The following is a 132838-nucleotide window of genomic DNA, read 5'->3' as shown; positions in this document are numbered from 1 at the left end:
TTCACCCAGGTCCTTGGCCGGCTGGTTCAGGTGATGAAGGTGCTTTGAGAGGCGGTCACAGGGGACCAGGGGAGAGGGGACCAGGCAGGTCTTAGGAGAGGGACAAAAGGAGACATCACAGTGCTTGTCACAGTGACCTTGGGGAGGCTGTCTCATCACTGACAAGTGAAAACAAGAGGTTTTCACGTGTTCTGTTTGTCATTCGTGGGTGATGATTGCTTGTACCCAGCAAGGTCGTGGTGGGATTAGAAATAACGTGTGTGAGCTGCCTGGTACACAGCTGCTCCCAGTAAATGCAGCTCCTCCCAGGACCGTCTGCTCCTCCTGTCCTGACACCTAGCGGGCCCTTCGGTGGCCTCAGATCTAACAGTCCTTCCCCCCGCACTGCAGAGCAGCACAAAGAGCGGGCATGCATCCTCAGAACGTGTATTTATTTGTTACGCTCATTACACGCTCACTGTATACTGACTATACATACAGTGGATTCCATTATTCAAGGCAGTTCTCTTCTATGAAATCTTTGGCCCCAAATTAGCGAATCGTGAACAATCAGGATTGGGGAAAACGCAGAGCTGGTTGCCTTAGGGCCTCTTGGCCAATTTCATCAACTGATCAGCATGTGACCTTGCTTGATGTGTGTTTCTGTGTGAAGACACCTTAGTAGTATAAGTATGGCACCCACAAGGAAGCCAGGAGACAGCGGGAACCCTGGGTTGAATGGGCTATGGTGGATCCTGGCTCCATGGTCATGGAAGGCCGTGCGGGTGACCGGTCCTGGTGTGGCGAGTGGGGGTGAGCACTAAGTGGCTGCTTCAGGAGGATGGAAACGAGGTGACAGGTGAAATGAGGATTTGGGGTCACATACCAGCCGGTGTCAAAAATCTGCCCTCTGATGATTTCCCGGAACCACTGTGTTTTGAAGCAGAATGCTGAGGGCCGATAAGCAATTATGGACAAGATTCTGGAGGGAAGGCTGTGATGGACATTACAAAATGAGAATTTTCAGGGACCCTGTCATTTTCACTTGTATTTACCTCTCTCTCCTTTTCTCTTTTTTTTTTCCACAGTGGTGAAAGATATTTGTCAGTTTTCACAATCAAAAGCCAGACAAAAAAATAAAAGATAATTAAAGTTGCAAAAGGAAAATAAAATAAAGATAACTGATTTAATGTGTGTTGTTGTTTCACTAACACTGATCTCACCCCAGAGCCCCGTAACTCACACCTGCAGGAGGCTCCTCTGACGCCCATGCTTTCTCCGGAGGACATAGCTCAGTCTCTTGCACTTGGGACATGAGACAGCACTCCCACTGTGCTCCGGTCATGGGAAAAGCAAAATCACCAGCTACAAGCTCAAAAATATGAAAAACAAGGTTGTGAAAAGGCCCTGAAAGGTCCCTGGTTTATAGGGTGAGCTGAAACCAGCGGGGGACTCTCAGGGTCTCCCTGCCATGCGCAGGCTCACAGAGCTGATGACCGTAAAAGCCGGCAGCACTGACCCTGGGGCTACACACAAGTTACAGCGAGCCGGCGAATCTGCAGACAGAGAACCTGCAAATCACAAGGATCGACTGTGTGTTCGTAATAGTGGTTATATATTCATTACATATATATTGGAGATGGGATTCACACTCATAAACACCCCTAGATGCTGCTTTGGGGTTGAGGGGGCCAGCCTCTCTGCTGACAACCCCTTCTCCCTGCTTCTGCCTAAAGAAAAAGGAGGGGAGGCCACAACCCAACCTGACTCCACGGTGACCACCACGCTGATCTCCTCAGTGCCCTCCGCAGGGCATCGTGGAATTAGGGGGCTGCAGTAAGTTTACATACCAGATCTCCAATATTCACGTGTTGGCTCAGTGTAAAGAACCTGCCTGCCAACGCGAGAGCCGCGGGTTCAGTCCCTGGGTCAGAAAGATCCCCTGAAGAAGGAAATGGCAACCCACTCCAGTGTTCTTGCCTGGAGAATCCCATGGACAGAGGAGCCTGGTGGGCTACAGTCCATGGGATTGCAAAAGAGTCGGACGTGACTTAGCGACTAAACAACAACATATATTAATATGAATGTATCGCACTTATGTTCTATAACAGTTTGTGTGTTAAGGCTGCTTCCTAACCATGCGACCTTGGGCAAGTGACTTAGGTGGTTGGTACCTAGTTTTACTCATGTGCGATCTGGGAGGTATTAATAGCACCTTTTTCTGTGGGCTTGTGAGGATTCTATGAGTTAAACCCTGAGATGTGGTTAGACCAGTGCAGGGCACGTGGTGAGTGCTTCATGAAAGCGACTACTAGTTACTGTTGGATTCACATGAACCGGCCCCCACAGTCCAGGCCCCATTACCTGGGGTGGGGGGGGAGCAGAAGGGATCTCCCTTGTCTCAGGGCCAGGGCATCAGCCCCTCCAAGATCCCCCCTGCTGATACAGGAAGGCTAATCCCTGCCAGATCCCCTCCCTGGGGAGACTTCTGTGGCTTTTGCTAAAGTGGTGGTCCAGGCGGGCAGCTGTCCCCACTGCAGGCTGCACCCCAACTGCTGGACCCCTGGGAATACCCTGAGGGTCTGCCTGCTGGCAGCTTTCCTGTGAAATTAGTTCAATTCGGTTCAGTCGCTCAGTCACGTCCGACTCTTTGCGACCCCATGAACGGCAGCACGCCAGGCCTCCCTGTCCATCACCAGCTCCCAAAGTTTACTCAGACTCATGTCTGTTGAGTCGTTGATGCCATCCAACCATCTCATCCTCTGTCTTGAAATGAGAGGAGACTTCATTTTCCCTCTCGCTACACTTGGTGGGGATCCTGGCAAGGATGCTGATCCTCGGGGCCCCACAGCCTTGAGAAAGCAACCTCGTCTTCTGTGCTGACGCATGATGTCCTCTGCAAACCGCTTCAGGGCCACACACACAGAGTGAAGGGTGCTTCTGGGGTCTGTGCCCCTCAGCACCACCTGGGCAGTGAGCAGCGCCCCTCCGCCTGGCTGGGGGCTTGTCCGTCCAGCCACAGGGAGGTGACCCCGTGCCTCCAGCCAGCTCAGCCAAGCAGACTCAGGGCTGTGCCCTCACGGATCACTGCTCTCCCAGCCTGGTTCCCAAGGCCCGTTCCCACTGGTCAAGCCCCTCCCCTTCAACCCCCAGCCCTTCCGTTTACACAGCCCCAAGACTTGTCTGCGTCTGTGTGAAGAGTTGTAAGGTGTTCTGAGACACTGCTGGGAGCTTCCTGGGCCCCACTGCAGCCCAGATGGATGGCGACCCAAGGAGTCATTTCACTCCACAGTCCCAGGGCTGGATCCCCTGCTCCAAACCAGCCAGGCCTCCCTGGCAGCTTAGATGCACATCCAGGAGTCGGATGCCTGGGCTAATACTGCTCTGGCGCTGGGGGACTGTATTTCTAGAAGGTCCCATGGCTGGCAACTTCTGTATTTCCTGGGATCCAAAGAGAGCTCAGCAAGGAGATTAAACCAGTCAGTCCTAAAGGAAATCAACCGTGAATATTCATTGGATGAACTGATGCTGAAGCTAAAGTTTCAATACTTTGACCACCTGATGTGAAGATCTGACTCATTGGGAAAGACTCTGATGCTGGGAAAGATTTGAGGGCAGGAGGAGAAGGCGACAACAGAGGATGATGGTTGGATGGCATCACTGACTCAATGGACATGAGTTTGAGCAAGCTCTGGGAGCTGGTGAAGGACAGGGAAGCCTGGCGTGCTGCAGTCCATGGAGTCGCAAAGAGTCGGACACAAATTAGCAATTGAACAGCAACAAAAGAGAGCTCAGCACTTCATGAAGGCTCAACCTTAATTTAGCACAGTCAGAAATGAGGCGTCAAGGAAGGAAGGGTCGTCCTGTTTTTCTCACTTATGACACAAGGTGAATGAACGGGAGTTTCCCCATGAAGAACCTTCCAGGGCCAAGATGCTCACAGGGCTGCCTGTCCTCCAGTGCCCTCTGCTGACCACTCTGGGAACAGACGTTCCTACCTTCAGGTGGCAGGATTTGGCATCTGACAGTACTCTCAGCCTCCTGATGGAGGATCCGCAGGTGGAGCATTGGTAAGGAACCCACCTGCCAATGCGGAAGAGTCAGGAGACAAGGGTTTGATCCCTGGATCAGGAAGATCCCCCAGAGGAGAAAATGGCAACTCACTCCAGGATTCTTGCCTGGGAAATCCCATGGACAGAATCCCTGATGGGCTGCAGTCCATGGGATCCCAAAGAATTGGACAAGACTGAGCATGCACACAACCTCCTGGTGTCCAGAGATTGTAAGTTAATAACTTAATAACCTTAATAACTTTAATAACTATTAGTGGCCTTAATAACTATTGTAAGTTGCTAAACTTGTAAAGTCAAATCAGACTGAATTTATTTATTTTATTTTTTAAATTTTTTTATTTTTGGCTGAATTTATTGATGTGTGTGTGTTTGCTGCGAAGTCATGTTCAACTCTTTGTGACCCCATGGACTATATAGCCTGCCAGGCTCCTCTGTCCATGGCATTCTCCAGACAAGAATACTGGAGTGGGTTGCCATTCCCTTCTTCAGGAGATCTTCCTGATCCAGGGATTGAACCTGGGTCTCCCACATGGCAGGTTGATTTTTCACTATCTGAGCCACAGGGGAACCACAGATTTGTTGACGTGAGTTCACAAAGCTGAGATGCCACATTTAATGCTGCAGTCTAGGAATTTAAGGACTCTCGCTGGTTTGAAGATGGTCATCTTCTGGCTGTGCCTTCGTATGGCCTTTCCTAGATGTGTTACATGCAGAGAGAGACAGAGGCAGAGAGTGGGAAAGACGGAATTATAAGGCCCACTGCTGTCAGGTAAGGCCCTACCCTGATGACCTCGTTTAAGTTTCAATTCTTCCTTAAAGGCTCCAGCTCTGAACACAGTCACCTTAAGGGTTAAGGCTTCAATATGGGAATTTGGGGACAGACTTCAGTTCGCTGTTTTCACATCAGTAATATTGCTAATGGCTATACCTTGAGGTTGTTGTTGTTTTTTAAATTACTCTCTGTTGCTGTGGTTCAGCCATTGTGTCTGACTTTTTTGGACCCCATGGACTGTAGCCTGCCAGGCTCCTCTGTCCATGGAATTCTCCAGGCAAGGATGCTGCAGTGGGTTGCCAGTTCTTCCTCCAGGGGATCTTCCCACCCCAGGGATTGAACCCACGTCTCCTGCCTTGGCAGGCAGGTCCTTTGCTACAAAGCCACCAGGGAAGCCCACAATTCAATACAATAAAATTAGTCTATTTAACTGAATCCATTCAGTGAGTTTTGAAAAATGAATCCAGTTGTATAAACATTACCACAATGAAGATGCACAACATCTTCACCCTTCGCCTCAATCCACTCACTCCCTTTTGCAGTCAATGCACCCCTCCCAATCCAGCCCCGAGTAACCAACAATCTGCTTCCCTTCACTACAGTTTTGCCTCTTCTAGAGTTTCCTGTAAGTTTAGACATGTCTCATGGTCATTTGCGTCTGTCTTTCTATTTGAAGTACATCTGGGTTGTCCACGCCTGTTCCCTGCTGAATAGGGTTCTGTGGGGGCTGGGTAGGGGGCCACTTCACTGTTTGTGTACCATCCCCCGTCCGTAGGCTTTTGGGGTTTTTATCAGAGTCGTTTCACTGTTTCGGGAACAAAGCTGCTGGGGACAAGTGTGTGCACATCTGGAGCTGGCTATAATTAAAAGGTATAAATACCTTTTCTCATGGTAAATATCTCCTAAGTCGGATGGCTGAGTCCTATGGCAAATGTTCTGCTCAACTTGATAAGAACCTGACAAATTGTGGGTGCTCCCCACGCCCTCTCCAGCCCGACATTGTTAGCTTTTACTTTTAGTCATACTGCTGTGTGGAGTGGGCATCTCGTTTCCTCTTTAATTTATATTTCCCTGATAACTAATGATGTCTTTTCAGAGGCTTGTCTTTTTCTTACTCTTGCTCTGGTAAAGTGTCTGCTCACGTTTTTTTTTTAATTAATTTTTATTGGAGAATAGCTGATTTATGATGGTGTGTTCGTTTCAGGGGTACAGCAGATTGAATCAGTTATGCATGTACACATGTCCGTTCTTTCTCAGATTCTTTTCCCATATAGGTCCTTACAGAGGTCATTACAGAGAATTGAATATTCCCTGTGCTTGACAGTAGGCCCTTATCTGTTACCTACTTTATGCATAGTAGTCTGTATATGTCTGGAGAAGGCAATGGCACCCCACTCCAGTGCTCTTGCCTGGAAAATGCCATGGACGGAGGAGCCTGGTTGGGTGCAGTCCACGGGGTCGCTAAGAGTCAGACATGACTGAGCGACTTCCCTTTCACTTTTCACTTTCATGCACTGGAGAAGGCAATGGTAACCCACTCCAGTGTTCTTGCCTGGAGAATCCCAGGGATGGGGGAGCCTGGTGGGCTGCCGCATATGGGGTCGCAGGGAGTCGGACACGACTGAAGCGACTTAGCAGCAGCAACAGCAGCAATCTGTATCTGTCAATCCCATAGTTTTCATTAGGTGTTTTGTCCTCTATATGTTGAGTTATAATAGCTCTTTATCTATTCTTCATACAGGACCTTTAACAAATTTATGTTGTACAGATATTTTCTTGCCATTTCATTTCTTTAAGTGTCTTTCAAGGAACAGACGTTTGTAATTTTGAAGACGCACAGTGTTTTCAATCCCTTTTTTTTTTTTAATGAGTCACACTTTCTGTGTCCTAGCTAAAATAATCTTTGCCTAATCCAAGGCCACAAAGATTTTCTAGTATGTTTTCTTCTGGGAGTTTTATAGTCTTAGCTCCTATATTTTAGTTTCTGACACATTTTGAGTTAATTTTTTCAGTGTGAATTTGGGCATTTTCCTTTTTTTTGCAATTCTCTGGAGCCATTTATATTGCATTGGGGAGTATCTGGTACTGGCAACTTCATTAGAATTTCTCTGTGAGACCATCTGGGCGCGGAGAGTTTTACAACTTGTTCCCCAGCAACGCTCTCTAAGTCCTCTTCAGTTCTGTGCCGTCGCTCAGGCGTGTCTGACTCTTTGCAACCCCGTGGACTGTAGCCCGCCAGGCACCTCTGTCCATGGAGATTCTCCAGGCAAGAATACTGGAGACAGTTGCCATGACCTCCTCCAGGGGATCTTCCCAACCCAGGGATTGAACCCAGGCCTCCTGCATGGCAGGCAGATCCTTTACCATCTGAGCTACCAGGGAAGCCCAAGAATACTGGAGCGGGTAGCCTATCCCTTCTCCAGAGGATTTTCCCGGCCCAGGAATCGAATCTTCAGCATTGCAGGCAGATTCTTTACTAGCTGAGCTACCTCTTTGGTTGATTTGAGCTTAATGCCGCTACTGAAGCACTTTGGGTAAAGTGTGATTTTTCTAGGAACTTGTCTATTTCATCTAGATTTTCCCAAATTAGCTGCATAGAGTTATGTAGAGCAACCTCTTATCATTTTTAAAAGCTTCTTGTATTTTAATAATGTTTCCCAAAGAATTTTGTTGTTGTTGTTGTTGATTTGGGTTTTTTTCCTCCTTTTTTGTTTTTCTATTTTGATTAGGTTAGCTAGTGGTTTGCATACTTTATTTTTTAAAAGAACCAAGATTTCAATTTATTACTTTATTCTTTTCCTCTTAGCTGCCTCATTAATTTCTTCATCTTTCTGCTATTTTACCTTGTGCTCTTATTCTTTTCCTAGTTCTCTGAGTTGGAGATTTAATTCCCTTATTATTGATATGTGTTTAAAGCTGTAAATTTTCCTTTGATTATGGTTTCAAATCTTCTTCATAGATTCAGAAATGTGATGTTTTTATTATCATGGTTTTTTAAAGAAAGTCTATAATTTCAGTTTGTAGTTAATCTTTTAGCTACAAGTATTTAGTAGAGATGTTTAAATTTCCCTTTGCAAGAACTTTCAGAAATGTTGTCATTATCTTGTGACTCTTTTACATTTGATGGTAGAGTAATTGTGATGTTTCTACCATATGGAATGTAATGCTTTCTTTGTGATTAAATTCTGTGATTATTTCATGTGCACTTAAGAAGTTGTGTTATGGAATCCAGAGCTGGCTGCTTGCTGCTCATGAGCCAATAATTAGAGAGGCAAGTGTCCATGGAAAGGAAAAGTGCTTTAATCAGAAAAGCCAGCAATCCTAGGAGAAGGTGACTGATGTCTGGAGACCAGCTCTGAAGATTCAGCTCAGCCATGACAGTTTTTAAGGAAAAAGGGGAGGATGAGAATCTCAGTGAATCGTTGAGGCAGGAGGCTGGGTTCTGCACCCTTCTCCATGGTGTGCAGACTGGCTGACTCTCTCTTCTCTTCATATATTATCTTGCCTTCATGATCTAAATCCATGATTGCTAATGGGGGGCAGCTGGGGGTAGAGAGCTAGTCCTTCTTAAACTACTCAATTCTTCATTCTTACTTCTCATCTAGGAAAAGAATCCATAGGTTAGACAAGGCCTGGTGTGAATTCAGGAGAACATACATCAGGAGTTAGTTTCAATTGGTTAGGGACCTCATTCCTACAAGCAGGTTGTTTTTAAGTTTAGAGGAAAGAGAAACAGGGAACAGGAAAGGGTCAAAAAAGCTGCTTTCAATTTCCCACTGGTCAAGACATCACTCCACCTCTATGAGATCGCGGTAAAGGTCCATCTTCTGTAAGCTCTTCATGCTGACATAGCATGCCATATTAAGAGTGGAAGATGTTGACATGTGTCTATAGCATCTCTTTGCTGACAGTTTTTGTTGCCTGCTTACATACATGGGCAGAACAAACTGCAATTATTTTGATGCCCACAAAGATGCGGATTACTATGAGCAATAGCGTTAGTCTCATTCTCTTGAAGCAAGTTCTTGGAACTGTGCTAACCATGGACTCAGTCCTGCTCAAGATGGAGCTGCTGATGCCATGGCTGTAGTCTGGGCATCGTGCAGTTAGGTTTTTCCCTCTGGTGGTAGTTTCAGTTTTGTAAAATAACTCATAAATGTGCATCAAAAATTGTCTGTGACTCTACTGTTCTCATTAACTTTTTGGTTTTGCACTCGAGGGTGGGGGAGGTGGGCAGTGCCCTGCAGTATTCTGCTCAGTTCCATCTATATTATCAGGACTTAAAGTTTGACATACATGTGTCCCTAAACTAAGATCATGGCATCTGGTTCCATCACTTCATGGCAAATAGATGGAGAAAAAATGGAAAATAAAAAGTGGCAGTTTTTATTTTCTTGAACTCCAAATTCACTACTGATGGTGACTGAAGTCGTGAAATTAACAGATGCTTGCTCCTTGGAAGAAAAGCTATGACAAACGCAGAGTATGTATTAACAAACAGAGACATAATTTTGCCAACAAAAGTCTGTGTAGTCAACCTATTTTTCCAGTGTTCATGGGTGGATGTGAGAGTTGGGCCGTAAAGAAGGCTGAGCACCAAAGAATTGATGCTTTTGACTTGTGGTGCTGGAGAAGACTTTTGAGAGTCTCTTGGACAGCAAGGATATCAAACCAGTCAATCCTAAAGGAAATTAACTCTGAACATTCATTGGAAGGACAGATGTTGAATACTTTGACCACTTAATGTGAAGAGCCGACTCATTGGAAAAGACCCTGATGCTGGGAAGGAATGAGGGCAGGAGGAGAAGGGGGTGACAGAAAGAGATGGTTGGATGACATCACTGACTCAATGGACATGAGTTTGAGCAAGCTCCAGGAAATAAAGGTCAGGGAAGCTTGGCATACTGCAGTCCATGAGATTGGAAAGAACTGGACATGACTTAGCAACTGAATGAACAAAAGATTTACCTTATTGATTATATTGTTTGTCTCCATTTTCTTACTTATTTTTTTGTTCACATAACTTACACACAGAATGGGGTCCTCATCAACACCCCATGTGTTTCCAACTAAACATTAGCTGTGTTTTTCTCTCTTTCTGCACCATCTATATGTTATGTTTAGTAAAGTAGAATACCTTTGCCTAGCCCAGGTGGCACTAGTGGTAAAGAACCCACCTGCCAATGCAGGAGACATAACTGATGCCAGTTCGATCCCTGGGCCGGGAAGATCCCCTGGAGGAGGGCATGACACCCACTCTAGTATTCTTGCTTAGAGAATCCCATGGACAGAGGAGTGTGGCAGGCTACAGTCCATGGGGTCGCAAAGAGTGGGACATGACTGAAGCAACTTAGCATGCAGCCCATTACTGGTACAAAGATATTTATAACTGTTATACCTTTATTGTGCATAGTGGCTTATAAAGTGTCCCTCTTCATCGTGTGTAAGTATTTTGTCCTGAATCCTGTTTTGTTTGATGTCAAGACACCTCCTCTGCTTAGTGTCCCATCAATTAAATCACTTTTGATCATTAGTGTTTTAAAGTTTATATTTTTAGCAATACATTGACTAATTTTTCATCACAATGACTACTGGTTATATGCTGAAAACAAAGGAATACTGATCAAATACAGAAAAGTAATGAGGATAACAATCATAAAAGTAGTGATACTGAAAATTCATCTTCAGATTTTCAGTGGAAAAGTTATTTGATGAATCAATTAAAAAATCTTAGGCATGCATGTATGCTGAGTTGCTTTAGTCATGTCCGACTCTTTTTGACCCTATGGATTGTAGCCCACCAGGCTCCTCTCTCCATGGTATTTCCCAGGCAAGAATACTGGAGTAGGTTGAGATTTCCCTCTCCAGGGGGTCTTCCCCACCCAGGGATCAAAACTGTGTCTCATATTTCCTGAATTGGCAGTTAGTTTCTTTACCACTAGCATCACCTGGGAAGCTCCTAAAAAATCTCTTCTTGAAATCACACAGAAAAAAGTTGCAATAACTTTGTATAATGTAGGATAAACTGAATTGGTCTAAAAATATTTTATTTTCAATGATCCCTTAAAAATGCAATCATTTATATTATGATCCTATTTATTTCTATAAGATTTTTATAGAGAACATCAATGTTTTCCAGGAAATAAAAACAAGTTTAAGAAGAAATAAACAGGACCATAACATCAGTTCATTTCAGTCACTCAGTCATGTCTGACTCTTTGCAACCCCATGGACTACAGCACGCCAGGACTCCCTGACCATCATAAACTCCCAGAGCTTAACTCATGTCCACTGAGTCGGTGATGCCATCCAACCATCTCAACCTCTGTCGTCCCCTTCTCCTCCTGCCTTCAATCTTTCCCAGCATCAGGGTCTTTTCAAATGAGTCAGTTCTTCGCATCAGGTGGCCAAAGTATTGGAGTTTCAGCTTCAGCATCAGACCTTCCAATGAATATTCAAGACTGATTTCCTTTAGGATGGACTGGTTGGATCTCTTTGCACTCCAAGGGACTCTTAAGAGTCTTCTCCAACACCACAGTTCAAAACCATCAATTCTTCACTGCTCAGGTTTCTTTATAGTCCAACTCTCACATCCATACATGACTACTGGAAAAACCATAGCCTTGACTAGATGGACCTTTGTTGGGAAAGTAATGTCTCTGCTTTTAATATGCTGTCTAGGTTGGTCATAACTTTTCTTCCAAGCAGCAAGCATCTTTTAATTTCATGGCTGCAGTCACCATCTGCAGTGATTTTGGAGCCCAAATATGCTACTGGAGATCAGTGGAGAAATAACTCCAGAAAGAATGAAGAGATGAAGCCAAAGCAAAAACAACACCCAGTTGTGATTGTGACTGGTGATGGAAGTAAAGTCCGATGTTGCATAGGAACCTGGAATGTTAGGTCCATGAATCAAGGCAAATTGCAAGTGGTCAAACAGGAGATGGGAAGAGTGAACATCGACATTTTAGGAATCAGTGAACTAAAATGGACTGGAATGGGTGAATTTAATGCAGATGACCATCATACCTACTACTGTGGGCGAGAATCCCTTAGAAGAAATGGAGTAGCCATCATTGTCAACAAAAGAGTCCGAAATGCAGTACTTGGATGCAATCTCAAAAACGACAGAATGATCTCTGTTTGTTTCCAAGGCCAACCATTCAGTATCATGGTAATCCAAGTCTATGCCCCGACCAGTAATGCTGAAGAAGCTGAAGTTGTATGGTTCTATGAAGACCTACAAGCCCTTCTAAAACTAACACCCAAAGAAGATGTCTTTTTCATCTGGAATGCAAAAGTAGGAAGTCAAGAAACACCTGGAGTACCAGGCAAATTTGTCTTCGAAGTACAGAATGAAGCAGGGCAAAGGTTAATAGAGTTTTGCCAAGAGAATGTGCTGGTCATAGCAAACACCTTCTTCCAACAACTCAGGAGAAGACTCTATATACGGACATCACCAGATGGTCAATACCAAAATAGATTGATTATATTCTTTGCAGCCAAAGATGGAAAAGCTGTATACAGTCAGCAAAAACAAGACTGGGAGCTGACTGTGGCTCAGATCATGAACTCCTTATTGCCAAATTCAGACTTAAATTGAAGAAAGTAGGAAAAACCACTAGACCATTCAGTTATGACCTAAATCAAATCCCTTACGATTATATAGTAGAAGTGACAAATATATTCAAGGGATTAGATCTGATAGACAGAGTGCCTGAAGAACTATGGATGGAGGTTCATGACATTGTACAGGAGGCAGGGATCAAGACCATCCCTAAGAAAAAGAAATGCAAAAAGGCCAAATGGTTGTCTGAGTAGGCCTTACAAATAGCTGAGAAAAAAAAAAGAAATGAAAGGCAAGGGATAAAAGAACCATAATATAAATGATTGCATTTTTAAGGAAACATTGAAAAGAAAATATTTTTATATCAGTTCACTTTATCCTGCATCATTCAAAGTTATTACAACTTTTTAAAATTATTTTTGTAGTTTCTAGAAAAAGAGTTTGGAGTTTTTCCCTTTTTGTAGTGAAAAGTGCAGAGTGAAAAGGGGTGGGAAGCCTGGTCCTGTGCCTGCTTCCACAGTCCTTATCACTCTGAACCTCAGAATCACCCCACCAGTTAAGTATGATCTCAAGAATCTCTGAATTTTTCTGCTTTATGGCCACACTGTTCTGCAGCATGTATCTTGGCACAATGAGCATATTGAATCAGGGTCCAAATGGTCTTCATTAAGGCAAACAAACCAGCGCAGAGATCCTGCCTGTCTGCTTTACTAGAGTCTGTAAACATGGGATGATAAGCAAGGGCCCAGCTGATGGGTCTCCAATCTTTTAACAGCCTGTGGGCGCTGGCCGGAGCCGTGCAGTCTGCTGGATGGCTGACTGCTAGCCTCAGAGTGTCGCCCTGGGTTACAGGGCTCCTCACCCATGAGCTCCAGCCAGGTCTCCTCCTTGCTTCTCCTCCCTTACCAGTCCCACTTCCACACTCTCTTACTGGGGGTACTTCCCTCCCCTGCAACTGGGGTACCAGGGAACTGAGCAGACAGCAGCTTCCACTCAGGGTGAAGAGCTGGCAGGACAGGAGGTGCCAAGGACTGGGCAGCTACTCTGGGCATGAAACCCAGAGTGAGACCCAGCCCAGGAGGCCAAGTCGAGTTGCAATGAGTCATGACAGATGGATGGGGATGTTTACAGAGTTTGCACCTCCAGGGCACCACAATGTAATAGAGCAGTCGCTGAGCACAGGTTACCTGTAATGATGTCAGCACCACCCTGTGGCCAGCACGGGGATGGTGCTTTGCCTGTTAGGTGGCCCTGCCATCACTGCTCCAGCCTCGCACCCTCCTCGGACGAGATCACAGTTGCCCATCAGGAAACCACGGCTCAGGAGTCTGAGGACACCCACCAAAGCTTCAGTCAAGTCTTCTGTCTTGAGACCCCATAGCACCATCCTCTCTCAGCCTTCCTGCTTGATAAACATGATGTCATGGGGAGTCCAGGTCACCATGCTGTGCTCTGCCCTTGAGCTGCTGCCGCCTGGACCCAAGTGCGGGGACCTTTCTGCCCTGGGCGGTGCAGGGTCTCTCCCACCACGGATGCTGTAGTGTCAGGACTGTCCCATTCTGCCCTGATGCCCTGGAGAGAGGCGTGTTCTAGCTACATCTTCATCTTCCTCTTCCTCACATTTCGGACAACACACCCCACTGCCTCCTGCCTGGCAGAGCTTGACTCAGGATCTCATATCTTTCGTATTTCCTGTGTTCAGTTACATTCAGTCATGTCTGACTCCTTATGACCCCATGGACTGCAGCACACCAGGCTTCCCTGTCCATCACCAATTCCTGGAGCTTGCCCAAACTTATGTCCGTTGAGTCAGTGATGCCATCCACTCATCTCATCCTCTGTCGTCCCCTTCTCCTCCTGCCTTCAATTTTCCCAGCATCAGAGTCTTTTCCAATGAGTCAGTTCCTCTGTTCAGAAGAGTGATGTGTGGACGATAGGGCCTCAACACCTCCGCTTTCCCTCCCACACGGCTGCCTTTGTGTTTTGAATTTGTTTAATTATGTATTTATTTATTTTTGGCTGCGCTGGGTCTTTGCTGCCGTGCACGGGCTTCTCATTGCAGTGGCTTCTCTTGTTCTGGCGCACAGGCTCAGGAGCCCGCCGGCTTCAGTCGCTGCGGCTCCGGGGTTCTAAAGCAGAGGCTCAATAGTTGTGATGCTCAGGTTTAGTTGTTTCTACATGTTTAGATCATGTAGGATCTTCCAAGACCAGGGATCAAACCCGAGTCCCCCACACCGTCAGGCTGATTCTTATGCCCTGGACCACCAGGGAAGTCCTGAATTTATTTTTGAAATCGGCATATTCACCCACTCAATCCTTCCTAACATGAAGAATATGGCAAAGAATGCATATATATGTATAACTGAATCACTTTGCTGTACAGTAGAAATTAACACAAACTTGTAGATCAACTATGTACTTCAATATAATATTTTTTAAAAAAAATGAGTTTGGGGGATGATAACAGCTTCCACATATGCAAATCAATGTTGGATTAGTTATTCATGAAAGTCTAGGTGTTATCCACCTTTATTCAGATGGAATTAAAAGGAATGCATTTAATAGAAAACAAAGCACAAAGTTGGCTGTAGACCATCTTCGATTAATTTCAGAAGGAAAAGATTCTAGGGTGAAATTACACCTCGAGACAATGTTACAGCATTTCAATACACATGACCACGTGAAGAAAGTGAAAGTGTTAGTTGCTCAGTTATGTCTGACTCTTTGCGACCCCACAGACGGTAGCTCACCAGGCTTCTCTGTCCATTGAATTCTCCAGGCAAGAATACTGGAATGGGCAGCCATCCCTTCTCCAGAAGGTCTTCCCTACCCAGGGATTGAATCCGGGTCTCCTGCATTGCAGGCAGATTTTTCACCATCTGAGCTGCCACAGAAACCCTAAGTAAAAGTACAGAAATATGGACTATGGTAAAACAAATAAACAGTTGTATTGTGTGTACTTTTAAAGATATAAGCTATTTGGCGTTGCGTGGAGTTTTTCATGTCCGGTTAACCATTTACTTAATAGCAGACCCCCACCCCAAATCCTAACAATAAAGTTCCTTCCTAACGCTTGGAGCCGCTGGAGGGCAGTAGCTAGAGCAGAAGGGACACAGTGGATTCCGCAGTGAGGTGTCTGGGCTTGATGTCATGCTGCTCCCTTCTTGACCTCAGCTTCCTTATCAATGCGACCGCATCATCTTCCTCCTTTGGAACCTCCCACGATATATGGGCTAAAGGCTGTGCACACAATGGATGCTTAGTAAATATTGACTGATTATTCTTTGTTCAGTAACATATCAGTGTGTGGGACTTGAACAAATATTAACATTTTGGTAAAACTCCTCAAGACAGTCAAACATAAGCTATCATGTGAGTGCTATGGATTATGAATCATCCATGAATGAACCTTGGTTTTAGCTTCTTTCCATTTAATATGTGAAACAGGTCTATTCTGGGTCTTGAGAACTTGTGAGCCCCTTTATAACTGAGAGCTACATGTAGAGAGGCATTGACTATTGAGGTCAGCTGTGACCTGTTGACATTGCCATTCTTAGTAGTCTCACAGAGCTTTAAATTTCCTGGTGGACTGAATTCTTAATGAGGTGAATAAATTAGAGCAGGGAAAAAGTGGTTCTTGAAACTCTGGAATGATGGTGAATACGGAAGATCAACCTGAGATAAGCTTGCTTCAAACCCAGCAAATGTCCAAATGGCACCTTAACACAAACCAGTTAGAATCCCTATGAGCAACAGCCCTGGAGAGGTATCAACTGTGAGAATTTCTCCTCCCCACAGAGAAAGCTCCTTTCCCCTGTGTAGACAGCTTCCAGGGATCCCTGGCAGATTCCAGTCTGTGTAATCGATATGTTCTCTTTGAAGTTTTGATGGTCCGGTATGGTCTTGCTTTTGGCGACAGGTATCTTACGGGATGGATTTGCTTTCAATGTTTTCTGAATTTCCTAAAAACTATTCTCTACTTAGTTGAGTTGACAATTGTTGGGGATGTGGTGGAAAGAACCAGGAGTGAGATGTGGCTGCATTTTTATGAGATGTAAGGCACCCTGGGGCTTCCCTGATAGCTCAGTTGGTAAAGAATCCACCTCCAATGCAGGAGACCCCAGTTTGATTCCTGGTCGGGAAGATCCCCTGGAGAAGGGATAGGCTACCCACTACAATTGTCTTGGGCTTCCTTTGTGGCTCAGCTGGTAAGGAATCCCCCTTCAAAGCGGGAGACCTGGGTTTGATCCCTGGGTTGGGAAGATTCCCTTGGAGAAGGGAAAGGCTACCCACTCCAGTATTGTGGCCTAGAGAATTCCATGGACTGTAGAGTCCATTGGATCACAAAGAGTCGGACATGACTGAGCGACTTTCGCTTTTACAAGGTACCTTCAATTGGGACCATTTTTATCCTGCATTGTAGTGAAAAGTCTAATAGGACGTTTGTTCGCCTCTGCTGGAACCAAACACTCTTGAGCAAATTAGTGGGTTATTCCTATGAAGTGGGAAACATTACCTTTAGCTTATTTTCACTGATGTACTTTGAGGTGAAGGATGAGATGGTACATGATGGTGGTGGTGGTGGGGTGTCACACTGAGAGCACGTTTGATCCAAGGATTCATCATACAAAACATGGTCACTTACTGGTCACTTCCCCACGGGGATGCCAAGTCACGTTCGTTCCCACCCAGAGACACAGCCAGGTCTTCATACTTAGTGATTCTGGCAAATCTACATAATAGAGAAAGTTGGGATTCCACTGCAGAAGCCCAAAGGACCTAGGAATTCAAGTAAGTAAACTCGAAGTGACTTGAGACTTTTATTTACTCTTAAACGGGATGCTGGATGCGATTTCATTGGTCCCCTTCCTCATCCCCATGCAGATAAACCTCTTTGATCTTGACTGTGCATCTAGAATGAAATGATCAAATGACTCCACACAAGCTAGGTCCCCAAGATTCTGGCCTCAAGCCTTGGTGCCAGTTTCCCCCAAGTCTGCTCACTCTTATACCCTCCGCCCCCTGCTTCCTGGACCACTCTATTTATTTGGATATTTTAATTTTTATTTATTTATTTATTTGGATATTTTTAATGAAAAATTTAATCTGCCGTATTTCAAGCTCCTTTGCTTAGATAAACAGTATGTAAGGTTTGCTTAGATAAACAGTATGTAAGGTTATGGTTATATATATGTGTGTGCCACCCAGATTTGTCCACCTTCAACTTTGCTTCTATTTGCCTTGGTACCTTCCTTTTATAAAAAGAAATAAAACAATACAGGTGCCCTCTCTTTCCATCCTTTCCCCTCTCTCCCCAGAGTAGACTGCGGTTCTAAAGTCAGTGTATTCATTGGAAGGGTTGATGCTGAAGCTGAAGCTCCAATACTTTGGCCACCTGATATGATGAACCAACTCATTGCGAAAGACCCTGATGCTGGGAAAAATTGAAGGCAAAAGGAGAAGAAGGTGGCAGAGGATGAGATGGTTAGATAGCATCAGTGACTAAAAATAGACATGAATTTGAGCAAACTCTAGGAGATAGTGAAGGACAAGGAAGCCTGGCATGCTGCAGTCCATCGAGTTGCAAAGAGTCAGACACAACTTAATGACTAAACAACAGCAACAACATTACTTTCATCATGTCCATAAGTAATATATAGTATTTTTTATAGTAATATATAGTATTGTTTTCAAAATAATCAGTAATGGGACCAAAATAGGCAGTTTTTCATCTTATATATTACAGCTAACTTATGAAAGGTATTTATATTGAAAATATGTCTGGTTCATTTAATTTAACATAGAATGCATTCCTCTACTGATAGACAATTAGGTATATTACTCTCAGTTCCTTCCTGTTGAGACAACACCGAGTTGCTCAGTTTCCTAGGTATTGCCCAAATGCTTGCCAAGCTGAATGTGTCAGTTATGCCTGCACCAACTTTAAGCAAGAGTTCTTAATTCTCTACACTCTTTATCAACATTTGGTGATATGTTATTCTAATGTTAGTTTATTTTGTCTTGTGAGTCAGGTCGAGCCTTTCTCTACAAACTTATTGACTACTTAGGTTTCCCTTACTGTAAATTTCCTATTTATGTATTCTAAAAACCATGCTGACTTTTTTACCTTGGCTCATAGGAGTTCTTCTGTATCTTTTATAGCCGTCCTTCATCAATTATGTAGATTCCAAATATCTTCTCTGCGTTAAAGACTTGACTTTTTACTCATCTATGGCATCTTAATAAACATGTAGTCTTGATTTTGAGTCAGATTTGTCAACAGTTCAGTTCAGTCACTCAGTCGTGTCCAGCTCTTTGCGACCCCATGAACTGCAGCACTCCAGGCCTCCCTGTCCATCAGCAACTCCCGGACTCCACACAAACCCGTGTCCATTGAGTCAGTGATGCTATCCAACCATCTCATCCTCTGTCGTCCCCTTCTCCTCCCACCCTCAATCTTTCCCATCATCAGGGTCTTTTCAAATGAGTCAGCTCTTCACATCAGGTGGCCAAAGTACCGGAGTTTCAGCTTCAACATCAGTCCTTCCAGTGAACACCCAGGACTGATCTCCTTTAGGATGGACTGGTTGGATCTCCTTGCAGTACAAGGGACTCTCAAGAGTCTTCTCCAACACCACAGTTCAAAAGCATCAATTCTTCACTGCTCAGGTTTCTATATAGTCCAACTATCACATCTATACATGACCACTGGAAAAACCATAGCCTTGACTAGATGGACCTTTGTTGGCAAAGTAATGTCTCTGCTTTTTAATATGCTATCTAGGTTGGTCATAACTTTCCTTCCAAACAGTAAGCATCTTTTAATTTCATGGCTGCAATCACCATCTGCAGTGATTTTGGAGCCCCCAAAAATAAAGTCAGCCACTGTTTCCACTGTTTATCCATCTATTTGCCATGAAGTGATGGGACCAGATGCCAGGATCTTAGTTTTCTGAGTGTTGAGCTTTAAGCCAATTTTTCACTCTCCTCTTTCACTTTCATCAAGAGGCTCTTTAGTTCTTCACTTTCTGCCATAAGGGTGGTGTCATCTGCATATCTGAGGTTATTGATATTTCTCCCAGCAATCTTGATTCCACCTTGTGCTTCCTCCAGCCCAATGTTTCTCATGATGTACTCTGCATATAAGTTAAATAAGCAGGGTGACAATATACAGCCTCAACGTACTCCTTTTCCTATTTGGAACCAGTCTGTTGTTCCATGTCCAGTTCTCACTGCTGCTTCCTGAACTGCATACAGGTTTCTCAAGAGGCAGGTCAGGTGGTCTGGTATGCCCATCTCTTTCAGAATTTTCCACAGTTTATTGTGATCCACACAGTCGAAGGCTTTGGCATAGTCAATAAAGCAGAAATAGATGTTTTTATGGAACTCTCTTGCTTTTTTGATAATCCAGCGGATGTTGGCAATTTGATCTCTGGTTCATCTGCCTTTTCTAAAACCAGCTTGAACATCTGGAAGTTCACGGTTCACGTAATGCTGAAGCCTGCTTTCAGAATTTTCAGCATTACTTTACGAGCGTGTGAGATGAGTGCAATTGTGCAGTAGTTTGAGCATTCTTTGGCATTGCCTTTCTTTGGGATTGGAATGAAAACTGACCTTTTCCAGTCCTGTGGCCACTGCTGACTTTTCCAAATTTGCTGGCATATTGAGTGCAGCACTTTCACAGCATCATCCTTTAGGATTTGAAATAGCTCAACTGGAATTACATCACCTCCACTAACTTTTTTCGTAGTGATGCTTCCTAAGGCCCACTTGACTTCACATTCCAGGATATCTGGCACTAGGTGAGTGATCACACCACCTTGATTAACGTGGTTGTGAAGATCTTTTCTGTATAGTTCTTCTGTGTATTCCTGCCACCTCTTCTTAATATCTTCTGCTTCTGTTAAGTCCATACCATTTCTGTCCTTCATTGAGCCCATCTTTGCATGAAGTGTTCCCTTGGTATTTCTAATTTTCTTGAAGAGATCTCTAGTCTTTCCCATTCTGTTGTTTTCCTCTATTTCTTTGCATTGATCCCTAAGGAAGGCTTTCTTATCTCTCCTTGCTATTCTTTGTAATTCTGCATTCAAATGGGTATATCTTTCCTCTTCTCCTTTGCTTTTGGCTTCCCTTCTTTTCACAGCTATTTGTTAGTCCTCCTGAGACAGCCATTTTGCTTTTTTGCATTTCTTTTTCTTGGGGACCGTCTTGATTTTTGTCTCTTGTACAATGTCATGAACCTCCATCCATAGTTCATCAGGCACTCTGTCTATCAGATCTAGTCCCTTAAATCTATTTCTCACTTCCACTGTATAGTCATAAGTGCCTTCATAATTTGTGCTATATTAGAAAATCCTGAGAAATCTTGGCAACAACAAAGTTATGAGACAAAGTTAGTATAAAAAAATCAATTAAGGTTTTATATATTAGACACTAGCATTTGGAAATAAAGATCATCATCTGTGAATAAAGGCAACTCTACTTATTCTTTTGCAATTTCTATGATTTTTTTCCCTTGCCTTATTACGTTTTCTAGAACCACCATCATAATATTAAATAGAAGTGGAGAGATTGAGAATTCTTTTCTTGGTCCCAATCTTTGGGGGAGAATGTCCAGTATTTCACCATAAGGTATGATATTAGTTAAGGGATTTTTTTTGTAGACACCATTTATCAGCTTGAGAATGTTCCCTTCTAATTCCTCCTGGTTGCTGAGAATTTCTATCATGTTCAGGTGTGAATTTTGTTAAATGCCTTTTATGCATTTATTCAAATGATTGCATGTTTTTATTTTCAGTTTTTGATTAGTGTGATAAATTATTTGATGCTAAATCTACCTTGTTTTCCTTAGATAAATCCATCTGCATTCTGATATATTATTATTTGTGTATCTTGCTGGATTCAGTTTACTAATATTCTTTTAGGCATTTTTGAATGTAAGTTCATAATGATCTTTCATAATTCATAATTTATTTGCCAGGTTTGAGTATTAGGCTCATGGTGGCTCCATAAAATGAGTTGAGAAGTATTTCCTCCTTATCATTTTCTTCCCTAAGTTTGCATAAGATTAGAGTTCTTTCTTTGATAGAATGCAGTAGTGAAACCACTGGAGGCTGAAACTTTCTTTGTATTAATAGGAAGATCTTTGACAGTAATTCAGAAAGTCTAATAGGAACAGGGATATATTGATTTTCTATTTATTCTTGTGTTCATTTTGGTAAATTGTGTTTTTCACAGAATTTGTCCATTTCGTCTGAGTTATCAAATTTGTTAGTTTTAATATTAATTAATATTATTCTGAACATTACCTATTTTTTCTTTTAATGTCTATAGGACTATAGTAATAGCTCACTTCTTCTCTCTTTTTTTTTCATCAACCTAGTTACAGGTTTATCTTTATCTTTTCAAAGGTTGTTAATTATTTTATCTTGCTCTTTTCTCTGTTTCATTTCTGTTAGATATTTTGATACTGCCCCACAGGTACTGAAGGCTTTGGTATTTTTTAAACTTTCTTTCTTCTCTGTTCTTCAAATAGGATAAGTTACCTTGCTCTATCTTTGAGCTGACTGACTCATTCCTCTGTCATCTTCATTTTGCTTTTAAGATCATTCAATAAGTTTTGATTGCACATATTGGAGTTTTCAGTTCTAGAATTTTTGTCTTTTTTTTTTTTTTTTACTGTATTCTTTCCTTCCTTCCTTCCTTTCTTTCTTCTACTGTTTTTCACTTTTCAAACATTCCTCAAGCATAATAGTGATTGCTATTTTAAAATCTTTATCTGATTGTTGCAACATCTGGGTCATCCCAATTTGATTGGTTTCTTTTCTTCAGAATGCATGACACATTTCTGTTTCTTTGTCTTTCAGTAGTTTTGCTGAAGCTCCAATACTTTGGCTACCTGATGCAAAGAACTGACTCATTGGGAAAGACCCTGATGCTGGGAAAGGTTGAAGGCAGGAGTAGAAGGGGACAACAGAGGATAAAATGGTTGGATGGTATCATTGACTCAATGGACATGAGTTTGAGCAAGTTCCAGGAGTTGGTGATGGGCAGGGAAGCCTGGAGTGCTGCAGTCCATGGGGTCGAGAAGAGTTGGACATGACTGAGAGATTGAATTGAACTGAATTTTGGATTATATGCAGGATAATATACTATTAAGTTGTGGAGAATCTAGATTCTGTTATATCCCTCTGAAGAGTGTTATATTTGCTTGTTTGTGTGTTTGTTTCAACAAGCCATCTGCTTGGCTGGAGTCAAACTTCAAACTCTTCCTCTTGGGTACCACTCACACCTCAGTTCTTTTTATCTGTAGCTGGAGTGTGTCCTATGTACACATGGGTCAATGAAAGTGAAAGTGATAGTTGGTCAGTCGTGTCTGACTCTTTGTGATACTATGGACTCTAGCCCACCAGGCTCCTCTGTCCATGGAATTCTCCAGGCAAGATACTGGAGTGGGGAACTGTTGCCTTCTCCAGAGGATGTTCCCTTCTCCAGGGGATCTTCCCTTCTCCAGGGGATTGTGCCAACCCAGGGACTGAACCTAGGTATCCCACATTGCAGGCATATTCTTTACCATCTGAGCAATAGGAAAACCCACATATTTCAGAGGTCAGATCAAAATTTGATAAGAGTTTTTAAACATATTGGAGTTTGGGGTTCTCCCTCTGAGATTCTCTTCTTTCTAGGATTTCTCCTTCACTTCCCAGAAGCTGAGCTTGTCTTGTTCACTGTATGTTAGTTGTTTAGGCTAGAAAGACTGTAGACTTTCTGTTGGGGTTTTACCCACCACTATACAGGAACAGCAGACTGGTTCCAAATAGGAAAAGGAGGACGTTGAGGCTGTATATTGTCACCCTGCTTATTTAACTTATATGCAGAGTACATCATGAGAAACACTGGGCTGGAAGATGCACAAGCTGGAATCAAGATTGCCGGGAGAAATATCAATAACCTCAGATGTGCAGATGACACCACCCTTATGGCAGAAAGTGAAGAAGAACTAAAGAGACTCTTGATGAAAGTGAAAGAGGAGAGTGAAAAATTGGCTTAAAGTTCAACATTCAGAAAACTAAGATCCTGGCATCTGGTCCCATCACTTCATGGGAAATAGATGGAGAAACAGTGGAAACAGTGTCAGACTTTATTTTTTGGGGCTCCAAAATCACTGCAGATGGTGATTGCAGCCATGAAATTAAAAGATGCTTACTGTTTGGAAGGAAAGTTATGACCAACCTAGATAGCATATTAAAAAGCAGAGACATTATCTTGCCAACAAAGGTCCATCTAGTCAAGGCTATGGTTTTTCCAGTGGTCATGTATGGATGTAGAGTTGGACTGTGAAGGAAGCTGAGAGCTGAAGAATTGATGCTTTTGAACTGTGGTGTTGGAGAAGACTCTTGAGAGTCCCTTGGACTGCAAGGAGATCCAACCAGTCCATCCTAAAGGAGATCAGTCCTGGGTGTTCACTGGAAGGACTGATGCTGAAGCTGAAACTCCAATACTTTGGCCACCTCATGTGAAGAGCTGACTCATTGGAAATGACCCTGATGCTGGGAGGGATTGGGGGCAGGAGGAGAAGAGGACGACAGAGGATGAGATGGCTGGATGGCATCACTGACTCGATGGACATGAGTTTGAATAAACTCCGGGAGTTGGTAATGGACAGGGAGGCCTGGAGTGCTGCAGTTCATGGGGTCGCAAAGAGTTGGACATGACTAAGCAACTGAACTGAGTGACTGAACTGAGACAGGAACAAGAGATCAAATTGGCAACATCCATTGGATCACCAAAAAGCACGAGAGTCCCAGAAAAACATCTACTTCTGCTTTATTGACTATGCCAGAGTCTTGTGACTGTGTGGATCACAAAAAATGATGGAAATTCTTAAAGAGATGGGAATACCAGACCACCTGACCTGCCTCCTGAGAAATCTGTATGCAGGTCAAGAAGAAACAGTTAGAACTGGACATGGAACAACAGACTGGTTCCAAATTGGGAAAGGAGTACATCAAGGCTATATTTACCTTATATGCAAAGTATATCATGCAAAATGCCAGGCTGGATGAAACACAAGTTGGAATCAAGATTGCTGGGAGAAATATAAATAACCTCATATATGCAGATGACACCACCCTTATGGCAGAAAGCGAAGAAGAACTAAAGAACCTCTTGATGAAAGTGAAAGAGGAGAGTGAAAAATTGGCTTAAAACTCAATATCCAGAAAACTAAGATCATGGCATCCAGTCCCATCACTTCATGGCAAATAAATGGAAATAATCAAAACAGTGACAGATTTTATTTTTTTGGGCTCCAAAATCACTGCAGATGGTGACTGCAGGCATGAAATTAAAAGACGCTTGCTCCTTGGAAGAAAAGCTATGACCAATCTAGACAGCATATTAAAAAGCAGAGATGTTACTTTGCCAACAAAAGTCCATCTAGTCAAAGCTTTGGTTTTTCCAGTAGCCATGTATGGGTGTGAGAGTTGGACTATAAAGAAAGCTGAGCACTGAAGAATTGATGCTTTTTAACTGTGGTGTTAGAGAAGGCTCTTGAGAGTCCCTTGGACTGCAAGGAGATCCAACCAGTCCATCCTAAAGGAAATCAACCCTGAATATTCATTGGAAGGACTGATGCAAAACTCCAACACTTTGGCCACCTGATAGGAAGAACTGACTCATTGGAAAAGACCCTGATGCTGGGAAAGATTGAAGGCAGGAGGAGAAGGGGATGACAGAGGATGAAATGGTTGGATGGCATCACTGACTTGATGGACGTGAGTTTGAGTAAGCTCCAGGAGTTGGTGATGGACAGGGAAGCCTGATGTGCTGCAGTCCGTGGGTTCACAAAGACTCAGACGCAACTGCACGACCGAACTGAACTGAACTGAAGACAATATCAATCACGGCCTACCCTCAGGCAAAAATCCATAAAGAGGGCAAGTTCACTTCACTCCCTTTCCTGTCTTCCAATTGTCAATGCCCCTCTAGGATCTTGCAAAGTGTTTTTGTTTTGTTTTTGCTTTGTTTTTCACTCCCCAATGCCTTCAGATTGTTGTTTTTATTTTCCAGAGTTTTCTTCTTATTGCCAGGAGGGTTGGGTCTGGTATGAGGTTGTTGCTTGTCTATATTTTCTTTCTAATACTGTAAGGCTTACTTTCATTTTGGGGCTTTTAATTCATCTGGAAATATGTTAATGGATTGTAAATTGTAAATCCGAAGTTGCCTTTTTCTCAAGATGGATAATTAAGAGATGCTTAGTGTTGTGATATAGGCATCTAAGTTTATCTTTTTTTCTAATATGAATAACTGATTGTCCTGACACAAGGTACTCAGTTGTCCTTTCTTTCCCCATCATGTAAAATATGTTTCTGTTATTATCCAAATTTCTTAAGTAAGAGGATTTATTTCTGGGTTTCCTGTTCTGTTCTAGCTGTTTATGGTTCCATCACTGTGCCCAAACTTCTTTGCTTTAAACTCAATTTATAAATAATCTGACTGGATAGATACTTCTACTCTTTCTCTTCTTCTTTTTACTGCTTGTTTTTTAAAAGTTTTACTGGATCCCATTGGCTATTTACCTTTCCATATACATTCCATGATCAATTTGTGGTATTCCATAAAAATCTCCCTTTGGAATTTTGATTAAAAATACATTAAATTTGTAGTTTAATTTTGAAAAAAAAAATGGCCCTCTTTAAAATCTGGTCTTCTCAACACGTGGTGCTGGGTAAGCTGGGCAGCTACATGTAAACCAGTGAACCAGAGGCAAGCCTTGGGGCCCAGGGGAACTCTATGCTTCCCTCTAAGGCTTGTGCAAGAAGTGTGAACTCTTGAGGTGTGACAGACAGCCTAGAGCAACTCATGATGACACCAGATTTCCAGGGGATGAGAAGAGGCCTTGCTGAGCTGGCGGTGACAGCATCTCCAGCATCACAGTATCGGCAACTGAGGAATTCCTAAGAGCCCCCAAAGCAGCCCCTGAGACAATGAGTTTGTTTTAAACATCTGATGGGTGCAGAAAGAGTGGAGGCACCAGAGAAAACTCACTTCAGGAAGAACTTGCCTTAACCCATCTTTCTCGGCTCTGCCCCACCCCACCCAGTTTTCCTACCCTTGTAGGAGCAAGTCAGAAGAGGAGGGATTAACATTTTCATTCCAGCTAACTTCAAACATGTGTTAAAGTAAAGATGAAATTTTAATGAGGCCCCGTGTGCCCATCAATTAAATTCAACAATGATCAATTTATAGCTAATCTTGTTTTATCTTTACCCACCCCATCTATTTCTCCCTCTTGGATTATTTTGAAGAAATGTACATACAGATACACACTCATAAACCTTTAATACAATTATCATGCTACCATTATTTCTCTTATAGCACTGAATGAAATTGAGTGCAGAATGATGATGATTGCATGGAGCCAGAAGCTTCACTTCCTGACAAGTACATTTCATGACCTTAGGGACCATGGGATCACCTGAGCTTTCATCTCAAAAGGAACAGAAACTGTCCCCACTGAATGTGAGGTGAAAACAAGACACTTAATAAAGTCCCACGAGCCCTGTTACTCAGCCCACTGACTACCGACAAGGACCTGCAATGGTCTGAATGCTTGCGGCCCTCTCAGACTCAAGCATTGGAAACCCAACACTCCAAGTGGTGGCCTTTGGGAGGGGATGAGGTCATGTGGGTGGCGCTCCCATGAATGGGGTCAGTGCTTGATAGACAAAACTCCAGAGGCCCCAGTCCCTCCCACCATGTGAAGCACAGATGACTCGGCAAGAATTCTCATCTATGAACCAGGAAGATGGTCCTCCAGAGAAGACCAGGCTGGTGCCATGATCCTGGGCTTCCCGAACCCAGTTGTTGTTCAGTCACTAAGTCGTGTCTGATTCTACGACCCCATGGACTGCAGCACTCCAGGCCTCCCTGTCATTCACCATCTCCCAGAGTTCGCTCAAACTCACGTCCATCAAGTCAGTGATGCCATCCAACCATTTCATCCTCTGTCATCCCCTTCTCCTCCTGCCTTCAATCTTTCCCAGCATCAGGGTCTTTTCCAATGAGTCAGTTCTTCACATTAGGTGGCCAAAGTATTGCAGTTTCAGCTTCAGCATCAGTCCTTCCAATGAATATTCAGGGCTGATTTCCCTTAGGATTGACTTGTTGGATCTCCTTGCAATCCAAGGGACTCTCAAGAGTCTTCTCCAACACCACAGTTCAAAAGCATCAATTCTTTGGCACTCATCTCTTTTTATGGTCCAACTCTCACATTCATACATGACCACTGGAAAAACCATAGCTTTGACTATACAGACCTTTGTTGGCAAAGTAATATCTCTACTTTTTAATAGGCTGTCTAGGTTGGTCATAGCTTTTCTTCCAAGGAGCAAGCATCTTTTAATTTCATGGCTGCAGTCACCACCCAGAGTGATTTTGGAGCCCAAGAAAATAAAGTCTGTAACTGTTTCCACTGTTTCCCCATCTATTTGCCATGAAATGATGGGACTGGATGCCATGATCTTCGTTTGTTGAATGTTGAGTTTTAAGCCAGCTTCTTCACTCTTCTCTTTCACTTTCATTAAAAGGCTCATTAGTTCCTCTTCATTTTCGGCCATAAGGGTGGTGTCACCTGCATATCTGAGGTTATTGATATTTCTCCTGGCAATCTTGATTCCAGTGCTTCCTCCAGCCCAGCATTTGGCATAATGTACTCTGCATAGAAGTTAAATAAGCAGAGTGATGATATACAGCCTTGATGCACTTGTACTCCTTTCCCAATTTGGAACCAGTCCGTTGCTCCATGTCTACTTCTAACCATTGCTTCTTTACCTGCAAACAGGTTTCCCAAGAGGCAGGTAAGTTGGTCTCTTATTGATAGCTTATGGTGAACCAAGTCGAATTCATGACGAAGATTTAGCTTCAGGACCAGAGATCAGGCTGGACCACTCAGGGCTCTTGTGTGGCAGAAGTTTTATTACAGTGAAAAGGGACAGAGAAACTTCTGACATAAACATCAGAAGGGGGCAGAGAGTGCCCCACTCAGCTAGTCTTTAGCAGGGGTATTATATATTTTTTAAGTTAGTTATTACAACAAATCAAAAGCATGTCTCAAGGTTGTAAAAATTTTACCAGACCCACTCCCACAATTTACATTTCAGGACAACAGGATTAGAATTTAACAACAGAAAGATTCTACCAAACCCACTCCCACCATATACATTTTAAAGTATCAGAATTAGTCAGAAGGTTTTCAGGAAGGAGAAACCGTCCTCAAGCAGTATACATGTTGTTATATAATCCCTAGTACAGAGTTTAAACTGAGTTGTTTGTTGTGTAATTATCAGTTCCGGTCTTAAAGAAAAACACCATCTTATGTGACTAAGACTAAGGGGAAAAAAAAGTTTGTCCTTTCCTCCTCCTTGAGAATTCCAGGCCCCATCACCTCCTCAAGAATCCTAGACCCTTCTCTCCTCCTCTGGGACCCTGGACTTCTTATCAACCTGCCTAGGAATTAACTCTCTCATCCATGCCCCACTCCCCCCTTTTTAGGAGAATTATGTTGCCAAGGGAAAGGGGTGTCATTTTCATTCTATAACTACTTCCTGCTGTTAAAGGGCGTCATCCCTAAATTGTCGAGGCAACATATTCCCCTAAACCTCATATTGAGGGTCTCTGATCTGGGGCCCCAAATAATAGCTGGAAGAGTCTGTGGCACTCCTAGGAACCTGGACAACCGTTTGTGACTTAAAAGCTTTCAAATGGTTAGAAACAAATCCAGTTACACAGTTACGGGTGCAAGGAGCAAACAGTAAAAAGAAAACAATTAGAATTGTTATGATTAAGATAGTTTTCCACCATGGGGAGCTAGTTAAGGTTCTCCAGAGTGCAGTGATTGAAGCTTCAGGAGAATCCATAGCCTGAATCATTTTGTTCATGTGTTTAGTAAAGTGAGTAACATTAGTACTCATATCTGGTATATAGGTACAACACCAGGTATGAATAATAGCACAAGTTCCTCCTTGTGCGGCTGTTAGAATATCTAAGTCCCATCTGTTTTGCAAAACCACCTTTCTAATTTGCATTTGTTCAACATTAAGGGCTGAAATAGCTTTTTGAGGATCTTGTAAAGCCTGCTGAGTAAAGTTAGTCAGAGCATCAACTCATAGCATAACATCTGTAGTTCCCAGAGAGGGAAGGAATGTTGCAGCCAGATAATCATACCGGTGAAATACAGACCTTGCCTAGCAAGTTTTAAGGTGTGGCAGATTAGCAGGCTTCTCTGGAAGCTCTGAAAATATGAAGCCGTGAGTAAAAGGTAAACCTAGGGCGCATCTCCCTATCTAGCCAGGGGAAGCATGCCTATAGGTAAGAGCCACATTACCCAGTAGGTCCCGTTTGGAGCAAACCAACATGACTGAGGGATCCAGTCCCAATCAGTGCCCAGCCAGAAAAAGGGAGGACCTAGACTGGGACTGGAAAACACAGGAATGGCTGCATTGCATATTTCTTGAGGTAAAAATCCCAGTTGTTTCCAATCACTATAATTAAGTTGTAGTCTAACTTCTGGGGACGGCTCTATTTATTTCCAGCATATGGGAGCATTAGATAGTAGGTGTTCCTTTTCAGGAGTTAGCCATATGATCTCATCCTATATTTGATAAACATCAGGCAGGAAACCACCAGATCTAGACCCATTTACCTTCTTATGTGCAGCAAAATAGTCATTAAACCAAGATCATGTATAATCAAAGTTGAAAGTCACATTATGTCCCTAGTTAAAGTACAAAGTGTTACACCAGTCCATTTTAGGATGCTAGATATCATCAGATTAAAGAAAGGCATCACACGCGATCATTGTTGGTAAAGATATTCACAGAGTTGAAGAAGGTATTTTCCTTGAAATGGAGAAACCCACCATGGGAAGCCTTCAACTGATGAAGAGGGGAGTGCTCCGCAGACCCAGCAATTAGACTGTGGAATGCAGCGTAATAATGAGCCCAGGACAGGAAAGCATTGTCTTGAGGGTCAAACAGAAGACTCAGGACTTTTGGAGTCAGCAGAAGCAGGCCCACATAGATAATCAGGCCCAGCTGAAAAGTAAAAGGTGAAAGCATAGAGAATAAAGACATAAAATGACATTGTTTAGTTTTGGTCAGGGTGCCACTTTTTAACTCAAGTGTGGTGCACCCAGGAATCAATTCCTGGCACCTTGACAGCTGTGGGAGAAGAAAGAATAACCTGGTAAGGGCCTTCCCAGAGGGGCTCGAGAGATTGGCCTTCCAATCCCAAAGTCTTTATCAGGACTTCGTGCTTAGCTCAAAGAGTGGCTTGTTTGACTCAGAGGCTGGGTCAGGAGTCACCACCCAGAGTTTCCGTAATATCTCTTGAAAGGCTGAAAGCTGAGTAACATAGTTAGTTAATTCTAAGGCTTCAGGGTCTATAACAATGTCTGTGCATAAGAAGGGTCTTCCATAGATACATTCAAATGGGGACAGTCCTTCCTTTTTAAGGGCAGTCTGAGTCCTCATTAAAGCTATGGGTAGAACTTTAAGCCAACTGTCCTGAGTCTCTTGAGCCAATTTATGCAGATGTCTCTTAATAATGTCATTAGCCTTTTCTGCCTTTCCTGAAGATTGGGGTCTCCAGGATCAGTGTAAGCGATATTTTATTCCTAGAGGTTTTGACATCCCTTGAGATACAGCAGCTTTAAAGGCAGAGGCACTGTTGTTCTGGAGGCTCCACAGCAGCCCAAACCTGGGGATAAGTTCATGGATTAAAATTTTTAAAACTTACTTAGCCTGTTCACTATGGCAAGGAAAGGCCTCAATCCATCCAGTTAAAGTGTCTACCCAGACTTGTAAGTAAGAAAATCTGTTTTTGGCATATGAGTAAAATCACTTTCTCAGTCCCCTCCAGGATACTTTCCACTTTGTTGTAACCCAGTTTTTGCTAACTTTTCAGTCTTTGGGCTATTTTTCTGACAAACCTCACATCTCTCGATAATGTTCTTTAAAGTTTTCATTAAACTTTTACCCTCAAATAGGTGAGAAACCATCTGGTAAGTGCTTTCAACACCTAAATGAAAACTCTGGTGTAAACCCTTAAGAATTTTCCACTGAGCATTTTCAAGAATTACGAATCGTCCATCTTCAGACTGTAACCAACCTTTATCAGTAATTTTTGCTCCTCTTTTTTCATATCTTTCTAATTCTTCTTCAGTATATTGTGGTTTTTCCTGTTCAGCAGGACCGGTCCAGCTAGGGGCGTTTGTAGGAGGAGGAGTTCGCAAAGCCAGAAAATGGCTTGAGAATCAGCCACCTGATTTTCCCTACCTTACTCCCATCCCTGCTGTGCCCTTTGCAATGTATATCGGCTACTTCTTTAGGACAATATACAGCAGTTAAAAGGCTCTCAATCTTTTTAAAATGTTTAATAGATTTTGCTGATGCTGTTTTAAATTGTCTCTCTTTCCATATTGCAGCATGGGCTTGTAAAGTCAAAAAAGTATACTTAGAATCAGTGTAGATATTTAGATACCGCTGCCCTCTGCTTAATTCTAGGGCTTGGGTCAAAGCAACAATCTCTGCCAATTGGGCACTTGTACCAGGGGGAAGAGACTTTGCCTCTAAAACCTGTTCAGACATTAACCACAGCTTAACCTGTTCTCCAATTCCCATTCCAAAGAAAAGAACTGCCATCTGTAAATATATCCACGTCAGAATTGTCTAATGGGGTATGCATTAGATCTTCCTAAGCTGCATAGTTTAAAGTTAGAAATTGGGAACAATCATGATCAGGGGTTTCATCTTCCTTTTTAGGAAGGAAAGTGGCAGGATTTAAGTTTCCACAAATTTTAAGCTTAGTTATTGGTCCTTCTAACAACAATGACTGATATTTAAGAAGCCAACTGTCTGTCATCCAAGTATTAACCTTAGCGCTTAAGATTCCACTCACATCATGAGAAGTCAGTACAGTAAGATTTCACCCATTAATTATTTTGAGGGCTTCGGGTGTTAATAAAGCTGCTGCCGCAATTACCCTTAGACAGTGGGGCCACCCATGTGAGATTACATATAACTCTCTGCTCAGATAAGCTATAGATTGCTGGTGAGGGATTGTGTCAAAACTCCCAAGTTTTCTTTCAGTGACAAACAAATTAAATCCTGTCACTTTGGGCAAGCTCAAAGCAGGAACTTGCAGAATAGTAGGCTGAAGAGCCTTAAATGCCTTTTGTGTATCTGGAGACCAAACCAGCTTGTCAGTTTGAGTCTGCTGAGTTTCAGTTGTAAGTTTATATAAAGGCTGGGCGAGTTCCCCATAACCTGGAATCCAAATGCAGCAGTAGCCTGTGCTTCCCCCCAAATCCTCTCAGTTGTCTAAAAGTCATAGGTAGGGGCTGATTTAGTATAGGTTTAATTCTAGGCTCTAGTCCCTTCTGATATGATGAAGGCAAGATATTTAACAGATTGTTGACAAAGCTGAGACTTTTCCCTTGATGCCTTATAACTGCAGCCTGCCGCAAAGTTTTAAGAAATCTTCTGAGGCTTGTGAGCAAGCTTCCTCTGTCTCAGCACAGAGCAGAATATCATCTACATATTGTAGTACCACTGACTCAGAGCGATTAAAATTTTGTAGATCCCATGACAAACTTTGCCCAAATAGATGGGGGCTGTCAAATCCCTGGGGCAGAACGGTCCAGGTTAACTGAGAAGCTGGCTGAGTACGTTCTTGAAAGGCAAATGGAAATTGACTTTCCTCGATCAACAGTAGAGAATAGAAAAGGTTAGTCACTCAGTCGTGTCTGACTCTTTGGACTGTAGCCTACCAGGCTCCTCCATCCACAGGGTTTTCCAGGCAAGAGTACTGGAGTGGGTTGCCATTTCCTTCTCCAGGGGATCTTCCCAATCCAGGAATCAAACCTGGGTCTCCCAGGTTGTAGGCAGACACTTTACCATCTGAGCCACCAGGGAAGTCAAGTCTCCATGGAAGCAGATGGCAAATGCCTTTATTGTTTAGTCGTTGGCAATGCTCTTGGTAAGTACCAATTTGTAGTTGACACACGCAATTATGAAATGGTCAAAGAGACTAGGAAAAACTGACCGAGAAAGGAAAGTTCAGCCCACACACTTTGCCCATTTTGGTTGCTCCCCTTGCAGGGACCTTGGGTGTCTCTTGGCATGGGCAGGTCAATATAAACCCCCAACAAGGCTCCCCTTTTGGGGGCTGCCTTCAGTCATTACGAGGTACCTCGAAACTGCAGAGCAGGGCTCATCACTTGCTTCACACAGGGCATGACATTCATTCACACAAGCACACCAAAGAGTTAGTAGCAGTCTGTAAAGCAGAAAATGCAGTAAATGCATTTACTGCAGAAAATGCAGTAAAGCAGAAAATGTGTATACTGAGCAAGCAGACAGGCTAGAGCTCTAAGTGTTCTTGCCTTGTCCTAAAGATCCCAGACGAGCCCCCAAGATGATAGCTTACGGCGAATGATGTCGGATTCATGATCTCTGAATAAGATTTAGCTTCAGGACCAGAAACCAGGCTTGACCACTCAGGGCTCTCGTGTGGCAGAAGTTTCCTTACAGTGAAAGGGGACAGAGAAACTTCTGACATAGACATCAGTAGGGGGTGGAGAGTGTCCCCCTAGCTAGTCTTTAGCAAGGAAATAATACACTTTTTAAGTTAGTTATTACAATAAATCAAAAGAATGTCTCAAGGTTGTAAAAATTCTACCAGACCCACTCCCACAATATACATTTTAAGATAGCAGAATTAGTCAGAAGGCTTTCAGGAAGGAAAAACTGTCCTCAAACAGAATACATTGCTGTTATATAATCCCTAGTACAGAGTTTAAACTGAGTTCTTTGTTGTGTTATCATCAGTTCCGGGCTTAAAGAAAAAACCTTTTATGTGACTACGACTAAGGAATGCAGAGAGAGAGAGAGAAAAAAAAACATTTGTCCTTTCCTCCTCCTCGAGAATTCCAGACCCCTATCTCCTTCTTGAGAACCCCAGACCCTTCTCTTCTCCTAGGGGACCCCAGACTTCTTATCGACCTGCCTGGGAATTGACTCTGTCAGTATTCCTGTCTCTTGAAGAATTTTCCACAGTTTGTTGTGATCCACATAGTCAAAAGCTTTAGCGCAGTCAATGAAGCAGATGGTTCTCTAGAATTCTCTTGCTTTTTCTATGACCCAATGGATATTGGCAATTTGATTTCTGGTTCCTTTGCCTTTTCTAAATCCAGCTTGAACATCTGGAAGTTCTTGGTTCACATACTATTAAAGCCTGGCATTGAGAATTTTGAGTGTTACTTTGCTAGCATGTGAAATGAATGCAATTGTGTGGTAGTTTGAACATTCTTTGGCATTGTCCTTCTTTGGTATTGGAATGAAAACTGACCTTTTCCAGTCCTGTGGCCACTGCTGAGTTTTCCAAATTTGCTGGCATATTGAGTGCAGCACTTTAACAGCATCATCTTTTAGGATTTGAAATAGCTCATCTGGAATTCTGTCACCTCCATTAGCTTTATTTGTATTGATGATTCCTAAGGCCTGTTTGACTTTGCACTCCAAGATATCTGGCTCTAGGTGAGTGATCACGCCCTCATGGTTTTCTGGGTCATTAAGATCTTCTTTATATAGTTCTTCTGTGTATTCTTGTCACCTCTTCTTATTATCTTCTGCTTCTGTTAGGTCCATACCATTTCTGTCCTTTATTGTGCCCATCTTTGTGTGAAATGTTCCCTTGGTATCTCTGATTTTCTTGAAGAGATCTCTAGTCTTTCCCATTCTATTGTTTTCCACTATTTCCCTGCACTGATTACTTAAAAAGACATTCTTATCGCTCCTTGCTATTCTTTGGAACTCTGCATTCTAATGGGTATATCTTTCCTTTTTTCCTTTACCTTTTGCTTCTCTTCTTTTCTCAGTATTTGTAAGGCCTCCTTGGACAACCATTTTATCGTCTCGCATTTCTTTTTCTTGGAATGGTTTTGATTACCACCTTCTGTACAGTGTTACGAAACTCCATCCATAGTTCTTCAGGCACTCAGTCCATCAGATCTAATCCTTTGAATCTATTCATCACTTGCACTATGTAATCATAAGGGATTTGATCTAGGTCATACCTGAATGGCCTAGTGGTTTTCCTTACTTTCTTCAATTTAAGTCTGAATTTGGCAATAAGGAGTTCATGATCTGAGCCACAGTCAGCTCCCGGCCTTGTTTTGCTGGCTGTACTTGGCTTGTGTCTGTTTCCAGAGCTTTAGAAAGCACCTTGCCTGTGCTCCATCAACGTCACACACTGTGCAGTTCATACTCAGAAGTGACTGCCACCAGGTTCAGGGCTTGTGGGATGTCCTCTTGCTAGGTGACCTGGGACCCCAAGCCTGCTGTAGTGGCATAATCACTTATAGCATCCCACATGCTCTAAGCGTATCCCCATGTGGACGACTCACCACACGGTCACTTCCCTTGGGCCTCCCCTGGCGTGGTTGCTCCCTGCCCTGCTCCTCCAGGCCCTGATTGGAAGGTGAGAGGCTTGTTCTTCCCCACTGGCCAGTGTGGTCCAGCCTCCCTAAGCAAGGGCGTTTGAATGGAGGGCCCGGTGGGGATTATTTGGGTCTCATGTGGAAGTGTGGAAGGGATTCAGCAGACGCTTGGTGATTGACTGTGGCCCGTGTTTCACAGAGACTACCAGTCATTTGTGCGCAATGAGGACAAAAGCAAGGGCGCTGGAGGGCGTGGGGTCTCAGTCTGCACAGCAGGAAGGTCAGGGTCCTGGGTGAGAGGACATGGACCCTGGTCAGAGCTTGTCCAGTTGACCAAGGGGCAGGTGGGAGGCAGGGAAAGAGAGGCTTTCTTGGAGACATCTATCCAGATCTTTGACTGAATCCTCCCTCCCCTCAGGAGGAGAAGGGGGCGACAGAGGACGAGATGGTTGGATGGCATCATTGACTCAAAGGACATGAATCAGAGCAAACTCCGGGAGATGGTGAAGGACAGGGAAGCCTGGGGTGCTGCAGTCTGTGGGGTGACAAAGAGTCAGACGACTTAGCAACTGAACAACAACCACCACCCCTCCCCTCCCTGGAGAAAGTATAAATTAAATAGACCCTCAGAGCTGGGTGTCCCCTGGGGCTGCCATAACAAAGTACCACAGACTGAGTGGTTTAAACCACAGACATCTCTCCTCCGACAGCCTGGAGGCTGGAAGTATCTATGGGCCCAGCTCCCTCTGAGGCTCTAGGGGAGCTGCATCCCCCGTCTCCCAGCTCCTGGCTGCCCGCGGTCCTCAGCTCTGAGTGGCATCTCTGGGTCTTGGTCCCTGTAGTCAAGGACATCTCCATGCCTGTCCGTGTTCACGTTGTCTCCTCTCTGTGTCTGTCGCTGTATTTTCTCCTTTCTTATATGCACACCAGTCAGATTGGGCCAAGGACCCACCCTACCCCAGCCTGACCTCCCCTTAACTGAAACACGTATACCCAGACAAACTTGTTCCAGATAGAGCCATGCCCTGGGGGTCCAGGAAGGACAGGGCTGCACCCAGCATGCCCGCAGGTCACTCGGTGACGTGGCTTGATTCACAGGGAAGAACAGCAAGGTGGCTTGACCTTGACTGGCTGAGGATGGAGTTCCCTGGGGGGGGGTCTCCTGCCACTGTTGAGCCTTCGTCCTGTCCTGCCTGCACTGGGGGCTCTCGGGGACGATCTCTGCCTTCCTGGGCTATCCCTCTAGGATGCAGCGCCAGGCCAGGGGCTGGTGTTGGTCAGGTCCAAGCGGAGGGCACACCCAGGTGCCGCCTCAGTGGTTGCCAAGCCTCAGCTTCCTGCTGGAGCCCATCCCGCCGCAGAGAAAGGCTTTCTGGGTCCAAAAGTCAGGGCTGTCCACGAGAGGCCTGGTGCCCCGGGCTCACCTGCTCCAGGCTCTAACTCTGTTTATTTCTGACTTGATCCTTTGGGCTTCCTGGTCCTCAGCCGACTTGTTCCTGGGAACTTTTCTTTGTTGTAACAGTACCTGCTGCTGACACAAGAATTCCAACACCAAAGGCACCCTGGACGTGGAGGTCACTTGTGGCCACACCACCGGAAGTGTACCCTGAGCCGGACATCACTTCCCCAGAACCCCCAGGGGATATCACAAGCCCTGTCGTGATAGGACCGGTGCTGGCCCAGTACTGGGGGCAGGAGACCCAGGGTCCACAGGGGTTGTCCTCAGGCCCCTGGCCTCTATCCCGACTCAGGGCCTGCTGTCCTCTCCCCCTCTCCCCAAATTTGGTGGGTGATTCATTTGTACAGCCTCAAACCCCCCATTTGTCCTCAGTGTAAACCAGTCCCCCCGAATGAGTCCATGGCTGTGTCCCCTGAACATGGATGCTCAGTCCTGCTCCTGGGGGGATCTGGCTGCAAAGAATTCAGCACAGAGGGTGGGGCTGCAGCCAAGACAGCTGCAGGGCGAAGCGACAGCTGGTCCGCAGGACGCTTCCTGGAAAAGGGCGTGACCCCAGGGCCACCCAGAGGGCGGCAGTTAATGGACTTTGAAACCCCTTTCTCTGCGTGGCTCTCTGTGAGCTAGAGTAACCGAGGGAGAGTATCAGAAAGCTGAGCGGCAACGTGGAGTTTATCACCCTGTGCAGGCCACACTGACTGTACTTTCTATAAGGTGCCTGCCCAGAATGCCCTTCTGACCGAACTCCTACTCATCCCTCAAGACCCAGTGCAGTTTCACCCCCGACGAGAAGCCTGCTGGGCAGCTAGCACTCCGCCAGGTTATGGTGTGTCGCACTGCAGTTCATACTTCAAGGCCGACTCTCTGGGTTCTGAGGGCAGGCTTCTGCCTGGTGTCCTGAGGGCCCACCATCCATCCCATGATCACGCTCGGCCCATGCTTCTTACATACGTGCCAGTGGCCAGGCATCCTGCAGTGGGAGGTTGCAGCACCCAGGGCCAGATGGCCTCCTTCTTGGCCCTTGCGTGCCCTGGGCACCTGCACACACAGCCCAGGTGGGGATTGCAGGGCAGGCTCCCGGGACAGCCCAACCAGCTGCTCGGACCGGGCTCTAGGCACCAGGCAGCCACCTGTTGGGGCGGGGCCAAGACAGGTGACCCAGGGGCCCACCGGTCTTGCACTGGTTTTACTTCATTCCTGGAACCTGAAGTGCCCCATTGGAATGCTGACGGCTACGGCTATGGGCCTGTGTGCTCTGGGAGGCAGGGTGGGCTCCCTGTCCCCATCCTCTGCCCCTGGTGGGAACAGAACAAAGAGAACACACACACTGGACTTCTCCGCACAACCTGTACTCAGTTCCCGGGGCTCCAAGGCCAGCCGTGCCCCATTTTCTCCAAGAAGCCTGTGTCCTGGCCCCCCATCCCCAAACCCTCCCACAGCCGAGGCTTCTATGGGGCCCGGGCTCTGGGGGACTGGACCCTCTGCGCTGTAGCTGCTGCACCATGCCCGGCAGGTGATCAGAGTGTGACCCTGGCATCCGGCTCGGGGTCACCAGCTCATGCACGCCTGCGGGCCAGGCTCCACGTGACAGGCAAGGACGCCGGGGCCCCAGAGATGGGAAGGGACAAGCCCAAGGTTACTCAGCCCTGGACTGGGACCAGGTCTCTCAGCTTCATCACTGTAACTATGACCCCATCTCCCTGTGGGGGCTTTTCCAGCTTGGGGACATGTTCCATGTTATTCCTTCCTTGGCCCCAAGCCCCAGGCTCCTGCAGTGGGGCTCAATCCACATTCACTGAGGGATGCAGAGCAAGTTACCAGGCAGCAGCTGGTGCTGGCTGTGGGAGAACTCAGTGGCCTCCCAGTTACTTGCCTGGGTCGGTGGGCCAGGGGTCCATGCAGGTCCTGCTCTCCAGGCAATTCCAGGGTCAGCTGGGTGATCTCCCTGCCAGGACAGCCTTCAGATAACTGTCACTTCTAAGCCTGTTTCTGGGCATCTGTGCCTTCCTGGAACCTGACCCAGTTCCCCTGCCTGGCCTGGCCTGGGGGTACTGTGAGGAGTAGGAAGGTGGGGGTCAGGTCAGCAAATGCTGTGAGGAATTTGATGTGATGTTCTTGTTAATTACGTAAAAATCAAGCCGTCTGTTAGCTTGGGTTACTCCCCTCTCTGGGAACCGAGCAAATGCCCTGTAAACAATGCAGAAACTGCTCTGTCTGTAAGCCTTGTGGGGAGAGGGGCAATTCAGACATGCACTGAATTTACCCAGACATTTCTGCACATGGATTTACCCAGGGCTCCCTGGGTAGCAGAGCAGAGCCTGGGGAGCCATGAGGTGGGACACAGTGCCTGTTTCCCGTGCACACACAGTCTAGCCCCATTGGTGCCCTGGGGAAGGGCAGTGCTAGAGATGAACCCCTGGGTGGTTTGGGGACCCCTCCAAAACCATACCCCCACCTGGGGGTTAAGTGCGGCCAGCAGGTGTGTCTGCCCTGGGATGGTGGACAACTCCCACCCCACGGTTCCTGGATCAGAGTTAAACAGAAAAAGAAGAATACTCAGCTAGGAAGGAAGCCTAGAGAACACACCACAACTAGACCCCATGCTCCCCCGCTCTCCCCGCCAGTCAGGTGCAGGTGGGGCTGGCGTCCTCCATGGAGGGAGGAGACCACAGCGTCCCACAGAGGCTGGTCAAATCACAGCTCTGCCAGGCCTCCTTGGTGACCTTTGGCAGATGTCCAGTAACAGAGACGAGCAAACCCGACTCCATACCGCAGCTGATCTTTTAACTCTAACCTTTGTGCTCTGGACGGACGGATGGATAGATGGATGAATGGACAGATGGATGGATGAATGGCATGCGTGCTCAGTTGTGTCTGACTCTTTGCAACCCACTGGACTGTAGCCCTCCAGGCTCCTCTGCCCATGGAATTCTCCAGGCAAGAATACTGGAGTGGGCTGCCGTGCCCTCCTCCAGGGGATCTTCCCGACCCAGGGATCGAACCTGCATCTCGTGTCTCCTGCATTGGCAGGTGGGTTCTTTACCACTGGTGCCACCTGGGGAGACCTCTTGCGCTCTGTGGCTGAAGCTTAATCATGATGCCCCTTCATCTTGGTACAAGTAGGTCACCTATAGCCTGAAATATACAATAGCTCCTTCTCAAGGCTCTGCCTCCCAGCCTTAACCTTTAAAGGGAAAACATGTTTCATTCACATAGAGATAAAAAGTTGCAGAGCAGAGAATGTTTGTCCTGTTGGAAATTTACAAGAACATGGTGCCTAGACCTGTGTGAACTGCTGCAAGGACAAAGGTCCGGGGTCTAGCCGGTCCCAAGAAGTTTGCGGCACAGCCACGCCCTTCCCCTTCTAGTGGCAAGAAACCTGAATTCTAATTCAGCTAAGACAGCTCTTTGGGACAGGAGTCCACCATCTTCTTGGATTCCTGGCTTTCCAAATGAAATCGCTACTCTTGCTCCAACACCTGTCTCTCGATGTATCAGCCTGTTGTACCGCCAGCAGTATGAATTTGATAACATTTTCAGCCTTAGTTTGTTCCTCTGCAAAGTGGGTATAATTATTTCCATTTCATTTAAATATGCTTTTTAATTAATTAATTTTGGTTTTTGTTTTTTGGGGTTTTTTTTGTTGTGCTGGGTCTTCCTTGATGTGCAGGGGCTTTCTCTAGTGGAGAGCAGGGATTACCTCCTAGCTGCGGTGTGTGCACCTCATTGTGGTAGCTTTTCTTGTTGCGGAACACAAGCTCTTGGCTCAAGGGCTCAGTAGTTGTAGCACGCGGGCTCCATAGCTGTGGCTCGAGGATTCTAGAGCTCAAGGGCTTCAGTAGTTGTGGAAGATGAGCTTTGTTGCTTCACAGCACATGGGATCTTCCTGGAGCAGGGATTGAACCCATGTTCCCTACATTGGCAGAACAGATTCTTAACCACTGGACCACCAGGGAAGTCCCTAGATAGGTTGTTATAAAATAATTTCCAAGCTTTAGCTTTCACATTAAAAAAAAAATGAAAAGGAAGGTGGGCAAGGTAGAGTAAGTTCCCTTTTCTGTGAACAAATGTGCTTAAATGTACAGAGAATATTCTGCGAAAATACCTAAGAACATGTGAAACATGGACAGGGCCACACAGAAGGGGCAGAGTCTTCTGTCCTGTCTGACTTTAACAGCCAACTGCCGGTATTGTATCTTTATTAAAACATATTCAATACTTAATACATTTGTTAAAATGTAGTTGATAAAAATAATTTTTTGTTGGAGCCCATTATACAGAGCGAAGTAAGCCAGAAAGATAAAGACCATTACAGTATACTAACACATATATATGGAATTTAGAAAGATGGTAACGATAACCCTATATGCAAAACAGAAAAAGAGACTCAGATGTATAGAACAGACTTGTGGACTCTGGGAGAAGGCGAGGGTGGGATGTTTCAAGAGAACAGCATTGAAACATGTATATTGTCTAGGGTGAAACAGATCACCAGCCCAGGTTGGGTGCATGAGACAAGTGCTCGGGCCTGGTGCACTGGGAAGACCCAGAGGGATCGGGTGGAGAGGGAGGTGGGAGGGGGGACCGGGATGGGGAATACATGTAAATCCATGGCTAATTCATTTCAATGTATGATAAAAACTACTGTAATGATGTAAAGTAATTAGCCTCCAACTAATAAAAATAAATAGAAAAAAAAAAGAAATGGAAAAAAAAATAAAGTGAAAAAAAAAAAAAAAGGAGAAAAAACAAAAAATAAAGAAAAAGCACTTCTGCCTTTCAAGAGCTGTGACACAGAAATGAAATCAGCATACCCCGTGTACCTGACTCGTGGCTGTTGCCTGTCTTTTCAAGTACTCGAGGTAGGCCTGGGATTAAGCGGCCTGGAATCTCATGTCATTGAGCAGGGACCCTCCTGACCTGCTCCTGGGTGGGGTGTTGGGTGGTGCCCAGGCCTGGCAATGCTTCCTTGAGCCTCACGCTGAGACTTTGCTCTTTCCCCCGGCCAGGCTGACAGTGGGCATTGACCCTGCTCTGGCTCCCTGATAGAGAGGTGTTCACAGGCAGCTGCATCAGCCATCGCCCCTCACTTGCTACTGCAAAACAGTGGGGTGGGAAGCACCCCTACCCTTTGGGATGGTCAAGCCTCTGGGGACTTTGTCGGCTCATGCAGGACAGGAGTGGGCAGGGCTGGAGGGAAGGGCTCCCAGATAAACAGAACCCGGAGTGCCTGTGTAAACACTGGGGTATAAAGGAGTCTTCTCGGCCAACTCGACATGTCCTCTGAGCGGTCGGGTCCCCAGAGCCCGTCTGTGACCATGGAGGCCAGAACATTCTGGCTACTGGTGGTGGTGGTCCTGGCCTTGGGGTCCTCCAGCTCGAGCGGGCAGTATGTGGGCCTGTGTGAGTACCCCTCTGACCCCCTCCCAGTGGGTGGCAGGGAGGAGGAGGGGCTGGGTGGCAAGTGGGGGTACAGGACATGGAAAAGCGAGGCTGGGGGATTTCTACGGGCTTGAGGAAACTGACCAAGCTCCTTAATTTAATGATTGCAACTCTGGCCACCTGATGCAAGGAGCCGACTCATTGGAAAAGATGATCATGATGCTGGGAAAGACTGAAGGCAATGGAAAGGGGGTGGCAAAGGATGAAATGGTTAGATAGTATCGCCAACTCAAAGGACTAGATAACTCAAAGGAGGTGAGTTTGTGCAAACTCCAGGAGATAGTGGAGAACAGAGGAGGCTGGTGGGCTACAGTCCATGGGGATGCAAAGAGTCAGACAGGACTCAGTGACTGAAAAACAGTGACAAACTTACCAGACACACACATTTTCTCTCAGCAGTCCTACAAACTGGGTCTTGCTGTCCCCATTTTGCAGACAAGGAAACTGAGGTTCAGAGAGTTAATAACTGAGTCTACTGGTCAGTGTAGAAAGCAGGATGGGAATCCTGGTAGCCACACCAAGCCTACCCTCCCACTGCCTTCCTTGCTGGAGACTTCTGAATTAACACTATATGTCTTTCTACATTATTCTGGCACATTTGCAAAACACAAAGAAAAGACAAATGAAAACAGCCACTTCCAGAACCTTTTCAATACCTACAGTTTTCATTTAGCCATTGAATTATAATCCCAGGTAGGGCATGGCTGTTCCATTAACTGGATTTTGCAGAAATTAAAGTGTGGCTTTTATCAGGTTCTGAGTGGTCTCAAACTTGGCAGCCATCGAATCACTTGGAAGCTTTTAAATCTCAAAGCCCAGTAGGATGTGCCAACTACATCAGAATGTCTCTGGGTGGGAGCAGGTATCACTGGTCCTGACCCCAACGTGAGCAAAGTTTGGGAACCAGTGGAGTAAGGAATTACAAATTGGCAAGCCCTAGAAGAGGATTCTAGGTTCCCTGTGAATTCTATTTTCCTAAGGAAAAATCTGGTTAAGGAATGAGGCACAGTGGACTCTTGCTGAGCTTCTGACATGAAGACTTATCTGAAAAGTGAATCGTAGAGACTCATAGGTATGTGTCAAGGGAAGTAGGGAGAGGCAGAAAATAGCCCACATTGCGGTTTTCTCACTTGAATGCCTACCTTCTATTATGCTATTCATTTTTAAGAGGGAAGTTCTGTTGATCAAACACTGAAGGGGAACTTTGTTTCCGGGTTCAGGGGACCCTGGATTCCTGTGGGTACCTGCCAACTGGCAGGAACCCAGGCTCTACAGGTGCCAGGAGCACCCAAATGAGAAAGACGCTGGGCAGCCGGCCAGATCTTTCACAAAACATTTCTCCTGAAATATTTGTGGGGAAAGAGGGCCCTGGAGCAGCAGGTGTTGGGGGAGGGGAGGGGTTGTATCCTATGAACTGGGTGCTGGGGGGAGGGAGCGGACTTGTAAATGCGGCCGGTGGACCAACCCCAAGCCAGAGAGGGCTCTCTGACCCGGCTTTGTGTGGGCCAGCGGCGAACCAGTGTGCGGTGCCGGCCAAGGACAGGGTGGACTGCGGCTACCCCGAGGTCACCCCCGAGCAGTGCAACAACCGCGGCTGCTGCTTCGACTCCAGCATCCACGGGGTGCCCTGGTGCTTCAAGCCCCTGCAGGAAGCAGGTGAGCCAGATGGAACGCACGAGGCCCTTCGGGCCCCGGGAAGCTGCACACACCTGGGCCCTGGGTGGGACCCCTATGCCATAGCTGTCTGCTGGGCAAGTGGGGGCTCCCAGGTGGCGCCAGTGGTAAAGAACCCGCCTGCTGATGCAGGAGACACAAGACACGTGGGTTCAATCCCTGGGTGGGGAGGATCCCCTGGAGGAGGGTGTGGCAACCCACTCCAGTTTTCTTGCCTGGAAAATCCCACAGACAGAGGAGCCTGGTGGGCTGCAGTCCACGGGGTCACAAAGAGTCGGACACAGCTGATCACGCATGCACCTAGTTTTTCATTATTTCAGAAAGATGTTCAAAGTCAAGGCCTTATGTAGAGGAAAATAGTTTAAAAGCTACCCTGGAGAAAAGTGGATAATACATGGGTTTGGAAACCCAGGCTGACTTTCAAGGCCGTTTTCAGCAAGCACCCCACTCAGAGCCTTGGCCATTTGTGATCTGTGATGTGCTCTCTGTCTGGACATGGAGTCCTGGCACGTCTCCCCACCCCGCTGCCCCACTCCTGCCCCCACCACGACGGGCTCCCCCCTCCCTCGCTGGGGCAGAGGGGTGCAGGGTGGCTCCTGGGGGACCCTGCTCATGTCAGGAGCAGATGGCAGGGCACTCGGTGCTCTGCTGTCCTGGCTGCATCCCCCACGCCCCATCCCCCCATCTCCACCCCCGTGGAGGCTGCCTTGAGCCGTCTGGAGCCCAGGTGCCAGCTCACCTTCTAAGAGGCACGTACTAAGTAAGGCCCCTTCCTGGAATCGGCACAGTGGGGCGGGGTGGGGGCGGGCACGCGTGCCCTTTGTCCCTGGGGAATGACAAAGGCACCGGCACTCCAGCCAGCCCCTCCGCCTCCCTAATCAGTTCCGGGGGTGGGGGGCTACCCGTTGCCCAGGGCTCCTCCCCTTCCCGCAAACCCGGGCAGAGGTCCAGATCAGGCTCTGGGCCCGGTGGGGAGTCACCCCTGTGCTGATCATCCCCCCCTCCACCCGCTCCTCAGCCCGAGACGAAACGTCTTTGAATTCTAGCAGTGGCCCTGTCTGGCCCAGCCTGTCTCAGGCTCCATTTGTCCTGACCCCTTGGGTACCCCTGGGGTATGTGGCTGTTCTCCCAGAATGTTGGGACTCGACCCTTCCCCAGGGACTTGGCAGGGAGATAGCACACACCACTGACCTTGGAGCCGGTCTGGACCTGGAGAAGCCAGGCAGCGGTGGCCAGGGACCACACAACTCAGGGTGACGCTTGTCTGTGCTTCATTTCCAGAATGCACCTTCTGAAGCCACGTGGCTGCCCGACACCCAGGGAGGGGACCTCCGCACTTGGGTACCCTGCCCGCCCACTCAGTACTCATCCCTCTGCTTCCCTCACACTGCTCCTGGCCAGGCCTGAACCTAATGCCTGGGGCCTGATGTCTTAAAGAATAAAGCTCCCCTGCTCAGCATGAGGACAGGTCTTCATTCCTAAGACTTGATGCCGCTGTGTTTTATTTCTGCCAAGTCACTCTCTCCCTTCTCAGCCTTTGATCAATGGGGGGTGGGTGCAGTGTCTTAGCATCACCCAGCAGAGGGTTTGCCCTAGGCCTGGGGAGCAGGGAAGGACCCCAAAGTAGCTCCCTAGAGGTGAGGATGCTGCAAACCTGAGACCTAGTGTGACAGGACAGAGAGCATCACTTAGACACTTAAAAGGTTTCTCACCTTCTAAGCATCACTTAGAATGGTGTTGAGAAATACCATTTCTAATGTAAGTTCCCCCAAAAAAGTTATTAATGATTTTCATGGTAAAGAAAGAGCCAATAAATCCATTTTACCAATTGACACTTTTTTAATATGTCTTTGCAAGTCAAGTTTAGCATCTGTGACATGTTGGCCTTCTTTTGCTATTTTTCCTCTGAAAACGGATGCAGTTTTGATACATGAACAACGTGTCACCAAGAGGGCTCTTGAAGTCTTAGCCATCCCCAGATGGAAAGTCGTTTCCCCCACTCTCGGAGACACTCAGCTCTCCCGGGACACCAGGAGCGTGTCCACACCATCAGACCTGAGCACCTGCTCTCCAGGCCACACGGCCGACTCCCCTGATGCTACTGAGGGCTGTTTCTGCTGCTCGGGGGCCAGGAAGTAGTGTGGCCCCTGAAGGCAGTGCTTCTGGGTCTGAGCCACCCTTCCCACTGGGAAGGAGACACTGGCTCCTTTTCAAAACAAAAGGCTTCATTTTTAGCCTTGCACTTGGGGCCAGGTCTGTAGAGTGAGAGCTTGTGTGTGTCCTAGAAGGGAGAGGTTAATACCCTTGTTGTAGAATAAGCAACTCATCCCGAAGCCCTTTGAGGGGGCACCACCCAGAGCCCACCCAGGGGCGGCCTGCCTGTTTCACTGGGATGTGTCGAGTGAGGTCTGGTTGGAGGACCAAGAGCTGCCCTGATGTGGCACGCGATTCCCCACATGGGAGCCCCCCAGCTGGTCCCCAGCCCTCTCACACCCTCCACCCCAAGAAAAGGACTGTGTCCCATCCATCATCTCCGATGGCCCTGAGTCAGCATCTCTTCCTGGCACGAACCACTCCCCCGCCTCAATTTGTCCACAGATTCCCAACAGCACCTCACCCATAGGTCCCTGCTCACCCCTAACCCCAAGAGGACAGGGCCCTCAGCGTACAGCCCTGCAGGGTAAGGAGGGAGGGGTCACAGGGGGCAATTCCCTTCCCCACCACAGCCAAGGCCCCTGCACCCGCCCTCCTGGATGGAGCCCACTGGAGCCACCGTCTCCCCACTGACACTTCTGCCACTGCCCACCTGGCGCTCCTGTGGTCAGCTCAGAGCCACTGCCTCTGCGTCAAGGCCTCCAACACCATCAAGGGGAGGGGTCCTCGCCCCCCACCTCAGCCCCCAGACGGCAGCTTCTGTTTGCTCGCTGCTTGTTCAGGGTCCTGTCTGGAGAATGTGTTTCCTGGGAAACTTGGGGAGACCCCAGGCCAGAGTTGGATGCTGGAGCAACCTTCATCCCTGCCAGGAGACCTGGTCACAGGTGGGAGGATAGGGAGATGGAGCCTCAACCTTTCGTCCTGGGGCCCACACATCTCTCCCCAAACTTCACTCTGTTGTTCCTGCAAAGGTCAGAGGGGTCATCACGCAAGTCGGGCATCTGGGGTCCCGGTCGGCGTGAACACTCGCCCCTCCCCATAGCCAGCACTTCTCAACTGGCTCAAACAGCAGATGTGGATCAGAGTCACCTGAGGAGTTTCCAAGAATCTCAGAGTCTGGAGGTGAAATCAGGGTCTCCAGGGCAGCTCACAACTTCAGTGATGTCCAGCCAGGCAGAGAGAAGCTGGACACGTCCATCTGTGCAGGGCCAGCACTTGATAATGGAAGCCAAGAGTGTTGTGAGGGTCTGTGACACCAGGAAGGACAAGATCCCCAGAGAGGGGCCTGACCAGGCAGACTCAGATCGTCTTTGAGACCGTCACTCTCCAGTCAAAATGAAATACACAAGCAAAGCCAGTGGCTCACTTGTCCTCCAAGCCAAGATAACCGCAGACTTGTGGGGACCTGGACAGGCTACTTCTTATATAATTACATATCATTACTGAGTTAGGGCACTCACTTCAGTCCCGTGCCTCACCCTAGCCACACAGGGCGGACGCTGTGGCTGCAGTAGTCTCATAAGTGTGTTCACAGACCACCGACATCAGGCCAGACCGCTCTGACCGCGATGGAGCAGGACACAGGGAAGCCTAGGTCCCCATCCTTCCAACCTGGTCCTAACCACAGTGACCAGTGGCCCCCTCTGCTGGCTGACCTGAGTGACTGCAGCTTCCTGCAATCCCAGCTTCAGCCTGTTTCCAAGTCACTCACTTTCCAAATGGGACTTACCAAGAGGCCTGGTGACCTGACCACCTCGCCTCCAGACAGCATGGGATCTTGAGCAGAGCTGACTCCCAGTTTCCATCAGTTGAGCAAAACTTCATCTTCGCAGGAAACTTGGAGTTTTTTTTTCTCATTCTCCTTTTCCTTGCAGTTAAGTCTAACCCTGGCCGTGGTGCTCCATTTCCCGCTTCCTGAGATGTCCTCTAGTCCCAGGGGGTGGGGGAGCAAAGGAGGCGGGGGTCTCATGGAAGCGTCTGGTGCCCTATATCCCTAAAAAAAAAAAAAACGCTGAAAAGGCGGCTCAGTCTCCTTTAGGGCACACGGCTGCAATGCTGTGGGGCTCCACACACTTGACTTCATTCAGCCCCCACAGCAGCCTGTGAAGTACAATCTTTATCTCCGTTTTTACAAGCGAACAAGCAGAGGCACAGAGCGGTTAGGTCAGGAGCCCAAGGTCACACAGCCCTGGAGGGAGATCTCCAGGGTCTGCAGGCACTTCCCCATCCCAGCAGCTCTGAGCTCTCAGAGGGGGCTCCTTCTTGGTTCTCAGGCCAGGCATTGGGTGGGGTAGCTTCTGGGCGGTGGGTAGAAGAGGTGCTTCCCTGTCCAGGTTAGTAAGTAGCAATGGCTGGGTGGCTGCTGCGTGTCCTGCCAAAGAGAGCTGGAAGTAGCCCCTGGAACCTGCAGGTTCGAGAAGGGTCTTGGAGGGTGTCCCTCTGGGACCCTGCCTCCGTGTGTGCCAGGCCAGGGGAGAGGGGGAGGCTTATAGAAGTCCACATCACCCTGCCCAGTGTGGGAGCCCAGACCCCAGCAAGCCCCAGCTTACTCGGCAGGGAACTGGACGGAATTCACCCCAAAATGCCTGAGTGGGAGCTTTAAGTTCAGCCATAGAGAAAACTCAAGTCACTGATGTACACAGTGCAAATGTATTTTGTGTGCACCACATTTTGTGTGTCTGCCTGAAGTGTGTGGCTGCCCCTCGTTTCAGCCTCTGGACAGACACTCAAAGGGTCTGCGTGGGGTCCGGCATCTCACAGTGACATCTCGGGTGGGAGGAGTTTGGAAGGGTGTGGCTCCCAGGCATGCTCTGTGTTGGGGGCAGGGTGGTTCCGCCTTTATCCTTCCCCCTGGCGTGGACATCTCACGCTGCAGCCAGCTGGAAGTTGCTGGCTGACACCCAGACGGATCTGTAAAGATAATCAAAGCTAATAAGATGATCAAGCACTTGGCATGCCGCAGACACCCATCAAGTACTGGAGATTTGCTAAGTCCTTGAAAGTCCATGTGGTGTGGGGGGTGGGTACTGCCATCCGTTTTTTATTTTTTCAGAAGAGGAAGCTTTCACGGAGCTCTTTAGTAATTTAATCAGGCATCCACAGCCAGGAGGCAGCCTGTGAGGATACACTGTGGCTGAATCATATCACCTCCCACTGGTCACTCCGGTCGATTCCATTTTATAAATGGCAATAGATTTCTCATAGGTGGCGCTAGTGGTCAACAACCAGGCTTCTGATGCAGGAGAGGTGAGAGATGTGGGTTCGAACCCTGGGTCAAGAAGATTAAGATCCCCTGGAGGAGGGCATGGCCACCCCCTCCAGGATTCTTGCCTGGATACTTCTGTGGACAGAGGAGCCTGGCAGGCTACTCCATAGGGTTGCAAAGAGTCTGACACCCCTGAAGCAACTAAGCACAAGGAAATTAAATTGTTAATATGTTTACAAGCTTGTGTAAAGAAAGGTCTATAACAATTGGCTAGGTTTAAAAAGGAAACACTGATGGGGAATTTCCTGGAGGTCCAGTGGTTAGGGCTCAGAGCTTCCACTGCAGGGGGTAACAATGCAGGCAAAAGAAAGAAAAAGGAAACATTGAAATGCTGGGAAAACTTGAACAATTATCCTAATTACAGACTTGCAAGGACCCAGAAGAACATCCTGCCGAGCCCTGCTCAGTCCTTGAGTTCTTTGTGACCTGGTGGGGGTCTCCCAGAGGTGGGTGGTCTTCCTCGGCTCCGGACACTAGATGTCAATTAAGTACAGAGAGTGCTAACCAATTTTAAAATTCTGGGAGGAGAGGTACTGCAATGTGGACTGGGCACTTTTCTTTTAGATTTATCTTTACTTTACCAGTGAGAAAACGAGAGAATTTTGCTCAAGGACACAGCCTTGCTAAGACTCAGACTCAAAGTGTGCTGGTGTTTTCCTGGGCTGCGTGTAATTTGATCATCACTGGTGGATTTCACGCCCCCTGGGCCCTCGACTGACACTAACTGTCCAGGCTCCAAATGGCCTAGACACCACCCACTAAACCTTCCTACCTCCCGGCCAGTGCACATCTAAAATTTGAAGCCACCAGTGGCTCACGGTAGGTTCAAATAATGAATTGGGTCCCATAGGATCCAGGGATCACTCTGATATCAAATACCTTCCTCATTGATTAATGATGCACATTTGTGGAACCTTCCAGAAACCATGGGATGAGCGCTTTGACTTGCCCAGGAGAACCTGGACCCGCTGCCTTGCTGCTGGTGGAAAAGGGAAAGCAACATCAGGCTTATTCCACCCCCAGCATACACAGTGGCCATTAATCTTGCTTATTATTAACACTACTTGTGATGTTCACAAGCTTTTCTCCTCCTCTTGCGTCAGTGCGGTTGGTCTGTGAGAGCGTTGCTCCGACATGTCTTATTGGGCAATGACTCCTTCAGTATTATTCCAAAATATGTCGACTATTCACTGGAATTCATCACTCTGATTCTTGAACGCTCAGAGGCACAGAGGAGGGTTTTGCAGGTTCAGGTGATCAATGCATTTCACCAGGAAAGTCTGCAAGGGAGGAGAGTGGGTGATGCCGGAAGCCCCAGATCCCGCTGTGAGTCTGACACCAACAAGTGGAGCAGGAAGGACTCGGGGAGGTGGGGGGACAGAGCCTCAGCCAAGTTCAGACAAGGTTTCCAACAGGTGGATCCCTAAACCAAGCTGCCCCTTAGCAGAAAACTGCATGGGGAGGAATGGCCAGGTTGGTAGAGGCCTGGGGGAGGTGTCCTGGTGTGGGTGCCCTGGGGCTAGAGGCAGGATGTGGGTGCTGGGAGAGGCTGCCTTGGAAGCACCATGAGAGTGGGGGTCACGCGTGGGGTCTGCAGTCCCACCTCCAGGGAACCCGTTTCACATTGCACCTTCCCTTCTGCTTGAATTTCCAGAAGAGCTTCTGTGGTTTAGATTGTAGGTTGTAAGGATATAAGTATAAGGTTGTTTTCCTACTTCTCAGATCTATTGAAACGTGGATGCTATGGTAAAAACAACCACAGTGGGGATCAGAAGGGACATGGCTGCCTGGATTCTGGAGCAGTCCGAGGATGGCATGAGTGCTGTACCTTCTGGTCTGATTTGGATTAGGGGATGGGAAGCCTGTGTGAGGAGGGTCTTTCTGAGAGTGATGAGGGGCAGGGTGATCACCAGCCATCTGGTGGGCAGCTCTGGTTTCCTTGAGGGGTTGTGCTTGGGACAGTGTGGGGATGAGATGACTAACTTTCATCTCATTTGTTCAAAGACGTGTGTAGAATATTGGTGAATGAGATATCCAATAAAGATCATCTTGGAAGGAGTGGAAAGTGGCGGGGATTCTGGTGCGGAAGTGCGGGTGGCTTGGGAACAGAGGACGGCATCTAGAGACAGAGAAACCTGCGCAGAGAGAAAAAGTGGGGGCTCCAGGTCCTCAGTGTGGCTTCTCTGTGTCCTGTCCCCTCACACACACCTGCAAGGGAAACCCAGTCCTCCCCATCATGGCCACACTCGGGTGAGGATCGCAGAGTGACACCTGGCCCTAGGACCAACCTGAACCCCAGTGCTGACCCCTGGGGGGCCCTGACAGTGTAAAGACCCTCAACGCTGACTCCTGGTTACGTTCACCCATCATCTTCTTGTTGTTCAGTCGCTGTGTCCAACTCTTTTTGACCCCCGGACTGTAGCCTGTCAGGCTCCTCTCTCCTTTGGATTTCCCAGGCAAGAATATTGGAGTGGGTTGCCATTTCCTCCTCCAGGGGATCTTCCCAACCCAGGGATTGAACCTGCATCTCCTAGCAGAGACTGGGAGAAGTTTCATGTGGGTGTGGGGGCAGACTCCTCCAGGCCACTTCCTATGACTGGACCGGCTCTTTGCTATCAGCTCTTCAATGTCTTCTTCTGAAGGAGGGAGTGCGATGCAGGGGTCAGGAGTCCTGGGTCCCCTGCTAGACTGTCACCATCTGAATCCTGCCTCCACCATTTGCCTTGGGACACTTGTCTCATCTCTCAGCCTCAGTTCCCTGGCCTGTGAAATGGGTTGGCCATAGTTTTCTGGCCCCAAGGATGGCTGAGAAATGAGATCACACATGAAAGCCACCTGACCCTGCATTAGCACTTTGCCTATCGAGTGGGGCTGGCATATCTCCTCCCTCACTCTCACTTTCCTTCCCAACTTCATCCATCATAACACCTTCCAGAGGAACTGTTTCATTAAGAGAGAGGGCAGTGCAAGGTACAGAAAATTCCCCACAGCCTCCACCAGCCCCAGGCCCGATTCTCCCCGCAGGTCTGCGAGCTGCTGCTATCAAAAGGAAAGAGAAGCGAGAAACAGGAAAATCTGAAAATAACGATGGTTTATTTTGATTTATGTCACATTTTCATAAATGGCATCTAATTTCAGAAAACAAAGCTCAAGTCTGCAAAAAATGCACGTACAAATCATCTAAGGAGATAATTCTACAGAGATATACAAAGCAGGCCCAGGGTCTATAAGGTTGAGTTAGAAAGCTCACACCCTAGGGTCTGCTCGGGTCCCTGTTCCATCAGAGGGAAACAGCCAAGGAGTCAGGTACCCAAGGGAGCCACTGTTACTTTAAAATATATATATTTATATACACGTATGTATAGACGTCGTTCTCATCTACAAGAGTGCACACCTCTGCCAGGATTTCCTAAAGCTACGTGGCTATGTCAAGGCAAGGTTATCCACACAGCATTATAAAAACCAGAGATTACATAATTACATGTTAGATATACAGATATATGCACATCTTTACACAATGATTGAAAGTGTTATTTGCATTGACTCTTGCTTTGGAAGGAAGAGCAAAGGAAAAAAGGTAACATAGCTACTCCTCGAGTAAAAGGCAGCAGTTCAGATTCAGCTCTGAGCAGGTATTAAACCACTCTGTCTGCAGAGAAAAAAAATCTTGGGGAAGGGGGTCAGCTACATGAGCTAATTTTTTCAACATACACATTCTATGGAGAAACCCACCTCCGGTCATGCCCCTCCCCAGGGAGCATTTGATGAGAGAGACAGAAAACTTCTAGTGTGGGGTGAGTGTTTCATATCATTAGCAATTTGGATGATAGAACCTTTTGCTGTCATTTTGCACTGGCCAAGGACTTGGAATGAGATTTTTGTGATGAATCTTGGGCAGCCTGTGTTCCCAAGGTCATGGAAAAGAGTCCCCTAAGGTCCATGATGTCAGAATTGTGGGGGGGAAAGTAGATATAAAAACAAAGTATCTGCCATAGCCACTGGAGTACTCTCAATGAAACCAACTGTGGTGCCTTTCAGACTAGGTTGCACCTAGGATGTCCAGGAACCCATGAATGTAGGGCTCTCAACCTTGACCCAGGTGCCCACGACTCTCAGCCTATCCCTTCGAGACCTGATCCATTCCATCCAGCTGGAGAGGGCAAGTTCTGGGATCCCCAAGAGGGCAGGTGAGTTTGGTAACTTCTCCCCTTGGAATGAGTGAGCCTGCTGTTTCCTCCGCCCCAGCAGAGACCTGCTTGGCAAACACTGTTTTCTTGGAAGCTCCACAGTGCTGATTCAGGGCTGTGCTGACTGGACCACTGCCTACCACTGCCTCATGGCAGGTGAAATGAAAGCAAGACTTCCTGAACACTCCTTCAAGGAGACACCCTGGGGGGCTTGAGTAGTGGCCCCCAAGCAGATCAGGGACTGTCACACCTCACCGCCTGGCCATGCCTCAGCATCTCTGCCCCAGCTCACCTTGGCCCTGCTGCAGGTGAGGGATGACCTCCATCCTGCAGAGGTACCAGCAGGTGGCTTCCAAGTTCCCCAGGACCAGATGTCCTAGCATCAGTGAACATAGGAAGTACCATTTAACTGTACGCAGAATCAGGACCACAGTTAAATGCACGCGCCAGGTACACTCCGAAGGCACCCACGGGTGACTAGCAGGGTTCTCGCTCACGTTTATCTAGACACCCCAAGCAGAGGGCGTGGGCTGTGGAGAGAGAACTTCGGCTGACTGTTGCTGTTTTCTGCTTTGCTCTTTTCCACCTGTGTGGCTTGGGCTCGGGCTGTTTCCAACATTTGGTTAAAACCATGAGCCCCAGGGAGAAATTCACATGTACTTGTGGCCCCATCATCGGTTTGAGGGTGTCTCCCTGGGAACGGGGAGTGGACTGGGTGGGTCTGGCCCTCCCACTGTATACTCACAGCCCATCATCCCTCCCAAAGTGGGGCCCAGACCTGGTTGGCAGGCTCTGTCCGGCCTGTGAGCAGATGAGGACACACTTCTGTGCTTCTGTCCTTTCTCTGCAGCTTTATATCTTGGAAAAGCCCTGAGGCTGTGCCCCTCCCATGATGACCACTAGGCTGGCTGGAAGGTGGTAGCTAGTGTACTTGGGGCACTTTCTCCTCTGATGTTAAGGGACTATTTTAAGAACAGGGAGGTGTCAGGGGCTCTAAGTCTGACTTGCATTCACTTGAGTCATCTGTAGAAACCTGGCTTCCTTGGCCACTGTTACAGGCCACAGAACGCCTGTTTGAAGACTGACTCCAGCTTGATGCATTCAGAGATAACAAAAAAGAAGCTAATGCTAAACCCTCATTTCCTCAAAGATGGGAAGAAAAAGTGGGGGAGGATATGTAACAGCTGTCAGAAAACCTGGGCTGAGCCTCAGAAGGACATGCCTGAATGCTTCAACTTCATGCCGACTTCCTGCCCAGAAAGCGGGATTTTCAGCCCAGGCTGAATGGAGTCTGAAGGTGAGAAAAGCGGACTCCCCAGGGAGGGTGTGGGGCTCCCCCATTTCTGGTCCCAGAGGGACCCCCAACAGGGACCTTAGAAACACCTGTTTTTGCAGAAGGCGATTGTCTCCGGGGCATTTCCCTGAGGCAGGAGGTCAAATGCAGGGACCGGAAGGACCAGACCTTAATGGAAGCTGCAAAGAAGGGTGGGATCCTAGGGCAGCAGGGGTGCAGAGAGGAAGCAGAGGGAGGCTCTCAAGCCTGCCCCACTCCAGGGAGCTCTCCAGTGTCCGCATACAGTCTCCGGTCACTTAGCAGGAATGCAGGGGCCACCCATCCTGGGACTTGCCTGGCTCCATCCTCTGTGACCCCAAGGAGAGAGGCAAGCCCATGATGACAATGAGCCCTAAACATGCTTCCCTGGAAAGTGTGGCTCTGGGTGTATTTACCGACCGAAACCAGGGAACTGAGCAACAGCCTACACCAGCTCCCGTGGTCCCTGTCCCCTGGGACCGTCGCCAGGGAGGCACATGTGGTCCCTGTGAATCTGGGCTGTCGGCACTTTCTAAAGCCCTGGCTCACATTAACAAGGCGGGAGGGATGGGTGAGGAGGCTGGAACACAGAGGAGAGAAACAGAACTTTAAGACAGTTCAACATGAAACACGAAAGTTACTGAGAGAAAGGAGGCTATTTACAATCAGGCGTTAGACCGGAACACTGAGGAATGAACCAGAACCTCTGCTGGACGTCAGCAAGGATAATTCCAAATACAAACAGAGACCCCTCCTCTTTACCGAGTCAGATCCAAGCCCAGTATTTTGAGTCTGAAGCATTTAACACTGAACACAAGTAAAAAGTTATAAAATATTTTATTAGCGGTCTTATTTCTTCAGAGCCTCTAACTTGATAGCCATACACACTGCACCTCCCTCCGCCCAGCTGGGTCATTTGGGTTTGTTTTCTGTCACACGCTGATCAAGCCGGCATTTGCTGAAAGACCGGGTGGGTTCTGACTACGCTTCACCATCTGCTCAGCAGGCATGAAGTCGGGGAATTTTCTCTTTCCTTCTTGGAGTAAAGGACGACTAAAGATTTACAGAGACACCACAGATAATACTATGAGATACGCACCCGGAGCGAGCTGGCGCGTGCCCCTGGGCGTGTGTGTGCACACTCGTAGGCACACGCACACACTGGACCCTCTCGGACCCCAGCCAGCCCACAGGCAGGCTGCGGTAGGAAGCTAAGGCCAGGCACGGGCAGAGGAAGGCACCTCTCCACTGAGCCACTGAGACAGGGTGGGTGGGTGGGTGGAGTTGGGGTGAGAAGCTGGGTCCCCAGGCCAGCTCGGGACCCCCCTACAAAAGGCAACTGAGGAGACAGGAGCAGGCTACCCCCATCCCAGTGGTCCGCATAGTGACAGCAACTACAGAGCTATCCTCGTATCTCACTTTACACCTTGAAAAGCACTTTCGAGTACATTCACACACTGCGAACAGGAGGCAAGAAGGCAAAGCAAAAGTTATAGAGCATTTGGGGCCAGACCTGGCTCTCTCCCAGCGCTGGGGCCCGGGGCCTCACTGAGCCTCCCCAGCCTCGGTGCTCCAGCCGCGCCAAGCGTGCGGGGCGGTGGAGGGGAGTCCACATACATCGGCTGACTGAGGACCCGAGCAGAGGAGCTGGTTAGGCACACAGCCGGGCCGCCCAGTGAGGAACAAGGGATGCTAGGCGCACAGGGCGGGGGATATTCAGCCGTGAACCCACCGGAGGCCTTTCCACCTCACGCACTAGCCTGCCCCTGACCTTTCTCAGGTGGGAAAATGGCCTTTCTGTGGGTCTCCAGGATGAGTTTTTACCTAAAAGCTTAAGTCCTGTTTCTTGGTCCTGAAGGGCCCTCTCCCAAGGTGATGTAATCAGATTCCAGCATCTTCTGTGTAAAATGTTTACCTGGTGTCTTTCCTCCCCACGTCACCCATACGAAGCTTTGGAAGCATTTAATTCTCAAGCTGAGCCACGGGGGTTAGAATACAGTGGAGCCCCTTCCTCTCCTCAACCCCATGGATCAGAGATTCTCTGGACTTACATTCTCACCTAGACTAACAACCAGAAAGACAGCACGTCATTCACCCGGAGCTTCCTCCTTCCTTCTGAATGAAGAAATGAAATCACTGACGAAGGAAGATCCGAGTCATTATATTCAGAAATTACTTAAAAGAATTAGACTTGGCAAGTGGGCCAGGTTTAAATTTCAATGTGTGAAAGATAGCACATCACCCCTCCCCCCACCTCTTAACCAAACCCATTTAGAAAAATAAAATCAACGAGTTACTTGGATATTATCTTTTGGTGTTGCTTAGTTGCTCAGTCGTGTTGACTCTTTGCGACCTCATGGACTATAGCCTGCCAGGCTCCTATGTCCATGGGATTCTCCAGGTAAGAATACTGGAGTGGGTTGCCATTTCCTTCTCCAGGGTATCTTCCCGACCCTGGGATCGAACCTGCATCTCCTGCTTGGCAGACGGATTATTTACTACTGAGCCACTTTGGGAAGCCCGGATGTTATTTCAGGCCATTGCAGTAAGGGGTTTTATCAAACTTCCCTACAACAAAAAGCAGATTCACTCAGAGACCCTGATTTCAGGTTCACAGCATTCTAGAAGGGGAAAACAGTTCTGTTTCCTTCAGGAAGCTTCTTTGGCCTGAGCTCGCTTCTACCCTGTGGCCACACTGATTCCAACAAGCACCCAAGCTCCTGCCAGAAATTCAAAGGCCATTTACCCTGCAGAAGTGCCCATGACTCTTGCCCTAGAGGGATTTTGCTTCTGTGATTGTGTCATTGGAAAGACGTTTCCAGTCCAGAAAGACTGAGAAGATGATGGCTGAGTTGCCATGGAAACCAGATGTGGGAGACAGCATCTCCCACGGCTCTCAGTGCACGCTTTGATGGAGCTCCAGAGTCTTGGCCACACTAAGCTTTTGCCGGTTTCTTACAAAGGCCTTGGGTCCTCAGGAAATCTCAGCATCTCCCCGCCTGTGCACTTAGTACATCTTTCATGGGCTACACCTGCAGATCCTGCACATTCACACCTGGGTTTCTCTAAGCCCAGCATCCCCAGGTTCAGTGGAGGTAGTTGATGGGATACGTGAGGGAAGAGAAAATGTTTGTAAAAAATCAGCAGGATTGAGCTCCTAGAATTTGGGGGCAAAATTAAGGTGCTCAGAAAGTTAGGGAAAAAGAAAACCAATATATTTTGCTTAAGTGAAAATAAGAAGCGTGGGGGAAATAAAAGATTTTGAAAGAGATAGCCAAATTTGCCTTACAACTTTCTATACAACTTTAAAAAGTTCCTGCATGGCTTAGCGCACACGGTTGGTTCCAAGGTTTTCCTCCAACCTGCAACCAGCACCTGTGTCTTTCCCAGGTTCTGTCTGCAAATGAGACCAGCTCAGCGATCAAGCCAAACCCCTCACATCTCTCCACGAAGTACGTTTACCCTGAATAATTTTCTTCACCAAGTACTGAAAAGGTACAGCTTCTGGAAATGAATGAAATTGATCAACTTTTGACTTGGAAAACAACTTCTCGTTGGAAAAAGAGACAGATTGTAGAAAGATGAAACTACGAAAATATCAGTCACAGGATGGAGTCCCTCTTGGCTTCGCCTTTCCACCCCTGGACATCTGACTGCCCAGGGGCCCCAGGAAACCACCCACATTCCTCGTGCAGAATTAGAGCTCCCCGGTCAGAAGGAAGAATTCTGCCCAGGAAGCCTCTTGTCACCCACTTTGTGGCAGTTTTAAATTCTGCCTCAGGGGTTGTATTTTAAAAATTCCTGCATGTGAAAAAGAAAGACCATTCTACATCTTCTTCCTAGTTACAGCTAGAAAGGGTAATGGAGAGAAGACCCAACTCGGTGGGGCGGCGAAGTCCAGCACTAGTTGGCTGCCTGACAACCCGACGTAGTCCCCAGGGTCCACGAGCGGGTATGTGTCCTTGAGCCTGCAAGGGTTCTGGAAGTGGCCCGCGGCCACGGTGTCCAGCGTTCCTCTCTCTGGCTTCCCAGCGCTTTACCTCTCGGCCCGTATTTTGTATCTCAGCACGAGGTAGGCGATGAGACGCAGGGAGATGAAGAAAATCCCCAGGACAATGAAGTCCAAGTAGAGCTTGGCGTTCTCCACATCCAGCTCTCGCAGGATAGCCTCTGACTTCTGGAAGTGGCAAGTCTCGTTGGTGTTACAGTGTAGGTCCTCCCGGTCGAGGCCGTAGATGGAGAGGATGACCCCTTCAAACCCATACCTGAGGGGGGAACGCCAGAGTGAGAAGGGTTCGGGATCCCCCCATCCCTACCTCTCTCCATGTCTGTGGAATGTACGCTGACCCCCCCACCGCATCCTCAGCCTGGCTCCCTTCCTCCCTGGAGGTCTTTTCTCCTGGAATACTTCTTAATCGCTCTGCAGCTTCCTAGCATAAATCCACTCAACAGCTTGACCGAGTGTCTTTCAATCTCCTTGCCTCCAAAGTCTCCACACACACACACACAAAAACCCAAATTTAACCAAGCGTGGGTATTGTTCAGAGGTGACACGAATAGAAAAACACATTGATCACTTCTGATATCACACCTTTTTCTTTAACAGTTAAATAGAATAAAGGTCTGAGAGCTTTTCAAGGCCTGCAGAGCATTTGAATAAAACATTTCTGCACCACCTTTCATTCTGTTCCAGTTCTGCATTATCAGAACAAAAATGCTAATTCTGAGAAGAAAGACACGGGTCTCTGATTTCTCGGTCTTGAAAGGTGCACCATTGCTGAAACTCTGCACAAGGCCTTTGTTTTGATTTTGTTCTCGGGAACAATATACCTGGCACTGAATTGACATTGTAGAAAACACAAGCTTGCTCACAGCTTGGGACTCTGGGTGTCACGTGGAATGGCTGTGGCTGGGGGCACAAGCTCTAATGACCAGCCCTGCCTGCTGAGGGCCAAGGAGCCACAGCGCCGGTGAGCCAAGAGCATGAAATCTGATGCTGAAGCGCTAAGGCACCAGAGCAGTTTTGTTCAAGAATATGAGGACGCTTGAGACATGTCTTGTTTTCCACAGGATTTCTTACTCAGAACCTTGTACTGTGGTGCTGGAGAAGACTCCTGAGAGTCCCTTAGACTTCAAGGAGATCAAAACCAGTCAATCCTAAAGGAAATCAGTCCTGAATATTCATTAAGGACTGATGCTAAAGCTGAAGCTCCAATACTTTGGCCACCTGATGTGAAGAGCCAACTGATTAGAAAAGACCCTGATGCTGGGAAAGATTGAAGGCAGGAGGAGAAGGGGGTGGCAGAGGATGAGATGGTTGGATGGCATCACTGACTCAGTGGACATGAATTTGAGCTACCTCTGGGAGATGGTGAAGGTCAGGGAAGCCTAGTGTGCTGCGGTTCATGGCGTTGCAAAGAGTCAGACATGACTTAGCGACTGAACAACAACAAGAACCTTGTTATAAGCAGTGTTTATTCCGGAGAGGAATGAAGTTCTTCAAGGCAGCTCCCTACAGCACACAGGACATGGGGCTGCCATGGCTTGTCCAGGGCACCACTGCATGCTTGCTTAGTCGCTCAGTCACGTCCAGCTCTTTGCGATCCCATGGGCCACAATGTGCCAGACTCATCTGGCCATGGGATTCTCCAGGCAAGAATACTGAGTGGGTTGCCATTTCCAGGGCACCAGCAGCTAGGGTTTATTTTATCCACGAGTGTGTGTGTGTGTGTGTGTGTGTGTGTGTGTGTGTGTGAAGGTGAGGCACACAAAACTAGGAAGAAAAAGGCACTGATACTTGCTGGGTTCACGACCTGAGAATCCAGCCGGCATCTAGCTGACAGCCAAGGAGGGGCTCTCGTGAGCCTCTGCCTGTCCCCAGCCCCCTTTCCTTTGTCGTCCTAAAGTCCCCGAGTCCTAAAGGGCCCCGCGGGCTACCTGACGTAAGAGACGTAGGACATCCACTGCAAGTAGGTGGGGATCGTGTCAAAGCTGACAAAGAACCCTGAGAAGAGGAGCACGGGGATGGCCGTGACGGGTCCCACGAAGGTCGCCACCTGGGAGGGGACACAGAGGGACCTTACTCCTACCCTCCTCCTCCTCCTCAGGGGGCCCGGAGCCCACAGCCCAGGCTTCCAGGAAAGGGCCAGAGATGTCAGGACAGGTCATCCAGGTCATCCAGGGCCAGGATGGCACAGAAGCACCCCTTTGGGGAGGAGTAGGCTGGTCTCCTGCACAAGGAGGGGCCGGGTTGGTGCCCAGAGGCCCAGCTGGACCCAGCAGAGGGGACAGAAGCTAAAAAAGCATGGAGGCCTGAAAAGCAGGAACAGAGAGACGCTGGTGTGGTCATGAGGGTGCTTGTGGGGCGGGAGGCACATGCCTGAGGAGTTGACATCCTGTGTCCCAGCAAGGAAGGGTCAGGAATGAGACTCCTTGGGTGCCGACAGCAGCTGGCGTGGGCCCAGAACTTTCTACGGCGGTCGGCTGTGAGACGGACACCATTGCCATTCCCGCCCATGGATGAGGGTGCTGCCCAGAGGCTGTGAACATGGAACAGGAGGCCATGCAGTAGGAGAGGGGGTGGCAGAAGACCGTGGGGTGCTGACTCCCCTGGGCTCTGGCTTTGTTTTCTAAGGGTCAGACTGGCCTGAGCATGTGAAGCCCTGGAGGTGCAAAAACTGTGCACACAGTGAGTTTGGCAGGCTGGAAGTAGGTGGCACCAGATGTCCAGAAGGGGCATGTGGAGGGGCTTGGGCAGATGGGAGTGTGGGGTGTGATGGGGTTGTCTGGGGAACAGCTGCATGGATCCCACAGAGGCAACAAAACATAGGCATTGAGAGCTTGGCCTCGGAGCTGGCTGTGTGACTCTGACAAAATCACTTTGCCTCTCTGGGCCTCAGTCTCCCCATCTGTGAAATGGGAGCACTGCACCTAACTTGTGGGGGTGCTTAGACTCAATGAGCCCATGTCCAGCCACAGGTCCAGCTGGGCCTCTGGGCACAAAATCAGCCCCTCCTTGTGCAAGAGACCAGCTTGCTACTCCCCAAACAGGTGCTTGGCAAGAATAGCACCTGGTGTGCCCCATGACACAAAAGACCACCTGATGCTGTCAATTTGCCAATCATGAGCAGCCAGGACACCTTGATCCCTTCCCCAAGGACCGACTGACTAACCTGTTGAAGCCAGGCTAGGAAGTAAGGACAGAATCAGGAGGAGGGGGGTTTCAGGGACAGGGTACTGAGCCCACGGGGGCTGCAGCCCCGGCCACACAGGTGGAGGTGGGGAAGCGAGGTCCGCCCCATGGTACATCCTCAGCCGGTACCTGCAGTGACGTGGACGCGGCTCCGATCAGCAGGCCCAGGGACTGCGCCACCAGTGAGGTCATGGTGCCCAGAGCCGCGAACAGGACGAAGCGCACAGCGTCAGACGGCTGGGACGTCATCCAGTACACGATGCTGCAGTAGGCCACGGGGAACATGATCTGGAAACACAGGGCCCATCACCCTCACCTGCAAGCCACGCTTCCCGCCCCCCAGGAAGGCTGGAGAGCTCCGCCCCATCACAGCACGCCAGGGCGCTCACGTACCTGAAAGGGCACGTCCGCCATGGTCTTGGCCAGGTAGTAGGCCTTCAGGCTGTACCAGTAATTCAGGTGTTCTCGGAGAAACACGCTCATCTCCAGAGGAACTAGGGGGCAGGAGAACGAAAAGGGTCACTAGGACATATAGCACTCCAAGAACTCAGACAAGGGGTCTCCTGCGAAGCCCTGTGCAGTCCCAACTTGGGCTGCCTCCCTGTGAACCTGAAGTGCTTCAAGCATTAATATCTGGAGTTTGAATGGAAAGGTACGAAATGATTCACCTACCTAGACAGACTGCCTGGTACACTGGCATCACTGTAGTGACTGGCCCAAGTATCTCCTGCTGAACCTCTTTTCACTGAGTAACTATGACAATGCAATGCCTTCCCTGGGCAAGTCCTCACGAGCTGCTCTTGGAAATTCAGGGCAACTTAAGGAGGAGGTTTCTAGGCTGGGAAACCTGGAGAAGCCACAGTTTTCTACACTGTCCCCCTGAAGTGGCCAAGGGAAGTCTGCTCTGCAAGCAGCTTAGAATTGCACAGAAATCCACCTATGACAGCACTGCTGCATGCTAAGTCACTACAGTCATGTTCAACTCTTTGCGACCCCATGGACTGTAGCCCGCCCGGCTCTTCTGTCCATGGAATTCTCCAGGCAAGAATACGAAGTGGGTTGCCATGTCCTATTCCAGAGAATCTTTCCAACCCAGAATAGATTTACCCACTCACAAATTTGGCTGCACCAGGGCTATCTTAACTGAATGAGGTAATGCTCACACAGTAGCATTTGAGGGGTTCCCAATTAGAAAACCTTTTAGAAATCTCTCAGCCTTCCACCAGGCTTACAAATCTTCCATTAGTGATTCACTCCTTTGACTTAAACATGATATGCATTTTCTCATCTAACAGAACATACAATCATACCTACATCTGTCAACAAAGAAAATGGTATTTTAAAAAATAAAATAAGACACTCTATGTTTGTGGCCAAGCAAGCTATGACCTAGTGCAGACAAGGAAGGAGGGGTGGGCGCGGGCTGGACCAGGCACTCACATGTGAGGACGGTGGGCATGAGGGCCGCGAACATGAGGAAGAGCATGGAGAAGAAGAGGAAGCCAGAGTTGCTCAGGACCTTCTTGGCTTCGTTCCCAATCCCCAGGTAGAGCAGGCCAATGAGGAGGCCGATGCCGATGTGGGACGTGATCCGCAGGTGCGTGAGGACCTGGGCAGACAAGGTCCACACTCAGGTGTGCACAAGCTTAGAGGTGGGCAGTCAGAGGACAAGGAGACCGGGGCCCCAGAGGTGGCGGTCAAGGTTTCTTCTGCCCCTTCCCTCCAGAAAGGTGGCAGTCAACCCACTTCTTCTGAGGCTTGTGCATTGCAGGTAGATTCTTTATGACTGAGTCACCCAGGAAGCCCATTCATTCACTGCTATTAGTTTAAGCTTCCGGCAGCATTTCACTGCTGTTCAAGCAGAAGGAACTGCTATCCTTCATTAAATCCTCTTCAACATAGCAAACCAGGACTGTGTCCCTTCGGAGAAGGGGACAAGGGACAAGACTGGTGGTAAATGGACAAAGAACAGCCAGAGGACAGACCCACCCCTGCAGAGCACAGCCTGGGTGGCCACCAGCCCCTCTATCTTTCAAACTGGGTTCCGGAGGCTCCTGGGCACTCAGGGACCCCCTACACAGGCTGTCAGATTGCCCACTCGAAAGGGTGGATCTTGTTCTGATTCCCAATCCCTCACCAACTCCTTCCTCTGCTGGGTGGAGCTTCCCGGAGGGAGGAATCCCCTCCCTGATGCCAACCTTGGCCAGTGGAATGTGAGCATCACTGACAGGTTCCCCCACCCACCCACCCACCACCCCACCAGGAGCAGGAAGCTATAAGGGCTGCCACTGGGTTTCTCCCACACTTTCCCCTGCCATGTTCTAGAAAGGAGCCAGTCCTCCATTCTGGGTCCCCAGACGAGAAGACACACGGGGCACACAATCACAACCCACAGCCACCCACAGGTTACACGAACCAGACATGACTACGGTCATAACCACTAGTAGCCGGGGAGTGTTAGTTACTGCGGCGTCACAGAAAGTCGACTGACGCAGAAAGAGGAAAGCACAAGCAGATTGACAGACCCGAAGGTGACCCCTCGGCTTCCGTTGCCATGGAGAACACTGCACACCGCCTTACCGAGTCCCTCATGATGCTGAGGAAAGTCCTTTTGAAGAGGATGCAGAACTGGGTGAGGCAGCTGGCAGAGAAGCTGTGGCAGCCTTCCATGGAAGTGGAGTCCTGGGGACACAGCAAGGGAGGGGAGGACGGGTGAGCCCCCCGGCCCCCAGACGCCCCCTCCTCTGAGCCGAGGAAAGCGCTTGTGCAGCAGGTGTGCGGGGCGGCGTGCAGCGCTCCCGGGGGCTGGGGGTGTGCATTACCTTTCTCCACCCCTTCCATCGTTTTGTCTGCTTTACCTCTTCAGAGGGCCGGTGCCAAATAAAAGGATTCACCTCGGCATCGCCCCCAGGCTCTCTCCTGCAGTCAGAGTCGCACTTGCCCTCCCAGACTGCTCTCACCAGGCGGCCGTTCTGGTCACCGTACTCGCCGGACGCGACTTCCATAACTGCAAAGAGGAGAGAGACAGAGGGCTCAGCCCAGGCATCGCTCATGCGGGCCTCTTTCCTTTGCGACAAAGTCAGTAGTCCAGTGGGAATATCTTTTAACTGATTATATAGATGCTGCGTGAGGATGCTAATGATGTGATAAAAATCATTTAGCGGCCAATGTTGTTTCCAGTCTCAACGCCCAGCAAGGCCGTTGATCACGTCAGGAGCCTGGAAATGCAAATACAGATTGTGATGTTGGACATCCCGAGAAGTCATGAGCTCACGCATCTATTAATTTATTCATCTGTCTAGTGTTTATTGAGTGATGGTCATGGGCGTGCATGCATCAGAGTTGGAGCTGGGAGGAGGGCAGAAGGAAGCAAGATTCCTGTTGGGAAGACAGTTCCCAGGATAAGAGTGAGCGATGAGCACTGAGGCAGCTCTTTGGTACCAAGAAGTGCCAGGGGTCCTGAGATGGGTGCTCTGAGCTCCCTGGAGACACTAGGTTGTGGACTATAAGCTCCACCTCTCAGATCCCCACTGGAGCATCACCTCCATTGACCCTCCTTGACCCTGGTGTCATGCCTCCTCTGCACCCCAAACTGTCCAAGGCCCCACGTTGCTGTTTCTCTCCTGGGTCCACCCTCCCCGGCACCTGCCGCTCCTTCTTCTCCTCCCACCTGCACTCTCACTCCACCCTCCCCCATTCCTCCTGGTGTGGGACCTGACCCTCCATCTCAGTAAGATTCTTGCTAATGCAATTCCCCCAGGGACCCTCTTTGGCAAAACCAGCTGTTTCCAGAGCCCGAGCCAGGACGGCTAACTCTCTCTCCATCTGATCACAAACCGGGAGAGCCTGGCCCCACCAGAATGTAATGATCAATGACACCAACCCAGCCAGAACTGCCTGCTCTGCTGGTCATTCACACCCACCACCCTCCAAACAGCCCCACTCACCCCACCTCTCTCCCTCTGCTCAGGCGTGATATCGAGGAGCCCCTCCTTGGGCTCTCCCCGGAGCCCTGTTCCTTCTCCTCCTATCTGTCCTTCCCTGTAGGTCCTCACCTCTCTGCTGGCCATGGCCCTCACTGCCCTTCCCCATTCAGCAGCACCTGTCCCCCACTGTCCTTGCTCCAGAACGACTCTGAAGCCAACCTGACCATCCCCACCATCAAGGATGCTTAAGACACCTTCTCCTCCTCTCCCTCGGCCCGCATCTCCTTCCCGCTCACCCCACTCTGGCCCGGCTTCGTCAGAGTGCCGTTCTTGTAAGAGAGAGGCATTTCCCAGCAACAGCGTTTCATGGAACACAATCTGGGAGAGGATGTGTAGGAAAGGTGGGGTCTGGGGGACTGGGGGTGCTGGATGCTTGAAAATAAAACAGAGTGAGAAAGGCTGATGACCAGGAGACCAAGAAGGAGGAATAGAGTGGGTTGAAGCATGCCCCCCAAAAGACTCATGTCCACCTGGAATCCCAGAATGTAGCCTTCTTTGGAAGAGGTTCTTTGCAGATGTAATTGGTTTTGGATCTTGAGATGAAATTATCTTGGATTTAGAATGAGCCCTGAATCTAACTGAAGGCAAAAGAAGGGGGTGGCAGAGGATGAGACGGTTGGATGGCATCACCAACTCCATAGACATGAATCTGAGCAAAGTCCAGGAGATGGTGAAGGACAGGGAAGCCTTGTGGTGCTGCAGTCCATGGGGTCGCAGAGAGTTGGACATGACTTAGTGACTAAACAATAATTGAATAAAATGACTGTGCCCTTATTAGAAGAGGAGGTGACATACAGACACACACAGAGAAACACAGAGAAAAAAGCCATGTGAAGACAGAGGCAGAGACTGGAGGGATGGGTCACAGGCTAAGGACCACTGGAGCCTCCAGAAGCTGGATGAGGCAGGAAGGACCTTCCCCCAGAGCCTCAGGAGGGAGCCCGGCCCTGCAGACACCTTGACTTCTGGCCTCCGGAGTTTGAAACATGACTTCTTCTTGTTTCAGACCACCCAGCTTGTGGGGCCCCAGGGAAGCAGGATACGATGGCCAGGACGGGACCCCACGCACCGTGGCCGAAGGGGAGGATGGGACGGGGTCGGGTGTACAAGCACTTGGTGGTCTAGTGACTGCGAAGCTCAAAAGAAAAAGAAGGCAAGCAAGGGGTTTGCAAGTTCGTGCACTTGGACAGCAGGGAGCAGACGCGGTGGATCTGACTGGAGGACAAGGGAGATGGTTCCAGAGGCGCTGGACACAAAGAGGCTGCCATGTGCAGATAAACGTGCAGGCTGCACAATGGGCAGATCTGGTGGGGAAGTGACTTGGGACACTGGTGTCAGTGCCCTGGAGGGCCCCGGCCAAGAGGAAAGGCCATAGCGGGAGCCCTGGGGGCACCGAGCATGGAGCTCATAAAGCATGAGCTGCAAAGCTCAGAAGCTACAGCCTCTGGGTCAGGAGGAGCGACTCCCACCATTAACCTGGGCTCTGGGCTCCCAGGGTGTTAGTCGCTAAGTCGTGTCCGACTCTGTGCGATCCCACTGACTGTAGCCCACCAGGCTCCTCTGTCCATGGAATTTTCTAGGCAAGAATACTGGAGTGGGTTGTCATTACCTTCTGCAGGAGATCTTCCAGACCCAGAGATTGAACCTGGGTCTCCTGCATTGCACGTGGATGCTTTACTGTCTGAGCTACTAAGGAAGCCCTGGGTTCCCAGTGAAGTGAAGTGAAAGTTGCTCAGTCATGTCCGATTCTTTGCAACCCCATGGACTATATAGTCCATGGAATTCTCCAGGCCAGAATACTGGAGTGGGCAGCCTTTCCCTTCTCCAGAGGATCTTCCCAACCCAGGGATCGAACCCAGGTCTTCTACATTGCAGGCAGATTCTTTACCATCTGAAGTACAAGGGAAGCCCTGGGATCCCAGGGTCTTGTTCAAAACTGCTTTGGTCAAAATTTGTTGTGTTTGGTCAAAATTTAAGTTTAATTTTAACATCTGCATTAATCAATGCAAAGGGGATTTTGTTAAAGGTTATCTCTTTTCAGAAATAACTTCCTTTAGACCAGAAGCATCACACAGTCAAGTATTGGGAAATATTTGGCCTAACAACAGATCCTTTGTTTGTAGTTCCAGGTATTTCATCTGGAGGAAAGAAAACCTCTTTTGACTTAGTCTTGAAAGTTCTGCCTCAGGACAGCACTTGAGCTATCTGTGAAATAAAGTAACTCTTGATTTGAAGGCTACAGGTAAGAGCGGAAACCCACCAGGAATGAAAAAGACCCCCTTTTGGCTACTCAAGGCTCAACTCACCGAAATCGGCCGGGTTGTGGTAGGTTGGGCAATTCAGACCTAAGTCCCTCAAATACGGTACAAGGTTTGAGACTTTCCCTCGGTACACACACTGTCCTTGACTGAGGACATAGAGCTGAAAGAAGTAAGAAGGAAAGCATCAACTCTGCCGTCCTCCTTAAATGGAGAGAAACTCTCAATCCATCCATCCAATGATCCACTCACCCACCCACCCGCCCACCCATTCACCCATCCATCCACTCACCCGACCACCCATCCATCCACTCACCCAGCCACCCACCTATACACCCACTCATCCATCTATCCATCCATCCATCCATCCACTCACCCAACCACCCACCCATCCATCCATCCACTCACCCACCCACCCAGTCACCCATCCATCTATCCATCCACTCACCTGACCACCCATCCATCCACTCACCCAACCACCCATCCATCCACTCACCCAACCATCCACCTATACACCCACTCATCCATCTATCCATCCATCCATCCATCCATTCACCCCATCCATCCACTCACCCACCCACCACCCATCCATCCATCCACTCACCCACCCACCCATCCATCCATCCATCTACTCACTCACCCACCCATCCATCCATCCACTCACCCAACCACCCATCTACCCATCCATCCACTCACCCAACCACCCATCCATCCACTCACCCAACCATCCATCTATACACCCACTCATCCATCTATCCATCCATCCATCCATCCATCCATCCATCCATCCATCCATCCACCCCATCCATCCACTCACCCACCCACCCATCCATCCATCCATCCTCTCACCCGACCACCCATCCATCCACTCACCCAACCACCCATCCATCCACTCACCCAACCATCCATCTATACACCCACTCATCCATCTATCCATCCATCCATCCATCCATCCATTCACCCCATCCATCCACTCACCCATTCATCCATCTATATACCCACTCATCCATCTAACCACCTACCCATCTATCTATCCATCCATTCATCCATTGATTCATCTATCAGTCCATCAATTCTACCCACTCATCCATCTATCCATCCATCCATCCATCCATCCATTCACCCCATCCATCCACTCACCCGACCACCCATCCATCCACTCACCCAACCATCCATCTATACACCCACTCATCCATCTATCCATCCATCCATCCATCCATTCACCCCATCCATCCACTCACCCAACCATCCATCTATACACCCACTCATCCATCCATCCATCCATCCATCCATCCATCCATCCATCCATTCACCCCATCCATCCACTCACCCAACCATCCATCTATACACCCACTCATCCATCCATCCATCCATCCATCCATCCATCCATCCATTCACCCCATCCATCCACTCACCCAACCATCCATCTATACACCCACTCATCCATCTATCCATCCATCCATCCATCCATTCACCCCATCCATCCACTCACCCAACCATCCATCTATATACCCACTCATCCATCTAACCACCTACCCATCTATCTATCCATCCATTCATCCATCCATTCATCTATCAGTCCATCAATTCCTCTCTCAGGACAGCTTTATGTTACCTCCAAAGGACTCAAAGTTCAAAGGGAAATCCATGATAAGTCAGGAAAGACAGAAGATATCAAATGTCCAGGAGTTATTTACTCTGTTGCCTTTCTACCTCTCATGCTAACCACTTACTTAGGCCAGATTTTGAAGCTATAAACACTGCATTCCTTGGGACATTTTTTTGCTCAGGATGATCTAAAAGCCTAAAAATTGTTTTTTAAAGCCTAAGATTTATAAGAGAGATGATACCATACAAATATCACAACCTGCTATCTAATTCTGTATGGCAAGTGTCCCCCTCCTGTCATCGGGGGGGGGGGGGGGACACTAATGAAGCCTCAGTAATGTCAGTGACTCATCCAAGACCCTGAGGCTGGACACTAACTCTAGAGAGAGGACACTGGCCAGCTCTTCCTATCCCCTCTGGCCCTGCCACCTGAGTTGCTTATGGCACCAAAATCTTAAGAAACATAACACCTAAGGCCACTCAAAAATGAAGACACCCTCATGAACTAAGCTGCAAGTACCCAGATTTGGTTTCACCCGGGCCAATGACAGCGGGCCAACGTACCTGGTCAAACAGCTCGAAGAGCTTGGCACTGGGTTGGTGGATGGTGCAGATGATGGACCGGCCGCCCTGGGCCAACCCCTTCATCAGGGAGACAACCTGGAAGCAGGAGGCGCTGTCCAGGCCACTGTAAGTCAAGGGACACCATGAGATGTCTGTGAGCCCCCAACCAGATCCCTCATTCAGAGTGCCCTGGTTGCATCTGTGCAGACTGGCCTGAGCCCCTCGGCGGGTGGGGAGGTGGCTCCTCATGCCAGCAGGGAGGGCAGGGCCTGATTACCTGGTGGGCTCATCGAAGAACATGACCGGAGGGTTGTTCACCAGCTCCAGCGCGATGGCCAGTCGCTTCCGCTGGCCACCCGAGAGGCTGCCAGTCCGCGTGTTGGCGCAAGACAGCAGGCCCAGGGCTGTCAGGATCTCCTTGACCTGGGGGATAGCAGAAGCAGAGTGACATCAGAGACCACGCACCACTCCTTGTCACCTACAGGGCCCACATGGAACCCTGATCTCCCTCCCCACCCAACTCCCAGACACACCTGGAGAGACTGCAGATCTGGCCCACCCCAGTGTTGCCAGGCTTGATGTCCTGATTAGGGAGGCTGAGACCCAGGAGACTGAGAGGCAGGGCTGGGACCAGGCCAGCCTGGGCTGGAGTCCTGGTCCTGCCTCTGGTTGGCAACCTAGCAAGTCCCTTCATGTGTGAGCCTCACTTGGGGCCAGGGCCAGGAAGGTGTGGGATAAACACTGCAGAAAGGGTGGATCCACAGACACACAGATGGATGAGTGACTGGGTTTCTGACCAGCACAGAGCGGAAGGCCACCCTGATAGTTTAATGCTTTAACAGATAAAATGCTTGGCACACAGTAAGCATTCACTTGGCGACTGCTGTTAGTGACACACAGCTCCCGTGGACTCAACCACACAGGCCAGGTCTCCCAGAAAGATGGAGCTCCATCCACACTTGTGAATGGGAAAAGAAGGTCTCTAATTCAGCAGCAAAGCAATGACACTGCTCAAAGCCATCACTGCTTCTCTTAGTGACCCTGCCAACACTGCCCCTGGGAGCTGCCTGGGAACCAAGGTATAAACAGCCCTCCCTGGCTGCCCCCATCACTGATCCGGGATGGACTCGGGGAGCAGGAAGGTCAGCAGAGTTTGGTGTAAACTGTTCACTGGTTTCATCCACAGAAGTCAGTGTTTGGGGTCCATCCTGGTGTCTTCTAGAGGTGGCCACAAGAAGGCAGAGGTCAGTTGCCGCCCTTCTGGCCTTCTCGTCAGGTTCACCTCCCAGTGGGGTGCGAGGCAACCTGCCACAGAGGTCCTGCCAGAATTCACTGGGCCATTGTCCTATCCCATGGTGGCAGCAGGTGGACCCTAGTCCAGCAACTTCTCTAGGGAGATGAGGTCATCCTCAAGGAGAAGGAACCCAAGGAGGAAAATTTCCACTCTGGCTCTTGAATTACTTCTGCACAGTCAGGACACAATGTGGCCTTGGTGATGGGAAGGACCAGGGCACTGCTGCTCCACGGGCCAGAAGCAGGCAGGTCAGATAGATCTGCATTTGAATCCTGCTCAGCCTTTCCCCTGCTGAGCCCTAAACCCAGCTCCATCACCTCTTCCAGAACATACAGTCATTGAGGCATGCCATCCCCGAACCTCACAGTGAGGTTGCCCAGAAAAGGCCATCTTTCAGGATCGCTTTCCCTCATGTGGATAGTCCACTGGCCTTCCCAGGATGACATGGCTCCAGCAGTCTCCAGGAATCCAGGCCAAAGGTTCAGGAGGAAGATCACCCACTCCCTACTTGCCCTTAGCCCCACTGGAAGGATGCTGGAGGCGGAGGCCAAGGTCAGCACCTCCTGTTTCCCTTGCATGCAGGCATCTTGTCTAGGATTCTCTCAGGAGTGACGCCCTGCAGGCTGGTTTTGTTTTAAAGTGAATCAGAAAGAACAATGTCCCCTCCTGGGAGACCTCACTCCTGAGGAAGGCCCCTCACTGGGGGGTTCTCGAGGCTGGGGCCACTTTTCTGGGAAATGAGGTGGAGTGGGCAACATTCCACTACCTGCTGGAACATTCCAGTCTATTATGTTTCCTCAAGAAGTAAACAACCAGGACCCAGGGATACAACAGGGCAGGAGGGAAATGAGTCAGGGCCTGTCCTCTCCTTGGACAATCACGCAGCCCTGCTGATGGTTGGGGGTGGGGGGGCTGGACCCTGCTGAGGATGAGGAAGACTGGTCGGGACTTGACAGACAGAGGGGTGCAGGGCTGAAGGACTGGCGGTGGGTGCTCCTCTGTGGAGTCAGCTGAGAGGCACACACGTGTTCCTCGCCCCCGCCCTTCAGCAAATGCTCCCTCCCAGCTCCCTCTCCCACCTGGAAAGGCTGGTCCCCTGGGCCACGCTGCAGGCAAACCATCCCACACCCACTTACTCATGGATCGCATCTGTTCTGGGAGCTCAGACTTTAATGAGCGCATCAAACTCAGCTTCCCACCTCCAGTAGGCAGCTACGGACAAAACCCCCAGGTGCTGGAGGCCCTGGCCTCAGTTGTCCAGTGGGTTCCAGGAGGCCAGGCCTGAAGGGTCCCCTCATGGGCTTAGTTCTGCTTCACTTCAGGGCCCTCTCCAAGCCAGCAAGGCCCTCTGAACCCCCTCACCTGCTCACCCATCTTCCCAGGGGGTCGACCTGTGTCTGAGGCTCGCCCTTCAGAACGGAGTGGTGGTCCTGGGTCCCCCTTGCCTTCAACCCACACAACCGAGCCCATCCGGCCCCTCCACCCTCTTGGAGGGTGGAAACACCCATGCCTCCCATGCTTCTTCCCCACATCTGTGTTTTGGGGTCTGTTCATCCATTTTATTCCTTTCAGCTACAGAACCAGAGTCCACGTGAAGCATCTGCGAGGAGGGGTTTTCACTCCTCACAGAAATCGGGCTCCCCTACCCTGAATGTGCCATTTCCTCATCCCCCCAAATGCTTACCCAAATCCTCAGCTTTCTGAAGGGTGGGGTGGGGGAGGGCACAGGGAGGGACAGAAGGGGCCCTAAAGACCCCCTGCTCCAAGGTCTCCTGTGCTGCACGCATGTTCAGTCATTCAGTCGTGTCCAACTCTCTGTGACCCCATGGACTGTGGCCCGCCAGGCTCCTCTGTTCATGGGGTTCTCCAGGCAAGAATAGTGGAGAAGTTTGCCATGCCCTCCTCCAGGGGATCTTACCAACCAGGGATTGAACCCGCGTTTCTTATGCTTCCTCCATTGGCAGGTGGGTTCTTTACCACTAGCGCCATCTGGGAAACCCAAGGCGGTTTACATCACATCCTATCAACTGTCAAGCTGCTGCTGACATTGTGACTGTTTTCTACGACAGTGGATGAGATGGTTGGATGGCATCACTGACTCGATGGACATGAGTTTGAACAAGCTCTGGGAGTTGGTGATGGACAGGGAAGCCTGGTGTGCTGCAGTCCATGGGGTTGCAAAGAGTTGGACATGACTGAGCAACCGAACTGAACTGATTCCATTTTGCAGGGATACATAAAGAGCCAAGTCGCATTGTTGGCACCAACCCCACAGATCATACTCTCTCTGCTGCTGGCCTGTGGTCCTACAGGCACGGGAAGACAGGATAACATTATAAAAGTAGAATTTCACCAAATCACATCTTACACTGGAACTCCCACCAGTGCCAGCCATGGGGTGGAGACAAGGAGAGTTGGGTTTGTCTTAGACAGTGTGTAAATATAAACCAGGCCTCCCCACTAAGTGGGGGTTTCTGGTGCTCCCCGCTGTGTCTGCTTACCCAACACCCTTTGGCTCCCTGGGGTTTCAGGGAGGCAAAAGAGCAATGAAAAGGATCACAAGATCTCCGTCATCTTAGAAACATGTTTGTGTTATTTTTAAAAGGCTGGTTAATAACAGGTAAGAACCAAATTTCTTCTTGCAAGTGTGTAGGGGTGGAGGCTGGTTATTTTTAAATGGATGACTAACCATCTTCACTGTTAGTGTTTTATCAAAAACAATGGAGTGTAAAGTGTATCAGAAACTAAAAGGGGAAGAGTGCTGGGTCTAAGCCTGAGGTTGGTTCCTCAAACCCGTGTCCTTGCTACATCTGTGAGCTGCGTCTGTCTGTGGCAGCATGGTCACTCCAGGCGTGTGCCAGTCCAAGGGCACACTGCTATGCCACTGACCCCCCAACGAAAACAGCCAGGCGCCAAGCCACAAGCCAAGTCACTCCCCAGAGGCCCCTCCACATGTGACTGCCAACTGGATTTCATGTGACCCAAGCATACACTTACCATCTCCCTTCTTCCTTCATCCTTCTCCTGGAGTTTGAGGTGTGCGGATACCTGTAGGGGATAACAGCAGTGGTATGGATCAGAACAGATGGCCAGCAGCAAGACAACCTAACTCAGCGACGGCGGCATGACAGAGGAAACCCGCAGAGGTCCCGGCTCCCCACCTCCCTCAGCTTCACTAAGCAAGGTCCCAGAGAGCAGTGAGGCCTGGGCCGCTTCCAGTCACTTCGGTGGATTCTCCGCTGGTCCCTGAGAGAAGTTGGATGTGGGCAACTGAGCGATGAGGACTCCCCAGGCTTTGGAGGCTTCAAGATCACTGTTAGGAATTTCACAGAGCCACCTGTGAAACCACTGACAGCTTACCATTCTCCACAGTGGGAGTATTTACATCACAGAAATTGGCAAGTGGTATGTAAAAGGAGTTAATTGGGAAAGATCCTGATGCTGGGAAAGACTGAAGACAAAAGGAGAAGGGGGCGGCAGAGGATGAGATGGTTGGACGGAATCACCGACTCGATGGACATGAGTTTGAGCAAGCTCCAGGAGATGGTGGAGGACAGGTAAGCCTGGTGTGCTGCAGTCCACGGGGTCGCAAAGAGTCGGATGCAACTGCGTGGGGCAGGACCCTGCAGAGTACAAGGTATCCTCTCTCATCATGTGCCAGCGTGCTAAGTTGCCTCAGCTGTGTCTGACTCTTTGCGACCCTATGGACTATAGCCCGCCAAGCTCCTCTGTCCATGGGGTTCTCCAGGCGAGAATAGTGGAGTGGGTTGCCATTTCCTCCTTCAGGGGAATCTTCCTGACCCAGGGATTGAACCCAAGTGTCTCATGTCTCCTTCACTGGCAGGCAGGTTCTTAGCGCCACCTGGGAAGCCCATCCTTTCTCATTAACTGAGAATAACTCAATTTATTCAGTTAACCATTTCTCATTAACTTCACAGTATTTGTCAAAGGGATTGTGAAGTTCTCAAAATCAAAATGCAATTGATTTTAATTCTGAAAAATAAATGGATTTCCCAGCAGAGCCTGGAGACAGGTTAGGGGGAGGACAAATGTGACAACAGGAGTTGAAGATCTTGTTTTCAAAAGAAAGCGGTGACAGAGCTAGAAATCGAAGTGAAGTTTCTCAAACAAGTAACCAGGGAATGAAGCTCTGGTCACTCCAGATGAAGGTGAAGTGACGATGTGGGAATCCACAGGGTAAGTAGAGATCATGTATTTCCCAACGTCACCATCCTATTTGCAAACTCCTCTTGAGCAGCCCATGAGAGTGCCCATTTGGAGACCAGAGGAGCTACATGGTCAGGCTGCTGGGTGTTCAGGGCTGCTGAGGCAGCAGGTTAGAAGGCAGACCACATACCCAATGCCTTTGCTGCTTCTCTCTGCTGAGCTAAGGATCCCCTGGAATTGCCCTTCGGCCAAAATGCTGGGCATCCACCCGTCTGCGACCCCCCAGAGAGGAAGCCTGACTCCGTATGTGTCAGGAGTGCAAGGCAAGACCTCTCTTGTGGAAATCCATGGTGAATGCTTGTCTACTGCCCGAGCATGAGGTAGACTAGCCGGGAAGGTCCCCAGTGTGCTAGGAGAGGCCTGGAGACCAGGCACTGCCTTGCACCACAGACAAGGAGATGGCAGAGAAGCAGGCAGCCCCACGGACCCATACTCCATCATGGACAAGGGCTGCCCACTGACTTCCTGGCTGGGAGGCTCCCGAGCAGCTCCCGCAGCCCACAGCTGTGGGTCAGTGTGGGTCCTGTCCACTTGGCACAGGGCTAGGTCATGGTCTGCCCGAAGAGTACAGACCACGCCAGGCCACCCTAGACCCCACTGTACAAGATGCCCGGGCTAACCGCTAAACTCTCCAAGGCACCCTTTCTTATGTGGTCGTGTAGGATTACATGTCTGATGACCTTGCTGGACTACATATGTGCGGGCCTGAGACCCTGCGAGTAAGCAGCAAACACGTGTTTTATACCCACCTGGCAGGCAGGTGAGTCAGAGGACGAGACCCTCAGGGCCCTAATCCAGGCACCAGACTGCCTGGAACTTTGGCCAAAGCCATAGAACACCAATGGGAAGAAAAGACCCTTGACCCGTGGGCCTAGGAGTGTGGTCACTCTGGCAGTGGTCCCCCACATCAGCCAGGTTAATCACCTTCTCAGAGACCTGGCCTCGATTTTGCCATCCAGGGTCTACAGGGCCTTGGGGGGCTGCCTTGGGTGACACTGTCCACACAGCACATGGGGTCTGAACTCTATGTGAAAGTGGGGTGCCAGTGCCACTCCGCTTCATGTGGAGGGTGGGGGGTAGATGCAGGTGAGGGCGGGGTACTTGTAGGGGATGGGGGTGGCCAGGTGTCAGGCTGCAGGCCCCAGGACGCTCACCATCATGGCCTCTTGCACGGTCAGGTGTGGCAGCAGCAGGTCGTCCTGCATGATGTAACATGACACCTTCCGGAAGCAGCGCAGGTCCCGGGGAAGCCCGTTGATGAGGACCTCACCCTTCATGCCGGTCTCCCTGCAGGGTCAGCCAGAGGATGTGTCAGCCTGGCCCCTCCTGCACCGCCTCCCCCTCCTCCAAGGCTGAGGGAGGGGGGAGACCACAGCCCTCCCAGCATCATCCAACTGGACCAGTAGGGACACCAACCTGGGCACGGGCCGGGAAGCCCAGATCAAAGCTCAGAGGAGGGAACCCCAAGAAGAAAAGGCCCAGTGTGGAAGGGGAGGGGAGAACAAGCACGGGCCTCCCTGGGATCTCACATTCGTCACAGGTGCCTACGGACCAAACCAATACATGGATGCTCCTACCTGTGGACATGAGGCCCCGTGCACACCCCCGGCTTTGCAGGGTTTATAAGATGAGGGTGTGAACAATCTTGTGTGTAGCCTCGGTTAGATCACCTCCCCCAAAGGCCAAGACTCTGCAGCCCAGGGTGGGACCACTAGGTCAGAACCAGTTCCTGAGGGCAGCATGAGCCTGATGCTGACTGGGAGGCACCAGTACAGGCTTGCTGGGCCCAGGTGGCTCAGAGACGAGGAGGGGGTCTGGGCCCTGGACCCACTAGACCAGGCAGATGGGAAGTTGTTCTCTCAGACCACAGTGGAGGTGAGGCATCCCGGGTGTACTGTGGAGACGGAGGGGCATGGCCCCACCAGCCACACTCCGTCCCACTCAGATGCACTGGGAATCTCTACTGTCCAGTACGACTTTGGTGCATCATCGCAGCCCAGGGAGGTAGAGGGAGCCACAGGCATCCTACTAGGATCCACCTTATCCAGTGCTGACTCATCAATGCCACAAAGAACAGAAACACAGAGTCTATGGAGACCAGTGAGGTTACGCCTGCTCTCCAACTTCATCCAGCCCACTACTATGACCATGAGCCCTGGGGCGGGTCCCTTCTTTCCTCCAAGGAATGGGTTGGATCAACTGACTTCCCAGGGAGCCAGGCTGGAAGACCTGTCTCCAGGTTGCCGCATGTGGCTCCAGGATGGTGCTGGGCAGTCTGGGCAGGAGTGCGGGTGTGGGGTGAGCTGAAAAATGACTGAATTCACCAAACAGAAGCTACTCCCCTGAGGCTTCCCAGAGCCTTAAAAAGTGATGGGATGGACCATCCATGCCACTGGCCCCTGGCAAACCACTGGCTGAGGGTTTGCTCACCTGTATCCAGCCAGGATGTTCATGAGTGTGGACTTCCCAGCCCCAGAAGGACCCATGATGGCCACCAGCTCTCCACTGTTGAACTTTCCAGAAATGCCTTTCAAAAGTGTCTTGTATCCTGTGAAAAAAAGATCATGTTCATTTTCAGCCACCCCAGGACACAGTGGTTCTGCCCCCAGTGCTATAGAGGCCAACACACAGAGCATGTAATTTCAGAACCAAGGCCAAAGGCAAGGTTTTTCACTCCACAGTGTTTATAAAGATGCTGAGTTCTGGGCAAGAAAATGGACCTCCTGTCTTTTAGATGCCTCTGCCTACTGCCTCAGCTGCATTTCATGGGTTATATTAGTGATAAGCACCAGTAGGTATACAATGCTGTAGCATTTACAAAGTCCTTTCCTGGACATCACCTACGGCAGCCGTCCCTAGCCTTTTTGGAACCAGGGACCAGTTTGGTGGAGGACAATTTTTTCCACAAACCAGGGGGTAGGGGATGGTTTGGGGATGATTCGAGCACATTACATTTATAGTGCACTTCATTGCTATGGATATTATTGTTACATCAGCTCCACCTCAGATCATCAGGCGAGATTCCAGAGGTTGGGGACCCCTGATTTAGGGCTACGAGGAATCCACCATTCTCATTTCAGATCCAGGAAGCACGTGTCCAGAGGGCCTCGGAGACTCGTCTAGGCACCCACTGCTGGAGCAGACAGATCCTAACCCAGGGCTGCACCACCTACCACTATGGTAAACTGGCACCTTTATCAATCAAGTGATTAATTTATTATTTCATATATGACTTATCTATTTAAAATCCATATTGGTATAGATTATTTATATAGAATTTATCCACATTTGTAATTAAATGTTTCATATGCTAATAATTCATTACTAATTGAAAGTTTATCGTTTTGCAGTTATACCACATTGCTTTGGACTTTCTGCCAAATCTCCATCAAAGAGCCTTGTGAAAGGACAAAAAAAGAACTATACACGCCAGACAGAGTCACATTACTTCTTTTCAAGCAGACGGTTCAGATGCGCTACAGAGACTTAAAAGATCCCACATGCTGCAGCTAAAACCTGACACAATCAAATAAATAAATTTTGTTTTTTAAAAAGGAATCAAATAGAGACAACTGGATTCATCTGAAGATTCCTAATTCAGAGACACCTCTCGGTCCCTGAAAACATTCCCAGGACATGCCCTTAAATGACCAGAATCGGGCAAATGCAGCATCTTGGTTCCCCACGCAGAGCTGAAAGGGGCCTGGTGAGGACAGGGCCTTTGGGGCACCTGACGAGCCCCTGGTCACTCCCTGGACCCCAGACCCATGTTTACTGAAACCCCAGCCTGGGTCTAGGTCTCGGCGTGTTCTCCCAGTGGCCTCTCTTCTTTCACAGATGGGAACCCCGAACCCCCACCTGTCACCAGGTGCCTGCCTGATTTGAACAGGGAGTCAGTCCCTGGGGACTTTTTAATCAGACCGAGAGAAGCGAAGGGCAGGAAGCTTGCAGCCTTGCAACTTGACTCATTATGGGGAGCGGCAGTCCCCAGGGAGGCCTGAGACAGTCATCCTGGGGGGAAGGGACCGAGTGGCAGATGGACCGGTTGGGGGGCATCTGGGAGACCACTGAGGTCTGCAGGTGAATCAGATTCTTGCCACTGGGATGTCAGTGATGGCAGGTGGACAGACACACAGCAGGGAAGCCGAAGAAGACAAGGGTGGGGTCAGGGACCCTGATAGGTGACACCTGCCCAGTGGGGGACACAGGTGGACGAGCCAGGGGACAGCAGGGACCCCCTCTGGTGGGTAGAGCCCCAGAATGGGCTCCGTCCACATGGGAGGGAGCTCTGTGGAGGGGGACCCCAGGGGACCGGTGTGACATCACTGAAGGAGCGCTAATGCCAGGCATCTGCTCATTATCGGTCTCCTGGGGGTGCAGGTGGCTTCGGGGTTACTCCAGAGCAAACCTTCCTTCAGCTCTGGGCTTCCCCGAGTTCAGAACCAGCCAGCCCCGAGCTGGTCCCCTGGAAACCGGGGCTTCCCGAGGAGGTATGGGGTGGCTGACTTGACCACCAGCCACGTGGAGGTCATGTACATTCTGGATCATGACACCTGAGTGCAGCATCGGCATGGGGGTCTGTGAGGCCCCTTGCCTCAGGCAGGGGCCATGGGAGCTGCTCTCTTTGGGACCCTTGATGATGGGGTTCACACTAGGGCACTAGATAATAGTAATACTTCCAGGGAGCTCACACAGGCTGTGATGCCCATGGCCAAGATGCCAGGAACAGACCAGAGTCTGGGAGCTGGGGAAGCATCAGCCTTTCAGGGGAAAAGGCAGAGAGATGGGGGTACAGACTGTGGTCTTGTCATTTACAGCCACCAGCTTGGAACTGGGGGTCTGACTGTGGACCCCGGGCTAAACCAACACACCTGGAGCCGAAGGAGTTATCTGCCTCCCAGCTCATTCATAGGAGGGGGCGTGGGCTCCCAGGGGGATGGGGAGGGACAGCGAGTGTGTGTGACATGACGCAGAGCTGGCTGGCCAAGAAGTGTCCTTGTGTGTGGCCTACCCTCTCGGGCACCACGTTTATATCAGTAGCCTGCTTTTCTTTTAAAACGACAGACCTGTATTTGGGATTGAAGACTTTGGAAGGTGACACTGGACTCAGAAGTCTAGGAGGCGTCCACCTGCACCCACCCTGGACCCGTAGAGGCCAGGATGGGAGGGCAGGGCATGCTCTGCACTGGCTGAGGCCTGGGGAGCCAAGGGGGGCACTCGTGTTAGAGCTGAGCATGTGAGCGAGTTGGTGAGCACAAATGCACCCCTCTGCTTAGTCACTGAGTTGTGCCCAACTATTTGCGACCCAATGGACTGTAGCCCGCCAGGCTCCTCTGTCCATGGGATTCTCCAGGCAAGAATATGGGAGTGGGTTGCCATTTCCTTCTCCAGGTGCATCCCTGTATTTATGTAATGAGCTCGTCCTTCACTGCAGAGTCTGATGTCTGGTCCCCACACAGAAACATGAAATTGAGATGCTCCACCCCGCCCCACCCCACCCCCCTGCCCTACTTCCCAGAGGAAGCTCTGCTCGGCGCAGCTCTTTGTATAATGGATAAGCCGCCTCCTCTGTGTCTAGAGGTCACTTATTTACACAGGTGCTGATCCTGGGCTGCTCCTCGGATCGAGCCGGTGAGCACTCAGGGGATTGTAAGCATATAAACCTCCCAAGAGGAAGGGCCACTGAGTGCCCCCCAGCCCTGTGCAGGGCATGAGTGCTCTGTCCTTAAAAGGTCCAGCCCCGAAGGCAGGTCAAAACCCAGACCCGGGATGACAGGAGAGACGGAGAGACAGAAACAGAGAAAGACAGACAAGACAGAGAGATGATAGTGCCTTGAGCCCACCCATCACAGGGAAGGAAATCCTGCTTAGACCCTGGGTTCAGTGGGGGAGCTTCCCATCCTCTCAGATGGGAAGGACATGGCCTGAAGCGAGAAGATAGGGACCAACAGTGGGAGCTGGTCCCTTGACTTTCAACTGCAGGAGCACTGGAGCAAATGTGCTGATGAGTGGGGTTGGGGGGATGGCACTGTGGGGGCAGCAGCTGGAAACCCATAGTTTCCAGCCAGCCTGGGCCAGTCTGTCTCACAGCCCTGGATGCTTTATATCGAGGGGATGTTGAGGGGGTCTTCATGGGGGAAAGGATAAAACTACAATGTGATGTCTGGGTCTGGCTGAAAGCCTAGTCATGCCCCGGCAGTTAGAGGAAATACTATTGCTGGAAGGGTGGCTAGGGCAGGTGCCCAGGGCACGGGAGGACGGAGCATCTGCGGGAGAAGAGAAGCCCAATGCTGAGGAGGAGCAGACTTGATTGAGAATCCCCACAGCCCCACAGGCCCAAGGGTACCCAAGGATCATCTTGCCTGGCTTGTCTTTGGTGTTCAAGAGCAGTCTGTGAGAAGCAAGATTCATTTTCCAGAGTTTTGCTTTACAAATGCCCTTGCTAAGCATGCTGTGTTTTGTAAGGAGAGCTAAAGACATACCATAGCATTTCAAATGGTCTCGTGGCTCCACTAAACTCAGAACTGGTCGACAGACCCTGTGCCCTGCCCAGCGGGTATTAGGAAGGAAAACCATGAGAGTAAACCCGTAAAGGCTTTCTTCATAAATCCCACTGAGGTCATGAAAATGAAGCCAACTGGAGGTGACTTTTCCACGATCTAATCCTTTCTTCAAAATCACTGTGGATGGTGACTGCAGCCATGAAACTAAAAGACACTTGCTCCTTGGAAGAAAAGCTATGACAAACCTAGACAGTGTATTCAAAAGCAGAGACATCACTTTGCTGACAAAGGTCTGTGTAGCCAAAGCTATGGTTTTTCCAGTATGGTTTTTCTATTCATGTACAGATGTGGAATTTGGACCATAAAGAAGGCTGGGCACTGAAGAATTGATACTTTCAAATTGTGGTGATGGAGAAGACTCTTGAGAGACCCTAGAACTGCAAGGAGATCAAACCAGTTAATCCTAAAGGAAATCAACCCTGAATATTCATTGGAAGGACTAATGCTGAAGCTGAAGCGCCAACACTTTGGCCACTTGATGCAAAGAGTCAAGTGATTGGAAAAGACTCTGATGCTAGGAAAGATTGAAGGCAAAAGGGGAAGGGGACAGAAAATGAGATGGTTGGAGAGCATCTCCCACTCAGTGGACATGAATCTGAGCAAACTCCAGGAGACAGTGAAGGGCTGGGAATCCTGGCATGTATAAAGTCACAAAGAGTAGGAGCAACTGAACAACAAAAACAAATCCTTTCCGAGGGGAACTGAGATATGTTTGGAACACCCACAGTCCATTCAGCACTCACCTGGTGGGGCTGCATTTATCTATAAAGAATGGAGATAAAGATGCTTGTTAATAGTTTGCATGAAGCGAAAACTGAAGGCTCTCGTAACTTACCTGCAGTGAGTTACTCTTACAACGTTAGCAATTTGGAAAGAGCCTGTCCAGACCATTCTGTGTTTGGGGAATGAAGGATACTCTGAGCAGGCTACTTCTTCTAAAGACAATGCCCACCCGCCAGCCACAAACCAAGTGCCCAAGGGGAGCCTGACATCTGATTCCTGCCCCCAATGCACCCCTCCTTCTGCCTCCTGACCCCCTCAGCTCCGGGAAGACACAGCAGAGCCATCTTCTGAAGCACCATGTCCTGCATGTGCAGTGGTGCTTGGCGTGTAGTGGTCACTGAGAAAGTGTCTATGAAATGAATAATCAGAAGGTGAGCTCTTTGCACAGGTGAGCTCAGAGTGATGGCTACTATCTCAGGCACAGACATTTGATTGTCACTTCTTTCCAAGCTACCCTCCAACATGACCAGACCCCTCTGGCGAGTGCTGGGCTAGCAGGATATGGCCAGGAGCTCGTGGAGGACCAGCGGCCTGGATGGTCTCTGAGATCAACCCACCATGTGGGCGCTGCCTTACGGACGGGCCACTGTTGTCCCTCTGTGTCACATCCCTCTGTGACACATCCCGTGTGACATCCTGGGTCACATCCCTCTGTGTTACACACCCAGTCGTCTGTAAACTCTTACATAACAGCAGTCAAAATGTGCATGTTCCATCACTTCCGAGGAATCCCTTTTGATGCAAATTTTACTGAAGTAAAGAAAGTGTGTGTGTGTGTGTGTGTGTGTGTGTGTGTGTGTTAGTCACTCAATCGTGTTGGACTCTGTGACTCCATGGATTGCAGCCTACCAGGCTCCTCTGTCCGTGGAATTCTCCAGGCAGGAATACTGGAGTTGGTTGCCGTTCCCTTCTCCAGGGGATCTTCCCGACCCAGGGATCAAACTTGGGTTTCCTACATTGAGGGTGGATTCTTTACCATCTGAGACACCAGGGAAGCCCGACATATAGGATATACAGAGAAAAGTGAACACATCGATCATGTACGCATGGCTCCATATACCTTCTCCAGACGGAACCACCCAAGGAACAAGCCCTGAGATCAAGAAACAGGATCCTCAGAGCATCTGGAAGGTCCTCAGGCCCCCTGCCATCACTTCAGTGCAGGAATTGCTTTTGAATCTTAAGTAGAACCTTTGGGCTGTTGAGTTTTAATCAGGGAAACACATCTTTCCCAAACCAAGGGAAAAACCAGTCATTTCCTCCCTTGGAGGAAATGGAGACAGCTCTCCTCCCTTGGAGGAAATGGAGACAGCTCTCCTTTGCTATGGAAAAATTAAGAAACACCCCTTAGATGGGAAATTGCTCCTTTGTTCCCCCCCACCCCCCATGGTAAGTGCCTGTTTGAAGGCCTGTGACCCCAGCCTGGAGGTGGGCTACCCCTCCCACCACTTGGCCAGACAGCAGCCCCTGGGATGAGCTAACTCTTGTCCAGAATGTACCTCAGGAAGTGAAGTGAAAGTCGCTCAGTCGTGTCCAACTCTTTGCGACTCCAAGCACTGATGGAATTCTCCAGGCAAGAATACTGGAGTGGGTAGCCTTTCCCTTCTCCAGGGGTCTCCCCAACCCAGGGATCAAACCCAGGCCTCCCACATTGCAGGAAGATTCTTTACCAGCTGAGCCACAACGGAAGCTCCAGGTCAGGATAGCAGGGAGAAACAGCGACCGAACGCTGTTACATTCTCTATGTCAGCTAACGGTGCTTTAAAGAGAAACGGTCACTCATCATCAGAGAAACGCTAATCAAAACCACAATGAGGCACCATCTCACGCCAGTCAGAACAGCTGCTATCAAAAAGTCTACAAACAATAAATGCTGGAGAGGGTGCGGAGAAAAGGGAACCCTCCTACACTGTTGGTGGGAATGCAAACTAGGACAGCCGCTATGGAGAACAGTGTGGAGATTCCTTAAAAAACTGGAAATAGAACTGCCATATGACCCAGCAATCCCACTTCTGGGCATACACACCGAGGAAACCAGAATTGAAAGAGACACGTGCACCCCAATGTTCATCACAGTACTGTTTATAATAGCCAGGACATGGAAGCAACCTAGATGTCCATCAGCAGATGAATGGATAAGAAATATACACAATGGAATATTACTCGGCTATTAAAAAGAATGTATTTGAATCAGTTCTAATGAGGTGGATGAAACTGGAGCCTGTTATATAGAGTGAAGCAAGCCAGAAAGAAAAACACCAATACAGTATATTAACACATATATATGGAATTTAGAAAGATGGTAACAATGACCCTATATGCGAGACAGCAAAAGAGACACAGATGTAAAGAACAGACTTTTGGACTCTGTGGGAGAAGGCGAGGGTGGGATGATATGGGAGAATGGGATTGAAACATGTATATTATCATATGTGAAACAAACCGCCAGTCCAGGTTTGATGCATGAGACAGGGTGCTCAGGGCTGGTGCACTGGGACGACCCTGAGGGACGGGATGGGAAGGGAGGCGGGAGGGGGGTTCAGGATGGGGAACACATGTACACCCATGGCTGATTCATGTCAATGGATGGCAAAAACCACTACAATATAAAGTAGATAGCCTCCAATTAAAATTAATTAATTAATTTTTAAAAATAAAGAGAAACGGTGCTTGTCAAAACCTCCGATGTTCTGTAAGGCTGGTTGGCTCCCGGCATGGACTTTTTTTCACTCTAGAGACCTGCCTCTGAAAGAGAGGTTGGGAGCAGCCCGCGCCTCCGGAAGCATCAGCCCTGGGCGCCCTCACTTGGGTCAGTGCGGGCCAGCTCTGCGGTGTCTCCCTCTTCATGCCCCACAGCAGGCTGAGTCCTGGGTGCCTCTCCATAGAGTGGAGAAGAGGAGAAGCCAGGGCTTATAGGGGGTTCATGACCTGCCTGAGGCCACACAGTGGCTGAGAAGAGAACCCCACATCCCAACCACTTCTCTGCCCAACCTCAGAGTGGCCAAGCCCCTCTGCCAGTCCGGGGAGGCGCAGCTGGGGGGTCCGGGCAGCCCACCCCGCCCCACCCTCCCTCCACACGCAGGTTTGGTCCAATTGAATCCCAAGCACGTGTGTACTAAGTCGCTTCAGTTGTGTCTGACTCTTTGCAACCCCGTGGACTGTAGCCTGTCAGGCTCCCCTGTCCATGGGATTTTCCAGGCAAGAATACTGTAGTGGGTTTCCTTCTCTGGGGGATCTTCCCGACCTAGGGATCAAACTGGCATCTCTCGTGTCTCCTGCATTAACAGGCAGTTTCTTTACCACTAGTGCCACCTGGGAAGCCCTAATGAATCCCCAAGGTCAGCTCAATTCGGGAATGCACATTCAGTCTGCCGTAACATGAAATATTTAACAGAAGATGGAAATAAACACACACCTTCCCTCCTCAAACACGAGATGCCCTTGGTCAGCAAAGGCCCCGTGTGCCACCCAGGTCCTAGCAGCCTCTCCCAGTGCTGATGCAGGAAGATGCTATGGAAGCCAGCCCCCAGTCTCTCTGTGCCCCCAAAGAGCTCCCAACTGTCCAATTACCTCTCATCCTTCAAATTCTTTTTCACTTTGTGAAATGTTCTTGAGTTTTGTTTTTTGTTTTTTTTAAGAAAGAAAACCAAAAGTTCTTGCCAGGACACGGGAAGCCTCTCTGGTCTGGGGGGAACCCCAACCCTGCTTCTGAAAGGACCTCTCGCTGGGGGGTGGAGTCTGTCCTCTGACCCAACGGGATGCTCCCAGCACCTCCCTGTCATAAAACCCTCTGCTGGGGAAGGGTAACACACAGACCTGTGTAGAGGGTCCGGAGCAGCAGGGTCGCCAGCACATCGGGGTCTGCTGCCCCTCGACCCTGCTACCTGCAGAAAATGACAAGCAGCTTGTCCTTCACCTCCAGCTCCAGGGGCCTACTCACTCAAGTTTCATTTAACAAGCTTCAGACTTTTTAACAAGGGTCGGCTTTTCCAGGGAGATCCTGAGGTCAGTCAGTCTGTTTCCAAGCTCACCGCACAGAGGTCTGTGGTGTGTGGCAGGGCTGGAGTGGACAGTGGGTGTCCTCCCAGGTGGGCTGGCTGGAAGCCCAAGGCCACAGCAGCAGCTCAACACTCAGACCCCTCCAGGGGGTAAGTGTGCCGTAAAAATACTGCGCTCAAACCACAGAAACCACAGCTAGTATGTGTCTCAAGCTTGTGGAAGTGATTGGGCCACACAGAATAGCCTCCTCTGAGTCTCAGTAAACTGGTGAGTCTCGGACCTCCTGGGGGTCCAGTGGTTGGGAATCTGACTTCAATGCAGAAGAATGTGGGTTCGATCCCTGGTTTGGGAAGTACCACGTCATGGGACAACTAAGCCCATGCGCCATAATTACTGAAGCCCGCACGCCCTAGAGCCCATGCTCCGCAACAAGAGAAGCCACTGCAAGGATAAGGCCACACATCAAACTAGGGAACAACTGCATTCGGCAATGAAGATCCACCACAGCCATAAATAAATAAATACCTTGGGGGGAAAGAAAACAGGTGAGTCTCATCACAGAGAAGGGTCCTCGATGGACAGAGAGACGCTGCCTGCAGGGGAGAGAGGAATAGAACTGCCCATATTCACCTCCACAACCCAACCCAATCCCCTCTCAACCACCCCCAGGGTCCCCACACCCATCAGCCAGGCTCCAGGACAGAGTCTCAGATCCTGCTGGTCCGTATCCTCATTGGGAGACCTCCTCTCACACAGGAATGATAAGGCACAGATCCAACCACCCCCTCTAACTCCACTCCCATCTCCACACATCCCAGAGGTCAGTTTTCCAAATAAGAACCCAGACCACTGTCATCACTGACCATCTGACCACCAGGGACATCCGGAACCCCTACAGACGCCTCCTTGTCCAGTCCACCTGCAGCTACAAAGAGGCCCCTGAGCTAGCGGGGTGGGCAGGGGTGCCTCACGCCATCTGAACACGGCTGCTGGGGATTCCCTGTAGAAAGGGAGGCAGGAGGACACTGGCGAGGAGCCGGCAGCTCCATGGAAATGAGGGCCGGGGGACCTCCAGCAAGTCCCCATTTCTGGGCTGTCTTTCTGTTCGTTCTTTCTGCTAATGGGTATTTTCCTGCCATCAGCTCCTCGGCTCCTTGGCAGAGCAGGGGTGGGGGCACGGGGAGGGTGGGCACAGAAGCTGACCACCTGTCCTGCCTCTTGCTGTCACCTCTGATACCACCAGTTGGCGGGAGGAGGTTCGGACCCAGGTCTTTAATCGCTGGGACTCGACATAGCATCTCCATGTTCCCCCTGCCCCCCTGCAAGCAGCAAGCTCTTGGCTATTTCGGGCAACTCTTTTTAATGCTCACAACTTGAAAAGGACCACAGCAAAATCATTCAGAGGGAACACAAGGAATGGAGAATAGGGACTTGCAGGCACCTCCTGGTTTCAGCACAGTTCATGTGTCACTGAGTGGCAAGACCCTGGCTTGTCAAGTGCAGACAACTCACATCTCAGGCCCTTTGGGAGAAGCCCGGTCCCAGCTCAGCCACCATCGAGCAATGGGACTTGGGCCAACTCCCAGAAATGCCCACCGCCCGGTCTCTGGATCCCACCTTGGAGTAGAAGTTAAGTGTCCACTCTAAATGTGAGTGGTCAGGTCATCAGCTTTACCCGAGAGGTGACAGAGTCCTCACCTTCCCCCATGTGCTCATCCAGGAAACCCTGATCCTTTGCCCTTCCTGCCCTGTCAGCCCTGACATGACTGGTGTTAACAGAATAACACACCCAGGATACCATGACCCCCATGTAGTGGGACTGACCGCATGGAGGGCAGCACCTCTGCAGGCCATGACTGTGGGCACCAAATGCAGGCACAATTGCCCGATGGGTGCAGAGACATGGTTCCGGCAATCTTGCCAGTCCACATGATGAGTGACATTTAGGAGAGCAAGGGGCTTCCCTGACAGCTCAGCTGGTAAAGAATCCGCCTGCAATGTGGGAGATCTGGGTTCAATCCCTGGGTTGGGAAGATCCCCTCAAGAAGGGAAAGGCTACCCACTCCAGTACTCTTGCCTGGAGAATTCCATGGACTGTTTAGTTCATGGGGTAGCAAAGAGTTGGACAGGACTGAGCGACTTTCACTTTCACTTTAGGAGAGCAAACAATGGCCGACTCCTCAAAAGCCACACTAGCTTGGGTCACCTCCATTGTTCCCCAGGCCAGCATGATGACCCCACCACGGAGGCCCCCAGGAAGTGCTCCTTGAATGACTGGTCAGATGGCTGCGATGACAGGGCTCAAACCCTGCAGACCAGGCGTTGGCAACTCATCTCTTTAAGGGCTCGATCATCAATATTTTGCGCTCTGCAGGACACACAGCCTGTCACAACCACTCAGCTCTATGGTTTTACCACAAAAGCAGCCAGATGAAACGAACGGATGTGACAACATTTGGATGAAGCTTTACTTACAGAACCAGGAGGTGGGGAGGGGTTTGGTCCCCAGGCCATTGGTGCCAGCCCTGCCCTAGGACCCTGGAGTACCAGCCATGCCACTTCCGGCCTCGTCAACCCTCTAGGAGGCTTGAGGAAGGCCAGGTAAGGAGGGGGCACAGTTCTGAGGGACAGTAGGAGAGCTGGGATGTGCCCAAGAGGAAGGCACACACTCTATACCCAGAAGCAAGGAAGAGCACTGCCCTGGACCACAAGTTGCTCTGGAGGGCATGGGTCTCCAGAATTCTAGAATGAATGAGGCTAGCTCAGCCAGCACGAGGGGTGACAGCCTGTGGGTATGCCAGGTGCTAGGAAAGCTTTGGGCTGGCTCTTCTCCCATCCCTCCCAGACTTCCCACCATGCCGCCCCTGTCGGGAGTACCACTGGAGCCACAGCTTCAAAGGCCACCTGCAGGCCCCTCATCAGAAGCCCTGAGGGCAGGCACTAGCAGTTGCCCTAATCCCATGACCCTTCTTTGATAGGACGTCCCAGCCCACGTCTCCAAAGTTCACCAGGAACAGCAATATCACCCACAAGTTGACACATGCCATCTATCTCTACAAGGGTCAAATCAGGAGCTGCTACAGCTGCTGACCTTCAGCACCCACTGAAGGAGTTCAGGGTGGAGATCAAGAACGCAGCAACAGTGCTCTGGGAAAAACTGGCAGAACAGGTCTTCACATAGTTAGATATTTTTAGGAGAAGATGTTTTTGAGCCCAATTCTTTTTATCTCCTTGTATCTAGAAAAATGCTAAAAGCCTTTCTGGTGATGACTGTTCCCCATGACTAGCAGAAACCTTCTGCTAAAAATATGTGGTCAATTGTATGTACTCACCCTTCACCAAAATCACATACATACTGACCTCCTCCCCTGACTCTTTGGAGCAATTTCTCAGAGCTATTGGAGATGCTGTCTCCCAGGCTATAGTCCTCATTTTGCCCCAAATAAAACTTAATTCATAATTGTCACATTGTGCCTTTTTTTTCCTTTTTTCAGTTGACAGCAGAACCATGTTTAGAGCAATCCCCAACTGCAAGTCCCAGAGTGGTTTTCATGCCCAGATCTTGGAGACTCAGGGTGAGGAGAATTCTGGAGTGAGGGATAGGTGGGTGGGTAGAGGTAGGGGTGGTGGGATTCACGCTCTGCCTCATTGTGGAGGCAGAATCATAATCTCCATGGATGTCCACATCCTAGCCCTTGGCATCTGTATGTTGTCTTTGCAGATGGGATTAAATGAAGAATCTTAAAATCGAGAGATTATTCTGGATTACCTGGGTCAGGGGTTGGGGGCGGCGTGGTGGTCCAAAATCATCACAAGGGTGTTTACGAGGGAAAGAAGGAGGCAGGAGAGTCAGAGGCAGTGGCAGGAGCTATGAAGATACATTCAGAGAAAAAGAAATTTGAAGACATTACTCTGTTGACTTTGAAGGTGGGGGAAGAGGCCATGGGACCAGGAACCAAGGTGTCTCCAGAGCGAGAAAAGGAAGGAAAGGATTCTTCCCTGAAGCTTCCAGAAGGAAAGAAGGAACACAGCCCTGCTAACACTTTAATTTTATAGCAATCAAAGGATTGTCTGATCTGGTGAGCACGGAATCCTTCTGAATCCTTCTCCATGCTTGGGAACCAGGAAGGGGAAATGGGATGAATGATGGGAGAGGGAAGTGGGGTCGGGGGAGACACAGAGAAGGCATGTGTGGGCTAGAGGGGCTGCCTCGGTGACTCAGGAGAGGACAAGTTGTGTTCTGGTTGGTCAGTCACCTCTGGAAGAGACTATAAAGGTCCCCTGTGCTTGCCAGTGTTATCCAGTGTGCCTGACTGCAGGGAGCAATTCAGCGCATAGCATAAGCTCCATCATCTTCGAAACCTTTGCTGGCGTGATGACTTCACTCACTCCTGCCATGCAGGGAGGCACCTGTGGACTGTAGGCATTTCAGTGGCCAGTTCAAACACACCCTTATGTGTGTGAAATTCCTCTTGACCACAGATTGAAACACATTCCAGTTTCTGGAGTGTTGGATCCAGTGTGGGAAGCAGTGAGCACAGTGGGCAGGTGGCCCAAGTGAGAGGTCTGTCAGAGTCTGGATGTCCCAGCATTGTCTTTCTCAGGGTCACAATCTTGTTCTCACGCAGCCTTGCCACAAGTTTTGGGATGAGGCTGCCTGGAGGAGCAGGATGGATGGAGGGTCCCAGCTCATCCATCCCCAGCACCCAGTAAATACTAGCACATGTCCTGCTAACTCTGCATCTCTCTTCACCAGCCCCGTGTCTCTTTAATGATAACTCCATAAACAACAAGGAATAACTCAGACCAGATGCTGACTGGAAAATGCTTCTGCAGAGCCACCAGCCCCATGATCCCCAATATCACTGGCATGTGATATTCCTGGAGCTTTGAAAGCTATTCTGACGGAGTCAGTCTGGCCCCAGTGGCCCCCCCACCACCCCGGAGCTCAGCCCCCTAGTTTGTTGTGTGACCAGGACAAGTTGCTTCAGCTTCCTGGACTCATTTCCTCACCTTGACCTTCAAGGTGTTTGCGAAGACAGAACAAGACCATGTGTTTGAAGGGCATCCAGAGGAGGCAGGGGTGCCCTTCCAGCAGGGAGGGGCTGGAAGAAGTGGTGGAGCTGCAGCTGCAACAGGCACAACATGCACCCGGTGAGCCGCAAGCCACCTGACAGTGATCTTGTCACCTGAGGAGGGACAGCTAGGCCACCGTCCTCATTCATGTGGACTGAGGACCCTGTGTGCATCCTGGTGCATCTGCAAGGAAGGGGCATCCAAGAGAGCATCCACCCCAGGTTAACATTCTGGATCTGGTTGCTCGAGCCTGTGATCATTTTCAGTGAGCCAGAGCCCATTCCCGGAATGCTCCAGAAAGCCTCTAAAGGCTGCTAGGTACAGAGCCTGGTCAGCCCCTGTGAAGAGGAACCTTGACCCCAGCCTCCCTGGGAGCAGGCCTGCCTCTGTTTACGCTGCGAGAACTGCTGATTCTCGGTGGGTCAGGGTCCCAGACAACACTGAAGGCGCACTGCTGTGACATCATTTCCTGTCGCCGGGCTCTGTGGGTCCTCTGGAATCACAGCCCCTGGAGCCAGGACTCCTGGGCTGGGTGCTCAGAGCAGCTGTGAGGTCAAGAGAACAATGCGCTATGTACCTCCAACATGCACACACACGCACACACCATGTGTACACACACCATGTGTACACACATACCATGTACACAAGGCACAGACACTGTGTACACACACATAGAATGCACCATGTACACACATGCCATGCATATGTGTGTACACACATCATGTGCACACACCATGTAAAACACACATACACACATACCATGTACACATATATACACATCTCATGTATATACATGTGTACACATATACCATGTACACACACACCATGTACACACACACCATGTATATACACATAACACATGTATATACACTATACCATGTACTACACACTATACCATGTATATATACACACCATATACACACACACCATTCATACACACAGCATGTACACACACCCCATGTACATACACTGTATACACATACACCATCACACACACACCCCATGTACACACAGCTGTGTACACACACACACACACACACCATGTACACACAAACCATGTATTCACACACATACCATGTACACACACCATGTACTCACACAAGTACCATGTACATGCACACAGCATGCACACCCACACCAAGTACAAACCATGTACTCACATACCATGTCCACACCCACCATGTACATGCACATACCATGTGTACACACACACCATGTACACACACACCATGTACACACTGTATACACACACACTATACACACACACCCATGTACATACAGCTGTGTACACACACACACACCATGTACACACAAACCATGTATTCACACACATACCATGTACACGCACACAGCATGCACACCCACACCAAGTACAAACACCATGTACTCACATACCATGTCCACACCCACCATGTACATACACACACACCATGTACACACTGTACACACACACACTATACACACACACCATGTACACACACTACACACATATACCATATACACACACACGCCTGTGTTCCACAGTTGGGAAGTACATAAGCCCACTGGCACAGGAGCCCCTGCCCCAGGGCAGGGACTAAAAACTAGACGGGTGGCCTTCACAAATCTGCCTGTCAGGCATGAAGCAGTTCTCCATCACTGCAGTATTTTTATCCTTCTAAAAGCAGAACTGATCTTTTTCACAAGCTTCTAAACCTGCTAGAACACTGAAGAAAAAAATCCTTCTGATGACTTAAATTATGCCAAAAGCACTGATAAGGGTGCCAAATAAGCTCCAAGTATCACATCAACCTCAAACTGAAATCAACACGCAGGACCATTTCTACACCCAAGGTCATGACTTTCCTCTAGATGCCAAACGTTGACAAGAGGAGCCCAGTTACACTCCTCCCCCTTTCCTTCCCCTTCAGTCTGGTCTTGGGGTTCAGAGGGACTCATGGTGAGAACAGGCTGCCTTGTTCTCCAGACCCTCTTCCTCCCTCTGAGAGTATGCTCAAGGCAAAAAGTACAAGGTCTGTGTTCCCAGACACCGATGACATTTCCTCCTTAACCCTGCCTGCTTCTTACCCTAATGCCCAAGGGCCAGCTCATCAGTGCCTCACTTTTCCTTCAGCTCAGTTCAGTTGCTCAGTCATGTCTGACTCCTTGTGACCCCATGGGTTGCAGCATGCCAGGCTTCCCTGCCCATCACCAACTCCCAGAGCTTGCTCAAACTCGTGTGCATTGAGTCAGTGATGCCATCCAACCATTCCATCCTCTGTCACCCCCTTCTCCTCCTGCCTTCAGCCTTTCCCAGCATCAGGGTCTTTTCCAATGAGTCAGTTCTTCACATCAGGTGGCCAAAGTGTTGGAGCTTTAGCTTCAGCATCAGTCCTTCCAATGAATATTCAGGACTGATTTCCTTATTAAGTACGTCTCCTTATTAAGGGGCAAAGCTACACCCACCACTCAGACCTCTTTCTTGTTTTTTCCATCTGAAGTAAAAGGGGACTTTTTTTGCCCACAACAATAATAGGAACCCCGCCTGGGAAACGACCGAAAAACGTCCACATGGACCTAACCACATGTGAGAGTTTCTGAGTCTGGGGGAAGGGACTACTTGTAAAATGAGGACATTACCGCTCATCCCTGAACTGTGCAAACAGCACATCTTCATCTGCCACCCCCAGTGGGTGTCATGGCAGGAAGTCCATTCTGCCTTCGGAACAGCTGCTCAAATTGTCAGGCTGTGAACACTGACCCCTGGGCGTTAAGCAGGTGCTCCACTCTGGAAGTCAACTGGGCAACAGACAAAGTGGCAAGTTTTCTGGACGGTTTCCCCAGGGCATGACTTTAACAGGCTTAAAATGGTCCCCTGACCACAGCTCAGCAATGCTTTTCATCCTTGTTTCCTCAGAACCTTTCCCTGCATCACCAACCTAATCTCTTTCCTGTTTTGGGATCCCTGTCATTCTGCCTGCTCCGGCCCCCCAGCATCCCAATGCCCCAAACCTCAGCAGAAGCGGCCCCTCACCCTCCTGTCTGCATGGGTTCTGAATTTCAGTGGGCGATTATCACTTCAGTAAATATCATGCAAAACGCTGCTCTGTGTCCACAAGCATCCCAAAGAGCCGCCCATAGCTTCCTCTCACCCTGTCTCCACAACAAGGTTGGGAAATGCGCTAACTTAAAAGGCAACCCCACAACACAGGGCTCTTTGCCCATCTTTCAAAGCCCAGCCACTCGGCAGACAATGACAAGTCAGGGGCCACTTGGCAGAGTCACTGAAATGCAGTTTCCTGTTCGTGTTCCCCAGAGAAAAGCCTCAGCACCCAGGGCAGTGCCCAGCTCCTGCCACGCCGGCTCCTGGCCTGGGGACGGGGGGTGTCCACTACGCCTGCCCCATGGGTCCCATCAGATGGAAATCTCTCCCACTACTGTGGATCAGGGGGGCAGGGCTCTGCAACAAAACACTAGTGAACTGTGTCCCAGGCCTTGCTGAGCTGAGTCCAGTAAGGCTCTGGCTTACTCTCCACCCTCCATGGGGGTCGGGGTGCTCTCCCCACATGGGCACCTGCACACCCCTGCTCTGGTCTTATGACCTGCTCTGAGCACCTGCCCTGGCAGACACTGGGGTCTTGGCTCCTCGCCCATGTTCCTGGCTGACAGGCCCTCACCAATCCTTGAATCTTCTGCTAGAGCAGCCCTTGATTTAGGGCAGAGGAGGTGCACTCCCTGGGGACGAGCTGCCCCCAGGCTGGGATCTAGGTTTAGAGGCATCTTCTGCTGCTTCTCACAGGTCTGGCTACATTGGTCTCCAAGAGCCACTGTCACATGTAGGCACATGGGGACTTTGGAAGAGGCAGAGCACACAGGCAGTAGCCCCAGCAAGGAAGTCCCTTCCCCTGCCGCCCCCAAGCAGTGGCCCCGGAACCTCGCTCACTGCCACCACCACCTGGCCTGGGATGATATCAAGAGGTGATCTTCCCTCCAGTGACTTCCCAAACCCCAGCCCTGGAGTGAGTTAAAATCCAAGCGTGTGTGTGAGTCACTCTGTCACATCCAACTTTTTGTGACCTCATGGACTGTAGCCCTCCAGGCTCTTCTGTCCATGGGATTCTCCAGGCAAGAATACTGGAGTGGGTTGCCATGCCCTCCTCCAGGGGAGCTTCTCAACTCAGGGACTGAACCCATATCCCTTCATGTCTCCTGCATTGGCAGGCGAGTTCTTTACCACCACCTAGAAAGCCCCATGAACAGCATTGAAACATGTATATTATCTAGGGTGAAACAGATCACCAGCCCAGATGGGATGCATAAGACAAGTGTTCAGGCCTGGTGCACTGGGAAGACCCAGAAGGATCCGGTGAAGAGGGAGGTAGGAGGGGGGATCGGGATGGGGAATACATGTAAATCTATGGCTGATTCATGTCAATGTATGACAAAAACCACTACAATATTGTAAAGTAATTAGCCTCCAACTAATAAAAATAAATGAACAACAAAAAAAAGAAAGCCCCATGAGTATGAATTAGTTTGATTCTCACCACAGCCCTATGTGGTACAGACTTTAATACCCCCATTTTATAGAAGAGAAAATTGAGGCACAGAGAGCTAAAATCACTTTCCTAAGGTATCGTGGCTAACAGGTGGGAGGCCAGAATGTAAACCAATCAGTGGGCTGCCAGCCTAATCCTCTGCTAGAGATGGCAAGTTGGTGAGGTTTAAGAAAGAAAAATAAATGAAGACACATGTCATGCCCCTCCTGATCTCAACCAGCTGGAATTGTACTATCCCCTTATTTTTGTCTCTATTGTATGACATTTGTATTTATCCTTAAATAAGTTTGGTACGTTTTACATGGTTTTGGAATTTATATAAATGTGTCATAATGTGTGTACTCCAAGAATTGCCCCTTTTCCAGCTCCACTGTATTTTTTAAAATTATTTATTTATTTTTGGCTGTGCTGGGTCTTGGTTGCTGCGTGGGCTCTCTTCTCTAGTTTCGGCAAACAGGGGCTACTCTCTAGTTATGGGTGCAGGCTTCTCATTGAGGTGACTCCTCTGGCTGTGGAACACAGCCTCTGGGTGTGGTGGACAGGCTTAGCTGGTCCACCTGATTGTCTGATTTTTTTTAACTTATTCTAATCTGGTTACACGAGGTTTTAATATTGACAGTAGAATCATCAGTATCTCAGTCAGAACAAAATAAACACACATGCATAAGATACAAATTTAGAGATGGCAGTAATAGGCCTGGTTCTCAAAAGCTGATTTATCTCAAACTAAAGGTCTTTCAACCTGGGCTTTCTCAACTGTAAAATGAGAAGACTGGACCACTGCAATCTTTAATAGCTTTCCCTAACTTGGAAAAGATACTCATGTATAAATATGATCACATAAGGATGCATTTATAAATACAAGCATTAATATATGCACCTGCTATTATATATTGAAATGTCATTTCTTCTTCCTGCAGGGCAAATTGATGAAAAATAAACTCAAAAGCTCAAGGAACAGCATTCACCCCTTTATGTCAGTGAGGAAAAGCTGTGACTGATGATTCTTCTCATAGCCAAAGCAGTTCTGTTTACTGTCTTTGCACTGCACTGAGCTTCATCTATGAAAATATTCAGTCGCAGGTAAATCATTAGGACAGTTTTATTGTTTTGCCAATATCTTAGGTGAAAACTGTCTCGATAGCAGTAATTCCTTTCAAAGCTATTTTGTGTCCATTGATGACTATGTTTTCCCCTCAATAACAGCCCCTGTAAAAGTCCCCACCTTTATTTCTCTGAAGTGCCTGGATGGCAAATTCAGTGCCACCCCCTTGAAAGTCTGGGAGCTGACAGGAGAGCCCATGAGGTGCCCAGAGGTGGGTGGGGCAGTAACGTCTGCCTCCTGGCCATCAGCCCCTGTCCCCACCACCCAGAGCTGCTGCCTCCCCCGGTGACAGGTGTTGGAGCGCTCCAGCCCCGGGGCCATGTCCTGGATCTTATGCTGGGCCATTCCATGGAGAAGAGACACAGGCAAGGTGTCTCATCTGTCTCCTAGCACTTTCCCCGCCTTGAACCCCATCTGCTGGTCGTCAGATCTCCACCAAGATGCAGAGATGCATTTGAGAAAGGGAGGCACCCAGGAGCAGGGAAAATGCCAGATTGCCTGGATTCCCCCAGAGCTTGTCCAGTGAGCTCAGTACCCACCTGCCAAGCCCCTATCCCCTGAGCCGCTCTCGTCCTTGCCTCGACAGGACTCCGCCTGCCTGTCCAGCTCTCCCCTGCCTCCCGGGCCTCTCCACGCCTCCCTCCCATGAGGAGGGGCTCGTCTTTGCTTCTGCTTTGCCATCCTCCTGTCCCCTGGCTGGCCATGTCACGTGCACCAGACTGCACGATATGTGGCCCAGCTCACAAATAAGAGGGCCCCAGTGTCCATGAGAGCAGCCCGTCCAAGCAGTCCTCTCGTGAAGCAAACTCAGAGTAAAGACATCCTGCTGCCCTCACCAGCTTTTCCCTTTATCTGGCCCGAACACCTAAAGTCAACTGAAGAAGAATGCAATTTCCAGTGGCTTTATCATTTTTATGACTACAAAACCCCCAAACCAACATCTTCCTTATGAATCAGGCTTCTATACAAGCTAACGGAAAGCGTCAAGCTTTTACCTAAATCCTGTTTCCTTTGGTACTTCCATCTATGGACTTTTTGATCCTGAAGTTGGCTTCATCCTACACCCTCTAGTACAAAGCACAGGATGTCCGCAATTCAATGGAAGAGGCCCAGAGACAGTCCCAGGGGACACACTCCTGACACTCAGCTCCTGGGATGAGGCTGAACTGCAGGAGGCATCTGGGGTTAGAGCTGGGCCAGTGAAGGGGGATCTGGGACCTGCCAGGCAGGGGGTCGTCTTACTCAGGGTTCATGTTCCGCTAGCGAGTCATGAAATGATGCAGCCCATGCTGCTGGCTTCCCCTCCCCCTCCCAGCATGACTTTCTCCAAGTCTCAAGTTCCTCCAGTAAGTCTTGGGTTTTCTCTGCCTCTGGCCAACCACCATGTGAAACTGCTGCACTGGGGTGAAGGTCACAGCGCTTAGTAGGTGTTTTCCAAGTTCTTTGCAGAGTCGGTTGTTTTGTGTCAGGGGAATGGGCCTCTGTTCAGCACAGAGGCAAGAAAGCTTCCCACCACCCAGCTCACACTCCAACCACTAGGACACCTGCGTGCTCCAAGCAGAAATTTTAAAATTCAAAAACTATGATCCTTGCAATTCAGAATCTTCAATCTGGGAGACCAGGAAGGCTCCAGTTCTTTGCCAAAAAGAGAATGGGACTGTGAAGTAAGACAATGCCACCTGTTAGACCATGGAGACACGGTGCAGGAGAGGATATCAGGGCTTTCAGATGCGCTGACTGATGGGCAAACCAGTGACTGCATCAGCCGCCCGTGTTCCCTGCCTTGTCTTTGGAGCTGCTGCAGAGGATGGTGGGCTTGTTGACCTTATCCTGCGATGGGCTCGGGCAGGCCCACGTAGACACCCAGCACCAGGAGGGTTTCTTAGAAACGTATCTGGCTCCTTCGTACTCTCCACGGAAGGCAAGTTTGTGGATAAGGGACCAAAGCACTGTGGCACATCCTCCATACAACGAAATCACTTACCAAACAGTATAAAATTACCAAAGCCTATGGATTTTCAAGTTCCACCCAGAAACACAGCTCAAATGGGTCCCCTTTTCATTCCCTGGTGAGCTCATTGATGTTACATGTAACAAGAAGGCCCACTTTGCACGGGGTTTCATGAAGCCGGTGGCCCAGGCCGGTGGTCCAGTTCATATTCCAAGAGGCAGGCACTTCTGAATATGGGCAGGGCTCTCAGAACAAGTCCTCAAGCATCAGAGTCACAGAACTCCCAGAGATCCACATGCTCCTTCCTGGCTGGTCCAGACCCCTGGGCCCCCAAGTCCCTCTGGAAAGGCTGCCCATGTGGCCACCCCAATGCTCCCCCGACCCCTGCAATGCTGACAAAGTCCCAGAGCAGCAGATTCACCCCGCACTGCCCTGCCCAAGTGAGTGTGGGGTCCACTTGTCACAACAGTCTGCTGTCCGCAAAGATGTGCAGCAGGTTTAATCTGGGCCAGGCCTGAACCCTGCTGCAGGCCCTGCTCCCTCAGCCTCCAAGCTCAGCGGATTTCTCTCTGATGACACTGGCTCATTCTCTGTGTAAACAATGCTCCCGGGCACAAGCAGGCAGGAAGTAAACAATTTAACATTTAGAGTGTATAGATAACCAATGGGAATTTGCTGTGTGATTCAGGAAACTCAAACGGGCTCTGTGACAATCTAGAAGGGTGGGATGGGGAGGGACATGGGAGGGAGGTTGTGGAGGGAGGGGACATGGGTGCATCTATGGCTGATTCTTGTTGATGTATGACAGAAAACCACAAAATTCTATAAAACAATTATTCTTCAATTAAAAAAATAATAAAGTGGCAAAAAAAAAAAAAATGCCCCTGGGCCAGGGAGGTCAAGGGATCTTTTGACTGGACACAGAACAAACAGAAGGAGCCTGTGGTCCAAGCAGGATCCTGGGGTCCTCGCAGAAACTCTGAACTTGCCACTAACACTTCTCCAACCAGGATTTCCCTGTTGATGACCTGGAGACCAGGCCTGACAAAGTAATGGGGACCCACTTGGCGAGGCAGGTCACACCACTGCCATTCTCCTCTGGGTGACTAGGGGGCCCTCACAGCCCAAGATGGGGACACAGGGCTGGACTCTCTCTCTCACTCGAGGTTTACAGCCTCGTGACCTCAGGAAAGTCCTGAACGCTTCCCTGCTCCTCCCTCACACCCAAGAAACGCTCAGTTAAGTTGACATCCACCAACTGTATAGTGTCTTCACTCTTTTCATTTCTGAAGTATCAAATTTTACCCCCAACTTACTTTTAGGATGATAAACAAAGGCTCTGATCCATCCTATGACCCTTAGGCTACTACTATTTAATTATTTCCTATATAATACCATCAGAGAAGGCAATGGCAACCCACTCCAGTACTCTTGCCTGGAAAATCCCGTGGACAGAGGAGCCTGGTGGGCTGCAGTCCATGGAGTCACTGAGAGCTGGACACGACTGAGCGACTTCACTTTCACTTTTCACTTTCACGCTTTGGAGAAGGAAATGGCAGCCCACTCCAGTGTTCTTGCCTGGAGAATCCCAGGGACGGGGAGCCTGATGGGCTGCCGTCTATGGGGTCGCACAGAGTCGGACACGAGTGAAGCGACTTAGCAGCAGCATATAATACCATTCATAACTACTGTGAAAAAAGTGAAAGTCACTCAGTCATATCTGACTCTTTGCGACCCCATGGACTGTAGCCTGCCAGGCACCTCTGTCCATGAATTCTCCAGGCAAATCAAGTTATTTGGTTCAATAAGATGGGTATTATTACCAATAATCCCTTTTCACAGGGAGGTTAAGTAACTCACCCAGATGCCCAGCTAGAGTAGGGTAGGTTTTGAACTCAGACTCCAACTCTTGAGGCCACATTCCCACTCTCAACCCCCTCTCTGCTGAGCACAAGCTACTAAAAGGCACTAGACCAGGAATCATTTATTAAAATAAACAGAGAGAGAAAGAAGGAAAATTTTAACTAAGCCCCATGTAATACAGAAAACTAACCAAACTGATCCACAGACCACAGCCTTGTCTAACTCAATGAAAGCATGAGCCATGCCATGTAGGGCCGGGCACAATAAAGGACAGAAACTGTATGGACCTAACAGAAACAGAAGATATTAAGAAGAGGTGTAGAGAATTCACAGGAGAACTATACAAAAAAGATCTTAATGACCCAGATAACCATGATGGTGTGATCTCACCTACAGCCAGACATCTTAGGAGTGTAAAGTCAAGTGGGCCTTAGGAAGCATTACTATGAACAAAGCTAGTGGATATGATGGAATTCCAGCTGAGCAATGTCATATCCTAAAAGATGAATGCTGTTAAAGTGTTGCACTCAATATACCAGCAAATTTGGAAAACTCAGCAGTGGCCACAGGACTGGAAAAGGTCAGTTTTCATGCCAATCCCAAAGAAAGGCAATGCCAAAGAATGCTCAAATTACTGCACAATTGCACTCATCTCACACACTAGTAAACTAATGCTCAAAATTCTCCAAGTGAGGCTTCAACGGTACATAAACTGAGAACTTCCAGATGTTCAAGCTGGATTTTAAAAAGGCAGAGGAGCCAGAGATCAAATTGCCAACATCCATTGGATCACAGAAAAAACAAGAGAGTTCCAGAAAAACACCCATTTCTGCTTTACTATGCCAAAGCCTTTGACTGTGTGGATCACAACAAACTGTGGAAACTTCTGAAAGAGATGGAAATACCAGACCACCTGACCTGCCTCCTGAGAAATCTGTATGCAGGTCAAGAAGTAACAGTTAGAACCAGACATGGAGCAATTGACTAGTTCCAAATTGAGAAAAGAGTACATCAAGGCTGTATATTGTCTTCCTGTTTATTTAACTTGTATGCAGAGAACATCATGTGAAATGCCAGGCTGGATGAAGCACAAGCTGGAATCAACATTGCCAGGAGAAACATCAATAACCTCGGTATGCAGATGACACCACCCTTATGGCAGAAAGTGAAGAGGAACTAAACAGCTTCTTGATGAAAGTGAAAGAGTAAAAACGATGGCTTAAAACTCAACATTCAAAAAACTAAAATCATGGCATCCGGTCCCATCGCTTCATGGCGAATAGATGGGGAAACAATGGAAACAGTGACAGACTTTATTTTCTTGGGCTCCAAAATCACTGCAGATGGTGACTGCAGCCATGAAATTAAACGACTCTTGCTCCTTGGAAGAAAAGCTATGACCAACCTAGACAGCATATTAAAAAGCAGAGACATTACTTGGCTGACAAAGGTCCATATTGTCAAAGCTGTGGTTTTTCCAGTAGTCATGTATGAATGTGAGAGTTGGATCATAAAAAGAGATGAGTGCCAAAGAATTGATGCTTTTGAACTGTGGTGTTGGAGAAGACTCTTGGGAGTCCCTTGGACTACAAGAAGATCACACCAGTCCATCCTAAAGGAAATTAGTCTTGAATATTCATTGGAAGGACTGATGCTGAAGCTGAAGCTCTAATATATTGGCCACTTGACTCAAAGAACTGACTCATTGGAAAAGATCTTGATGCTGTGAAAGACTGAAGGCAGGAGGAGTAGGGGATGACAGAGGATGAGATGGTTGGAATGCATCACTGACTCTATGTACATGAGTTTGAGCAAGCTCTGGGTGTTGGTGATAGCCTAGCATGTTTCAGTCCATGGGGTTGCAAAGAGTCAGACATGACTGAACAACTGAACTGAACTGAAGCCCTATGTAATAAATAATAATTCAGTTCACCTTAACTTCCTTCTTATTACAATTAGCTCAAAATTACACTAAAGGAAGGAAATGCCTTTTCCACAAAATTACAGCCAATGGGATTTCACATTAAATATCTGCAAACCCAAGAAGAGCATTTATGTGCTGGTCATGCGTGGCCACACAGAGACTGGGCTCCCCACCAACGCCCCTGTGGCTGCCAGTCGGAGCAGAAGCCCATGACTAGACAGCCTGCCCTCTCATACCATTTAGGATAGAACCATTTTCTAGACAGGCAGATATGCAGGTCTTTAGAAATAGGAAACCCACAAGCTTCTTTGCAGGTCTTAATGGGAAATGTAAAATTAAATATAAGGGCTCTTCACTTTTCAAACAGCTTTTGGACATAATCTGTTCTTGTGTTGGCAATAAGCCCTATTATTGTTTATAATGAGGGAACAACTCAGCTATCATAAATGTGCACTTCCTTCTTTTTCCAAAGGTTTTCCACACACCTCACCAGCAGCACCTCAGGAAATCATAAGAGAGAATTCAGTGCATAACATAACAACTACCCACCACCATTTCTGATTCCTGTATCCCACCTTCAGGTCAGCAAGTGTTGGTGCTTGAGAACTACACTCTCTAGGTAGGTTTACAAAAATGTCAACTCTACAATCACAAAATCAAACAACCAACCAAGTAAAACCCAAGGCTATGAGAAGAGTTATTAACTCCCCATCTCCTTGTGTTTGGTCAAGAACCATATAAATGATGGTGTTGAATGTTTCATGTGTGTGTGTGTGCGCGTGCAATCTCTTTGCAGTCCCATGGACTGCAGCACGCCAGCTCCTCTGCCCATGGAATTTTCCAGCCAAGAACACTGGAGCAGGTTGCCAAGCCCTTCTCTAGGAGATCTTCCCAACCTGGGAGTCAAACCCACATCTCTTTAGTCTCCTGCATTTGCAGTCAGATTCTTTACCACTATCACCACCCGGGAAGCCCTGAATGTTTCATAACTCACCTAAGCTCAGCACAGAGGAACCAAACTGGCCAGGTGTCCAGGGAAGACCCTGGTCCTCAAAGAGGGGCAAAGCATGGCCCCTCTGTTTCTACCAAGGCATCCCTGGCCTTCGAGGTGCTGGAATGGAGCCCGACTTGTAAATCACGTTTATATTGAAGATCACATGAATGGATTCACACACAGTGTACACGTGTATGCTCCAGGAAGCACACGTAAAGTTCAGCTGCTGTTTCTCCGAGCCTCACAAACCCACCCAGGGTGGAAGTGAGTCAGCAGGGAGTGGGGAGCAGCAGCCTGGCAGCTGACACTCTGGATTCCAGCCCGCTTACTCGATCTGCCCCTCAGATTCCTAAGAGGAATCCCAGGATTCCAAGAACCACCCTGCTCATTTTTAAATGCTGACTGCTCAGTCCGCCCAGCCCAAAGCAGGAGGTCCTGCTTCTCACTGTCTCACCTACAGGGTGAATCTAAAACAAAGCAAAACAAGAATGATTCACAAGGATTCGGATGTGGCTGTCTCACAGGAAACACGTGCACCTGGCCTCGTGGCCCTACCTTCCACTTTTAACAGAAATCCGGAAAATTCATGAAGCTTCCCCATTCTGAGGAAAGCTTCGAGGAGGAAGACACTACACAAGGAAGCCAACCATTTTCCCTCAAATGGTCTTGTAAATATCTATGTGCTATTTCTATCCCAGTGAAGTCTCCCAACTATGCCTAAATAGACATCAAATTAATAATCATGGGTAAAAAGGAGCTCCATTCATCAGAAGCATGTTAGTGACGTCTCCGGGGTAAAATTAGGCGACTGGAAAGGTTCTCTAATTTTCTGGGCCCAAGTGTTGGTCGGATTTGGTCTGGAGCCGTGTGGTACTCAGGCCCGGCATCCGATGTGCACAGGGCAGGGTGTGGGGAGGACGGGTCCGCTCAGAGAGGCCGCAGCATCCGGACCTAGCAGCTTGGCATCCTCTGTTCGCGCTTAGCAACAGCTACCGCTTAGCTACAGCGCCGGGCGGGCAGCCAGGCGCGGCGCCGCCGCCGAGGTTACCCGCGAGCGTTGACCGGTAGTAACCCCGGCGCGGGCGGCGGCGGCGGCGGCAGGTGGCCTTTGCGCATGCGCAGCGGAGCGCCCCTGCTCACCCCGCACCTAAGTAAGCGCGCGCCTGAGGGGCCGGCCAGTGCCCTTCTCTTCCAACCATTCAGAATATATAGGGTTCCCGACGTGCACGAAAACCACCAGGCAACCTCTGCCGGACCCTCAACCATATCTACGTTTGCAAGCAGGTGTGTCCCCGCCGCTTGGCAGGGACAGTGCAAACGTCACCCAGGGCCCCAGGCCTGCAGAGTCAGCATCCGCCCCTGCGGAGAAGACACGGGGTTTTACTCCATTTTTAAAGGCCGGGCAAGAGTCCTGTTGGCGGGCCGGCCAGGCCCTCGCTTTCCCCAGAGCCGGCCCTGGACGGGGGCGCCGGGGGAGATATGTGGAATAGGGAGAGGGGGTTGCGGGATTTGGGATTGGCCCCAGTGAATTCGCTTCTTGGAGACAAGCCAGTCTGGTCGCCCTTGGAAGGAAGGTAAAGGTGAAGGACGGGTGGCCCAAGAACCCCATCCTGGAGGAAACAGGATCAACGGGGTCCTTAATCAGGGTGGTGACCACAACCACCCCCAGCCCAGCCCAGCCCATGAAGGAAATCTGGGGGTCTCTTCCCCAGGAGGTGGGGAGGCCTTTGCTGGCACCTTTGCTGCCACCGGGTCTGGGGTTGTGTTTGTCATGGGCAGAGAAAAGTGAGAAAAACAGCTCATCTTATGTGGACCTGTGAAATGACAGAGGGAGGAGGGTTCTCAGTGGAGCTCGGAGCTCCTGGAGAGGCTGGTGGTTAGTAAGTTTCGAGGTCTAGGCCTGAATCTGACATCTGCCTCCTTCTAAGCCTCCTTTCCTCCCCGTTTAGGTCCACACTGACAATGATGCTCTGTGGCTTTCCCGTGAGCACCTAACAGAGACAATATGCTAAAGCAAATAGCATTTGTTTAGAAAAGTTATTTTTAATTAAAAAATAAACACTTCTCCCCAAAAAGTGGGAGGGAAGAAATAACTGAGAAATCCCATTAAACTCCTACTAAATAAGGTTCACTTTCAAGATAGGCAGAGGGGATACCAAGGCGAGGGACTTTTTGTCTGAGTGCATCAGCTTGTCTGATGACAGTAAAAGAAACCGACAGAGTGACTCAGGTTCTGTTTTTCCGTTTATCCCCACCCTTATCAGTTCACCACCGACAGCATTCCGTCAGGGGCTGCTGCTCGCTGCCCTTCCCCAAGAAGTGCCACTGTGCTACCTTCTCCCAGAGCAGGGCTCCAGCTTCATCTCCTCTACCAGCCACATGCTTTTCATTCCCTCCTTTCCAGATAGCCCTGGAGCCTAAGGCACCTGGCTTGTACATAGGCTTTTTCCCTCCCAGTTTGTGAGCACATTTCTGCAGTTTCGAAAAGCAGAACTTGGATCAACAAATGATCATTTCTCTAGTTGAGATTTCAGCTCCACAGACAGAATTCTAAGAATGAGAATTGTGCAAACATGGGTGCCAGGCCCTGGTTGCTGTCAGGATGGAGCAAGAAAGATTGCTCCATGGGTGAGAGGTCAGAGGAGGGAGCTTCCAGGCTCCTGTGGGCTCCAAGATTCAGGCTGTAAATATAGGTCTCCACTGGACATAATTGCAGTCTTGAAGTCAAGCACAAAGAAGACTAACAACAGACACAGCTGACCAAGTGAGAAGTAAAACTAAGGGCTTTGGGTCAGGTCAAGTCCCGGCAGGCACACCAGCCTCCATCCTAGACTCTGAAAACTCCTCCTGATGCCTTTTTGCAAATTATGGGCAAAACCACCTAGTTTTAGAGATATTTTATTTGAAGGTAAGTTTTCTATAGAGGTTTTGGAACTCCATCAGGGAGGGTTTTATAAAAGATGTACCTCCATCCTAAAAAATCCCTTGTTTTGTTCAGGTCAGTCTTTCCAAATGTTTTTAATCTGACCCATGTAGTTGCCTTTGTTCCTTAAATAAGCAAATCTGTTGGTTCTAGAACTGAACTCAAAACAAGCAGGTGTGTGGTTACTAAACATTTTCTTCTACCAGTTTATAGACAAAAGAAAGGGTTTTATGTTCAGCAGAATGTCACCTTGGGTTATATCTTGGCCTTGATGGATTCAGTTCTGGTTTATACGAGAAGACATTAGTTCCAGCATATGAAGTTTTTAAGACATGAGCATACTTGGGGGTGTTAAAGGAAGGCAGGAGGGTACATACCCAGCAGGTGAAGATGAGTATCACAAGAATGTACTCAAAAAGTGACACAGTGACACCAACCCCCCACTGAGCAGAGCACAGTCCTGCAAGGTCACACTGAAGAGGCCAGATGGCTCCAGACCAGGCACACTCTTTAGAAAAATGGCAGCGTGTTAGCGGGTCCTGCCAACTGGAAGGCGACTGGGGTGGCCTGATATGGACATGAAGGAGAAGAGGAGACCTCAAAGCTAGTGTCAGCAGGGTCACCTGTGCTATGTCTGTGGGGGCTGTCAATCCTGATCAGACTACACATGAATCATGCACCCCTGATTCCAGGTCCCCGTTAGTGATGGTTTGACCTCCATGCAGCATGTCCCAAGAGAGTTACAGAAAGGGTGCCTAGACCCTTTGGATGTTCAAGTTCTGCCTGTAAGCTAGCAAACTCTTTTGGTTTTATACATGGTCACACTACATCCATCTGTCAGGAGAGTCGGCCCATCCTCTATAGTTTTTCAAAGCCTCTTTCGGAACCTATAAGGCAGAGATTCAGAACTGTTCCAGAAGACCTCATCATCAAAGGGGCCTGAGCCAGTGGCCTGTCCCAGGGAGCCACAGAGAACCTGGCAACTGGCCCCGGAGGGGGCAGAGGAGGGCTCCAGCTGTCTCCATTCACCAAGGTGACCTGGGGTCATTGGGCTCCCCATGTCAACACCCCAGCATCAAGCAGGGAGCCCTCATAAGCAAGGCCTAGATGTGCTACACTGCACCATAAGACCAACCACAGCCTCAAAAACAAAGGCAGAGTATCAGAAGACTTTTCTTTGCACCCCAAAGAAAGCTTGCCTTTGCATGACAGTTCCATAGAAGACGAAAGTAATTTATGTATGGCTGATTCACTGTGCTGTACAGTGGAAACTAATACAGCATAGTAAAGCAACTATATTCCAATAAAGATTAATTTTTTTAAAAAGTAATTCATTCATGCTAGAAGAGCATAAGCCTGCCTTCACACCTGAGCAGCCCACCCCTGAGAGCCCCCTCGCTGCTCTGGGATTTCTACAGTCCTCTTTTCACTGGCCTTCCTCCCCATCCATGTCCCCACCAGTTGGATCAAGTCACCCAGTGCTGGGATGGAATCCAGTCTTCCCCTTAATGGAATTGCTGAAAGGGATTTTAATGGCACCTTCTACTCATTTTAGCCAGCCTGTCATTTCAGGCCTTGTGAAACAGCCGTGGAAATTAAGAGAAAGCAAACTTGAATTTGAGAAGGGCCTTCAGATGCATTTTTATGGCTCAGAAGCAAACCAATATGGATAATCCGATGTGGGGCTGCCCAGAAAGTTTAACTCTATCCTGGCATTTGGCAAGGATGAGGCTGGAGGGTCTGGTTTCCGAGTAGGAGGTGCTGTCCCATTCCATCGGAGTGTTAGCGTGTTGAGACCCCAGCCGGGCTGAGGAAGAGGAAAGAAGACTCTCTAAGGCCCCAGCTAGGATTCCTTTTGTTCTCAACCCACAGGTAACCTGGAGAGGTGTATTTCATTTCTAAGAATCAAGTCACCTGTTTGTGCAAAGCACGTCAGGCACATCAGCCTCACCTCCCTGGGGAGAGGACAGGACAGCCAAGCCTCTCCAAGAGGTCAGGAAGCCTCTTTATGGGTCCCTGTGGAAGGCAGAGGTGACTGACATCCAGGCAGGCCTATTAAAGGCAAAATAAATCAGAAGTAACAGTCAAGGCAACCCTTAGTGGTTTTGTAAAAAGGGGTGAAGCTCACCCATGTCATAGTGGTCCTCTTGTCGGCCCGGCACTCCATATAGGTATGGGGTCCTAAATGTTACCAACACCAACGCAGTGCCTCGCTTCCGCAAAGCAAAAGCTACTTTCAAATTTAAGTCACACTGGGGTAAGTGAGGACAATTACAGTAGACGTTTCCCTACTACCCTCAACACAATAGTCCACGTGACTAGTTAATGTTATGATACCAAAGTCCAAATTGTTCCCAGTCATCTGTCCCATCAACTCCGGCTCCAGGAGTGAATTCTTTGGGGGAAAGTCATTACTGTATCAGAAGTCAGTGAGATCCTCTCTGGGGGGCACTCTTTTCTCCTGGGAACAGTTCCTTTCACAATTATGTTCTCTACTAGGAATCTATTACACGATCCACATTTTCCTCTAAAGACATCATTAATCATATAGTGAAAATGTACTTACAATTGAAAATACAAGATGTTTCTTAAAGGCCACAGCCAACGCCTGGCAATCATGAAACTCAAGAATTGTAAAGAACCAGGGCTGGCATCGCCTTCTTAAACATGGACTCACTCACATCCTTTCCACTAAGGGTTATGAAGCGTCCTTTTTCCATCTTCTTTAAAATAATTGTGTAGGAGCTTGTGATATTATTCTAACACCAGTGACAGACTTTGCCACAGCATTCTGTGTCGAGTTAGTGTATAGCACCATGTTCTGGGATGGGGGTCGGGGGAGGCTTTCCTGGAGTTTACTTGAGTGGGACCAGCATCTGTGTGAGGGGAAGAAGCCTGGGCAGGAATCCAAGGCCGAGTGGAGGTGCTGGCTCTGACTCTGAGTGATCACCCCAGCCTTCAGGCTCCTATGTCCTTCACTCACTATACAACCAGGCATTCCTGAAACACACCACCCTCTCAACCCACCACTCTCATTTTCCTTTCAGAAACACCTCTCCCCTCCTCGGTGCACTGCGTTCAGCCCCGCTGTGATCCTTATAGTGAGCTCGGCCCATAACACTGAATTTTAGAAAACAAACAACTCAATACAGACAGAAAAACAGAGAACATGGTGAGAGAAGAAAACGCAAAAGCTCTTGCCCCAACAGTCAGTTGCACCCGGCATGACACCTGGCATCACACATCACACAGAGGTGACTCCAAATATAAAGCTGCCACCAAGAGAAAGGGGAGACGCTGGCCCGCTGGATGGGCAGCAGCAGAGCGGGCCTCGTGGGCACTGAGTCTGGAGAAGAGCACCGCGGCCCTGTGGCCACAGGGACCCTGGAACCCCAAGGCCCTGTGCCAGGCATGGCCTGGGCACCAAGCTGGACCACTGAGTCTGAAACCACCGTCCAGCCTCCATTCTGTCCCTGAAGCTGAGGCTCGGAGCGAGTCCTGCACATGCTGCTTCCTCTGTATCTGGTGAGAAGGTGGACAAGTACCCCCCAGCCTCCGGGTGTGCGGGAGTGATAAACCACCGGGGCAACAAGAACGAAGGAAATGATGGCGCGCAGGGAAGGAGGGCAGGGCCGGGGGGAGCAGACATAGGTGCCGCAGAGGCCAAGGAGGAAGCCAGATGGAGAAGTCAGGCCTCGCTGCTTGAGAAATCAGCAACCCGGACACATCAGCCTGCCTTCCACTCTGGCCCTAACCATCTCTGACTCACAGGCAGGTCCCTGGGGCCCACACCCTACTCCTCCACCCAGCCCCCCATCCCGAGCCCACACAGAGGTTACTTCAGGGCAAGTGTCTACCCGGAAGCCACCTGGGCAAGGCTTCCTAGTAGGCCACTGGCCATGCACCTTGGTGGCCTCTCCCTCGCTAATTAAGAGGCCATTTCCGTTGACAATCAGCATGACCAGTTCTAACAAGTAGAGACTATAGTGTGGGCAAGCCACACATCTGGGCAGGAAATGACATTCTTCACCTGCCAGAGCCCCAAGTGAACACCTGCCAGGTTGGATTTCAAACCAAAATTCTGCCTCCGTTTTCAAATGTCGGCATTTCTGCATTGCAAGTTGTCTCCATTTGAAAAATACCCATCTAAGCACTTCTAACATCATGATCACATTTCTAAGGCCACACATAAGATGTGGACAGAAACCTGTTCATGTCTCCCACAGGTTTGCCACCATTTATCTATAGAGACACATCAGGTCAAAACCTTATGATGCCCTCCTAGTCACTTAGTGCATTTTTTCAATAAAATTCTTTGTTCAAGTGGAAAAGGAAAAAGCTGGAAACTTATGTTGAAATTTCAAAAGGCTCAAACAAATAGGCTCCTGAGCCTCTCACAGAATTTCTTTGTTAATGAAACAGGCTGGCACATCCTGAAAATATAAGTCTCAGATCACTCAGATACTATCAGCTGCTGATAGTATCTGTTTGGGATCTGTTCCTGGTTGTGGTAACAGACACACAGTCATCCCACAGTCAGCTTGGCTCCAAGGTCCCAAGGATCTGTCAATCAAGGCTCTATAACCATGGTTCCAAGGAATTCTGGAGTGCCACACCAACCGTCTCAACAGATTCACTTCAAGGCAGTAGGAAACAAAATGAAGGCAACAGAGGGAAGTTAAAAAAAAAAGTGAGTCTTGGTGGGTCTTCTTCATAAAGGAAGAAGGATAGAGTCTAGGAAAAAGTTTAAACAATATGAACATTTAGAAGGTACCAGAATCACTTTGTTCCAAGCTCCTCATGATTTTCCAGTTGTTTTAAATGGTTCGTTAGAAAGTAAAGACCATTTCTGGGTGACATCTAACATGTCCTCTCCCAGTCACCTCCCTCCCTTGCCTCCAAAGATGGACACAGGGAGGGTACACAGAGCTGAGGTGGATGAGGAGTGAATTCCATGGGAAGAAGTCAGTCAGGCTTGAAGAAAAAGAAATACCAACCCAGGGAGGCATCAACTTTACACTCCGAAAATCCAGAGCTAGCGAAGGAGCATCTCCATTTCTAAGAAAACTCAAAATACCACCAGTTGTCGATTCCCAACGAGAATCAAAAGGGCAGCGGCAAACTCCTGTGTGTGCACGTCTCCCAAGATCTCTGAAGTCTCACCTGCTCCATTGACTCTTCTGTGTTTATGGCTAGCCCACCAACATCCCCCTGATCCTTTCAAGATCTGTAAACATACACAACTGGTTTCCAGAGAGGTTACCCTAGGTCACTGGTTACTTTTCAACACTTCAAGCATGGGAGAAACACCTGGTTTCCATTTTTCTCTGAAACTAAAAAAATAAAAAAGTCCCATCTTGAAATACTACCATTAACAGCACCCAGTAAAGAGAACCCTCCGTATTCAGACTGGAAGCCAGCACACAGGAACGTTGGTCAAACTTTGTGATCATATCAGAGGTTAAGAACTATTTTGTGACTCACAGACACAGAAAGCAATCTTGTGGTTACCAGAGGGAGAAGGGGAGGGATAAATTAGAAGTTTGGGGTTAACAGATACACACCACAATGTATAAAATGGATAAACAACAAGGACCTATTGTGTAGCACAGAGAAAGATATTCAATATCTTGCAATAACCATTAATGAAAAAGAAGCTATAAGTGTGTGTGTGTGTGTGTGTGTGTAAACTGACTCACTTTCTGTACACCGGAAACTAACAGAACATTGTAAATCAACTACACTTCAATTAAAAAGACAAGAACAAAAACACTGTGTCTCTCGAGTCATCTAATCTGATCTGTTTATATCATAGATAAACAAAAAGTCAGACATAAAGCAATTAGGCAGATTGGCCACAGCAGAGCCGGAGTGGAAAGAGACAGTCCCCCACCTTCCAGACCCCGATTTTCCCAAACCACCTGATGATTCCTTCAAGGCTCCGCCCACCGCGAAGGCTCCGCCCACCGCGAAGGCTCCGCCCAGCGTCCAAAGGCGCCCAGCGTCCAAAGGCTCCCAGCAGCCCTGCTCCCTACCTTTCTTCCTCCACCAGGGGCCTTCTGGGACAGAGTAGGAGAGGTCCCTGAACTCAATGTTCACTGCCGCTCTCCGAGGCAGGGAGGAGAGGCGCTGGGCTTCTGTGAGATTGTTGTCTTCTTTCTTCAGATGTCCGTTCAGCAGCTCCTTCTCCATGGCGTCCCTGTTGCCGAAGACTACCTCGTCCACGGAGACGCACACTGACTTGGGCTCGGTCATCCCTGAAGAGCCGTTCTAGAGAGGCAGGAGAGAAGCGCCGAGAGCGGGTGTCAGCTACATCACGGCGAGGCCCACAAGGACAGCGCCGTCCATCGGTCGGCGCCATCTGTCAACACTCCTCACCCTCCACCGTGCCCTCAGCAGCACAGGACGGCTGCTCCCCTAGAGGAATTCCCTCTCTCCAGCCCTCACTTCTTCTACCGCTGGAAATATGCTAAAGATAAACTACGAAACTGATCTACCGTCTTATTTAGCAACCATAACATCTAATCACAAAACCAAAATAAATACACCAGTTTTCTCAAAGAATGAAACATCAGCCACCCTAAAAAACTACCTACTTACAGTCCACTTGTTAAAAAGCCCAACAAAAATGAGTGAGACTGCTAAGAAATGCACAGTTGAAAAAGCTTTATGATGATCTCGCTCAGTACCTTCCTGGTATAACCTCATACACATTCTCAAGAGCAATGGTATCGCTTGGACCACTGGGAGTTGGTCTTTGTGTTTTCCTTATAAATTTTCCAAACCCCCTACAACTCTTCTCTCTCACTGTCTCTTCATAATAGCTCTGAAGTGTTGGGAAGCTTGATTTTTTTTCTCTGTGATACAGACAAGGAAACTGAAGCACAGACTATTTTAAGGAACTTGCTCTGAGCTCTACAATCAAGTGAAGGGCAGAAGGGATCCCAGAATATGAGTCATCCATAAAAACGGGTGCCTCTTCCACTGCATCATCAGGATACCTAATACGTAGCTCCACCGGCCTTTCAGGCTTCCACTGGGAGTCCACTGAACAGATGACCCAAGAACCAAAAGTATTTATGCAGAGAAAGGAACATCCTTTCTAATGGCTTGGCAATGCTGGACAAATCAATATGCTTCAGGCACCTCCAAAACACAGAAGAACCCTGGGGTGGACAAATAATGTGCTGTGCTTTTTCTAGCTGTCTCTTGAATTGAGAGAGAACATTCCCCCGTGCCAAAAGCGTGGGCCTCCAGTGACACACCTCCATACTGTTGAAGGCAGTCCGCCTGATCTAGTCTGATCTGGATGATCATCCTTGATAATTCAGGCCCTTCTGACTGGCTGTAAGGCTGGGTAGCCCCTGACATACTGCTATTTGTTCTAAATAGGAATAATATCACACTGTTATTTTTCCATAGGTTTGTGGGGTATTTCTTTAAAGTTGATGGCTTTCTGATCATTATTGTTTCTAATAAAAAATCTAAAACAAAACCAGAAAGTGGACCATCAAGAAACATTCTTACAAACCCCAGCAACTCTAGTCACCAAAACAAGCCCTCTCCCCATTAGAATGACCTCCCGTGTGTACAGTGACTGCATCCTTAATCAGCTGACATTATTTCCATCATTGATTTTAAGGGCCCCCTGCAATATCAGAGGATTTGGAGGTTTCAGATTTTTAAAGCAGGCGTAAGGGGATGGGGAGATGTGACCACAGGGGTTTCTGGCTCTTATGATGCTTAAAAATGTTGTTTTGCTGTTTAAGAAAAAGACACAACACACACACACACACACACACACACACACACACACACACACACACCTCCCAGGCATCTCCCACCTCTGGAAAGCTTTACTGCATCAGAACTTAGTTCATTGACTGTAACATTCTGTGGATAAAAATTAAAGTGCAGAGTAAAACTCTTGACAAAATTAATCTTGCTTTGCCGCTGGCACCGAGCACGTGAAGTGCTTCAAATGCAAACATGAGTGGGTTCGTGCATCCCCCACACAATCGGGTTTGTGTCAGCCTGACAACGGGCCTCCTCAGAGCCTGGGCTGTGGAGGAGCCCCTCCTGCCACCCAGGAGGGCACTGCAGGGCTTCCGCATCCGCGCAGGCCCAGCGCCTTCAGTGATGGGGCCCCTTGAAGGAACAACAGAGACCCTGCCCCACTTCTGCACAAGCTTGCCTTTGACCCACCAGTGGGACGCTCACCTTCAACTCCAGCATGCCATCCTTATGCCACCCAAATGCCATCCCTGTGCCACCTGTCCTGCCCTTCCGGGAACAGGAGCTTCTTTCCCCGAGTTATAACCCAGTTTGACTCCACAGGAGTCCTGGAAGCACCAATCCTGGCTTTGGCCGGGGGTGGGGTAGTGGAAGGGCTTGGGGGGTGGGGCGGAACTTAGCGGTAAAGAATCCTCCTGCAGTGCAGGAGACACAGGAAATTCAGGATTGGCCCCTGGGTCGGGAAGATCCCCTGGAGGAGGGCTTGGCAACCCACTCCAGTATTCTTGCCTGGAGAATCCCTTGGACAGAGGAGCCTAGCGGGCTACAGTCCATGGTGGCAAAAGGTCCACGTGACTGAGCACGCACGCACGCACGCATAGGGTAGTGGAGAGACCAATGGGCAGGGCAGTTAGCTCCAGGCCTGGTCCCCAGAGTCTGTCCTCACCCCCCACCTTGAAAGGTGAGATGTCTGCGTCTCGTCCTGAGGCTCTAAAGCCTGGGTGGCCAATCGTTCTGTGTTCAGTTAGGGACAGGGAGTTTCCAGCAGCCCCTCCCCAGGGCGTGGCCTCCTTCCCCCTCCCGCCAAGGTGGGCCATCCTGAGGAAGCTCAGAGACAGGTCAGGTCTCGCAGAGCTGATGAAGCTCCACTCTCCTCCCAACTGGAGCAGATGCCAACCTGGAGTATGACGGGGGTCTGATTTCCCCCTCTAGACTCCAAGCTTATCTACTCCCTCCCTCTGTCACTCTTAGTCCAGATAAAGCCCTGGGGATCAGCAGCCAGCCAGCCAGACATGGCCTGTGGCCTCAGCAAGCTCAGGGTCAAGACTGGGCTCCAAAGAATTTCAATACGAAGGGACCAGGGCTAGAAGGAGATGCTACTGGGACCCGCAGGGGTCACCCAGTGCAGCGTGGGCCTTGGGGTGTGGGACACACGGTGCTTCTGAGGAAGTAAACTGTGAGCTGGGCTTAGCAAGGGGAGGTGGAGGAGAGGTGTTGCTTCATGACCTTCCCTGCGAGGGAAAAGCAGATGCAAAGGCTGGGCAGCGTGAGAGGGCGAAGCACCTGGAGACCGGAAATTCAGGGGCAGGAGCGCTGATGTGGGGTGGGGGAAAGGGCTTCTGGAACAAGATGGGACTAGAAAGGCTCACCGGGTCCACACGGTGGAGGGCTTGTCAAGCTTGTTAAGGGATTTGCGCTCTATCTGGAGGTCTCTGCGGGCCGCAGAGGGATGTCAAGGAGGAAGTAGCAAGTAGCCAAATAAGTCCGCAGGGAGCCGGAGCCCAGGTGGCAGGGGGGTGGTGGGAGTGAGTGCAGTGGGGAGGGAGACAGAAGGACGGGCCATGGTGGGACAAAGCTGGGTGAGTAAACTGATATGGAACTGAAAAAGAGAAACCAGAGGCCTGAACTTCCTATATAAAGTTTTGAATTATTATGCCTCCCGCGTGGTAGATAAACGATTATGAACAATAGCGACTATTCATTCAGTAATGCACGACAATGTGCCCATTACACTCCAGGCTGCATAGATTACTCCCCTTCTCTCTCCACAGCTCGACAGGGGGTATACCCTTTTCCGCTCCATTTCACAGAGCCCGAGGCCCCAAGGCTAAGGAGAGGCCACTGGGGGCCAGCTCCTGCAGGGTGCTCCCACAGGCAGCATCCCTAACCACGATGGAATATCGCTTGGCTTTCTATAGGCAAATTGCAGTGGTCCCTAGGCCATCCCAGCCCCTGTCCATCACAGGCAAATCCACAAGAGACTGGGGAAACCATACAAGCCCACCTTCCAAAGCAACCAAAGCAGTGCATACCATCACCCGTCTTTCCAACGGGTATCCAATTAATAAAATCCTGCAATCTTTTCTGATGGGAGGTAGTGGCTGTCACTCCGAAATAGACCAGCTCTCTTCAAACACATCCTCAGATGAGAGCCGCCGAGGATGTAGGTTACAGCTAGCTTGTCCTTAGCCTCTGGAGCTCATTAAAAATGAAACAAATATATCTTCCCTCCCCTTTGGTTCCCTTTCATTGTATGCTTCCCTATCTTACCGAAGCATTGTCTTTGCCCTCTCCCTCCACACAATTTGTGCCGCATAGTAAACGGTAAATAATAGTGAGTCCATTCACAGGTGTTGAGTGACAAGGAGACCCATTTGGACTGTTTCTGCTTGCTGTTGGTAAGAATTTTTTCTTGGCCGCTGATTTCCTTGTACATCGAGATACCTTTTTAGCTGGGAAGGGTCTCTAACAGTCAGCAAGCTCCGCCCCCACCCCAGACCACAGTGACACTGGTTCACTCTCTACTCAGGGAAGCCCAGTTGGAGACAGAAACTTTTCAGCATCTTTTTACAGCATCTTGGGAGGGAAAGGAAAGAGGAACTCACAGGCTCCAGGTATTGGCATGCACTCTCCCCCACTTCTCTCCCTGCTGCCAGCTACAGTGTCCACCTAGACGAGTGAACCCTGCATTTGGAGGGCAGACCCCACCCCCACACTGGACCCTTGAGCACAAAAAAAGGAAAACTAGGTCCAGCACCCTCAAGAGCACTGCCTAGGGAAAAGAACCCAAGTGTCAAGCCCTTAATTAAGCAAAGGGTAGGTGTCACTGATACGGTCACTCAGAGTGCCAACCTCATCGTCTCCAAAACCTGGCTTCCAACAGCCCCAAATGCCAATTCCATTGGGAGTCTTGCTTGCCCCACCCAGCCCAGCTCAGGGACTCGTGAACATGGGTGGGTGGTTTTCCCATCCTCCAGGCACCTTCTCTAGACTCACACCTGGCAGTAAGCCCTGGGCTGGACCCTAGAGGAAAGTTTAGGGCCCTGGGAATGTCTCTAGGGCTCTGTTTATGACTTGGGTTGAAATTTTAAATTAAAAAAAGCACAAGGTTTTCAGGGAGAATGATTTTCGCACAAAATAACATTCTCTGAAAAAAGTGAGCTCAGCCTCACATGAAAGAAACACCTAAGTTCTGGTGTGGCATCAAACCGTAAGGTAACATTCAGAAAATCTTGACAAAAACATCTCTACCTTAAAACATTCTGATTCACTATTGTCTCACATGTATAAGGCACTTTTGCAGCTTTGAATGGGCTTCAAGAGTTAGTTACCAGGCACCTCCAAGACCTGAAACTTTCTTTATCCACAACTAACAATAATCTCCTTCCTTTTCCATTCCCACCATCATTCTGGAATCCCAAAGAAATGAACAAGTGCAAATGAAAAATGGTCAAGTGTTACCCAAACATTCAACCAGATAAAAGCAAACATCATGAGGGGGCTGCCTTTTTCATTTGGGGATCCCTCTCATATATAAGAAGCTGGGTCATAAAGGCAGAGACCTTCCAGAGATGGGACCCGGCTTGTGGATCCCCCTGCCCCGGCTCTTTCCTGCTCTGCCAACCTCCTCAATGTGTCCGCGGCCCCATTCTCTCAGTTTACACAAAATCATTATATAATGAGCTGGCGAGGCTGGGTATGTTCTACAGTAACCTGTTTGGAATCATAGGATGCAGTTGTCAGAGCAGAGCATGCGCAGAAACCCGGCTACTTTTTTTTTTTTCTTTCGCTCAAGGCAAGAGGTAACTGTCGGTCAAATCCTGCGGAGCCCTGCTGACTTCAAATACAGGATGCTAAAAATGAAATAAAGGCAAAGGGTGGGGAAGAAACCGGTGCGTGCTGTGCATGGTGGGGTTACAGCTCATGGGAAGTGACTAGCAGGATAGTAAACACACAGACAAAGGACAGAAGAGGGATGCATGAGGGGTTGGTAGGGGGAGGGTGAGATGGCTTGAAATATGGAATACTTTATTCTATCTGTACTTTAGATGACCTGAAATCAATCCAGAAGTACCTCACTGCACTGCCGGTGTGTGTTGGGCATAGAAATGAAAGGCCCTGGGATGGGTGAGACAACAGTTTGTTTTTCTTTTTTTCTAATGTGAGTTTATGGAGCTGTTTTAAAGGGGCAAGAGGAGAGTCCTGACCACCTATAGAAACAGCACTTACTGTAAGTGTCTAGCAAAGAATTCTCCTGCACCTGGTGGTACCCCTACGGAGCTGGCACCCTTGGGAAGAGTGAGATGAGCGCCTTTGTCCCCACCCCAGTCTCTCTCCAGGGTAGAGAAATGTGACCGGAGGTACTCAGGCTAGCCCCTCACCTGCCTCCCCGGAACTCCGCCCGCCGCCCCCTCCAGAGCAAGTCCGGGAGAGGCTATCCCCGGGGGCGAAAGGGCAGCCCAGGCTCTCGACCACCTCTCTCCTTTGTTCCCCTAGACAGTGCCGGCGCTCCGGAGAGCAGCGCAAAAAGCGCCTGCTCCTCAGGCTCCCGCCACGCGCGCGGGCAGAGGGATGGGACCCCCTTTTCCTCTGGCCCAGGCTGCCGCCCCGCCCCAGTATGCTATGGGTCCCCAGGCGGGCACCCAGAGGCGGACGAGGTCAAGGCCATCTGTCCAGTTGTGGGACCTCCTCCTTCCCTCCCTCCGTCCCCTGGCCCTCCGCCTTCCCCGCGTCCTCGGTTGCAAGCAGCATCCTGAGGCGTCAGGCGGCCAGGGCGGGGGGCGATGTGAGTCGAGCGCCTCCCCCGGGGCTCACGGGCAGGTGTCAGGGTGCAGGTCTTTGTGCGTTTCTTATTCTCCGGGAGAACAGAACCGGCCCCGGGGACAACGGATGCGCTCACTCACCATAGCGGTGCCGACCGAGAAAGTGGCCATCAGACAGGCCATGCCCTGGGGGCGGCGGCGGCGGCGGCGGCGGGGACAAGGCTGCCGGCGGCGGGGACGGGCGGCGGGCACGAGGCTGCGCTCGCACCGGTTCGGCTCCTGCGCGCCGCGCGGACTCAGGCTCCGGCTCTACTGCTCTGGGGCCCCCGCCCCGCCCACGACTCGCCCACTCCGGCCCCGCCCACGACCCGCCACACGGCCCCGCCCTCTACCAGCGATTGGCCGGCGCCCGGGGGCGGGGCGGAGCCGACAGGTGCGCGTGCTCTTGTTTTGCTTCTGCGGGGGCGCGGCTGGCCCAGTTCTCTGCATACCCGCTCCTCTGGCTGCCCGAGCTCCTGGCCCGGCAAGTGCCGAGGATCCTCCGCGGACCCCGCGTCTTCGAGTTCCGAAACTCATGGGGGCTGGGCCAGAGACCCTGGGCCCCCGACTGTCAGCGGGAGGTCCCCGTCAGGACTACCACCTCAGTCTACAGGGCGTGCGGGGGCCGAGGGGCGGGGGAGGTTCGTCTTGGGAGGGAGAGTGGAAGGGTAAAGGAACTTCTCTCTCTCTCTCTCTCTCTTTTTTCCCGTTGTTGGGCACCTCTCTGCCAGGTAGGAGCGTGAGAACTAAACAGGAGATGGCCGCTCCAATACCCGCCCCCCCCCCCCCATTACAGCTCTGTATCTGGGGCAGCCGCCCCTGCCTACTGAGGCAGCACAGTCACCCAACTTTGCTGGGTGCCAGACGCAGAGTTAAGCCCTGGATAACAAAAGGGTGCTAGGTGAAGATGCCCAGGCCTCTGTCCTTCAGGAGTTGGCCAGGTCCCCAACTCCCACCTCAACAAAAAACCAAAAACATATTTTTTAAAAAAATTTTAGATGCAGTGTTGCCAGTGCCTGGCCCATAGCTGTGTTCATGCATAAAGAGAGACACATCAGGCACCCTCTCATGTGGCCCCAGACGGGAGTATCAGATGGCCTGGCTTCTGCTAAGACCCTTATTATATGTAAGTGGAACCATTTCCTGGTAACCATGGTGATAAGACATTCGTTACTCCCAATCTCAGAGGCTAATGCTTTTATTCAGTGGTTCGCATGTGGGGACCACAGGTAGGAATGCATCCCTTCTCACCTCCAGCACACTGGGTCACCCCTCCCCGCTCTTCCTCAGGTTGGTGAAGCCCCTGCTTTTCTCATGGGGAGAGGGAGCACAACTTTTTACGCCAGGCAGGGGGGCTTCAAACCTGAGATCTTATGACCATAGGCAAACTCTCCCCTCGAATCAAAGGATGGAGGGAAAGGCAGTGTAATGCATGAGTTCAAGGGCAAGAGGGCCCTGCCTTTGCATAGTTCACTTGAATAGTTCACGCATCACCTCTATTCTGTTGTTAAGAAATCTGACTCCTGTATCTCTAGGTGCCACTCGCTCTCTACATGCCGGGCCCACCAGTCTGTGTGGTGCCTTGAACATGCTGAGCAGGGAGGCCAATGAACTCCGAATGTTCTGGAAAGAGGTTTCAGATTCACAAGCCTGTCTGTGAGAACTGAGACCCAAAGGCAGGGATGGAGGTGCTCATCTCTGAGACCTGGGATTTGTGGGCAGCCTTGAAGCCCACCACTTGCCCCAGGGCCAAATGGAACACAAAACAGAGGCGAAAGACACAGCAGAACATGACCATGGAGGAACTCTCCATGAGAATCGACTGGACCCTGTTGTAAAGCCAGGACAAGTGACAGTGTGGTCCTGTTGCCGTGGCATGTATTCTCTGCCCAGGACCCACTCTCCTCACTGTTGGGCATGTGCTCAGAACATCCTTCTGGAGCTGCCCCCGCCCCCAGCTCTACACCACCTGATTCCGTCAGTGATTGGTCAGTGTAAGGCTCTGCTCGCCGAGCCCCTGGAAATGGCCAGGAGGACAGTATGTGGAGCCTGAGGATGAAGCCAGAGAGGGAAGACAGTGACAAAGTGGGTCCTTGCTGGCTTTTCTGTTACAGGCCGTGGAGAGCTCCACTTACACATCTGTACATTGGGATAGCAATCGTCTCAGCCACGTGGGAGATAATGTGTGCTCCACTGCGCATGGACACATAGCCAGCAATTCTAATCCTTACTGATGTTATCCTTCTTGTGCCAAATCTGGGAATAAGCAAATGGTGAATAAAGTTGGTCAGTTCTGTTCAGATCTGTGACGTGGCTATCGGGACTTCTTTGCTTGTAAGTGACAGAATGCCCTCTCCGACTGGCTCAAAGTATTTCACTGTCTTAGGTAACAGGAAGACTCGGGATGCACTGGTTTCAGACTTCAGCCCTTGCTCCCAAGCTCTGTGGATGGCTCTGCTTTCTGTCTGCTGGCTTTCCACTATGGGAGGCTGTCACCACATGGCCCTCCCAGTAACAAGCCTGCATCCCATCACTGTGACCAAAACCAAATCAAGTCCACTCTTCCAACATGCAGCAAAGTCAATCTACTGACACTGGGATGTGAGGCAAGAAAGTGTAGCCTTAAATGCAGGGCACCAAGCCAGGAATGGGGAGACAAGCCTCAGATCCACTTCCGCCAGCTCTTTGATTCTGGGATTTTTGTAAGGGGAAGGACAAAGAAGCTGGGGTTAATTATCATCTGTGTCAGCTCTGAATCGTGGTTTCAGGAGGCAGGAGGTCTTGGGTGGTCCATGGCTCGGGGCATGTACCTGAGAATATCTTGCCCTGGAGAAACAACCTGGGAACATATATTAATGATGAGTCTATGTGCTGTGCTTAGTCACTCAGTCTTTGCAACCCCGTGGACTGTAGCCCATCAGGCTCCTCTGTCCATGTGATTTTCCAGGCAAGAATACTGGAGTGGGTTGCCGTGCCCTCCTCATAATGGAGTGGGTCTCCATGCTCTCCTCCAGGGGATCTTCCTAACCCAGGGATCTAAATTTGGTATGTTTTATACTTGCTCTGTGAGATTAACATATTTCATAAATATTAATTAATAATTCTTTGCCTAAGTTAGAGGAACTCTTATTGTGTAGTTTAAGGGACACCCTGCCAGAAGCACACTGGTGCCACTCAGGCCTCAGGTCTCTCATGGCCCTGCCCTTTTGGAAGCAGTCCTGCAGGTGTCCCACTCTGGAGACTATATATATACCTGCAGTTGCACCCCCTCCCAAACCATCTCATCCCTGATGCTATGCCCCCTTATAATCCGTGCGTCACCTAATTAATTCACTATTGATTGTGTTTTCTGTCCACCACACCGCTCAAGAATGTAAGCCCCGTGCAGGGAGGAATATCCACCCACTTATGGATCATCAGCCTCAGGCTGCTGCTGCTGCTAAGTCGCTTCAGTCGTGTCCGACTTGTGTGACCCCATAGATGGCAGCCCACCAGGCGCCCCCGTCCCTGGGATTCTCCAGGCAAGAACACTGGAGTGGGCTGCCATTTCCTTCTCCAATGTATGAAAGTGAAAAGTGAAAGTGAAGTCGCTCAGCCGTGTCCAACTCTTGGCGACCCCATGGACTGCAGCCTACTAGGCTCCTCCCTCCATGGGATTTTCTAGGCAAGAGTATTGGAGTGGATTGCCATTGCCTTCTCCAATCAGCCCCAGGAGCAGTGTCCAAGCTCATGAGCTACTCAGTCAATACCTCCCACCCCCAGTCCCTCTGGATCCTCCACACTGGTTGTTCCCAGTGTGCATGAAGTGCCCAGAGTGGAAATGTGCATGCCCGGCAGTGTTCCAGCAGGGGGGCTTCTCCCCCATTCGGTGCCCACCTTTGCCCAGACAGGCTTTCCTGGTGGCTCAGTGGTAATGAATCTGCCTGCAATGCCGGAGATGTGGGTTTGATCCCTGGGTCAGGAAGATCTGCTGGAGAAGGAAATGACACCCCACTCCAGCATTCCTGCCTGGGAAATCCCATGGACAGTGGAACCTGGAGGGCTACAGTCCATGAGGCTACAAGGTTGAACACAACTGAGCAACTAAATCACCACCGCCACCACTATTGCCTGGAGTAAAACAGAACAAAACAAAAACCTATGACAGAAGCTGACTCCCCACCTCCTTAGCTCCTCTCATCATGTTGAACCCTGCTCTGCAGCAGTGTGAGAGCTTATGGGATTTCTTTCTCCAAAGCCTCAACCGAGCTTGACTTTGGAGGTATGGTGTAGGAAAGTGTTTGTTTGCTTGCTTACTCTTTACAACCCAAGCTCTGACTCTGAAGGTAAAGTTATCAGACAAATGAAAGCAGAATCTGGTGCCTCAACAAGCAATAGGAAAGAGGGGCTTGCCCTTTCCCCAGACTGGCAGGGATGGGAAACATAGTGGGGTCTTTGGGAGGCAGGGATGGTCTGGGGAACCCTGCCCTATAGTACCCCAGGCCCACAATATAGCAGGTATTGGTCACTGGAGGCGTCCCAAGGGGAGATTTACCCTTTGCTGGGCTGGAGACCTGCTTTCAGGTCGTGGCCCCTGACCTCTTGGCCTCTCTGGTTCTTCCATTCATGTTGGCAGAGTCGTCGGACCCCTTCTACTTTTGTTCACATCACCTTCATTGCTTCCACTTTTAAAAAGGAGGAAAAAGAGAGAAAGAGACAGCGAGAAGAGGTGAGAGGGAGGAAGGAAGACAGAAAGAAGAAAGAGGAAAGGGGGAGAGAGAAAGAGCCTTAAGTGGGAAGAATAGGAGTCTTAGCCTTTCATGGAAAAGGGTGGAAAGGGAAGCAGCTGAGCAGACAGACGCACAGACAGAGGCTGCCTGGGAGGATGACAGGCGAAGCCACACACCAAATGGGGACTCTGTAATTGGTGTCCTTTTAAGAAACATTGTTTCCCTGTCTATGGTTGGTTTGATTCCTATTTTGCTGGCCCTCTTGACTCCCTGGGGGTTCCCAGTGGCTCAGTGGTAAAGAATCCACCCGCCAATGCAGGAGATGTGGGTTCCATTCCTGGGCCAGAAAGGTGCCCTGGAGAAGGAAACGGCAACCCACTCCAGTATTCTTGCCTGGAGAATCCCATGGACGGAGGAACCTGGGGGCTACAGTCCATGGGGTCACAAAGAGTTGGACATGACTAAACAACAACAATCTGACTTCCTCAGCATCTGTCTTGGTCCAGATGCCCCCCTATCATATGTAAGCATGAGCCCAGCTCCAGAGAGGGGCCCTGCCATCCCCAGCCTGTCAGAGGCGAGAGCAGGGGAGGGGTCACCACTGAGAGTATGGTGCAGGTGGAGGGAGAGAGGAAAAGAACCCAGACGGTAAGAGGGAAGGTGGAGGTGAGTGAATGAGAGAAAGAACAAGGCATGTAAGTATTTTATAAGCTAAGCTGGCAAGAGGCAAGTTAACCATTGCAAGCAGATTATTTCTGTTTTCTCTCATTAACATGGAATACAGAGTGGTGGGAAAGATACAGGAGACCAACCATTTCTACAAATGAAGAAAGAGAAAATAGCATCTGGCAATAGAGATGACCTTCAAAGCCGAAAATTAGGTGAGAAATCTCAGAGGCAGACATCAGAAAACTACTGGAGCCCTCCTTCCCCCACAGACATAGAAGCATGTCCCCCCATAAAAGATGCTAGCTGGGGAGTAGCTGGAACCACCGCCCCCCAGGCCACGGGGCACCCACTTTTCCTCTGGAGAACTGCCCTCCCCAACTCTAGGTACTCAATCCTACAAGACAACCCCTACCCAGAGCCATCAGATCATTCTAACTAGTGGGTTGAAAAGTGCTATAATGTGCATTACCCACTGAGATGCTCAGAACAGCCCTGCAGGGTCAGAGCGCAGATGCCATCACAGGAACACATGTGCATTTGATTCCCAAGCCCCAGGAGCAGGACAAGTCAGGCCCACTGGAACACAGAGTGACTTTCCATGGCTCCAAAGACCGCAGCTCCAGTCCACTGTGCTCAGCACCCAAGCCACCCAGCAGAAGTCCTCATGCCTCCTGGAGACACCTGAGCTCTCCTGGGATCTGCCCACCCACTTCTCCCCTCCCCAGGCCTGCAAAATGTTTCCTCCACCTCCTGCCTCTCCCCTCTGGAGATTCAGCTCTATCCCTTCCCCTCCGGGAAGACCTGACTGTCATTTTGCTGAAATGAAAGCAGAAGTCTGGTTAGGGAGATTATCTTCTGGACACTTGGAAACTTTCAGGGCAGAGCCTTGCAACTCAAAAGTCCCCAAGGCAAGAGAGAATCAATCTAATTTTTAAAAACATCTTGGCTACTGTTTAACGAAAAAGAAGGGGGAAAAGCTCCAGCAAGGAAATAGTGTCAGAGATTATCTCAGCAAATTATTTCCTGCTGCAGAAAATAAGGTGATGGAGTCTGCATGACCGCCTGGGGTCAAGATGCCCAGGCAAGGGCCCGGCTTTCCTGACTCCTGCTGAGCACCTTTTCCACTTTATTACAGCTGCCAAGCATTTGTTACAAAGAGCCGACTCATTGGAAAAGTCTCTGATGCTGGGAAATGTTGAAGGCAAGAGGAGAAGGGGATGGCAGAGGATGAGATGGTTAGATAGCATCACTGACTCAATAAATTTGAGCAAACTCCAGGAGACAGTGAAGGACAGGGAAGCCTGGCATGCTGCAGTCCATGGGTTCGCAAAGAGTCGGACAAAACTGAGTGACTAAACAACTATAACAGGACATTTGTTGAGAATATGTCAAACCTATTTCTAAATGGGAGAGAACTAGCTACAAGTCCAAGTGAAGTCTTTTAAAAGTCACAGGCAGACGAGAGGGGAGATGGACTAGACATGCTTTTCTCTATCTCTCCCCCAGCACAACTAAAAACTCTGGACATAAAACAGACATGAGGAGACTCTGGAAGGTGGAGTGGACAAGACAGGGTGGCCAGGACCCAGGGACCCAAGGCAGCACATGGTGGTCAGGTCTCCAGCTTTCTTTTCACTGCATGGATCCCAGACGCTCTGCTGAAGAAACCAACAAACCGGAAATAGCAATTAGCACAAACAAAAAAGGTCCCACAAAGGACTACTCACTTTAGCCACAGGAATGGAAAGAGAGCTGCCTAGCAGGATGGAAAATTTGTAGACAATTACCTCTCTATTCCTGCCAAATACCATACAGTTAACTCCGCACACTACCCACACCAGCAAAGATGAAAGGGGAGCCTAGATTTTCACTCTCCCCAGGCTGTCATGAAGCACCAAAACCTGCCTCATCCCCCATCAAAACTGTATCAGAGAAGGCCAGACAGGGAGTCTGGGGCCCACTCCCTTCCTCACTGGAGTGGTGGCCGAGGAGACACAGTGGAATGAGCCCTCGCACCCCCAATCAGTGGTAAGGAGAACACGATCCAAACCATGATGCCAGTGGAAAGCGTGTGGGGAGCAGTAATGAGGTTCACCTGTCCCAGCCAGGGAGGCGTGGGTAGCGGCCAGTGGAGAGTCAGGATTCCAGTCCTTCCCAGCAGTAACGAGAAGTCCCTCCCTTGGATATCTACAAAGAGTGAGCAGAGAACCTAGAATTCTACCCTCACAGGTGGTAATGAGGCAGTACTCCTCTTCCCTTCCCTGCCTAGTGATGTCAAAAGAAGTCAGCTAAAGCAGAAGGCTTAAATAAGATCTAGCATCATGTAACATTACACTGCAAATATCCAGGTTTCCATAAAAAATCATTCATCATCCAAGAATCAAGAGAAGCAAAATTTAAATGGGAAAAAAGGCCAATCAATAGATGCCAAAACCAAGATGAAAAAAAAAGTTACAATTACCCAACAAAGATATAAAAGCAGCCATCATAAAAATGCTTTAGTGAGCATTTGGGAACACACTTCAAGCAAATTGAAAAATAGAAACTCTCAGCAGAGAAATTGAAGATGTAAAGAAGAATAAAATGGAAATGGTAAAACAAAAAAAATGCAATAATCAAAATGAAATAGTCAATGGATGGGCTCAACAGCAGAATAAAGGGGAAAAGGAAAGAATTAATGAACTAAAATGAAATAGAGCTATAAAAATCACCCAATTTGAACAACACAGACAAAATGTACAAGTATGATAAGTTGCTTCAGTCATGTTCGACCCTTTGCGACCCTATGGACTGTAGCCCACCAGGCTCCTCTATCCATGCATGGGATTCTCTAGGCAAGAATTCTGGAATGCATTGTCATGCCCTACTCCAGGGGATCTTCCCAACACAGGGATCAAACCTGCATCTCCTGCAACGCAGACAGATTCGTTACTGCTGAGCCACAAGGGAAGCGCAACACAGAGAATATAAGCTGTACAAAAATTAAGAGCCGCTACGGACTTCACTGCTGGCTCAGATGGTAAAGAATCTGCCTGTAATACAGGAGACCCAAGTGTGATCCCTGGTTCTGGAAGATCTCCTGGAGAAGGGAATGGCTACTGACTCCAGTATTCTTGCCTAGAGAATTCCCTAGACAGAAGTGCCTGTTGGGCTACAGTCCGCGGGGTTGCAAAGAGTCAAACACAACTGAGCGACTCACACTTTCAGTGGCTAAGAATCCCCTGCCAGTGCAGAGGACACTGGTTCAATCTCTGCTCCAAGAAGATTCCATATGCCACAGAGCAACTAAGAACATGCATCACAACTACTGGTGCCCTCGACCTAGAGCCCGGGCTCCAAAACAAGAGAAGCCGCTGCAACAAGAACCCCGTGCACAGCAAGGAGGAGAAGCCCCAGCTCACCACAGCTAGAGAGAGCCCGCCGGCAACCAGGACTCAAAGGAATCAAAAATAAATTAATTAATTTAATTATCTTTAAAAGGCAAGGGAACATTGTATTGCTATGATGATAAATGGGCCAATCCAGCATGAAAGCATAGCAACTCTAAGTATGTATGAACCAAATAGAAGAGCAATAAAGTTTGTGAAGCAAGAACTGATAGAGCTGAAAAGAGAATAGATAAACCCATCATTACAGTTGGATACTTCCTCATCTCTCTCTGTCTCTCCTTAATTGCTAGAACAATTCGATAGAAAATCAGCAAGTATATCTATGTACTCAGCAACACCACTGGCCTATGAAATCCAATCGATATTTATAGAACACCTCACCGGACATCAGGAAACTACACATTCTTTCCAAATGTTCATAGAACATAGACCAAGACAAATTCTATCCTGGGCCATCAGACAAACCTCAACAAATTTAAAAGAACTGAAATTATACAGAGTGTGTTCTCTGACCCAAATGAAACTTTTCAAATCAATAATCTAATCTCCCACCTCAGAAATGTAGAGAAAGAGCTAAATAAGTCAAAAGAAAACAGTTAACATAAGAGCAGAAATCAATCAAATTAAAAATAGAAGAACATTAAAGAAAATCAATGAAACACAAAGCTGGTTCTTAAAAGTGGTCAATGAAATCGACAAAACTCTAGCAAGATTGGTAAAGGGGGGAAAAAAAGGGAGAGAGAGAGAGAGAGAACACAGATTACCAATATTAAAGATGGAGCAGGGATACCATTACAGATCCTGCAACCATCCAAAGGACAATGAGGGAACTGTACAAATAACTCTAAACACATAGTTTTCACAACTTAGATGAAACAGGCCAACTCCTCAAAAAACTACAATTCACTGAATGTAAAATAGGTCATTAGAATAGCCCTAAAACTATAAAGAAAGCTTCCCTGGAGGCTCAGTGGTAAAGAATCTGCCTGTCAATTCAGGAGAGACGGGTTGGATCCCTGGATCAAGAGGATCCCTCGGAGAAGGAAATGGCAATCCACCGTAGTATTCTTACCTGAAAAATCCCATGGATAGAGAAACCTGGTGGGTTAGAAAAATCCCATGGATAGAGGAACCTGGTGGGTTAGAAAAACCCCATGGATAGAGGAACCTACAGTCGACAGGGTGGCAAAGAGTTGGACACAACCAAATGGCTGGGTACTCAGAACAGCACTGCACCCATGGGGTTGCAAAAGAGTCAGACAAGACTTAGCAACTAACGACAACTATTAAAGAAATTAAATTCATAATTTTAAAACACCAAATAAAGAGTTCTTTGGGTCCAGATGGTTTATAAAGGAATACTTCCCAATTCATTTAATTTGCTAGTGTTATCCTGGCACCACAAATGATAGTATTGAAAAAAAAAAAGGAAACTGCAGACCAATATCCCTCATGAATACAGACATAAAAATCCTTAACAAAATGTTAACAAATAGAATTCAGCAATACATTTTAAAACTTACAGACTATGTTCAAGTGGTGGTTATTCTAGGCAGGCCAGGCTGGTTCAATATTTGAAAGTTATTTAATGGAGTGAATCATATTAACAGACTAAAGAAGAAAAATCACACAATCATGCCATTTAATGCAGAGAAAAAAATTGCTTGGCAAAATTTGACACTAATTCATGATTTTTTAAAAAAGAACTTTCAGTAAAATAGGAATAGAGGACAACTTCCTCCACTCGATAAAGCCCATCTACCAGAAAACTACAGCTAACAGGGGAAGACTGAATGCTTTCCTTTTATGATCAAGAATAAAGTAAAGATATTTCCTTTCACCACTCTTACTCAACACAGCACTGGAAATTCTAGCCACTACGGTAAAGTAAAAGGAAATGAGGCACACAGATTGGGAAGGAAGAAATAAAACTGTCCCTTTCACCAAACAATACCAAAGAATCAACAAAAATGCTCCCAGAACATTAAGTGAGATAAACAAGATTGAGGAGATAAGATAAATGCACAAAAATAAAATTTATTTCTATATCCTAGCAATCAACATATGGACACTGAAATTAAAAATAGCAAGTAATTTACAACTGTTCAAACAAAAGCAAATATTTAGGTATACAGACCTAACATACACATGTATAGGACTTACCTACTAAAAACTACAAAATGATGATGGAAGATAATAAAAAATAATCCATTTTTTCTTTTCTTTTTTTTAATTAAAATTATTTTTCATTGGAGGGTAATTGCTTTGCAGTATTGCGTTGATTTCTGCCATACGCTAGCATGAATCAGCCCTATGTATGTCTATACATATGTCTCCTCCCTCTTGAACCTCCCTCCCACTTCCCACCCCATCACACCCCTTTAGGTTGTCACAGAGCACTGGATCTGAGCTCCCTGCATACAGCAAATTCCCACCGGCTACCTATTTAACACATGGAAATGTATATTTTTCCATGCTACTCTCTCAACTCGTCCCACCCTCTCTTTCCTGGCCTGTGTCTCCAAGTCTGTTGTTTATGTCTATATCTCCACTGCAACCTGGAGAGACAGCCTATGTTCATGGATTGGAAGACTTAGCAAAGTAAAGATGTCAGTTATTCCAGGATCACATACAGGTCTGATGCAATTCCTATCAACATCTCAGCAACACTTGTTTATAGATTAAAATGAGTATAGTCTAAATTTTTGGAAAGGCAAAGGGATTGGAATGCTTAAACCATTGTTATGAAGGAAGAATAAAGTAGGGGAAATTGTTCTACCTGATTTCAAGTCTAATGATGGGGACAGGAATTAAGACAGTTTCTGGTAAAGGGAGAGACACAAAGATCAATGGAAGCCAAAAGGGAAACCTGGAGTTGGATGCACACAACAATGCCCAAGTGATTTTAACACAGGTTCAAAGCACTTCACTGCAGGAAAGATACCTTTTTTCAACAAACTGTGCTGAAGCAACTGGACATCCATAGTCAGAAAGAAAAAGAAACCGGGTCCAAATCTCATGTCTTAT

The 132838-nt window shown here is 49.0% G+C and overlaps 2 protein-coding genes across 3 annotated transcripts; one reads left to right on the top strand and one right to left on the bottom strand.

Annotated features, from left to right (window-relative positions):
* Nucleotides 1-42580: 42580 nt before the first annotated feature.
* On the top strand, nt 42581-45945 carry TFF3 (trefoil factor 3). Its single transcript, XM_020875072.2, has 3 exons — nt 42581-42750; nt 44299-44445; nt 45745-45945. The coding sequence occupies exons 1-3, from the start codon at nt 42624-42626 to the stop codon at nt 45756-45758; spliced, it is 288 nt and encodes a 95-aa protein (XP_020730731.2). The 5' UTR covers nt 42581-42623; the 3' UTR covers nt 45759-45945.
* A 10256-nt stretch (nt 45946-56201) lies between these two features.
* ABCG1 (ATP binding cassette subfamily G member 1) lies at nt 56202-121326 on the bottom strand. Of its 2 annotated transcripts, none has more exons than XM_020875086.2 (15): nt 121147-121326; nt 114265-114499; nt 78941-79058; nt 77665-77797; nt 75281-75331; nt 71267-71412; nt 70990-71113; nt 68866-68980; nt 65396-65580; nt 65154-65255; nt 64014-64182; nt 62967-63067; nt 62703-62861; nt 61319-61437; nt 56202-59646 (listed from the first exon to the last, which is right to left on the bottom strand). In XM_020875086.2, the coding sequence occupies exons 1-15, from the start codon at nt 121186-121188 to the stop codon at nt 59418-59420; spliced, it is 2028 nt and encodes a 675-aa protein (XP_020730745.1). In that variant the 5' UTR covers nt 121189-121326; the 3' UTR covers nt 56202-59417. The 2 variants fall into 2 exon arrangements, with proteins under 2 accessions (XP_020730745.1, XP_020730746.1); XM_020875087.2 differs by having other exon boundaries at nt 65432-65580.
* Nucleotides 121327-132838: the final 11512 nt, after the last annotated feature.

Source organism: Odocoileus virginianus, chromosome 4 (genome assembly GCF_023699985.2).
Source record: "Odocoileus virginianus isolate 20LAN1187 ecotype Illinois chromosome 4, Ovbor_1.2, whole genome shotgun sequence".
NCBI lineage: Eukaryota > Metazoa > Chordata > Mammalia > Artiodactyla > Cervidae > Odocoileus > Odocoileus virginianus.
Note: the sequence above shows the minus strand (reverse complement) of the source record. Positions and strands in the feature narration are given on the sequence as shown.

What these genes read in the sequence shown, in the direction of transcription:
- ABCG1 (XM_020875086.2), bottom strand. Translation starts at nt 121,188, where the DNA reads ATGGCCTGTCTGATGGCCACTTTCTCGGTCGGCACCGCTATG. An exon ending in TTCTTCGATGAGCCCACCAG is followed by an intron (nt 71,114 to 71,266) that starts GTAATCAGGCCC and finishes CTTGACTTACAG; the next exon opens with TGGCCTGGACAGCGCCTCCT. An exon ending in TCTTCGAGCTGTTTGACCAG is followed by an intron (nt 68,981 to 70,989) that starts GTACGTTGGCCC and finishes TACTTCTTTCAG; the next exon opens with CTCTATGTCCTCAGTCAAGG.
- TFF3 (XM_020875072.2), top strand. Translation starts at nt 42,624, where the DNA reads ATGTCCTCTGAGCGGTCGGGTCCCCAGAGCCCGTCTGTGACCATGGAG. An exon ending in CGGGCAGTATGTGGGCCTGT is followed by an intron (nt 42,751 to 44,298) that starts GTGAGTACCCCT and finishes TGTGTGGGCCAG; the next exon opens with CGGCGAACCAGTGTGCGGTG.